Source organism: Electrophorus electricus, chromosome 11 (assembly GCF_041902795.1).
Source record: "Electrophorus electricus isolate QZ-2024a chromosome 11, ASM4190279v1, whole genome shotgun sequence".
NCBI classification, from domain to species: domain Eukaryota; kingdom Metazoa; phylum Chordata; class Actinopteri; order Gymnotiformes; family Gymnotidae; genus Electrophorus; species Electrophorus electricus.
The window spans coordinates 22,117,501-22,224,440 of NC_137507.1; the positions used below are offsets into that span (position 1 = coordinate 22,117,501).

A 106,940-nucleotide genomic window follows, 5' to 3' on the forward strand; every position below is an offset into this window, starting at 1 on the left:
CTTCAACTGGTATGAGGACAACAACTACAAAGCCTTCCTGGGCCTTGACAGCTCCAGGAGGCAGGGTAGCCATAGCAACAAAGACCCAATGGCCAGTGAGTGCTCCTCTCCAGAATGGATCCTGGGCCCAGGCCTGGAATTCTGCACATGCTTTGATTAGCACACAAGAGGGTCATTTACAGGACAGAAATAGTGTCAGTGTCCACTGTCATTACTGTCATGCTTACTTACATCTGTCTCTCTCTGTCTCTCCTCTCTCCATTTCCCCACTCCCCTGCTTGTCAGCTCCTTTCTGTAATACACTAATGCAGAATCTGGACTCCAACCCTGTTACTAAAATCATGTGGAATTCAGTCAAGCCCCTAATAATGGGAAAGATCCTGTATTCTCCAGATGCCCCTGTTGTGCACAAGATATTAAAGAGTGTAAGTCTCTCTCTCTTGCTCTCTCTCTCTCTCTCTCTCTCTCTCTCTCTCTCTCTCTCTCTCTCTCTCTCTGTCTCTCTCTCATCCCCCACGCCCATAGAAATATGCAAGCACACTGATGCTAAACTGAATACGCTTTTGTAAATACATATTAGTACCACCAGTTCCTGTCAGAATCTTAACTTCATTGCACAGCTATCCAGACCTCATACTGCATAGTTTTAACCCTAACCCAAGCACATATTTAGATATATACTATTACGTCCTGGGCGCATGTTAGCTTGTCTAGTTGGATGTACATATATGTGTGCCAGTCCTGAGATGCCCTCAGGTTCTCCGATTAGGTGTCTGAGTTCACGAGTAGAATAATTCACTAGAAGGGTTTTGGGCAGTCACCAGGACATACTCCTCATTTGAGTATCCAACAGAGCATGATTTGCCCTGTTCCCTACTAATCTACTGCAGTGCTGGCCAATCACAGGCACCTGCAAACTTGCACGTACACACAACCAGCTACTCTACATCATTTCAAGAGCAGGACATACAAATAGACTTGGCAGCTAGTGTCATGTGCCGTGGGAAGGCACATACTCACGTTTACTCCCTCAGGCTCCTCTGTGCTGTGTGGCAGCAGAGGTTCAGGCAGCGGGTGGGGATTGCCATTGACTACCACTGTGGAGATAAGCAGGAACATGAAATTAGCTTCGTGGTTATATGTTTACTGAACAAAACAAATTTGTCACATGCTCAGACATTTACAGAGGTCCAGAAAAGGAAACAGAATATCCCTATGTGCTTGTGTGTGTGTGCGCGTTTGTGTGTGTGTGTGTGTGTGTGTGTGTGTCCTACAGGCCAACAGCACATTTGAGGAGCTGGAGAGACTGAGGAACATGGCAAAAGCCTGGGAGGAAGTGGGACCTCAGCTCTGGCAGTTCTTCCAGGACAGTGTCCAGATGAACATGATTCGGGTATGGCTCACTTCACCCTCTAGAGGACATTAGAGGTAATGTAACACACTCGTCACTAATCTGATAATGACTAATGAGGTGGTCATACAGTAATATACTTTCAACAGAATTATCATACTCTCTCTTGCTTACTTTCTCATTCTCTATATATTTGTGCATGCTATCAACAGCTCATACAGTGGTCCCATTTTCAAACCTGTGGAGGGGTTAGCTTGCTTCAGTTTTTTGACAGGTTCATGACACAACATGACAAAGGTCAGAGCGTTAGTCTCATATTCTCATACAATATGGCTCCCTTTTCTCACTCCCTGCTTCTCATAGGACACCCTGAGAAACCCCGCAGTGATGCACTTCCTGGACAAGAGACTGGAGGACACGCAGTTCACCACAAAACACATCCTTAACTTCCTCCACAGTGGGTGCGAGGACCGCTATGAGGACATGCCTAACTTTGACTGGAGGAACATCTTCAACCTGACCGACCAGGGCCTCCGCATGTTTGTCAAGTACAGCGAGGTAAGCACCTGCTCAGAGCAGGTGCTTCGCAGTAAACTGTATCAGCAGGTGCGGCCCCTGTATCAACTATTTCAGTACGGATAAGTGAGCGTGTTCATGAGGTACATGACAGAGAAACAGACTCCATGGGGCATTCATTGTGCTCACTTAATAACCTGTTAGCTCTAGCTAGTATCACTCTACCCAGCTCAAGCTGGTTTAGGGTAGGGGTAGGGGTGGGAGTGTGTGGAGCATGCCCCACATGGTGGCGTGGGGAGTAAGGGGCTCTGATTTGCTGGAGCCTTCCAACCTTTGTATTCTCTCACTGCTGAGATCCAGATCTTATGAGAAGCTGGAATTTGAACATCCAGAGAGCATGGACCAAATAGAGTCAAAACGGCATATGTGTGTAAATGTAAATGTGCAGGCTATTGATTATGGTTGTCAAGGATCTCCAGGGCCATTGTACAGTAATGTGAATGGACACACACACACACACACACACACATGCACACAGTATACCAGTGCCAGCATTTATATGAATACCAAACAAACACCTGCTCAGCTCTGCTATGATGGTGTACACAAAGCCGACACCCACATTAACACACACTGGAGCTCAAGTATTTTCCCATGCTCAGGCTTATATATGTACACATTTGGTTATATGAATTTGACTACTTTCCTTGTAGTGACAAGATAAGTTATCTTCACACTGTGTCTCTGCAGTGTGTAAACCTGGACAAGTTTGTGGGTTACACAGACGAAGAGCAGATGAGTCACGAGGCTCTCTATCTCTTGGAGGAGAACAAGTTCTGGGCTGGCCTGGTCTTCCTAGACTTGTACCCCTGGACCAAAGAGCTATCCCACCATGTTAAGTACAAGATCCGCATGGACATCGACGCAGTAGAACGTACCAACAAAATCAAGGACAGGTACCGCATATCATTTTTGGTTTTGGCGTTCGACTTCCCCAGTTCACTCCACTTTTGGCATTTTAGCTCTTATCATGGTATCTTCCTTACACACTAGTTTTCAGACAGATCAATCCCAATGAAACTGTATCTTGACAGAATTATCAGAAAGTTACTCAAGTCTACGGTCTAAATATATAGAGCGTTTCTAAAAGAGTAGAGCACTTCCATGGTATCTGAAAGGCATATTATTTAATATTGTATTTAATATTTAATTCATTATTTACATAATGCCTAGTAACGTTTACATTGGTAATTAATTTTAACATTCAAATTTTAACAATTTCAATTTTAAATAACCCTTAACCCCAAAAGGTCACACACCCCCCACACACACACACTTTGCAGGGTTTATCTCATCATTCATACTTTCCTTTGTTGCTATTTCTCAGCTTGTCCAGTATAGCCAGACACTGTAAACAGACAGACACACACACAAACATTGCATCATTCACTTCATGGCCCTCTGGACATGATGAGAACCAGGGGGACCAGTAAATGGCTTTGCTGCATTGCAGTGCAGTGAGAAAAGAGCACCAATAAGGCAGGATGGCCTGGGGGGAGAAGGGTGTTACTCATGGTTTGCTTTTACAGAGAATTATGGACCGTTCCTGAGAAGTCCAGAGGAGCTATAGATTTTCTCATTAAGTAAATGCTTACAAATTCTATGTATTATATATTATGCACACTCATTAAATACACTTACTGTGTTACTGTGTAGCTGTGCTTGTTAGCTTTCACAGTTAATTCTGGGTTGTCATCTTTGAATTTTTGTCACCACTGTTTACAGAAGGTTATATGTCTTGTATTGTGCACAGTTATGGATATTTTGTGTGTATACCTACAGTGTACACACAAACACAAACACACACACCCCAAATAATTAACTGTAATATGTTTGGCAGCTAATAGCCATAGCTATACAATAACTACCTGGCCACCAAGTGAATATGCTATATAATAAACATAAAAATCTATTTGTTATATGTATGATGTATAACAAATAGCATTTGTAAGTCAAGCACAGATGGTCTTCGCTCAGTCTTCTTCTTCCTTCAAGTGAGATACTCTTGTTCAGAAGTTTCTACAGGCAGGTATGACCAGGTGCGCATTCCTTGTGTCTGAGTCGAGTTTCTGTTGCACAGTGTCACCAGTCAATCCACAGATTCCCCCTGGAGCTTTAGGCATGCCTGCAGGGCAAAGCTGCCTTCCAGGGAGCATGGGAGTACCTGGGCCTGGAGCAGAGCACAAAAACAGCCAAAGGAAAAATGACACTGCTCCCTGTCTAGTCTCTCTGCACTCAGACAACACAAGCCGACCCTCACTTTAAGTCATAGACGTTCCATTTCGAATCTTCCCGTTCACATAATATCTTTTAAATCTTTCACCATTGTTGGCTGTACGTATTGCCACATGCTGCTGGATATAGTAATGGAAAACCTTTTCAAAAAAACCCATAGTTACTGCCTGCTTGCTTCCTTAAATGAAACCTCTTTGTAAAGACAAATAAAACCCAAAACCTTTTAGATGGGTGCACTTTGTCTAAAATGTCAACCCCTTGCTTTGTCTGCATGTCAGATATTGGGACCCTGGCCCCAGGGCTGACCCGATGGAAGACCAGCGCTATATCTGGGGGGGATTCGCCTATCTGCAGGACATGATCGAACATGGCATCCTGAAACTTCAGACACATGAAGACCAGCCTCTGGGTGTCTATGTACAGCAGATGCCATACCCCTGTTATGTGGATGACATGTAACCTAGTTTCACATTTACTATCCTAGCATCCTAGCCCATGTTTATTAGCCAAGTTTAACCTAATGATGACAGATGACTCATGTTTTATTATCATGAACAATTAGAATTATTTTGTTTGTCTAAAATATTGTTTATATTAATACTGTTAGATGTATATTACTATCCTATTAATGGAACACTGAACTCCAAAATATTAACATAGCTAGTGGGAGTAGGTGACATATTTTATTTAGGACAATTTGTTTAGCATAATTTGTTAGCATGTTTTAAGTGCAATTTAATTTAACATTATTTATTTATCACTTTTTAATTTTAAAATGTATGTACATACACACACACACACACACACACACACACACACATATATATATATATATATATATATATATATATATATATAATGATTGATTTAAAATGTCTTTAACATGTTTTAGCATGATTTCAGCAATTTTTGGTGCCTTTTCATGAATTTAGCCCATGACCAGAAAATCAGGCACAGCACTTTCAGCCTGTTGGTTTTACCCCTTCCCTCCAGGTTCATGCTGACCCTGAACCGCTGTTTTCCCATCTTCATGGTGCTTGCCTGGATCTACTCAGTGTCCATGATGGTGAAGAGCATTGTGCTGGAGAAGGAGATGAGACTGAAGGAGACCCTGAAGGCCATGGGTGTCACCAATGGGGTCATCTGGAGCACGTGGTTCCTCGACACCTTCCTCATGATGACCACCAGCACAGCCCTGCTCACTGCCATCATAATGGTATGGAAAATACTTGTAGATACTTAGTGTTGTATTTTACAGGATGTTCCTACAAAGAAGGACTGGAGTTCAAGCTATGTGATCCATTAACACATTTGAGGGATCTGCTGATTTAGAAAATATAGGATGTTCTGTTATCAGACATGGGTATACATCTAAGTGGCTTGGTGGTTAGCATGTTTGCCTCTCAGAGTTAGGGTCTCTGGTTTCCTCCCATAGTCCAAAAACATAGAAGTTAAGTCCTGTAAAGTGTCCTTGAGTATAAGAAAGGCCCTATATAAATGTAAATGAAAACAATTAGAACAACCAGGGTGAGGTATTCCTTTAACGAATTAATAGCAGACAATGCAGGCCCTCTTTTTGGCCTCTTGCTTTCAGCCTACAGCTGTTTCAGGTTTCTGGATTTCTTCTGGTAGAGATCTACTGACCTCTGGTGGCTGAGTGCTGTCAATGCATAGAACATAGAGGAAGAATTCCATCAGCAACAGCAATTTTCTGTCCTTTTCCCAAGTATTTTTCTGTCCTATGGTAATGTTCTAACTAGCTGACCTGGGCTGAATTCCCTCTTGAATCATGGTCCTCTCATATATATATTTTAAATATATATAAAAATTCCTGTGTAGTAGTATCTTAGCTGTTCCCAGAGCTTCACTCTTCTGGACTGAGATCTTGGATGTTGTTCCTGGGCTTTCAGGCCATTCTCCCAGTTTGGGGGTTATAGCCCCTAGTGCTCCCATTACCACGGGAACCACAGTTGCCTTCACCCTCCACGTCTTTTCTAGCTCTCTCTTCAGCCTTTGGTATTTCTCAAGCTTCTCATGTTCCTTTTTCCTGATGCCCGATTGGTTATCCATTACCATATTGTTTGTCTATATTTGGAAGTCCCACAGGATCTTAGCAGGATCTTAAGTCATTTTCCAGCACCTTTGTGGGAATATCCCATTTAGACCTGGGACCTTCCAGCCCATACTCAGCACAGATGTTTCTGTACACTATGCCAGCCATTTGGTTATGGTGTTCCATGTATGCTCTGCCTGCTAGCATCTTGCATCCTGCTGTTATGTGCTGGATTTTCTCAGGGGTATCTTTGCACAGCCTGCATCTGGGATCCTGCCTGGTGTGGTAGATCCCAGCCTCTATTGATCTCATGTTCAGAATTTGTTCCTGTGCTGCCATGATTAGTGCCTCTGTGCTATGTTTCAATCCAGCCTTTTCCAGCCATTGGTAGGATTTCTCCATATCAGTCACATCCACTATCTGCCGGTGATACATACCATGCAGGGATTTTTCCTCCCATGATGTTCCCTGCTCCTCCTCATTTCCATCCTCCTCAGGTTTATGCTGTTTGAGGTATTTATGAAGAACTTTGTCACCTGAGGCCATCATCCTGGTATTCTCCTGGATCTTGGTTGTTTTATCCTGGAAATTGGCTCTGACGCTCACTAGTCATCGGCCTCCCGCTTAGTGTACAGTCTCGGAGTACTGGATTTGGGATGAAACCCTCCATGCATTGTGAGGAGTTTCCTTGTTGCCATGTTAGTGGCTTCCATCTCCTTAGGCCAGCTTAGTATGTCAGCGGGGTATCTGATGACATAAACAAGACATGTAACAAAGAAAACACAGGAGTAACACAAACAAAAGTCCACGTGCACCACCAGTTGCCGGTAGATGTCAGCAGGGAGGGGGCGTCACAATGACATATTTCTTCTCTTCTCTCTCTAGAATGGAAAGGTGCTCAACTACAGCAGTCCCATTATCCTTTTTCTTTTCCTGTTGACCTTCACCACGTCGACCATCATGCAGTGCTTCCTGATGAGCGTGTGCTTCAGCAAGGCCAACCTGGCTGCCGCATGCAGTGGTATCATTTACTTCACCCTCTACCTGCCGCACCTCTTCTGCTTTGCCTGGCAGGACCGCATCACCAAAAACATCAAGCTAGCAGTGGTGAGATCATGTTTATGCTTTGATCAACAGCTACCCTGAAAGGCCAACCACATCACCTGTGGAAGAATGATATAGATGTATTAAAACATTTCCTTTACATTCATTATTAGTGTTTAAGAGTGCTCTGGGCTTGACTCTAATAAAGCATTAAGATGAAAATATGTGAAGAATGTAAATATTTGTCAAATTGCTTTTGGCATGTATCTAATTGAGTGATTTCTCTTTGTAGAACATTTTATTTGTCATATATTCCACTTCCAAAGCTTGTTTAATGTCCTGTGGTGTTCTGGTTCTGTCTCAGAGTTTGCTTTCACCAGTGGCATTTGGCTTTGGAACAGAGTACATCTCCAGCTATGAAGAACAGGGTCTGGGGCTGCAGTGGGACAATATTAGCACCAGCCCTCTAGAGGGCGATGAGTACTCCTTCCTTAACTCCATCCACATGATGCTCTTCGATTCATTTCTTTATGCTTTTCTGGCCTGGTATTTTGATAATGTCTTCCCAGGTAACTGCTTAGGTTCCTACTACTACATGATCTGAAATCGATCTGCTACTCTATTTTGTTTTGCTGCTATGGTCTCATGAGAATGTGTAACTCACTTTAAAGATTTTTGACTAAATCATTGGATTGTTGATGTAGATCTCATTTTTCACCTTTTGCAGGACAGTATGGTATTGGCCAGCCATTCTATTTTCCTCTCCAGCCATCCTACTGGATGAGTGCCAGGTGCTCCCACTCACATACTGTTGATCTAGGTACTGCCACATTATTAATGTCCTAATCCAATCTTTAAGTATATTCCACCAATCAAAGTATCTGTTACCTTCCTGCTCTAGATGTGCATAAAACAGGTAATCTACAGCCCTTCATTACTCAGAAGTGTAATAAGGTGTAGTAAATGGCCATGAGTAGCAAGTTAAACTTTAGTAATTGAGAGTTAAGGGCCTTGCTCAGGGGTCCAACTTGGCAGCAGTGGGGCTTGAACTGGTAACGTTCCAATTATAAGTTGAGTATCTTATCCACTGAGCTACCATTACAAGACTGTTCCTACATTCCCCCTGCAGCTCCTGAGAAGCCTCAAGTGGAGATGCTAGAGAAGAAGGAGCTGGTAGATGGGGCTGATGCCAATGGCATGTGCCCTGCACTTGACCACAAGTACTGCAAGCACCAGGACAAGCGGGACAGGCTGGAGCGAGAGAAGGAGCAGCAACTAAAAAGTGAGGAACAGCAAAGTCCTCTTGAGGAAGAAAAACAGGCTAGGCTATTGGGTGAGTGGGCAACAGCTACAGAAAATGGCATTAACCTGCTGCTAAACTGACAAAAGTTCTTTAATAAAGCAGAGAGGTGGCTATCACAACTCTTGAAGACTAACAGAAGATAAACTGCTACTTATCCTATTTATTTTTGACAAAAAGATTCCACATTGTTATACCCTTACTATTATAACCTGCTTTATGTTCTAGTATAACATAAGTAGATTGTTCCCAGAAATCAGTCCAATAGTTTTTATATGTGATATCTAGGTGATTTTGTTGCATCTTGTAGATCTTCTACAAGTGTTGTGAAGGGTGACATGAAAACATGTCGTCTGTAGGGAATCCATTCTTTGAGCCTGAGCCTGAAGGGTTAGCGGTGGGCGTATCAGTGAACGACCTTGTGAAGGTGTATGCTGGGAGCTCGAAACCTGCTGTGGACTGCCTCAACATTACATTTTATGAAGGCCAGATCACATCCTTCTTGGGACAAAATGGTGCAGGGAAGACCACCACCCTGTAAGCATCTAATTTATCTGGTACCACCTTACCCCTTAAAACTAAGTTGCCCCTTGAAACTCAAGAAGCATTACTTGGAATCTAAAGAAAGATGTTCCTCACATTAGATCAATCCTCACCGGCTTGTTTCCACCAACCTCTGGTACTGCATACATCAATGGCAAAGACATTCGCATAGACACGGATACCATAAGACAGTCTCTGGGCATATGCCCCCAGTATAACATTCTCTTTAACCAGTAAGTTGCACCCTTGCATGGAATGTCTGTTATGTTATGGAATTAAATAAAGATGCTGCAGTTTGTGTTTCTCTTATTGAACACTGGATTGTATATTGTCTTTTCATACTCTTTCTGTACTCCACTTCCTTCTAAAACCACACAGTCTGACAGTGGAGGAACACATCCTCTTCTACTCACTGCTAAAGGGTCGTTCTTGCACAGAGGCTAAACAGGAAGTTGAGGACATGCTGGAAGACCTTGGCTTACCACACAAGAGAGATGACCAGGCACAAAATCTGTCCGGTGGGTCCAAATTCAAACATGGCAAGATGAGCAACTGGGGACAAGGGACATTAAGGATCTTTAGGTTCTAGAATCAGGCAATGATAGACAAGGAAATCAAAGAAACATCAATGAAAGCTACTTGACTGTAGTTCATTTGGATTAGACTGAAGGACTATGTTAGGGATAAAGCTATCAGTGCAACTCACTAGGTGCTCAGTTACATACTCAGTGTACTCATGAATAAAATGAATATAATGGTTCAAGATGTATATTAAAATGAAATGCACTTAAAATAAAAGGCTTTCCTGAAGGGAGCTTTTTGGTTCGATATGACTTGCTGTGATTTAAAAAAGTTATTTTTGTTTAGGTGGCATGCAAAGGAAGCTATCTGTTGCCATGGCATTTGTTGGAGGCTCAAGGGTGGTGATTCTGGATGAGCCCACCTCAGGAGTGGACCCCTATTCCAGACGCTCCATTTGGGACCTGCTCCTCAAGAACCGTGCAGGTACTGGACAACTCTTAACATTACAGAAGCCATTGACTTTCTCACAACACTCATTCATTTTAAAAATGACAGCAGTACCATTAATGCATCAGTTTGCCTCAACTTGAAATTTCAATGCATTTGGCCAAGGCTTTTAAACCCTCTCTCTCTATTCAAGGGCGTACTGTGATCCTGTCCACCCACCACATGGACGAAGCTGACCTTCTGAGTGACCGAGTAGCCATTATCTCTAAAGGCCAGATCCGTTGCTGTGGCTCACCTCTCTTCTTGAAGAACTGCTTCGGCATGGGCTTCTACCTCACCGTGGTGCGGCGCATGCGCAAGAAAGTGGTAGGGTAATGAGTGAAACTTGTGTCCTTAGTCCTTACTCTCTATGTTATTGGCTGTACAGCCCTAACACCTTATTGGTGGCCTGGCAGAATGAGTGCGACTGTGCCTCTGAGTGCTCCTGCACGTGCTCCACCTGTACTGGATACAAGGAAGAAATGCAGAAGCAGTACACAGAGAGGATCCTAGATGGTGAGTACCTATGAGATGGTGAGTCTCATGACCTTCCTTTCAAATCTATCTTAACCAGATTATAGTAATGTGGCTATCAATGAGTCAGTGCTAATGTTGACAGTTATTGTCATGAAACACTGCCTTCCATTCATTCTTAGTAATTTTAGCATTGCTACTAATATTAGCATTGCTAACAATATTAACATTTTTATAATTATTAGGAGCATTTTTTTTCTCCGATTTCTACTCAGGTAGTGTAGAGAGTATCACCAGTCTTGTACACCATCATGTCCCTGAAGCCAAGCTGATTGAAATGATTGGTCAGGAGTTGACCTACCTGTTACCCGATAAGGGCTTTAAACACCGCTCTTATGCCAGTCTGTTCCGAGAGCTGGAGGAGATGTTGGCAGACATTGGCCTCAGTAGCTTTGGCATTTCAGACAGCTCACTGGAGGAGGTAATGCTCCATTCTTTTTTGTTTTAAAATTGTACCTAATTGTACCTAATAATGTTTCAATATTGTACCTAATTTTTGTTTGAACAAACAAACTCACACTGATAGGCTGAATGCTTTTTTTGTTGCCCCATTTGGGAACACCAGATTCCATTCTACACTCACACACATCTGCACCATAGGAGATGGTAGCTGTCTATTGTCTTAACACATCTACATGCATCTATAACAAGAGATAGCTCTCCATTCTTCACTTTCACACATATGCACTGTTATGCTGAAAGAATTAGGTTTCCATGGTTTAATAATACCCAATATAAACTAATAGTGATGCTCTCCTCTCTCAGATCTTCCTGAAGGTTACTGCAGATGGAGAGGCTGCCAATGGTACCATCAACCCAGGTAAATATATTTGATATTGACTGCCACTTTGGATTTCCTGAAAAGAGTCTGTCCATCAAAGTGATCTAGATGGAGTAGAACATCAGTCTTTTAAATATGTCATCACTACAAGTAAGATACACCAGTGTTTGAGTGTCCTCTGTTGGAGATTAGCATGAATTATTTATTTTGTACAGTACAACACTATAATACCTTTTTTTTTGTATATGTTGCCTAATACCCTGACTGTTGTGTCTGACTGTGTATGTTTATGGTGTTTAGCTCTGTCTATGTGTTTTGTGTCACGGTGCGCCCGGGTGCCCAAGGGACATGTCCACTGCCGGCCCCCACACTTCCCAGTTTCTCGTTCCCAATCCCCTGATTATTGTTCCTCACTGCTGTATATAAGATGCCCCTAATGTTACCACTACTCTGCTGTGTCTCAGTGCTTCAAGTGTTACTGCTAGTGCTTTTGCTTTTTAGCCAGCTTGCCGCTGTGCTTTTTGTTTAGCTTTTTGAAGAATAAAGACACTCCTTATCTGCTCCTGTCACACTTTGGTGTTTGACTGTGTGTGCGCCAGGTATTTGATTGTGTGTATCCCTGCTGTTTGACCATTTGTGTATTGAACCTGATCATGTTCCTCAGAGCAGTGGATGCTAAAGCAGAGGGACCATGGCTATGGCTTCCTGCGTAACAGGGAACCCAATGAAAATGCTGAAGGTGAACACAGGCCCCTAAGAGCTCTACTTTGCTTAGCATTAGTGGCTAATGCAAACGCCAAAGCTAATGCAAAGTCTAATCTGCATTTCTGTGTTTCACCTTAGAACTGAGGCTAGGTCCTGCTGAACAGTTCATAGCACAGAGAGACACCCATAGCTTTGGGGCTTTGCTGGAATTTATGTACTGCTTTTTGATGTGAAATTCCTAAGAACCTTTCTCACCATCTACTGCAGAAGCAAATGGCTTGCAGGAGGATGGTTATGGGAAGCATGGAGAATCAGACTGTAGTGCAGGGAAGGCTTCCAGACTGGTGAAAGGTTCCAGCCTGGTGCTGAAGCAGCTCCATGCTTTACTGGTCAAGAGGTTTCACCATGCCACCCGCAGCCACAAGGACTTCTTTGCACAAGTATGACCTGAAAATGAATTACACAAAGCAGTGGAGATGGCATTTCCTCTCTGAATATTAAAAATATGTGTGTTGTTTTGTGGTAGTAGCAATAATGGTGATATGGTGGTCATAGTAACTTTCATCATGATCATATGGTGTGTCCCTGCAGATTGTTTTTCCGGCCATGTTTGTGTTAATAGCTCTGACCTTCACCCTGATTGTCCCTCCATTTGGAGAGTACCCAAGTTTAGCCCTAACTCCATGGATGTATGGACCACAATTCATCTTCCTTGGGTGCGCAGGGCTTTGCTCAAATTGACTGTAATTTCCTTTTATTGACAGAGGCTCTGTGGCTGTCCCCTAAAATCTCCTTATGCTTTCTAGCAATGAGCAGCCGTTCCATCCAAAGATTAAGCAATTCATTCACATGATGCTTAGAGATCCGGGCATAGGGACCCTTTGCATGGTGGATCAGCCTTCAGAGTAAGCAGCTTGATACTACAGATTTTAAAAGAAGTTGAAATGACAATGACAATTCCTTGTCCATCAAGGCATTCCTTGATGGCAGAATTGCGTTGCTGTGAGTGATAGAACAGCTTCCCCAAATGTGTGTTATGACTTTGCAGACATTTACCATGTGGCAGCAACACGACTGACTGGGAGGTTCCACCGGTGTCACCTGTGGTCAGCAATATATTACTGAGCCCTGAGTGGACAGAGCAAAACCCCTCCCCTTCCTGCAAGTGCAGCACTAATGAGAAGCTCAGCATGCTGCCAGTATGTCCAATAGGAGCTGGGGGGCTACCCCCACGTCAGGTCAGACCTTGCTTTTGCCTTTCCTCAAACAATCTTTTATCAAACACTCTACAATCTGATAATTATTATTTTTTGGCGGGTGTGGTGTTGTGTGGCATAGAGAAAAGAGGCCCTAGGACACACTTTGCTTGACCTAACAAACAGAAACATCTCAGACTACTTGGTAAAGACTTATCCCAGTCTCATTAAAACTAGGTGAGCTTTTATGGAAATCCTAGTTTGTCAGTTTTATTTCCTCACCACATTCCTCACCAATTCCTATGAATAACCAGTGGTGTCCTTATACACAGCTTGAAGAGCAAATACTGGGTGAATGAACAGAGGTATTGTCCCTAAATCTTTATTTTGTGCTTAGAATGGAAGATTTATTCTGCTTGGTGCATTTTATTATTGAGTAATGTTATGTGTTATTGCCATAGTGGATCTGTGCTGATGTGTGATGGTCTTTTGAGGTTTAAAGATGACTCACTCTCTTTTGCACAGGTATGGTGGACTCTCTGTGGGCGGGCAGTTACCAATACTTGATGTAGATCCCAAAGAAATACAGAATGCATTGTCTCAGCTTGGCCAGATGATGAATATCACCGGAGTGAGCTAAAGTCCCTATTCTTATTTGGTGGATTTCTATCTCTATTATAGTCTGCCATCTTTCTCAAATAAAGGTTTACAAAATGCACTGTACATGTTTAAAAGACATACAGGTTTTCGAAAATTATAGCAAATGCTGAATATCTCTGCAGGGTCTCCACTCAAAGATGGCTGTCAAAGAAATAGGAGCTTTTCTGCACTACATGGAAAGTGAATATAATGTCAAGGTAATTGTCTTTTTTTTTGTCCTCATCCTTCTAAAGTTAAAAGTTCAGACAAAAATTTGGTTGCTCTTCTCTCTGATGCTGCAGGTTTGGTACAACAACAAAGGCTGGCATGCTATGGTTGCTTTCATGAACATAGCAAACAATGCCATCCTTCGGGCAAACCTACCACGCTATGCCAATCGATCTGAGTATGGCATCACTGCTATTAATCACCCTCTGAACCTCACTAAGGAACAACTCTCTGAAGTCACTGTGTGAGTGTTTAGTTCTGATGAAGGACTGCCTATCAGTGTCTGAATATTGCAAGTTTTGTGATTGTTGAAATACTATGAACTGCTTCAGTGTTGGTTCTAATGATCCTATTCAGATCTATGCAGATCTAAGAAAATTGTAATCGAAGAGTACACTTCTGAACTATAGTGATGTTCAGAAGCACTAGCATGTAGTGTGTGATCTCCTTTGGGTGTTTCTTTTTAAAGTCCATGGTACCTCATATCCAGGTTGACTACATCTGTGGACGCGGTGGTGGCCATCTGCATCATCTTCGCCATGTCCTTCATCCCGGCTAGCTTTGTCCTCTACCTTATCCAGGAACGTGTCACAAAAGCCAAGCACCTGCAGCTTGTCAGTGGGGTTAGCCCTATAGTGTACTGGGTGGCTAACTTCTTTTGGGACATGGTTAGTGACCTAATGACCATATCCATTGGCACTGATTGAGGATGCTGATTGTTTTTAATGGTTCCTCCTTCTATTATTATCCATTAGATAAATTACTCCATGAGCACAGCCATGGTGGTGGGCATCTTCCTTGCCTTTGACAAAAAATGCTACACATCAGCAAGTAACCTCCCGGCCCTTGTAGCTCTGCTCTTGTTATATGGGTCAGTCAGCAAGGACCAACATTTTTGCACTGGCAAATAGCTGACATTAAATCTAATAAGAGAAATGTATTTTGGTGACTTGTTTGCGGTTGTATGCTGAACAGGTGGTCAGTCACTCCTATGATGTACCCCATGTCCTGCGTCTTCAATCTTCCCAGCACGGCGTATGTGTCTCTGTCCTGCATCAACTTATTCATTGGAATTAACAGCAGTGCTATCACCTTCATCCTGGAGCTCTTCGAGAACAACAGGGTAAATCAGTGCACTGTTCAGTGAATCATGATAATCTGCGTAGCACTTCATTTAAAAACCCTGATTAGGTACTTTTTAAAACATTTTACCATATCTATAGCATCTATATATAATATGGGGATACATTTATAAATGTCTATATAAACAACACCAGACATGACACTGTTACGTTGTTATAAATGTCTTATGAAGTTTTATTTATTCATGCTACATAGTTCAGATTCCAAAAAGCACATTAAATGATTGTTTTTCTGTGTGGCTCTGCCAATGCAGCCTCTGCTGATGTTTAACGAAAGCCTAAAGAAAGCACTGCTGGTATTCCCTCACTTCTGCCTGGGCAGAGGCCTCATTGACCTGGCTATGAGCCAAGCGGTAACTGATGTCTATGCCCGATTCGGTGAGGCTGTTTCCTCCATGGCTTTATTGTGGACATCAGAGCTGACTCACTAAGGTCTACATTTGAAGATGTGACGCTGTAAAGCTTAGTCATCACGATCTGAATAGAAAAATGTCAGCTCTCTCTAAAAAAAAAAACATCAGCAAATCAGAATATAACATCATTCAGTCCTACAAAAATGTATTTTGTTACCTCAAAGAATGCTTTATATTTTCCAGATTTCGTATTATGATTTTATAAATGGAAATAGCTTTTTTTTTTTTTTTTTTTTCTATTTTCAATTCATGGCAAATTTATGGCACTGTTTCTTTGAATTTTTTTCTGTAAAGGGGAGGATTTGGCTAGAGATCCATTTCAATGGGACTTTGTGGGGAAATACATGGTCTTTATGGCATCAGAAGGTCTATTGTACTTCACCTTTAATCTTCTGCTCCAGTATAGATTCTTTTTGGATAACTGGTGAGAAAAAAAATTTGATTTTGTAATCATAATATAATTTATTTATAATTTCTATTATAAATGATTAATCATTATATAGATTATTATATATATTTATATTTAGAATTTATCTATAATTTAGAACATAATTTATAATCCATTATGGAATTCTGTGTTTGATCTGCATAGGCTGTCTGGTTACAGCAGACCTCCTGTAGATGAGGATGATGATGTGGCTCAGGAGAGGAAGCGTGTCTACAGTGGAGGCAGCAAGAATGACATCCTACTGATTCGAGACCTGTCGAAGGTAATGCACCTTTCCAAATCCTTTAACCAACAAGTGCATCTCAGTGTCTCTGAGGCAGACTTTGGCTATCAATCCAAGAGTGGACCAAACATTTTAAGTGCTTTTTTAGACAACCATCTCTTATTCTTTGAGTTTGAGTCCTCACTATAGGAGAACTTATTTCAGCTGTAAACTTGAATTGTAAGGACAAAAACTGTTGCTGTATGTTGAAGAAGCGTCCTTGTCTGTTCTTAGACTTATGTGGGCAGGAAGAGGGCGGCAGTGGACAGGATCTGTCTCGGGGTTCCAGCTGGGGAGGTAACTGGGAAATGTTTTTTTGCTTCATTTTTAAAGGCTGAATCTTGTGTTTCCCTACCTTTTTAAAAAAACAACCCTAAATCCAGAGGTGATAATGGTACTTTAAAATTGCAATCAGGGATTTCTGAACTAAAATGGGATGTGCAGCACTGCAGGGTTGATGGAGAAAGGGGGGCGAGTGATGGGAAGGGAAACAGCTAATGAGAGTAAGTGTGGCTGGTGGAAGGGTGGGGCTAAGTGAAGGGGCGGGACTTCATTAAGGGGTAAGGGTTGAGGAGGAGTGTTATGAGAAAAAAAGAAACATATGAAAATTTGTGCAGAATACTGTATATATACATATATGTTATATATGCTATACCTATTGTAGAATGTATGCTATATCTGAGTGAACATCTGAACTTAGCATCTTTAACCATATAGATGTAAAGATTGATTCTAACATCACCATCACTGGATTGTAGTGTTTTGGATTCCTTGGTGTGAATGGGGCTGGAAAGACGACTACTTTTAAAATGCTGACTGGAGACACACACGTCACCTCTGGAGAGGCCACAGTGGCTGGACACAGGTGGTCTGCAAGCATTCACGATGATTAGTACTTTCTTAGCACCACTAGTCACACACTCTATAATGATATAATGGTCCTGAAAAAGATGCAAATACTGTCTGCATCTATCCTTTCTGATCACTTCATTCTTTGATGTGTCAGTAACTGTGATATGCTGGGATCTTATTTGGCAGCATTCTTACCAATATGCTGGATGTACATCAGAACATGGGCTACTGTCCTCAGTTTGATGCTATCGATGAGCTGCTGACTGGCCGCGAGAACCTCTACCTCTACGCGCGCCTCCGTGGGGTCCCTGAGTCTGAGATCAGCCGCGTGAGTCTGGCACCCCCTGCCTTAACTTGGAAGAACACTCAAAAGAGGCTCACGTTTATAATGTGGGATAGCTGCACAGTAATGAACTGTGTTATTATAGATATGCTCTCATGCTTGAATCAAGAGGGTCTTAAATTGACAAGAGGAACTGCAATGCCTCCCATGTACTGCAGGTGGTAGAGTGGGGCATCCAGAAGCTGGGACTGTCAGAATATGCTGATTGGTGCTCAGGAACCTACAGCGGGGGCAACAAGAGGAAGCTCTCCACTGCCATCGCCATGATAGGCGGCCCGCTGCTGCTTCTCTTGGTAGATTGTCCCAAATATGTGAATGTCCAGTACGGCCATGTTTCTAACATGCAGCCTTTGTGTAATCTCACGGTGTGCTATCGCAGGATGAACCGACCACAGGAATGGACCCCCGCTCCCGCCGCTTCCTCTGGAATGCCATTATGAGCATCATCCGGGACGGGAGGGCAGTGGTACTGACCTCTCACAGGCAGGTTTAGCCTGAGCGTTTCTTTAAAACAAAATACTATTATTGCACACACCCCCCACACACACACACACACCAGTATAAACGCAGTGACTAGCACATCAGTGATAATGTTATCGTGGAGATGATGATCTTGAAAAGAGTGCTGTGGTTTTGTGTGTATGTGTGTGTGTGTGTGTGTGTGTGTGTGTGTGTGTGTGTGTGTGTGTGTGTGTGTGCGCGCAGTATGGAGGAGTGTGAGGCGTTATGCACCCGTTTGGCCATCATGGTAAATGGCACTTTCAAATGTCTTGGCACCGTTCAGCACCTGAAATACAAGTAAGTGGGTTTTCTTAGGGGATGACTTTCTACATTTTTCTTACCTTTTTGTTGTTGCCTCTGATACCCTTTGTCTCTTTATTGTAAAGTCAATAACAACAATAAATGCAGTCGCTCACAATTTATGACACTCTGCCAAATACAGTTGTACATGCAACTTCTTTTTCACTCCAACAGTCACCAGCACTGCATGAATACCTGGCTATATAGACTCAACCCAATCTCTTACTAACTTATATGTTTCTATTAGTACATATTAATGTATTTATTAATACATTTTGTTGTGGTAACCAAAAACCAGACAATGGTAATATTATCATTTATGCATTTTCCTTTCTTCCGTGCCTGCTGTGGTCAGGTTCGGTGATGGTTATGTGGTGACGATGAAGATCCGGGCAGCTAAAGGGGGTGGCGCTCCGGACCTGGGCCCAGCCGAGGCCTTCATGGAGAGCAGCTTCCCAGGATGTGTCCAGCAGGAGAGACACCACAACACCCTGCAGTACCAGATTGCCACCTCTTCGCTCGCCCGAGTCTTCCAGCTGTTGGTAGCCAACAAGGAGAAGCTCAACATTGAGGACTGCTCTGTCTCCCAGACTACACTGGACCAGGTGAATGATATCTAGCTTAGATGTCGGAACATATCTTAGATGGATTGAACCAAGTGCTGGGGTCATCTTTCAAGGTGCACAGGAATAGCAGCTGATGGTGTCTGGTTCCTGCAGAGTTCTGGAAGTGTGACTCATCTGGAAATGTGGGCGGTTTGGGGATGCAGAGCGGGCTGGCTCTGCATGTGGGTCTCCTGAGGCATAACCCGTCATATTTCTCTCCGTTCTATAGGTGTTCGTCAACTTTGCCAAGCAGCAGTCAGGAGAGGATGATGATTTAATACTTCATCCCAAGGCAGGAGGAGCATGGCGAGAGATGAAGATCTTCCCCCTCCTGACATGAATATGACAACATTCATGGGTCAGAAGATTTTGGCCTCATCTCCTGAGTAATGGCTGAGTGAAAATATTACACTGAGCTGAACACATCATTAACAAAACTACTCCAAAAGCCTTTTCTATTGAGAATTTGGAGAGGAAATGCTATGCAGTTCAAACTCTTAACTATTTTTTCAAGATATTTTGACATTTCCAGATGTTTGTCCACAGGATCACCAGTGTGATGTGGCAAATGATTATGATAAAATGTTTGTCATAAAACAGTTCTACATAAAATCACTGTTATGCTGCTTTGTAAATGAACTACAGGTCAAGCGTCACTGATTTACTTCTTGTCCAGTTCCAGATAGATTTTATAGGTCTGTAATGTAATAATCCTGGCTAGGGCCGAATGCTTTGTTTGCAATTAAAAATCTCAGTAGGTTTCCCCATCCTTTAAAATTGTTTGCATGTTTACACATTATGTAAATTTGGACATATTTTTTGTGCTTTTTAATGAGTTGAAGGCTCTTTCGTAAATAAAGTATAGCTGCAGACACATATTTGGATGAAAGCAGTGCCTGGTATTTATTAATGTAGCTTTTTTTTTTTTTGCTTCTGCATACACACTTGCTGAACGTTTTCCAGAACCTACAAATTCAATAACATTTTGTCTGGCTCTTTAACAGTTCTTTACCACATCGACAAAATGATCTTAGTATTAACATTTGAACTGTTCAATCTATATTGACCAGAAACTGGTGACAATGTTTCTTGGATAGTCTGACTTTCTGGCTGGAGTAAAAAGCACGGGCTACAAATATAACCTCTACATATATTATTGTTACAAGTGACAGCTAATATATAATAAGATCCCAGGTGAATCTTCTTTGCAGTGTACTACAAAGGGCTTGCACAGCTGATGAAAGACCTCTGTCTGAAACGTGTGTGTGTGTGTGTGTGTGTGTGTGTGTGTGTGTGTGTGTGTAAGCAATATACTGTCACATGTATGTGACAATAATTTCCGTCTATTTAACAATTAAGATACTGTTCTGTCATAAACGTGTTCAGTCAGAACCTATTACAGTGTTTAACTACCTAGAAACAGAAAAGGAAATTTGATTTATGGAGAAAACTTACAGATGAAACTAATGAATGGTCATATGGTCAGACTATTTTGAAATGTCTGTTGTTTTTTCTTTGTGGCAGTATATGACCCTGAATAATTCCTTCAGACAATCTTCAGATACAAGCCTGCTCATGAAAGACTTCAGGAGGCAGTCTTTACAAACCTCCTCATCACTATGCTTCAACTTCAGTCTGGTCATGTTAGATTCAATAAGTACATGCCAAATATGATTTTTATGGGAAACACCTAAAAACAACAAAAAGGCATAGCTGAGATTCCTATCTCATCTAGTCCCACATACCAAAAATGCCTTTGACTCACTCCACCAAATTGCTTGCAGGTTTGCAAGAAATATTTAAACTTAAAATATGTCCACTCCATTACCAGTCCTTTGGCACTTTTTGTAAATAGTCATCCAGTTCCCAGTTTAAACTTGAATTCACAAGCTTCTGCAGGTAGCTAGTTCTGAAGCTAGTTTTTAGCTTAGTCTCCTCAGTACTACTCCCATCATCCCTAACTGTGAAAAAAAAAGGCTTTCTCAATTGTGTATCATCCCTGTACAGGTATTTTTTAACCAATAATTACATTTCACATCCTATATAGAGGTTACTCAGGGTGAAATCTATATGGAAGCACGGCCTTAGACGAACAAAACCTGGCCATATGCCACTGTCCTTCCTCACTGGGCTTGTAGAGTTACAAGCAATAGTTGCCCCAGAGCCTCTCAGGCTTACAGGAAGAGTGGAATTATGGCACTTCGAAGTTCAGGATAGTCCTTAAACTCCTTCACATAGGTTTTATGTTTTCCTCGGGCCCAGATGGTCATCTGAATGAAACCTATACATGTAAACACAGCAACTGTGAACAGACAGATAAACAGGAGAAGCTACTTTTAGACATGAGCTGAAAGCAACATGACTACAGCAAATGATGTCAGAATCAGATGTGTATCACGGAAGTACACACCTGGAGTACACTGGGTCATTACAGTGAAACTGATCCAGGAGCCAACCTGAAACCAAAAGAACTCATCACTTCTGCGCAGAGTCAAATTAAATAGAACACGTCACTTGTGTTGTAAGAGTGGTGTAGGTAGTCTTTTGAGTGTTTCTTTGAGTCAACCAAGCATTTTACTTACTGCATTCCCAAGCATATTCCTTACTGCCGGGTGTCAAACTGAAAACTGCAATGTCTGGCATTTTACCATCAACCCAGTTCTGTCTACTGAAGGGCTCAGCATGTAACTGGGAAGTATTGAATCTGGTGTGTTATCATGTACTTGTTTATTTTGTGACAGACCTCATAGGTGTAGTTCGGACAGGAGACGAAGAAGAAGAGCCAGGTGAAGGGGTTTTTCGTTGGGTAAGGGATCTCGGTTGGCCTTGAACCTGCCAGCACAAATGAGACATGAGAACTAGTGGAGGAATGGAAATGTCCATCGTGACAAGCCAGCTGGACACCATCCAGACATGTGAGGGATAACTGGCAGACGCCTCGGAGCCAGCGTTCCTGTAGAGACAGGAAGCACGTGCCATTTTGGTCTTTTTTGTTTTTTGCCACATAAGCACTGTTACTGTATGGCCAGAAAAAAAGCTGGTAATCAAGAATTTGGCAGAAAGATAATATATTTTCTCCAAGATGCTAATGTGGTGTCTGGGGTTAAACACTTCTGCTATAACTCACCATTGCAGCTGATTCGATTGAGAGCCAAATTAATGGAGAAGTTCCCACTCTCGCAGATCTGAGGAGTTTGAGGATGCAAATGTGAAACATGCTCAGTGAGCAACAAGAAACCATGGAATTTGCTTCAATAAGAATTTGGCATACGTACCAAAAATGCAGCCAGTGCTGAGTAGATCTGAAGATTTCCATAAGCTGGTGAAACAGTTAGAGTCAGCCTGATGCCCAATTAAATATCATTACATAAATAAACACATCAATACTTACTTGGCGTTGTATAGAGTGGATGGTTGATGTAGTATGCCTGCCATGCTGCGAAACCCCAGTAATACAGACAATGCTGAAATCACAATTATACAGGAGGAAAATTTGTGCAAATACCAAAGAATATGTTTATTCCTATGAACCTAGCAAGTGACTTCCAGTGACATCTGGACTAGGTACGATTTCACTGGGAATTGAGTGGTGTGAAGCTGTCAGGTTGGAATATGCCAATAAAATCTGTCTCTGTCTGTATGATTGTTTACTTGGTAGTAGAAAACCTAAAACATTCATTTTAATTTAGCTATTTGTGCAGGCAGGCTTCCTGGAAATTGAAGCTATTGGTGGCATTGTCATAGGATCAGGATATAATGCTTTTAGGGAAGTGAAAATATAGTCTGAAATAATCTGATGCATTTTTCATCTTAGAAGCAGAATGAAACAGGTGCAATTTACAGCCAACTATTTCCTTTGCATATCTTCTATGCCTTGGCATATTAGGAAACCCCAGTTCTTCAGACAGCTTTCATCATGCTTCCTGTAGCTGCAAAAACAACTAGAAAATGAATTCTCCACCATTTGATTCCATGGTTTTGGTTAGGAAAATAATTTAAATACCATATATTACAGTAAACTGTAGTATAAATGTCATAGCTAGAAGCAGGAATATGAGTCTCAATGGATTTAAGTTTTTTTAAACATAAAATTCAAATGCATTGAAATAACACTACACCCCCACAGCAAAGATCCAAGTGTTGAAATAACACCTACAGTCTTAAATGATGTCTTTCACGGTTCCTTTGCAATCAACTGCTCTATATAAACCCTGTTCTTCTAAACTGTTTTAATTAAGATATGGGAATCTTGTAGTGCAAGTGAAAGAAATATCCAGAATAAACTAAAGCTTTAAACTCCAAGCAATAAATACATGGTTTGCCTCCAGCTGTTTTAAATCATCTATTTTATATTCAAAGAAAATTGGGAATTTCTTAAAGATTTTCCATGTGGGATGCACTTATGACTAAACAGTTAAATGAAAACTGTAGTAAAATGTAAGAACTCATACACTGGGTTTAAAATGTTCTGAAAATGTTTTCAAAGCATTGCACTGAACAGCATTATCAAGAATCCAAAAAATATGCCATTAATTGAGCCTGATAAAAAAACAAGAAAAAACTAAAATTAAAGTGGCATTAACCCAGTGGCAAACTGTGTCTCTGAGTGTGTATCTTGGTTAGTGAATGTTTACTGATGAGTTGAAAGTAAAACAAAACAGCAACAGTCTGAATTGAACATATTTTTTTCTTTTTTCCAATTGGATTTGGTTACCAACAGGCCCACTGGGTTGTAAATATGCACAAATGGTTTGCCATCAAACTAATAAGTTAATTCCAGATTGAATCTGTTTGGCAAACAGAAAGGTGAACAACTGCAAGATTAATTTTCTACTCTATATTCCTCCACATAACAGACAATCCTTTAATTAAAAAATGAAATGATTCTTGGGGAAAAATACCAGCATGATGGTTTGTAGTGGTAACGTTCCATGTGAAAAGCGATGGACAAATATAGTCTCCATTAGCCGCTTGATATAATGTAGCATGTAACATATGCAGGCAAGCCTAGAAAAACACAAGGAAAGATTGTTATTATTACTGTTATCATTATGTATGTATTACTCATGTGTGCTTGACAGTATAGTTCAATGCTTCTTTTTATTAGTAATATTTTAGAATATGTACAAAAAATATTATAATTCTTTAAATAAGTAATTTCCTAATTACTAACATAATTATTTCGGACTCACCTAACCACAACATGTGGGCTTCTTGTGTAGTCAAATTCATGGTTGTAAATGTATGGAAGTCGATAGTAGAATAGCAGGCAGATGAAGAGTGGTCCAATGCTTTCTGCCAAAAACACCTACCATGAAAAAAAGCCACAGTAAAGTTTTTAAATACCATTTTGGAAGCATATATTTTATGTGATGTAGATGATATAAATTTCCAGTATTACCATAGTCCATCCTAATTGTGGACCAAGGTCCTGCAGAAACATGGTTGCAGTTGTCCCCACTGGTAGCTCTTCCAAGATATCATCATCACTGAGGGCCTTCCCCTCTGAAAGTCATGAAACATCTATGTGCTCTAGCCAAAATAGCACATCTCACTGAAAACACCTTTAACATTAAAACATTGTTTCATTTGATGAGCTCAGTCTGATGACAGAGCTGTGGTATAGTGTTTTGTTAAAGTCATGTGGTATTGACAACCTCTTTGAGTGAGGGGTCTTACAGCAGTCTCTCTCTCACATTAAAATGTGGTCTGACATCTTGGCAGAAAAATCAAACACCCCTTTTTCAGACAACAGCTGCTGTAACTCTAAGATTGCAGTGAGGCGACACCACATACCACATAGTTATTCACAATCATTAAACTGTTGATCCTGCAGCTACCTTTCATGGATTTGGAGAGCGTATATTGAACTTTCTCTCATTGTCACATTTTCATAACTTTTTTCTTCAAATGCTTCCTTTAGACAGTTAATCTGCAGTAAACGTAGTCTGCAGTAATTCATGTACAGTTCTTGCTAAGAATATCAATGCATATCTGCTAAATATATTTACCAGGGTGCAGCTTCAAAGCTTGTCTTGCTGGATACCACTTAGGATCTGCAAGTATTCAAGTATCCAATGCCAACTTATTTATTAATTTATTTACATAATGACTATTAGTTATTTATTTTTTTAACTTCTGCTTTTGCTTGATTATAAGGCAGAACACTCACATAACCTATGCAGCAGGCTCTTGATTTCTCCAATTTTGGCGTTGGGCTCGACCTGTTAGAAAGAGTGCAGGAACTGCTGTCATTTGCTCCCCCCGCCAAAAAGCCTGTGAAACACACAACCAGGAGATTCTTGAAGGTATGTCTTATTATTCTACAAAATGGCCTACTCAGTTCTGATGTTTAAAAAAACCTAACCACACTGGTGAAAATTAACTCCACTGAGTATCCAGAGTGTATACAGGTGCAGGGTTGGAATGCTGTTTGTGCAGGAGGGGACACACCTTGTCCAGATAGCAGAGCTGTGTCTTGCTCTTGGGGTCCAGTATCTCCACCTCAAAAAAAACATAATTCTTCACATTCTTTGGATCCCCAGCTATCAGACCATGGCTACACCTGGTTTTGATAAAATGTGCGACGGTAAAAAGATCCCTTAGCTCCAAACACTCCATATTCCTCTGTGGGATTCTTCAGCCCGTTGGTGTGGACGTGAGGGCAAGGCAGAGTGAAAGGAATGGATCTGAGCTTGACCTACTGTTGCATGCTATGAGGTTGGCATGCCAGTGATGACCTCACACGTGTATCAACTTCAGCAGTACATACTGAATAACCAGCTAAGATGGCCTTTCAATCTTGTTTAGGTTACTGCTTTTTTGGCACTCGATCAAGCTCACCCAGGGATTATATTTAGACATCCAGTTGGCAGTCTCTTGTAATTGCTGCTTGACCAACTTTTGCTTAATGACCAACATTTCTCTCACATAATCTTATGATCTTCAGATAAAAATAGAGATTATTTAGTGGTGAACCACCACATTCAGTATTGCCAGTATTCCAAATTGCATTGCCAGCATTCCAAGCAGCACAAAAAGAACATTAAATGCAAATCAGCATATATGAGGAAGAGAAGCACAGAAAATGCCGAGTGCTAAAGTAACTCTAGCAATATCTAAATACTGTAAGTGTTATTTCCAAACTACAGTTGTTAATTTAACACTGAACACTCTATTATAAGGGTAGCTACTGAATACATACTGAACAGAAGAGTTGTCCTAAAATTTTCTTTGCCCGAGGATGGCCAATCCATTATAGCTGCTTCTTGGTATTGGAGAGAGTTTAGATACCCAATACATCTCATATCACTTTTAGTTTGATTACAGTAACAAATGGTCTGCATTGCTAAACCTTCTGGGATATTTGAAACACTATTTCACTCATATTCTCTCTGCACATATAACAGATTCCCCCATGTCCACCACCAAAACAGGGAATTTCTTTGATTATGTGATGCTGTCAAAAGTATACAGCAGACATTTTCAGTGTGAACATTCAAACTGTGGCCTGTATTAAAATAGACGTGGATGTAAGGAGGATCTAAAAATCAAATATTTAGCAAAGTTCTTAAGTTGTATCCCAACAGGAACATTTAATTTGTATGTAATTTGTATGTAAAGCAATTTGGGGTAGGCTTACCTCAAAGTAGGCAACTCTGTTTATACTTTTTGGTCTTGTCCAAGTCCAATCATCCATATGAAAATTGTGCCCGACCACAAACTCACAGCCTCGGGGTACATCAGAGTGTTGATATGGCATATTCATTTTTACTGTAGTCCCTACAGATACTCTACAGAGAGCATTTCCTGTGTGGGGAGGTTACAGACCCATCCTGTTGTCTGTAAGGTAAAGAGTCAAAGCGGGCTGAGAATTTGCTTAGTGCTGATGTGAAAGGACAATCTCCACTAATCAATAGCATGGCTAATTAACAAAGCAACTGCAGCAGTATCAAAATTTGCACCTAATGTTAAATCATCACTTTCACTCAGGAACGTGTCAGGGATTTAAGGGTGCCATCTGTGACTTTAAGACAGTAGTTTGCTGACAAATCCCGAAACTGAAGGAACTGTGTTAGGTCCATAAAGAACCTTATAGGACAGTGATTTTACATTATTGTAGTTTATAAACACTTTAACTTGGTAAAAAAAAAAGTTTTAAAAAGATTTTCAAAGCACCACCATAGAACTACCTTCATGAATAACTTCACAGGAAGCAAAGCTGAAGAAGAAAAAAAACACCTCAGCAAGTTGGGCTTTAAAAAGGTATTTGGACGTAGAGTTCTGTGCAAAATGCTAACTGTATATACAGTACCTTTTATAACTTATGCTTAATACAGCCATATTTTTCATTAGTATTGGCAAAGACCTTTTGCCTATGAGCATAATGTTTACGGTGTGGTCCTTTTTGTGTTTAATGATCATTATAGCTATGCTAGTATAACATGTAATATGTAATTAGTAGCTAGTAACATGTTAGGAGTACATCTGCTGAGAACTCATTGATTAATCTCAGCAGATTCCTTTGTCAGAGCAGACCAGGGCCAAGCTATTGTCTAGGTGATATGCGTGCACTTTCTCTTTGGGGATCTTTGAGGGAGCTATTTGCATTTAGAATGGAGTGGGCACATAAATGCACAAACAGTTCAGAAGCTAAAATTCATGAGGTTTTCTCCTCTTGTCTTTGATGGTGTAATTGAGAGAGAGTTCTAAATGGTCCTTGGGCTGCAGAAATATCTTGCAGGGAAACGAGTCTGTTTTGTTTGAGTCAACTGTTATAATGAACTGAACCCTGCTGTTGCAGTAAGCATTTTTACATAGCATTATAGCAATGTAAGCCTTAGTTCATAGATTCAAGTACATGTATTGACTAAAACATTTTGTATTTGTTAATGACTATTATATTATCTTTTAGTAGTTGTAGGCCTAGTTATGCACAAATATAAATAGGAATAATAACTGCTGGGGCTTTTTTTGCAACTTTTTAGGGCTCAGTGTTCCTCCAGTGTAGTTAGTAAGGTGGTCAAACTGGTTGCTAGGCAACAGGAAGCGTGAGAAGGTAACGTTAGGGCCAGGGTTTGTTTAGCTATTGTATTATTTATTTTTTTTATTATATTCATATTATGGTGTCTGCTGCTGGCCCAGAGAAGAAGAGAGGCAGGAAGGACACAGCTAGGGTTCCCAGTATGCTGTGTATATCCCTGCAGTTGTTCTTCAGTTAAAATTAATGCTGGTCTTGCACTTCCCTGTGATACCAATGTTGTGTATTTGTTTTAGCTTGTCTGTCTCCCTTGGTTTAGTTCTAATATTTGAGTTATTTTAGTTATCCTCCTCTGCTTTTCTCTATGCCTTTTTGCAATGTCTGCTTTTTCTTTAAACCCTTGTTCACGAGAGATGTTGTTTAATGAGTCTTTCTTACCACCAACACTACAATATTAAGTTCATCTAACTTACCTTCATTCCTTATTATTTGTACAACATTTTTGTTAGCTTGGGTTGCCCTGGCACTGAGAATTCTGAATGGATAGCTGAAGAGGATGATGAGATTCTTTCTTTTTCAAATTCACATAAGAACCAACAACATGAATTTTAGTGGTTTAAATTGTTTGTCTGTACACTTTGGATGTAACCAAAACAGGTATGTATATAGACATGACTGAGAGACAACAATACTGAGTGACACAACCAAGTGGCAAGGAATATATACAGGAAAATATGCAATGCATATGAGCCAGAACATTCCCAAGTACAAATGGGAGGAGCCACAGAGAGTAATAGAAAACCTTCAGATGCAGACAAGTAATGGTAAAGTAATGGCAAACCAACCAAATAGTGTGATAGTAAATAAGATGCAGAAAAGACCAGCATTAATAGACGTAGTAATCCCAAGTGATAGAAACATACAAAGGATTGAATAACAGATGTTAAGATATGATAACATCTTATTGATCCCAAAGGAAATTGCAGAAACTCCAGGGAGTGAAAGGGGAAATAGAACATATGTGGAAGATTAACACCAAGGCTGTCCCAGTGGTGAAATATGGACTTGGAACTGTGACCTCTAGTCTGGAGGCATGGCTCCAACACATCCGAGGAATGACAACATCCACCTCAGTCCAGAAGAGCACAAACCTATGAAGAACAAAAGTACTCCACCGCACCCTCAAACTCTCAGGAGTGTGAAACAAAATTATATGTCTATGTACTGGAAGGGTGAGATAAGATTTTTGAGATAAGAAGTATATGAAGTTGGGAAAAAAATGTTTGAAAAAATTCTAGTTTACTTCTACTATCTCTAACCTTATCTCTAGTGTCAAGAGAACAGAAGCTTATTAGTCCAGTGATATGTGAAAAACATGAATTTGGCTTGGTTCTAACATGTTTCTAAAGTGAGTGTTTAACTGACCTCATGCTCCTGGTGTCCTTTACAAGCAGAGATTTTATGTAGATCTTTGTCAGACACTGAAGCTTTCTTGTTTAATGGAAACAGAGCAAGAGAGAGTGATATAGGGCAAATACAAATAGATTTTTTGTGCAGTGGTTTAATGCATGAGGTGAGATAGAAGCTCACTGTATTTCTGCAAACCATTCATTTATGGATCAATTATAGAATTCGCAGAGTGGAGCTTTATTAGTTTTTCGGTTATTGGTTCAGAATATGCCTTCAAGGTGAAAACCTATGTGGCATGAAAGTGTCTTTATTTTACTTGTGTGGTTCAGTGCGAGTTCTGATCCCTGTGAGAGAACCTGCACCCTGCAGCACATGCTGGGATGACCTTCTGACTGCCCATGCCCAGCCATTCTGGCAAAACCAGAGCAATGGAGCAATGAGGAGGAAAGAACGAGCTCCTTCCAAACCTGCCTGTGTCTTCGAATGCCTACAGATTACTGATGAGAAAGTTCATTTTAATGAGCCCCACTTACTCTCCCTCTGTGAACACCTGCCCTTGGTGTGGTATGGCATGACTTTCAGCCTAGCTCTCTGCTGTGGAGCTGTCAATCAAACAGGTGGTCATAGCAGTTGAAGTCCTAGCTCAGAGTGCCAGGTTGGCCAGTTGCATTCAACAAATTATAAAGAGATCCTCATTTGTTATTTTTTGAAAGACTTTATGAGCTTTTAGTGTTCACATCTGCAGGCTCGTCTTCCAGACAGAAATTAAGCCTATAACAACAACAAAAAGCCTAATTAAGCCCACAGTCCTTAATTAGAACCCTGTCAGAGCACACAGCTCAAAATGTTCTCAGAGGGAATTATTAAAGCTAAAGAACAGAGACAATTCCATATAAATCAAATATTTAGAAGATAAGATAATCACATTTAGATTGACATTCTTGTTAATTGCACCTCTGCATGTTTGTAAAAATTCTCAACATGCCCGCGTCCTGTCTGATTCAATGTGATTTATTCAATATGGCCATGATATATTTAACGCTAGTACCAAGGCCTTTGGATGTCCTCATCCTGTTTCACAGGCAATCCTACAGGTACAGTAGTAAATAGGTTAGTGTGCACAGGAAACGGTCAGATCAGGCTTTTCTTTCAGAGCAGCACATCTATCAGTGTGAAGAGCCTAGCTCACTGTTAAGTCACGGTTCACCTAGACGGGAAGCTCCTATTCTCATTCTGCCACCAGCAGAGTTCCTCTGCTTCCCTCTTCACTCATAGGAGCTGGTGTGAAATGACGTCGTCAGCCTCTGTTTATGGGTATAAATATGTTTGACTTACACCTTAAACTATGATTGAAGTGAAAAGTCACATGTAGGTTTGAACTCTGTCATTCTGCCCCTCCAAATTGTTGGAATTGCTGGAATATTAACGTTGACCTTCATTACACAAACCCAAATCTCACTGATATCGCTAAATTCAGAGGTAATCAGGGGGTAATCATTATAAAAGGGTGTGAAAATTGTTAGGGGTTTTATATGAAATTTTGGACACATGGTGTGGAATTAAAAATATACCCTCAATCACAAACATACCAAATAGAAAACTCCTCCTGGCATCCAGTGAATAGACAAAGATAGCACAAACCACCAAGAAGAATGAACATTTGCACTATTATTGTTGAAAATGAAAAGAGGGACATCTCATAAGTAACATAACAACTTGGTACAACATCTCCCAGTGTACAGCACACCAAAGAAAACAAACCCTTAGCAAGTCAAAACTCTAGAATACTCTGACACTTTTAAGATAGATATATACATTATAAATCTTAAATGACAATAAGCAATACATTATTTCTTTGTTGGACAAGCCAGTGCTGTCACAATGCTGAATTGTAACTAGATATATTACTATATTCAAATTATTTTTAGCAATACTCACCAAAGCACATTCTGCAGGCCAACAAATGCAGACTGATGGTTCATTTGCATGGATAATCTCACTATTTACATAATGTTGCTCCAGGAGTTGCTTGTTACTTTCCTCAGTTGATCAAGTATTATCTGGCACATATTTGTTATTTACACTGCACCTTCCCTTCATAAACATACACTTTGGGCCATAAGAGTCCCTACTGGCCTTGTAAGGATGTCATTTTAAATATGAGTTTGCTCCCAAATTATTAATAACTATCCTCAAATAAGGCTCAAATATAAGCATTTGCATTTCCAGGGGCACTGTTGTTAACTCTGTAAACAGTACTATCAAACTGAATTGTTCAATCACAGTTAATTAAATGTTTGGATGAAAATTTACAATATAAAATCCATTTTTGAACAGCAGCAGATGAGCCAGCAACAGATGAGACAGCAGTATTATCAGAGGACATGACACTGGCCAAACCTCCCAGAAAATGCCATTCAAGCACTAACACCATTTTCAGGTATGTTTCTCAAGAATCATCATTTGATTTAATAACGTGGAACAGTGTGACATTGAACAGCACCTGATGGCCATTGTTCCATCCATACAGTGCACGGTCCCTAGCATTGTAGTCCAGCATCGACATGTGAAAGTACTGGTTGTGGATGGGGATGTCTGTATACTCATAGGTGGAGGTCTTGGTGGAGTAAGAGTAGTAGACCTTGGCACCCGTCAGGTGGGAGTTGGTGATGTAGAGCGTACCACAGATCATGAATGACTCGCCGGCATTGCGCTTGGAGTATTCCGTGTTCCACGAGGCAAGCACCTGCAAGGTGTGTGGCTCCAGCTGGCTGATCACGATGTTCCCCGCGTTCTGATTGGTGGCGTAGACTGCCCAGAGGCCCAGCTCATCAGCCATCAGGTCGATGTCGGAGAAACCACCCCACGTGTATGGGTAGACATTGTGGAAGCCGGCGGACTCCAAAGCACGTTGGGTCACCACACGCCCACTCTCGAAGCTGTACCTCACAACAATGTTGCTCTGGTACTTGTTGTAGTACAGCGAGCCATTGTAGACCACGTGGTTTGTGCCTGCCCAGTGGAAGGGTAAGCTGTACGTGCGTGACTCCACACCAGCTATGAAGTCGCTCATTGATTTGTACTCACGGACTATCTTGTTGTTGGTGTAGCTGTCCATGTACCACACCTGCAACAAGTTGTTTGACCAGTTACTTCAATAAAGCAATGTTTAAAACTGTGTGACCACTAACTGCAGTACATATAATATAAAGCTCAGTTTACCTTATTATTTTTGGTTGAAGCCTGGGGATCAGTCATCCATGCTCCAAACCTGGTGCCTGAGGTCTTTATGGTGTTGGGCCCTGTGATTTTCATTAACTTGCCACAGGCTAATGTTATGGAAAATAATGTAAATGCAGATTTTTCTGAGAAAAGGCAAATAGTGACTCGATAGACAATGAGGTCCAAATATATTACAGTCTTACTGTATGTAGTAAATTTGCTGTTAGCATTGTAACAATGAATTAAAAAAAACATGTATATCTATAGCAAATTAAGTGCAACCAGCATAGATCACTACACAAACATCAAAGATTTGTGCAATCAAAATGTAATTGTCTACCATCATGATATATTGACATATTCTGATGGAGTTGCAGAATTACTTTGTTGTTTTAATGAATACTGGAACATAAACTTCTCTAGTGTTCAGTGCTCAGTTGTGACTCCATCATTATCAGGCATCTGTGAGCTGTCACTACAAACCCACATAAATCAAATGTTATAGTAAAATCATATTACATATCCAGACCTCTACACTATAAGAAGCCATTCCTTCTTTTTCTTGTTCATGTAGAGCTTTTTTGCTCATGTCCAACCAGAGGCAACAAAACTGCAGAAGCATCCCAATATGTGATAAACTCACACATACTTTCAGTGCAGAAGAACCATGAGTGTGAGCGAGAAGAGGAAACTCACTGAGCCTGCTCATGCAGTTTCTCAGTCTTCCCTCCAGACTAATGACCCTCTGCTGCAGCTCCTCATAGTCATACGCTCCCATCTCCTCCTGGATGCCCATCAGCACCATGGACAGCTGCCGGATCTCCTCCTGGAACTGGGAGATGAGTTTGGCGTCTGTCTTGTACTGTTCCAGCACAGGCATGAGGGGCTGCAGCTCATCGATCTTCCCCTTCAGCTCCTGTGGAAGTAGTGACATGTTAACAAGGAAACGGGGATGGTTCCGTTTAGAAAGTGCATGGAACTTATTATTTCGATTATGCAAAAGATAAGACCAAGTGAAGAGACTGTCTGTGCAGATGAGGTAGAAACCCCAGAATGGGTTTCAACCCAACATGTCTGCAGGTAGACAAATCAAAGTAATTGAGTTTACATTATTTCCTTAGTCTGCCGGTTTAGGCATCTATTTTCCATAAACTGTGATGGGAAACTCAGTAGTTGAGTTTTATGAAATGTCTTTAGTGTTTTTGCCCTAGATACACACTTACTTTCTGGGGTAATTTCACAGTTCATTGGATACATCATTTGACTAAACACAGCATTTTACATAGTGGCATGGCATAACAGGCTGATTTGCATTGCTTTGCTGCAAACTCAAGTCGGTAATTCCATATCTACGGATGAAGTATGTTAAAGAAAATGACACCTGACCCGGGAGAAGTGAATCTGGTAAGGGTCAATTTTCATTATAAAAATGGATTTGGGCTTTTTGTACATATGATAATGGATCGATAGACCTGCAACATTTAACTGCATTTAACTGCAGACTCTAGTAACAAATAGATGCTTTCAAGGTAAACGTAATCAGTGTAATCTTACAAAATTAAGTTTGCATGTCTTCTACAATGGCTGTATTACATAAAATGAATGAATGAAAAAATATTTGTCCCACAAAAGGTTTTTCAGTCATTTTTTCCACTTTGTATAATCCTCAAGATCTTCTATGGGCATTAGGAGTAGCATACCTGAAAGTTTTTTGTCAGTAGCACTCTCCGGTTGGACTCCATTTGCCTGAGCTTTGATCGGAGCCCTTTTATCTGGCTCTCCATTTTCATGATGTACTGGAAGTCCCTCTGAGTACGCAGATTTAGAACCTCTATTGATTGTGACATGTTCTGAATCTTAAGGGAGGTAAACAAGACAAATTAGATTCAATGTTTTCTGAAGTTCGACTAAATTTAGTCTGACATGGCAGGGAATGATGGGATAGGTCTGAATGACCATACTGCTGGTGAAATTAAAACCTATGTATTTCAGAAGAATTTCAGTGACTCCTGTGCTGTTAGTGACTATTGCAGTACTACTTTATATGTACTGTTTAAAAAAAGTCAGTGGACGTGATATTATTTGACACATTTCCACTAGAGAAATAAATAACTATACTTTGTTTACTAATCCAAATACATGAAACCTCCCATCAAAATTCAGTACCATCCACACCATAAATCAAGACCAGTAACTACCAATGTGTTTTCTAAATGGTTTATGCAGGAATTGAACATTTGAGCAGGTGAAACTTAAGATGTGCCCCCTCTGTCCTTTAGTTAGATTTGTACATTAAAATCAGAATTTTGCCATTCCACAGTCAGCTGCAACAAACCCGTGGACACATTTTGGCAACAAATAAAACAAACCAGCAACACCCTTTCTAAACAAATACATTAGTGCAAAAACATGAAACTTGTTTAAAAAACTTGTTAAACTGTTATAAAAAAAACCTAGGTTTAGTGTATGTGTGTATTTGTTTGTTTTGTGTGTGTGTGTACATTGTAAGGGGAGGTCAGTACAGAGGTTTTCACCTTTTCCCAGAGTTGACGGAGCTGCCTGCTCTTGGCATCTCTGGAGCATAGGTTCTGCTGAGGTGCCACCACTGTGCACACACAGCGACCATCTGCATCCTGGGCAGAACTGTACACCTGCCAGCCCTCTCTCAGCCTTATGCCCTACAGACACACATATGCCTCGCACACACACACACACACACACACACACACACACACACACACACACACACACACACACACACACATAAAAGCACAAATTAAGTTAATTATGACTCATATTTTCAGTAATCTTCAAAGGCTTCAGAACTCTACCATTGAATTATTTGGAGTGTGTCAAAGATACACTATGAGAAATGAAAACCAGGGAAGAAATCAAATTCATGAATGTTGTCTTATAGGAAAATTCTGTTCAAAGTAATTGCCATACTCCTGCTAAGGTATGCCAACAGGCTTTGTATTATTTAAAGCCACAGAGGTTATTTAACCATTAAACTTCAGAAGCACTTCAGTAACAATGACAGGAACCAATTTATTTCTTCTCATCCTCACAAAGCTTTTTCTCAAGCAAAGAGCCACCAGTAAATAGAATGCTCTCTAGTGAACTTTTCTCCACTATAAAAAAGTGTATAAGATTAATGACCTGCATTAAATTACCCTACACCCAGAGTGGGGTATGCCTCATGCAATTTGTTTCCTCTTCAGACTGTTTAAAAATGTTGAAGCATACTGCACTTTCTTTCAAATCCAATTATATACAACATGGAAACTGAAATGATGAACATAGTGAATAATTGAATTGTGTTCTTCTCTAATGTGTGTTTGCATGCCTGTATGCGTTGCATGTTTAATGCACACAGCTTCATCAATCTGATAAACATAGAAAATGTTAGTGTTATATTAAATACCAAAAGCTCAACACTGACTAGTACCATCTAGGAGTTACAATATTTACACTGTAAACAATGTTCTGTGGATGCAGGTGGTAAATTTAAAGAAACAGAAAAAATAAAATCAGAAAAGAGCATTTGTGTGACATATGTATGATTATGTATTTCAACCATTTTTCAAGGACCATAAGTAGGGTTCAAAGACTGAGTCACAGTCCCATCCATGATGTAGTGGTGTTGCACAAATCGCTTCAAGATCAAACCCCAGCATGTCATGTGTATGGGTGAGGCTTTTTCATCTTGTTGAGGTGAAGTTCTGCTGAGAGCTGCCTGGAGCCATGAAGGTGGTTGGGCTGAGAGGAGACGATGAGAGTAAAGGGGTGGGGGGAGGTCTATGCTTTTGGTACGAAGCCTTCTGCCAATAATCTGACATAAAACTGCAAGTATTGTATTCCTTTACTTGTTTGCAGAACAGGGGTTGGGCATGTTTGCAGGACAGGGACTGGGTGTGTATGCATGCCAGGGATTGGACGTGACTGTAGGGCAGGGGTTGGGTGTCACTGCAGGAAAAGGGTTAGGTGTGTTTTCAGGACAGGGGTTAGGCAGGGACACACTGGGATAGGGAGAGGACAACACCTTTCTTAACCTCCAAATTATTCACAGAGCCCATACAACTAGATTTCAAAGGATCTACTGAGCCCTGCTTCCAGATACAGTTCTGAAATAACATTATATATAACAATGATACTAAATATAGCATACCCACTTCCAGAGTAATGATCTTAACTTTATAATTACTGTAAATCACTTTCTCACTACACTTCACAAGGCCCTCCAAACCTCGCAATGGAACAATCGTGCATTGCTAATAGTGTGTGGGGGTATGGTTTAGTGAGGTGTGGTGGGCAAGCAGAAATCCAAATAGATTTAGCAAGACTTGGAACTAAACTGGTTTCTCCTTATTCCATGACATTATTTTAGCTTTTGTCCTATGAATTTGTTTTATTTTTAATTTTAGTTTGTAGGATTTCTGTGAACTTCCATTTATTAATACTGTCTAGCATGACAGACATTAGAAAGTGTTTATGTAGAGCAGAGTGTATGTAGTGCACTAGTTAATGTGAACCGTATATGTCATATGGGAGGGAAAATGTCAGTCCCTTGCAGATGGTTAGGAGAAGCAGATGCTTTGGGACAGAAAAATCCTCAACCTCAAAAAAACCTAGTGTCAATTTACTCCCTGCAAACTTATTCACAGAGCCCACATTAGTGCTTGAAAACAAAAGTACCTCCAGATGCCTGCTACTGTTTACAGCTGAATTATCAGTAAAACCTGCCTCTCCAATTTTCAAACACAGATGTGATGTCTGAGGTCATGGACATTTATCTCCCTTTTCCCCCCTCACCTTCATGATTCTCAATCATGAATATCCATTGCAGCTCTCTCGCTCTCTCTCTCTCTCTCTCTCTCTCTCTCTCTGTCTCTCTCTCTCTCTCTCTCACACACACACACACACACACACACACACACACACACACACACACACAAAACCCTTTGTTTTGTGCTTAGAGTGCCAAAGAAATCCAGATGCACTTGAAATATCATTCCTCATTCCACACAGATTTCCAACTTCCTGCATACTAATCATGACTGTTTATGAGAAGTCTTCTGCTAAGGTTATAGAGAAATAGAAATCATATGCTAGTGTTGTAGAGAACAAGCAGTAAAACCACCAGTCCCTGAAATAATCTATGAGTTCAGAAACCATGTAATGCCCAGTATGTCCAATATGTTATTTAGGAAACGAAGAAAGGGCGGAAGGTTCTGTGTTTCTTATTAATTTTCATCCTCTTTCGGTGAGCTCTAAAGGACTTTGAGGCGCTCCCTTTAACAGACAGAGGGAAGAAAAATGAGTCTCTGTTCCCTTTGACACAGTTCGTGAATGTTTTCTGACAGATGATTTTAGTTGTAAGCAGTTTTATTTGTAAGATATCCAAGTCGAATTTCTTCGACTGTTCTTTTACCAGCGTTATGAGCAATGTATTGTGACCTTCTTTTCTCGTTGGAACTGTATTATTTTCATCCTTAAAAACAGTAAACGTGCCTCCCACCACCACATACTGGCGAAGTGGTCAGTTGCAGATGTAATTAGTAAAAATCAGTGTTATACAGCTGTTCCATACGCACACTTTGCTTTGCTTCTCTGTGTAAAATGTACCAAAAAAATAAGAACACATTCATTTGCAGTGATAATGAGTCACGCAGGAGTAATTCGGAAATTTTAACCATATGAACCCTGAACTTACCTCACTCTGACTGTCACGTATTAAATACAATGCATGAACAATATACCACACAATAGCTACCACACATTTGTTACCGATACCAAAACATTCGGCGAAGTTAGATATGATATGCCATTAACTGGAAAAAAAACCCCGAACATGAGATATATAAAATCCAAAGAAACCTTAAGGTACACTGTGTATTGCACAGTTTTAGTGTTCCAAAGTTTAAATGCCTTACCTTACTATACTGTGCCTTTTCGTTATTTCTTTCCCTCCAATGTCATGAAGACTAACTTTAGGGTCTAAGAGTTTTAAAAAGTTGCTTACAATACAGTTTAGGGCTGCTTTAGGTCAGCATAAGTTTCACCTTTGTAATACAAATTTTTCCTTTGAAAATGACTGAAAATAAATGATTACTATTCATTTTAATTCCACTATTGCTCAGTAACAAATATGGCGTTTTACTGTGTTTTCGCTGAATCCACGTACAACACGTTACCATATTATTTTAGGGCGCTTCTAAAACCAATGGATGTAATACTCACCGCGGAAGGGTAATAGGTAAAAAGCAGAAGGAAAAGGAGAGGCTTCAGCACCGTGAACAGCGCCCGCATTCTGTCTCAAGTTCCCGTCTTCTGTCCTTGTTTACAAGCACGGTATTCAGGGTAGGGCATAAACTAAACTTGTAATCAGCATCTCACGATCCTGTTTTCACAGACACGTAAGACAGACGGTTCACGGTCATCGTCGTCCTTTTACCGCGCAGCTACCGTGGGCAGAAAAGTTTGCGCCATCAACCTACAGCCTACTAGCGAATCTGATCGGAGCGCTGCCGAGAGCTTTACCTACATGGAGGTTACATCATTTAGTGGATCTCAGTAGCGAGTCGGATATTTCAACAAACAGTAGACGGCAAAATATGAACACTGCATACAGTTTATAGCATAGCTACAACCTATACAATTTCTCCTCGAAACTGCTGGTCTTAGCATAGATGAATTGCAAACACATACGTGGAGAAAGAATAATTTATCTAACGTGACGACAGCACGCTATCCCGAAGCTTTCTGGCAATATATTGTGAAAAAGGATTCAGCCAAAAACTAAATTAAAAATATGGATGAAATAAAATAGATAATGACTCGTCATTTCTACTCCCAAATTCAGAGTTATGAGAGGAAATTTTAAGCGGTTAACTTGGATCCCAGTTCTCCAGTAGTCACTGATTCTTTCTGAAAATACACTAGTATACCTTCCAACAGTATTATGCAGTGACATTCCTTCACAGTACAGAATAAATCAAGACGTCACTCACTGCTACTGTTGTTGAAGACTATTAGTTAAGTAACATGCCAGTATACTTTTAGGTTTAAAACCTGCCAGTCTTCAGCATAGCTCACATTTGTAGGCCACAATCACTATACATTTTCTCGTGTGCATAAAGCTTTATTTAATGAACAAACTTGATTAAAGGCCTACGCTCTCAATTAGTTGCCTGGTAACCACTGTGGAGCGTGAACACTGCAGTTTCTTTAGAAGTTCTTGTCTGCATTCGCTCATGTAGAAAAAGCTTTTCTTTTGTTCCTCATTACCGTACTGTAGCTCCTGTCTAATGACTGTAATTTAGCAAAGCCTTTTAGGTAAAGAAAAAAAGTACGTTCGCCATTCGAGATTTGGAACTGTTATGCTCCCATTTAATTCCGGGGAGCTTTTGTTCGCTTTCTTTTTTGGACCAAAGCAGTATGTGCATTAAATTGACTAGTACCTCTAACCAGTCGCTTGGTGGTGGGAAATGCCTGTATTGTCACTTAGTCTTCGTTCAGCATTTGAAGTCATTTTGATGCTTCACACTTTTAGTAGGTAAAAATTTCTTTAAGCCTGAGTGGTTAGATTAACCTGTTGTGACTTTGTTTGTTGGAGACCAGGCTGACTTAAAGGTGAATTAAATTTATACCACAGGAGCCCCCTCACCTAGATCTTTAGTGATCAGATCACAAAGTGTGAGGGGAGACCTCGCCAAAGACCTTTCTATAGTCCAGAAGCTGAATTTATTAACTGTGAGTCCACATGTCCACTGTATGTTCTGGTTCTGCAGTGTGAAAACTAGCTGGCCATGTTCAGTGCCTTCTGATTGGCACATTAAAAATTCATCAACAATGGCATAACACCTGAGACTATCAAAGAACTCCAGCTGAACAATTTACAATAGCACACAGACACACTGCATACAGGCATATCTGAATGGATATTAATAATATAGTCTTCATTATTGAATGTGGCAGAGTTATTCAAAGGTGACAATATTGCAATTATAGAAAGCTACAATTATACAGATGCATTTAGCTGAAACCTTTGAAATATACAATATGCTTTCTATAGCCTGTGGGTACTTTGTGACACAGTAATAAAATGGATAGCTATGTTGGCTGGCCATGTGATGATAATTTATATGATCAACAACATACATGTATAAGTAAATCCTGCCCCTGTGCTGTGTCTTCTGATGTACATCATCTTCCATGATCTTAAGAGTCTTGTTCTATGCAGGTCTTCATTTTGGGGAAGAAATAGACTTTTATTTTAGCCATTAGGGCAGATGAAAGGGTCTGGTTTCAGTTTCCTGATGGGCTTTCACTGTCCAGAGTAAACCACCTTCCTTCTGACACCTGTTTGATTAAAAGGAGATTACAGCAGTGTGAATCCGCTGTGCCAGGAAGGTCCTTACTAATGGCCTCTAGCCATCTTTGATCTCAAGTCATGATATAGGGGCTCCTAAAACAAAGATATATGACTTAGATGAAACAAAAAGGCAGGGAGAAAGAGAGAGAGAAGGAGAGAGGAAGAGAGTGGGAGAGGGAAAGAGAGATGGAGAGAGAGAGAGATAGAGAGAGAGAGGGCTGAGGGAGAGAAAGAGGGAGAAAGATGGTGAGAGGGAAAGAGAAAAAGGAGAAGGAGAGGGGGGAGAGAGATGAAGAGAGGGAGAAAGAGAGTGGGAGAGAGAGAGATACAGAGAAAGACACTGACAGAGACAGCATCTCTGCATTAAGTCCAGTCACGTATGTGTCTGGCAACTGGCCATATCTGCTGCTGCCAGAACCTTGACTGAAATGTGTTCCAGCAGGGTGCTGGGCAAACACACCCACAGAGCACACACACACACACACACACACACACACACATACACACAACCTCAACAACATGGTATTTATGAACAGATGCTGTTCATGAGATGTATTTCTCATCAGTTATTAGTCAAACAGGGGTTTTCTCACTGAAACCAAATACATTCTTTTCAAATAAGACTTTAATATTATTATAATTTATTTGCTCTGGAAAGCATAAAATATATCACATGGGGGCAGCAGGGCCAGAGATTATATACTGTAACAATTCATATCACTGTAATTATACTTTGGATGGTTTGGGGTCACTGTTGTTTTCCTAATGAAGTATTATACACTGGATTTATCATAAAGTAATGAATAGATGAAATTTGGTTTGAATGACATTATGAGTTTACGTTTCACTAAAAATAAAATCACAAATTGGGCAGCGTTTTGTACTGAGATGAAGCAGACCAGAAAATGCATAAGCCATAGTAAATGGTACATAATTGAATGCTATTAATGACATAAATTATATTAAGTTAATGTAATGACAGTTAAGTAATGTGACAGTGTAAAGAATAAGCTTTCCTCTTCTGTACTAGATAATTACTTATCCTCTACCACACGTCTTCCGTGTGACCCACACTCTCTATTTCCTTCTCTGTCTCACACATTTTCCCTTTTGCCTCCTTGCTCTCCTGCTTTCGCACCCCCCCCCCCCCCCCCACTGCCTCTGGCATGTCCTCTCACTACATTCCCTACTAAAAGAAATGTTTGCCATGCTCGTTTCCCTCTTGATGTTACACAAGCATTTTTTTCATAATCTGTAGTATACTCTAGTACAAAACGAAAAAGCCAAACAAGAGACTTGTGTGTATCATTGGAGTGTCTGTTCTGTTTTAGTCTGCCTATGTTTAATGCACACTTGCTCCTCAGTATTTTAATGTGCAAGGGGTTGGTTTGTCTATGTAGAGATGGCAAAACAGTCTACATCGACTCTCTTCACAACGAAGGTTGGCAGACTCTTCATTGCTCTTAATATATGTACAGCTACTTAACATGCACAAATCCAAGGAGACATTCAGTTTTCTCAGGAGCAGAAAAAAAGACTTTGTCAACTGTTCTAATGCCTTTGAGAAGTTTGGGGTATAATGAATAATGCAATAAAGGCATTTAGAAACGGTCGTTCATCTGGGCTTGTCAGAGTATTTGATGTGATAGCACACACTGCTGATTTAAAGCTCTCATTGACAAGGTCTTCATCATCACACCTACGACAGTTCATTTTAAGCCTTTAGAGTGTTAGAGTGTTTGACTGAGTTGGGGTTTGTAATACAGTCTGCAGACACAGCATCAGATCAGAGAGGTGTATAAGATTTACTTCTATTACTTTTCTACTTTGGCATTCATGTAAGAGACATACACAAGGCATACACTCAGGGTGTTTGTCCAAGCTATGGAACATTGTAATACAAAACTGGTACAATGTTATGGGAAAAAAAGGGAACAAATAGGAGTTATTTTACATTCCCAGTATGTATATATCACTGATGTAAGCATTTGATTGGTTCTAGTGTATGTCAGCATCTTGTAATCTGTGCAAAATTAACTAAGATTTTGCGAGTTTAAACTAAGGCACATGGGCGTAATTATGCCAGGGGTGCTGGGGACATGTTGCCACAACTTTCTGAAAGTAGCCTCTGAAAATACTTTATATAACATGTTCTAATATTTTCTATAACATTTAATACAACTTGTTTTAGTCAATAAAATTAAACATATGCTCCTTTTGACAGAATCAGAAAATGTTTGTGCTTATATTTTGTCAGACAATGCTGACAAAATAAATGTGGCACAAGTGACATTTCATAAAATTAGACAAATAATATTTTAATAAAAATAAATAGAAAACAATTGTACTACAAATATATTTCAAACCATAGTGCTAATACTTCTTGCATTGTTCAATGTTGATCAGCTTGAAAAACTTATCTGTAAATGCTTTCTTGAACCTCTTTCTTTCAGTCCAGGCATTTCCCTTCAGTGAGCGCACCAGCCTGAGAACTTGATTTCTTAAAGGAAACAAATTTGAGGGCATCTGAATTGAATGCAACATCTGGTCTGCATTCTTGTCCCAAGCCTATTTCAGTGCCACTATACTCCCATGGCAAGGTCTATATTATTCAAAGTCTCTCTTGAAGGTTACTGATGGCTTTGGCCTTAGGGTTTCATTTGGTTCCAGGCTCTGCAACTTTCTGTCTTTCTCCAAAACACGTCACAAGGTAAGAAGGTAAATGGGAGGGGGAACTGCCTCATGCTGGATTTCTTTTCACATCAACCCTGAGTTCAACCCAACAGCCGTGAAAAATCTAAAGTGGGTAAATACTATGATCCTATCACACAGTATAGTGTAATATATACTATACAAAAATATTTTGTTTTTGGTAGAGTGAAATAAATGTTTGTGGAAGGTCTATGTTAGGAACAAAAAATCCCTACTGCTTAGAAAGTGATGTTCTTGATTCTGCTGTAGACCTATAGAGTGCATGCAGTGACATTAGACCCAGAGTAATTCCGAAAGACATTTTCATTAGATGAGGTAATTTCTGCTTCAAAGAATTGATAATGGCATTCTCTGGCGAGACAGGTAATTTTTTCATTGATTAATTTCCACAAATTAGTTTGATCAGACAGTCAAACTGCTCAGACAATGCCTCTAATCTGGAGACTAATCTCCCATCTGATGTCACATTGTGTGTTCTCTTAAAGGAATACTTCACCTAAGGGTATTGGTGGCAATAATTGCAGCCCATCAGTGTGTTATTCAGATGAGCTCACCATCTTCAACATAGAAGCTCTCTTTGAGAGAGAGTTTACTTGGTAAACTGACCAAGTAAAATCAAGGCCAATTGGAACTGTTTACATGTACATAAACAGTTGTAAACAAAAATAATGTTTATGTTGTTGACTAAAATAAATATCTACATGGTATCCCTGATTGCTGTGCATCAAAACACCAAACATTCTCTCAGAATAACAGCAGCTGTCAAGTCACCTGTTTGTTATACAAATTCATGTCTATACTTCCCCAATATTTCTGGATACATAAGTGCAGGACTGTCTGGTTGTATTCTTTCTTTATACTACTATAAGTACATACATGTCTTATTGTAGGGCTGTAATTTACTGGTAATTTTGACTTTCTCCACTTCGATGAGTCTACTCGTCCTCTTAAATGGAAGTGTGAACAGAGCCTCAGTTAACACAGACAAATCACTGAATGCTTGTAATCTTGCAGAGGTGAGAAGAGCTCACAACCAAGAAAAATTAACTTTAATCAACTTTAAAAAATGGACTAAAAAGAAACAAAACATTTACTAAATTGCTTTAGTTTCACTGATTCATCTTATTCCAAACCTTCATTAGTTTGAGTTCAACATTGTCACTCATCCAAAACCTTTAAACATCCAAATTTATGTTCACTGCATAGTTTTTTTTCCCCCTTTCTTTCTCACTGGTTGTTTGGTATTAAAATATATGAAATATACTGCAACTTTCTTTCTGCCTCCAAAACATGTCAAGTAGAGAAGGTAAATGAAAGGAGGACTGGAAACACCTTGTGCTTGTATATTGCCATGAATAAAAAATTTCAAAATATGAAATAATTTTCTTTTACAAAAATCAATCAAAAGTGATTTAACCATAAATATTTCATTCAAACAAACCATGATTTTCCCCCAATTTCTTTCCAGGTAATAAAGCATAATGACATAATGGCGTTCTCACCCATTTTGTCTTGGGTCGAAGATTCCACAAGAAAGTACACAAGGACTGCAATTGAATAGAAACTACCTACTTTGTACCAATCATTTATTCCACGTTTTACATAAATTATAGGCAAAATTACACAAATGTGTAAATTTCGAAAGTCTATTGTCAGGTACTTGGAGGGGACTGGGGGACATATACAGATGAACAGGAGATGTTGGAGACAAAAGAAAACAAATGGCTGTAGGCTTTCAAGTTAAAAACCACATGATCTGAACACATCGTACCACAGAAGCTTAAATATGAAGTGCAAGAATGTAATAAAGTTTTCGATGATGCAATACAAGTACAGCAAACAAAACAAATTCAAGGCTGACTGGATCATAGAAATATACTTCATACATAGAGTACTTCATACACACAATTAACATCTAATACAACGCAGTTTTCAATCCAGTTTTAATGCTGATGAATTGTTGAAAAGCATCTTGTTCCAATTTTAGTCACATGATATCTAAGAGGGGGTAGTTAGGGAAATTGAGCTGAACAATGGGTTTTTAGTATATATATTTTTTGTTCCACTTAACTCCCATCCCCAAATATATAAACTTAACTGTGCAACCAAGGTATATACAGGGTTGAACATAGTTCTTTCTTGCATCTGACACTTAATTCAAAATATTGAGGTATACCATCAAGGTGATCAGTTTATAGGCATTCCCATCAAATCACTTTTGCATTATATAATAATTAAGATTACCACAGCATCACTGCTACCACGTAATAAACACACACATTAGTGGGAAGAAGAAACAAAATCGGCATTACATCATTACAAAATGAGTTCTATGACTTCATTTGAGTTATTTTCTTCATAATCCTTTTAAATGATTAACTAGCTGAAAAGGGAAATTTATAAACGAACTGAAACTCATATTTTCTTAAAGTGGATCATATTTACAAAATTTCTGTATTATAATTACAAATAGGAATGCTTTTGAACGCTGATTTTATTTGAGTGATGTCAAGGACAATTGTTTCAAGATTAAACGTAAACATTAAAAACAAACAAAAATAGATATCTAGAGAAAAGGTTTGCATAGTTACCAAAATTTCATCAAATTAAAGAGTCAGATGCATTTCTGATACACATGCAAGATTTAGAAAGCTAATTTGGAAAGAACAGTATTGTACAAAATAATAATTACAGTTATGTCAAAATGCACTTTCCCTAGCACCTTAAGTTATTGGATATTTCAGAGGACAGCACAACATTGTTGTTATTTTATGAGAAATGCACCTGGAGGAACCACAATGGATAGTGAGATAGGGAGTGAGATGAAGATTGGGATTGTGTTTAGGGTAGGAAATTATCTGTTTGGCTCTAAAATTGGGGTTACGCATTAAATTAATGGTGGGATTGAGACTGGTAGGTTCTAGGCTTGATGGGGTAGGATGGAGGGATGGTGTTGTAAAGAAGAGGTCCTCCATTTTTGCGTTGAAAGTGCACCACAGTTCACCAGTCGGTTCATGTCTTTTCTCCAATAGCAGGTGTCAGTCATCTCATTAAGGTCCCACGAGGGCAAGAAATAAGTCCCTTGATGTTTACACAGTGCATGCGCTGGTATTAGCCAACAAAAATGTGTGTGGGTGTTTATGGTGCAAGGAGGCAATGGCAGATGTCCACACTCCTTGACCCATCCTGACCTGAGGCCCACAGAAGCCTTTTAGCCAAGGAAGCAGACAGGGCCTACCTCGAAACCAAACCTCTGGTTTGTATCCCCAAAGTCATTCAACATGACATCGATGATGGGTACCTGATCAATGCGTGGAGTGTTAATCTCCACCACGGTCTTGGAGTAGCCCTGCTTCATCTGTAAAGAAAGGGGAGATTCAGCCATACTGATACTGACAGCCATTCAGATCATTCCTAACTCTAATCCCTGCCATAGTACAGTCACCTTTAAATGTATTAGTACAATACCTTTAGTTATATAGCATATTTAAAAGACAGCTGGTGTCAACCAAAAGTTGACTATGTTGACAGACTACAGTTAACAAGCTAAAAGGAAACATGGATTTGAATAAATAAAATAGATTAACTAAAAAACAAGTACTATTAAGACGTACATATTAAGTAAAATAATTTAACTACGAAAGAAACATGCTTGGAGAATAAAATAATCAATTTAGAAACAATAAAAAACACAAAGCAGCTGACAGGGGCATAAAATGAACAGTGACAGAACAGCAGACTGAAAGCATGATCTTTAATAAGATCATGCCTGAGAAAATAAATAGGTTTTTAAATTTGACTTATTGTGGGGGATGATTTGATGTAAAACAGGCGACTGTTCCAAAGTGTTGGAGCAGCACGGAAAAAGCCTGGTTACCTTTAGACCTCAACATAGAAAGTGAAACATCTAAAACCATCTGATTAGTAAATGCTAGTAGATTAGTAGTAGGCTTGAGGGGTGGAAATGAAAGTACAGTAAGTAAATGACATAGCACGTTTATGCTAACTTTCCCATGCCCTTACCGAACATCCATCAGAGAGGGCCTTGATAAAGGGGTTGTTGTCATACGACATCTCTTCGTCATTAGAACCCAGAAAGCGAAGTGCCTTGTTGTAGCTGGCACTCTTGGCATCATACCATGCCACGGATTGGTGGCAGATGTAGGTGAAATTCTGCCTCGCAGAGGAGCTGAGCAGCTTGAGGAACGTCATTTGCACTGAGTTAATGGAACTCTCCTCCAAGTCCACGTAGGAAAGCTGTGGTATACAGGGACACCCAACAAAGGTTACAGACACAGACACAAACCTCAAATCTGCAGCAGAACAAAAGCAGTCAGCATTGCTGATGGCTTGTCCCCTCTGTGCCTTTCATATTTTTTTGACATATTGGAGAGAACACTCACTATTTTACCACGCTTGAATTCACTGAACCAAGATCCTGGACTCTCCTTTGGCCAGTTGGATATTCTAACCTGTTTGTAGAGGTATACACAATCAGTTATACACAGTAATTCATGAAACAAAGATGGCAATTTTGTTCATCTGGTCTGAAACCCAGACCTCTCTAAAGATTTTGACAGAACATTCACCCCTGCAGATTTCTTATCAGGGTATATGCAGGTTTCTCCCCCTGCAGTAAAGTTGCAGTAGACTTTGAAGGTATCTCCTGTGCAACCCATGTTAGGATCGATCCAGTACTCCCCTATAAAATGCACAAAATCACAAAGTGCACACTATGAACCCAGCTCTCCATGACTCTCCATTATTTCATCACTAATGAGACTCTGATCTTTTGAAGTGCTGTGCAGTTTCTCCCACCATCAGGGAAGTCTGGCTGACTGAGCTCCAGGTCCTTGCATGTCCGGGCAGGATTGTCTTGGGTGCCCAGTGGGAACTTCATGCGTTCAATGTCCAGCTTGAGATTGTTGAGGGAGCCAAAGATATCCTCCATGTCTTCCATGCCATCCATGGCATAGTCTGTCATGCCAGCTGGCTCATCAGCTTGTTCATCGGGTGACCTCCTCGACTTCTTTGACATCATAATGGGCAGGGGCTGGATGATGTCTCCAGGTGGACCCTGCATAAAACAGAATCAAGTATATACTCATGTCCCAATATATACTCATGCTTCATTTTCCTCATGATGGAATATTTGACTTACAGAAGGACCAGGGGGACCAATTATACCAGGTTCTCCCTTTTGACCAGATGGTCCCTTTAGAAAACAAGATATAAAGGATTAGTTTGGCAACTGTAAGGGAGCTGCATTTGCCATTTAGTCAACCAAATGGATAAGCGTAAATAAACATTTAATAGGGTTTAGGAAGTTTTCTACTTACAGTTGAACCTTTGGACCCTTTTTGTCCTTGTGTACCCTTATGGATAGAGAAAGCGGTCACAAAAGAGGTCAGATGGCACAGAATGAACAACCTATTGTTCACAGGAATCATGTGGTAAATCCTAGATTGGTGTTATCTTACAGGAATACCAGGAGGACCAGGAGGACCAACAGGACCAGAAGACCCAACAATACCCTGTATTCAGAAAAATCCAGTAAAAGTAATTAGTTTAAGCCTTTGACCATAAATACTGTAATACGTCTGATAATTAGCTCAAGAAAAAAATACAAATGCTGACATGCTAATTACCACAACAAACTTCAGAAAAGCTTACTGCCCTCCTCTACCTGTGATCCCCAATCACCCACTGTATAAGCACACAGCTACACATTAAGAAAACCAACTTTTCCCTCCTTTTTAAAAAAAAATGTGTTAAACATCTTTTTTTCCCCTTCAACATGAATGCTTTTCCTCCATGACTAAGATGAGAAAGGCAGATCAGTTCTGATACACCCAGTTTGGAGCATCTGCAATCAACTCAAATCACACTGCAAGGCTCTGAGTGTCATTCAAAAATTCCCAAAATGTCTTAATCAACTGAAACTTCTATCCATTTTATCTTTATTTCTCCTTGTCAGAATAAGTAATGAATAACTTCAAATTTAAATGCTGAACATTTAAACCTGACATTACTTAGTCAGTTCCTGTGGTGTTTTTTTTTTTTCCTTGAGAAAGGTATATAGGTTGGAGCATCCACTCACAGTATCACCCTTTCCTCCATGTGTTCCCTGAGGTCCAGGCAGGCCTCTGTCTCCTTTCTCTCCAGGCTCACCGGGTGGCCCGATCAGACCAATCAGACCTGGATGACCCTATGTAGGGGAAACAGCACCTTAATATGGAACAGCTAAATCATGGCCTGCTTATACCTGAATAATTCAACTACATTTGCAACTGATTGAAGAACAGCATGGGGAAAGGAACCTCTGAAGACACTCTTGTCTCCTGATAGATTATAAAGTCTTCATTCTAAAGTCCTATCCAAACAGGGAATTAAAGCGCTAAAGTGGCAACTACTATTACCCAAGCATTGCAATTCAGTGCACCCTTGCCGGGATTCAAGACAGCTTCTTCAGTCTTTTAAGCTGCTATCATCTCACAAACAAGGTTTTTTAACTTAATGGAACTCAACAAAGCTTATTAACTTACATTTTTTAGAACAGATATTACTGGCTATGCTTCCACAGTAAAACACCACAAGGTAGATTGGAAAGCAACTACTGGTGTAAGTGCAGAATACAACCTATTGATAAAATACATTTCTTAGTCCGTACAAGTCACACAGTACTGAAAATCGAGCTCTATCAAACAAAGAATGGTCACAACCATGGATACAAAGAGGTATGTTTATGGTTGTTCTCAGTATTAACCATACAGTGTGTGATCTGCTTTGAACAACTTCTTAGCCTTAGAGTTACAGTCTCCTTCCTCACCATAACACCAATACACTCCAGCACTGCACAACTTCTACACATAAAACATATTTATGAGCTTATATTGTGTTGGCTATCATTTGCAGGCTGAGTTTGTAGTGAGAGTTTAATCACCATTTGTCAGACTAAAAGCACACCTCTGTAAGGTGAGTTCTGAAGGCTTCTTTATGTCTTGTCACTGTGAAAAAAAGATGGCTGTGAATCTGAATGCTCCTTACTTTTAGACCAAGTGCAACACTACTGTTTGAGAATGGCTTTGATGTGCATAAAACCTATCTTAAGCTTTTATTTTCTTATTATTTTCCTTCTGTATATATACACATAGCAATTGGAATAAATTGTGGGGGGATTCAATTCTGCCTCTAAATTTTATTTGTTTATTTCCTTGAATAAAATAAATAAAAATCTTATGCTCAATAATATAAACATTGGAAAGGCATACTTTCTGCAAATGAAAGGTTATTAGAATATGCCTCTCAGCTGTAAAACATTTCCTGTGTTATTTAAAAGAGTGACACATTTTTGCTTGCTTCTAATCATTTGATTCATGTCTGATTCATTGCAATTGAAGCTACATGTTGGAAACTGCACCTTTTCACCCTTAGTTCCAGGGTCGCCTTTCAAACCTGGCAGACCGGGAGGGCCCTGAATATGAAGGAGAAAAGTTCACTGTCAATGAAGAATAGGTTTTGTAGATCAAGTAACTGACATTATATGGTCCCATTTTAAAAGCTGAATGCTGAGCAGAGACCACTCTCTTACCAGTGGTCCAGGGGGACCATCTTGACCAGCGGCACCAGGAAGTCCTTGCTCTCCCTGTATGGATGTAGTAGGTCTATTATATCTAGGTGAATCAATTTACAGCTAAACAGAGAGTGACTAAAAGCAAATGGTGGTGAATTCAGCATAATTGTTCATCAGCTTCCACCAAACTGTCTTAACACAGAATCTTCAAGCAAGGCAAACATTGTAAAATATCCATCTGCTCTTACCACAGGGCCAGGAATACCTCTTAGACCCTCAGCACCAGACTTTCCAGGGGGTCCTTGAGGGCCAACAGGCCCTGTTTTGCCCACTGGTCCTTCAGCACCTGCCTCACCCTGTGGGAAAATCAGGGTGAATAATCACAAATGTGCACAACACAGGACAAATTCCTCCTCCATCTTACAGTCACATTTCTTGTCAATTCATGGATTTTTAATTTTTTTTTGCAGAAGAAATCAGAACAATCTTAATACAACGAAAGTTTAACTACAGCAAAGTTTTGATTAAACATGTCATTCTTTTAATTGATTTTGTCGTTCTGTCTTTCAGAAAATTGAACCAAAGAAAAGAAAGAGAAAGGTAAAAAAGAAGAAAAGTGCTAATCTCTGTCCCTGCCACAATTCACAGAGAGGATTAAGCCATCCAATTAGTCCCTGATGTCTGGAGATCTTGAAGAGACATTATTGCTCATTTTTGTCAAGTCACGCCTGAAGTCAGAACAACTCTGCGAATGGCTTCACGAGATAAATGCCTGCATGCATGCCACATCTGTGAAAATGAAGACTTTCTGGTCAGCAGTGAAAGCTGTTACTGTTTCTGTTTGGCCTGTCCACAATCAGTGCACCTCTGCCAGATTACTGTCATGGATGTGGTGCACTTTAGCTTACCTTTGAACCTTTTTCTCCTTGCTTGCCCTCAGTTCCAGCTCGTCCAACAGGACCCTAAAGGAGGGTGAAGTGAAATGTCTTACCATAATGGAACAGCAGGAAACAACACTGTTAGGGCACCCAGCATAAGTATGGTAGCTGTTTGAAAATCTAAATTCAAAGAGCAGACAAAAATGTTACGTCAAGTTTAGCTGTTAATTGTAATCGACCCAGCTAAGGGCGGTGAGGTAAAACACACTGTTACACAGCATAAAAAGATTATCAGATGACTACATGATAGAGAACAATGGATAATACACCAGGCCTCATGTTAGTAGAAAACTCCTGATTCCATAAGTAGTCACATTTGTTAGTATTAATGTATTCAAAATATTTCAGAAAATGACATGAGCACAAGTGATTTGCCAAGCTGATTCTCTTCTTTAAGTTGTAGGAAATGCTGACTGAAAAAGAAGGCTCTATAATACCTTTATACTAACATTAGACCCAGAGGCCTGACAATCATGTCAATTTAAATATTAGGCTATTTTTAGATGAACATTTGGGCCAAATCTACTTAAAATCTTCAATACTATTTATTCTTATTCTTCATTTGAAACCATCATCTCAAGGTTATGGTATGTTGCATCAGAGAACAAATAAAGAAACAACAACAACCAACCAACCAACCGAAAAAACCCAACAAAATGACCAAAAAAGAAAAGCACCTTTGAAAGTTTCTTTTGTTGTAAGCTGTGTGAAACCTCCCTTTGATGGGATCAGATAAAAGGCCTTTTTTATGAGCTGTAAACCATTGCAGCACTGTGATGGGACAGTCATAAAATGTACTGTGACTCTGGGGCATAATCTATTCCAGGCAGGCACTGAAGATGGCAACCAGTGTGAGCTGGTGCTCAAAATGACAACTTCATTTCCTCCTGGGCGCTGACTCCCACGCGCTCTCTCATTGCTGTCACTCGAGTGAGTGGGGGTCAGTTTTCTATTAGGAAAACTCCAAATGTCATCCTTCCTCAGTTCTCCAGAGCAGGAAAAATGACTTTGTGGGACCCGTGCTCTTTAAATACTTCTCCTGGTTAGACAAGATTTGAAACCAAAGCTCATTTTTCAAACTCTTGGGCAATTTGAAACTCTGGGACAGAAAACGTTTCCATTATTTTCTGTTTCAAAGATTTACTGGCAATAGTATTTAAAACAGGGATTGAAAAAAATGATATCATAAAATACACTTTTAGTGTTTGTATATAACTAAGTGCTACAAAAACTCAATTGAAAATGTGTCTCATCAGACAGCCCTTTCCAGTGCCAACAGCAAAAATCAGCGCATTTCAAATGAAAATCATGCTAGTCTCTTTTGCTTTAGGGGACTTACTCTCTTCCCAGGAGGTCCTGGAGGGCCGGCTTCTCCAGACGGGCCTGGGGGACCCTGCAATGCAGGCAGAGTGATTATGAGTTACATTTGAGCATTCAAATAATGAACTCCTTTGCGCATCTCTAGTTCAACAGTCCTCAAACAAGAATTTTTTTTAGCCAATGTTGTATATATGTTTACTTTTTGTTTTCTACGTCACATGATAGCACTTTGGGAAGAGAAAGGTTTATGCATAGATCTCCACAGGTATGTTCCACTTTTCCGCCATGCAACAAAATGGTGTGCTCTGAGGAGAATGGCAAGCACTTCATTCTTTCACAAAACAATGCAGAAGCTCAGACATCTAGTGCACTGCACAGTGACTCAAAGACAAAAAGACTGCTTTTGTCATTCCACAACTGGCAGCTGTCGCCGGGTCACCTCAATCACTAATGTCAGATGGCACAGCTGGGACTTGAACCTGAACAGTGCTCACCAGGAATTAAACTAAAGGACTTACAGGCTGTCCAGCTTCTCCATCGTCCCCTTTGTCTCCAGGAAGGCCGTCAAGTCCCTGTGAGAAACAGAACATTTTATCACACCTTTTCCAATTCCAGGTTTATACCCCAGTGGCTCATATGTTCAGTCAAATCACTTCCTCCCTCAAAAATGTAACAGTTTTATAGTTTAGATGCTATGTCAAGTCAAGTGGAGTTCTTTATTGGCATATGCAATTTGATACAAGGCATTCAATTACAATGAAATGTCTGCGTTTCGCTAGCTCACTCTCAGACAGATAAGATGCTGACAGCATAGAAATATAGAAATTATAGAAATAAACTAGAATGAAAAAAGGAGGGGAGAAGGATATTGCACTGTAAGATATGGATCTATAAGAAAAGTGCATTTAAATATAAATAAGATGGAACATTAAATATATTAATTTAAGATGTTAGTATTATACAACTCCTGTTTAAAGTATGTAACTATGTGACATTTATAACAATGGATCTCAGCTTTAAGTGAATAATAAGAACTATTGTTTACATATGGAGCATATTGATCTATAATATAATGGATTACTATATTATGAGGAAAGGAGTCAATAATAGTGTGAGGTAGTGATAGAGACAGACAGCCATCAGTCAGTGCGTACTGTTGAGAAGTCTGTTGGCTTTGGGAAAAAATCTGTTCTTAAGGAAGGTGATATGAGGTGAGGTGCTTCAGTACCATTTACCAGATGGAACAGGGAAGAATGTATAGCTGATCATATATTCTTTTTGATGATCATACAATGAATGGACATTTATTTTAAACAAAAGCAAAGGATTTATTCTGCATTAGAGGAAACAACCCACTTACAGCCACACCAGGCTCACCAGGAGGACCTGGGTCTCCAGGGAAGCCAACAGGTCCCTAAGATTAAACAAAAAAAAAACAAAAAAAAGAAAATCACCACACAACACATATGTTGACTCAAAAGTGAAGAACTTACAGTTACATATGAACCAAATTCATGTAGCACAGAAAGGCATGAAGAGGAGGCGGTGGTTTGCACTGATGTCACAAACGGGGACTCACTGGGTTTCCTTTGGGGCCGTCATCTCCGGGAGGTCCTCGGGCACCCGCGGGTCCAGCAGCACCAGGCGGCCCTGCCTCTCCCTTTTCACCAAACTCACCTTTGGGGCCCTGCAAAAATGTCCAGCAGTCATAAGCATCCTGCTGCCCCTCATCAAAGGGAGCTTTGTTAATGTGCATTAGGGACCACATGCAGCTGGTTCTATCTGCATGTGGTCCTTGATATGCACTATGCTGTACTCAGTGGATGGAATTGCTTACAACCATCAAGCAGGGTCGGGAGTTATAAAACAGGCATGAAAGGCACAGACTCTAATGTTAACATTGCAGCAATATTCTGAATAGTTGATTACAATGTGCTAAGACAAGCAACGCATTTAAGAACTGTATGCTATGTTTTTAAAAATTTCTTTATCAAAGCTTTCTCTTATGCATAGGTTAAAACAAACCGCAATATAACTAAGAAAAAGTAACGCTTAAGGCAAAGCTCTTCAGAGCAATTGGTTTAGATGCTTTTCTTTCCAAGGTTGAAAACCAGATACACCCACACCATCAAAAACAAGTGAGATGTCAACATTAAATAAAGAGACATGAGCAACAGGTGGCATTTTTATATTCACTCAACAAAATTATATTATTAGAGCAGGGTTCTATCCCTGTGTATGCGAGCGTTTCGGTAAAATGTGCCCACATCCTTGCTAAAGGAAGATCAAACAGAGCTCATTTACCACCAAGGACCACAGTAGAAACCTTCTGTATTTAGAATCTTGTAAGGGTCATTAATACTTGCGTGGGAGGAGCTGAGAACAGCACAGATGATGTTCTCCAGTTTATAAAAGGCTACACTCAATTATACATGCAGGTCAAAGCTGTCTTCCAAACTGCCATCAGAGTGCACGCGAGCAGCCACGTGGACTTACCACTAGACCAGGCTCTCCAGGAGGCCCCGGGTTGCCCGCCTCGCCAGTCTCACCCTGTGAAGATTGCCATATTAGGTGTGCTGCCATGGCAACAAGATCTGCAAATTAGCAAGGCATCTGCGACGCTCATAGAAAAACCTGCAGATGAACTGCTGCAAGGTGTTAGCGTGAGTGAGAACTCCTCACCTTCTCTCCATTTCCACCCATTGCTCCAATACCACCAGGAGGTCCTGGAGCACCCTGTTAATCAAATAACATATATACAACTATATTAGACAGACAGTCACACAATTCATATACCTGCCTAACATGGTACACCACTTTCCACGTGTGGGAAAAATCCAAGCATAGAACATAACGACTCACATCAGCTCCGCTGGGCCCCTGAGGGCCTCGGGGGCCAGGCGGACCAGGCGGACCCTGTTATCAATGCAATGAGGGGAAAAAAAATCATTGGATGTAGTGAAAAATGGGAAAAAGAGCAACCATAAGAAAACTAAAGAACCAACCATAGCGCCAACGTCGCCGGTCTCACCCTTCTCCCCTGGTGGTCCTGGTAATCCCTGTGAGAGTAAGAAAGGACTTTACACTGAACAAAGGAAGGAACTTTATACAGACTTACTGAACTGCAGCTTATGGTAAACCATGCAGCTCAAGTAGAGATATGCTAAAGCTGCAAAGAGAGACTGGAGAGAGACTGAACATAAAGAGGTTAGACACCCTTTACAGGAGTTTAAATGGGAATTCTGTTACAGTGTACCATTCAAAATGAAAAAAATGAAATCCTTTTACAACAGCAGTTCCATTAGAAGCTTTAAATGAAAAAGGACACAGTAAGTTTGAACTAATTAACAGTTACCAGTTAATTATAACAACAAAATTGGTATTGCTAGATTGCTGACTGGTATGCATTTCCAAACTCTAAGCCACCAAGTCAAACCTATTAACCACATTTTTTTTTTTATAATTAGGTCTGAAAAGAACTTCAAGATAATTACTACTTGTGTGTGTGTACAGAGAGACAGAGAGAGAGAGAGAGAGAGAGAGAGAGTGCAGGAGGTGTCAAAGGTATGTATCACTCAGTTATTCCATTTTATAATATAATCTTTTATGACTAAAATGCCTTAAAAAGGTCCCATATCCTACATTTTTATATTATTCTATATTTCATCTTAAAGTACACATTTGTGCACATTTAGCTTTATGTTCCGAAATAGTTGTAATTCTTTTTTACATGACCAAATTCCAACCTCTCTATCCCTTAGAATTAAACAGGATGTTTATATTACTGTACTTTTAATATGGACATGAAATGAATGAGTTCTGTTCTGATTGGATGCCTTGTATTCAAAAGCACTCAGAGCTGAAACTGTTCCCCCATTCATGCTAAATATTTCCTGTAACAACTACTTATGACAAAATTCCAAGACAAAAATGTAAAATAATTTGTAACTAGACTGTGGGCAGTTACTCAGAAAAAAACAAAAAAAACAAAACTGAATTGAATTATTCAAAATCAAACAATTGAATTACTCAGAGTCAAACCAAGTTAAATTACTCACAATCAAACTCAGTTGATTTGAGAAGTGGGAGTTTCACGGGATGGTTATTTTAGAGATCTTGAAACATCTAGATGGACAAGAAACTGAAGTACTTTTCTGTTTCTTTCTGTTACTCTGGCAAAATTGTCTTAACATGGCAAAATAATTTAGCAGGAGTTTGTAGTCTTTTTTCATTGACCTAGTATAACAAGACATTTACAAGATAGTTTCTCAGTTACACCCAAAACTGTTGTAATGCAGAGTCAGGCAGTGGTGGACAGATACATGCAATAGAATATAATTTATTACAACAATGGGTAGAAATTAGGCAACATGACTAACCAAAACCCAATAACCTAAATAAATGTATAAGACAGGATACCAGGACAGTAAAACACAGAATACAAACAAGGAGCGTAACATAGGGCTAAACAAGACTAAATGTAAGACAGGACTAAACATCAGACAGAGCTAATCATAAACAAAGGCCAATAATGAAGACTCTAAAACAAGGGATATTTATACAAAGACTAGTGGATGCAAACTAGATAAAGCAATTAGAGACAAGAAAACAGAAACAAGGGACAAATGCCAGGATGGCAGGAATCATGACATCATGTTGGGACGTAAAAACCTAGTTGTTATTGATTCTGATCTCTTATTTGACACACACATATGTAATATTACTAAAACTTTTTCCATTCACACAATATTGCTAAACTGAGACATATACTTTCCTTAACAGATCCAGGGAAATGGGTCCATTGTATGGGTCCAGTCAAGTTTGGATTATTGAAATGGTTTTCTAATTGGATGCTCTAAAAAGTCATTAAATAAATTCCAACTTGTACAGAATGCAGCAGCCTGAATCCCCAGAAGAGCTAGAAAGTTTGACCATATCAGTCCTGTTCTTTCAGAACTGACTCCCAGTTAAATATCAACTTGACTTTAAAATACTCTTATTGATGTATAAAGCTTTAAATGGTTTGGCCCCACAGTCTCTTAGCGAACTCACAGAATACTATAACCCGCCTTGCCTACTGCGTTCTTAAAATGCTGGGATTCTCTTGTTCCTAGAAAAAATAAGAATACAACAGAGGGAAGAGCCTTCTCCTGTAAAGCCCCTTCCAGCTTAATTTGCAACTCAGAGACACGCCCAATTTTTAAAAGTTAAAAATCTTATTTATTTACTCAAGCGTTTCTTTAGCATTATATAAATATGTATATAAAAGGTGCGGAGCCTGGGGCCCTCAGTCATATAGTTTTCTGCTAATCTGAGATGTTGACACTGTTGTGCAGGCACTTCATGCATTGTGACGATGATGCGTGCAGAAAGCAATGTCTCTGTGGTTACCCTCTGGTCCTTCCTCTTTTTTATGCTGCTACAGAGAGATCTGCCAGAAGTGCATGCTAATCACTGGCACATTTGTATTGTTCATGGACTGTTCATCTTCTGCTCATCTTTACAGATGTAACAACATCTTTCTGTTTTATCTGCATGTCACTGGAGACATGATGTCAACACTGGATTAGACTTGTTCCTTGGTGACAAAGAAACTGAAAACACCAGAAAATGTCTCGATGCTGCCAGTAGCAGAAATTCATCCACCCACACCATCTGCTTCAATGGATCAGCTGCAGAAACAGCTCGCCCACCCTTGACCCACAGGAGAAGCTGACACATATACTGACCTAGCCACGTGGATTATAGATTTATAATGTAATAAAGCCTGGACTGGTTACAAGATGGGTCATCCAAGTAGGATGGATGGATTCCCTCTTGAGTCTTGATCCTACCAAAGTTTCTTCCTAATTTCTGCCCAACAATTTTTTTCTTACCAGTGTTACTATTGCCTTGCTCATTAAAGATCTGGACCCTAACATCCATAAAGCTGATTTATGACAACACCTGCTGTAAAAAGCTATATAAATACATTTGAAATTAGTGTAATCTCTAAAATTAGGATACATTTAAAATCAACAATTCTTATTGTAAAGTATTTGCACCCTTTGGCAGTTAAACAGAGATAAACCAAGCAGTTCCTTTCACGCTATTTGATATTGAAATGCTTTTTTCCCCACTTCTGTGTTGAGTCACTGCCCTCATTTTCAGCTTTCCACCAACAGCTTGAGGCTCCATGCTTAGTCCTGTGGCTAATTGGGACCCTTGCAACTTCTTGATTTTCAGCATTTGGCAGATTCTCTTATCTGAGTGACTTACATATTTATTAGTATGGCTGTACGTGTGCTCTCTAGGCAACACCCACGACCTTGACGTTATTAACACCATGAGCTACCTGTTCTACCAGGTGTTCTACCACACACTATACCTGATTTACCACCTAATTTAGAATGAAACAGCAACTATGCAGAAACATATCATCTATGCTCATGAGGATCGTCACTGAATCAATAAATCATACCGTCAGTTGAACTGTGGCGAAAAACATGCTGCCTTAAAGATCTTAAGCGCTGCTGGAGTAGCACTTCATCTGGGATTAAATTATGTGTGTTTCAAACCCGAATCCAATACCCAAGCAGTCCATTTAGTCATTATTGGACACTGGCCACAGATGCTCAAACTGCAATAATATCTTCTACAGAGGAAAGATCATGCCGCAGCCGAAAAAGAAACAACACAGCATAGCTGAAACAATGTAGCAGCTTTCATTCTCAGGCATTATCCGGGATGCTCCGATGGCCGCTGGGATATCACAGAGACAGTCTGTGATGATCCTTCATGTAATTTGCTCAGCAGAGAAAATGAAAGCCAGGTAAAGTACACAATGGTACAGAGGATTTCACCAGATTCTTATTTTTTCCCCCAGCATCACACCCTCCTCTTTGGATATTTAGTGAGGCATTTCATAAATCAAAGTGGCCCTTCACTTAGGCGGGAGGACATGTACCAAAAACAAGTAAATAAGTAAATAAAAAAATGATGAAACAATAACAAAACAACAACAACCACCAAAAAAGATAACACATACATGCATACATAATTGATATTTACACTTAAGCACTACTATTTTAAACTACTTACAACACCACTATTTAAGAATAATTGGCCAGAAAATCTCAGTAGGACTAATAGAGAGATCCCATTTCTTGGATGGTATGAATATTGTTGGGACTAATTTAGATATTAACCCATACATTTTGCACAGACGTTTATTTTGAGGAAAGATGTTAGCAAAGTCTATAATTGAGGAGATAGGTCCACCTGTTTGATCTTTTTACTTGATTTAGTTGATGAGCAATTTAAGTTGTAGATATTTGAGCTATTGGCTACTCCCAATGCCATGTTAGATAGGATAGATGTAAGAATTATATGAAATTGTTGCTGTCTGAAAAATGTGGTGGTATGGTATTATACTGTTTTCTATCTGCCCGTGGAAATGTGGAATTATTTCTTAGATGGAAAGTAAGAGTTATATCATATGGATATGAATTTACTGGGTAACAGTGTAGAGTTTGTGACTGTGTGTAATTCCCACCAAGATGTCAGAATAGCAGCCATCACTGGATTTGTAAAACAAAGGTGGTGTTTGAGTGTTGTGATAATGAATGCCAAGTCTTTTGATTTGGGTTTTGTTCCATTGCTTGCCTTGGGTTTGTGCCATTTCTCTCCAGTTTGTCTGTCTTATTATCCTTTATATATTTGATAATGTACTGTAGCTAGACAGCGAAAAGATGTTGTTGAAAATTATGAGGCCTCCATGAATTTTAGGATCTCACATGTTCTTGATCCAGAAATCATTATGCAGGATTAAAACAGCTTTACAGCTTTATCATGACATTCAGCCTTCAGAGGTATTTCTGGTGCTAGTTGATGGTATAATCATGTGCCACTGGCACATTAAACAGTGCATTATTTTATGTGGTAAATTGGATTATAAATGATCAAAAGAATTTACACACATACAAACACAGGGAGAAAAGGTTGAGAATATGATGTTTAAATAATTGTGTATTTCACATATATTAGTATTGTATAGTACTCATGGTGCCAGTTTGGTACCTGTAGCCCAATGGGTCCTGGAAGTCCAGGGAAACCTCGCGCTCCTTCGTCTCCCTTCTGGCCAAACATGCCCTGTTGTCCTCTGGGCCCTGGCTCTCCGTCACTGCCCTGGAAGACAGAGAGCGGTCAGCCACTGGTTGTGTTCACACAGGTCAGATTACGGTGAGGACGCCTGAGGCGTTGGAGAAGGCGGCGCTTTGTTGTGAGGCGTGAACCGACCACACAGCAAGCCAGAGCCTGCGTGTTCCCCGTGGACGGGCGTGTATATGTATGGGGTCAATGTCTTTGAGGGAAATCAAAAAGAGCTTTCAGCACTCAGAAAGAAGAAAAAGAAGAGGAATTGTTTCAGCAGGAATATTCTGCTGACTCTATGACTGAGGTAGCAGGACTGGGAGAGAGAATGAGAGAAAGTGAGAGAGAGAGAGAGAGAGAGAGAGAGAGAGAGAGAGAGAGAGAGAGAGAGAGAGAGAGAGAGAGAGAGAGAGATGATTTTGACTAATGATACAAAATGGAAATATTGGCTGTAGGACTTTTGGAGGCTGGTCTACTGTTCTGTTTGTCCAGCACTGGTCCGAAGGGGAAGTGTAGGTTATACCTTTAAGTCACTGGGAATGTTAAGGGCTAATCAAATTTGAATTGTGGCTGGTAAACACAACAGAGGACCCTCGGTGAAAACAGCACTGACAAACATCAAGAGAGCCTGAGTTGAACAGAGAGAAAGAATGACAGGCACAGAAATGGCCACATTCCTGACAGCTATTTTATGGGTGACTACAATATTTATGGGTAACCCTCTGACATCACAGGTTTTCATCCCATCTATCCTTCTCTGCTCAAGTGAAAAGCACTAGGCTGGCTTCTATAAGCACAGAGATCCAGTTCTCAGGTGCAAAATCCTAGTGGACCCCAGATGTGGACCCCAAATGTCTCACAATAAGCACTCAGTAAGGGTCGCTCATCAAAGATGCAGCTACTGTAGCATTGACCCCGACAGGAGACACACATCCAGACAGCATGCGGATGGGGTTGGTGGGCGTTTGGCTTAAGACAGGTTTTGTCTGAAGGCGTGATCGACGTGCACCACCAGTTGCCTTTTATATGTGGCACACCCGGTGGCTTTAAGGAGCCCATGACCAAATGGGATTGGGGATGGAGGTCATCGGGAAGGCTGTACACAACAAATACTGGGGGAGTTATGTCTGGAGGTAGAATCTGCTGAGAGGGATTAGATCAGCAGAGAGCACAGAAGAGAGGGAGATGGTGTGAGAAAGGAAAGAAGGACAAAATAAAACGTTTGGATCCTAAAATATGAGACTGACAGTGGTTGCAGTGCTAGTGATGATTTGGAAAGTTCAAGTTTGGTTTATTCGTCACATACATAGTCATACACAGCATAACTAGCAGTGAAATGGTTTAAGATAAGCATGTGTGTGTGTGTGTGTGTGTAAGAAGCATATACTCACAGCAGGACCTGGAGCACCTACTGGACCCTGGAGCCCACCTGGACCAGGGGGACCCTGAGGGTAGGACACAGCAGAGGGATGAATGTTGGACATGTTTCTCCGTTTCAACGCAATTTCCTAAATGCTTAAATGCTCAATGACTTGGCATGAATGCTGCAAAAGGGGCATGGCTGAAAGGGTGAGCTTCTTTAGGGGAAGAATGCCAATCAATCATCAGCATTCTAACCAAACTGTTCATGAAGGACCTCTTAAGGAGCTTGTGAGCACGGTGAGTATTAGACACTCACATGCTCCCCCTTGTCTCCCTTGCTCCCTTTTTGACCTGGTTCTCCAACTTCTCCCTTGAAAAGAGAAAGACACACAATGCAGACTTCAGAGCTTTGGTATGAAGCATATCTGATCCACTCCTTCTATTCACCCAACTTGTGCAGCTGCCTTATCTAGTGAGGAGTTCCTATGACTGTATGGTGAATACTAGCCTGGAGATTGTAATCTGATTGCTTAACACACCTTGGACACGTCGGTCCTTAACTGATTACTTGGCTCCTCTGAGGCTCTAGCATTTGTAAGAGAAATGTAACAATGGGCGTGACATGCATGTGAATAAGGCCTATGCTTATCTTAAACCTGTAAATAATATATGTGTTAATATTTCAGAACTTGTCCTCTGGATTCCATAGCATACTTGTTTAGTTCTATGTGTGCATGTGCTTGTGGAGCGAGCAGTTGTGTGAGTGAGTGTGGATGTGTGTGTGTGTGTGTGTGTGTGTGTGTGTGTGGAAAAGGGCATTGTGTGTGTGTGTGTGTGTGTGTGTGTGTATTTTAGATTCATCACTGCTGTGCGCTAATGACTCTTTGTGTCAGGCTGGGTTATGATGATGGATAAAGCTGAGACTGCCTCCATTAGCGCACAGTTGGGACGAGGAAGTGCTGATTGTGAGTTCTGAGGGGAAAAGAGACTTCTGCAGTGGATCAGAAACACTGCATTGGGGAGGACAAAGCAGACTGCACAGCGCATCGCAAGGCTGGGGCCCTTTACTTTGTCGCCATCCTCTCCAGGTGGGCCCTGAGGTCCAGCGGCTCCAGGCAATCCAACAGGGCCCTGGATTCCATCACGTCCAGCTGGTCCAGCAGGGCCCTTCTCACCCTGAAGGTACACAGCAGAGACAGCATTGTGTGGGGGAAGCACATCGCCCTGACGTCTGTAGCAAGATACACCGACTATTGTCTACCCAGTGGAAGTCATGATAGAATCACAAAAAAAATGTCTGGAACAGTAAAAAAAAAAAAACCTTTGAAAAGCAGCTATGCCTCGTATAGGCCATAGTGTTGTCTGGAGATTTTACAAAGTAACAGATGGTCACTGGCTGCTCTGTGCTCTCTCTCTCTCTCTATCTCACACACACACAATTCAGAGCATTTAATGAACAACTGGATTTGATTTCACGTGCTTCTTCAAAATGAAAGAATACTAACTACTACTATCACTATATCTTAGTTTAGTAGCTACTCTGCTCATACTGATGTCCTACAAGAACATGAACAATTAAACAACTCGATAATATCATACATATTACACATTACATATTCATGTTACATTAAACACAATGTGGGACTTACCAGTAGTTTCATATGTAACATTTGAAAACATTTTTAACTGCCATAAAAAACAAAGTAATTGTATTAACTTAACTTTACCTATATGGCTCCAAACACACTGAAAAAACCTTTGATAAAATCTTAATATATTCTCAGTTTCCACCCTCAAAAATTAAGTGCATTTGCGGAGTTGCATACTCAAAGAAACAGGACATTCAAACAGCACTTCACTAATATCTGACAGTACAGGACTATAGACCAATGAGAAATGAGCTCTTACTGGGCCACCCTTCTCCCCAGCAGGACCTGGAGGCCCTTGGGGGCCATTGCGTCCTGTCAGTCCGATGGGGCCACCGTGTCCCGCGGGCCCTCTCTCGCCAGGAGACCCCTAAAACCCAGACAACATCTGTCAGCAGGAACATGACACAAAGTACATGCTCTGCAAAGTACATGCCTCTGTAACAAAAAAGAGGTTTTTGTCTGTTCTGGGTTGTCACTTCATACCCAGTTCAGAAAGTGATTTATCATAACATCTTGCACTGACAGTTGGGACAAAACAATACTGTCTGGCATCTTTAATTTATTGGTAGGATCAGTGTTGTCTAAGAAGCAAATGTGGCATCTTTTTGTCAAAAATGTAACTCATATTGACAATCAAGCAAAAACAGAGCTATGAAGCAGCCAGTAAAATATACTGGTTTGGTTTTCAGTGAAAGACACATGAACTAGCCATGTGGGCCACATCTCTGATTCAAAACTGCCAAGAAGTGCATCCTTACTGGAAAACAACCCATTAACATAGCCCTTCAATAGATTCAGCGCTAATAGCTAACAAAGGAGGGCTCTCAGCAAGAATACTGTTCAGTGGTTACAATGTGTATCAAATCATATCTACACACACACACACACACACACACACACACACACACACACACACACACACACACACACACACACACACACACACACACAGACAGAGACAGTGGCTATTTGGACACTAGCAGTAATATCTAAACAGTCAGCGTCAGTGTGCAAGTGTGCCTACAGTGAGTAGGATGCTGCTCACCCCCCCAACACACTACTACACAGTCAAATGAATGGCACACTCGGATCTCCAGGATCAAAACCCCTTTCATTACCAATGAAATAAATGGAAGGGAGCCACTTCAAACATAGACACACGACACTTACTGACAGCTACTAGAGGTGGTCAGGCTCTAAAAGTAAAAGTCCTGGTGTGATTCTGCATAACCTACTTGATTTCACTAATTAATTCCACCTGCTTGCTTGAGGTAATTAAACAATCCAGCCCACTGGAACAAAATCCTGAGGTGGACTTTTATTTTCCAAAAACGAATTACCTACCACAGACAGCAACCAAATAAATGTTTGCAAAATATTTAAATCAAATATGAACATGAAGGCTTGAAATCAAAGTTAAATCAAATATGAACATGAAGGCTTTCATTCTTGCTAACTATTTATTAAATCAAATACAAAACAGATCTTAGATTTGCAATCTCCTTCAGATATCTTAGTAACTCACACACAGAACTTGATGTCACGAAACTTGATGTAATGAAATCATTTTGCCCTCACTTATGCTGGTGAACCTCTTACTCTTTTGACAAAAAAGACACACACACACACACACACACACACACACACACACACACACACACACACACACACACACACACACACACATACACACACATACACACACACGCGCACACTCCAAGCCCCTTTGAACAGGAGCTGGCAGGAGATACTTTAAGGGAAGTAACTTTGGTCTGATTGACGTGGCTTTGGCCACTACCTCATACGCTCTGCTCTGGGGAGATTTCAGTGATAGCATTGCTATGCCTGATTGCTTTATAGAGGAAGGCAATGAGCTTCTCTTTTTTTTTTTTTTTTTTTTAAATCACCCCATCCTATTAGCATCCTACTGAAAAACCAAAGCTCTGTTGGTTCAGAAACAGGCTGCCAATTACAGCTGGAGAGTCTTCAGCTCACCCTGAAATCTGCAAGACTTCAAGACAGCGATTAACACTGCAAAAGGACACTGCATATGTGCTGTGTAGCACCTGGGTTTAGATCACACTGTTAACAGCAAGAGGCACATGGCTACTGGTAGCAAAGCACTTAAAAGATATTACATGATATTTAGTAACTTTTTCAGTCATTGGAACATGACTGGAGTCACTGGAGCATTCAAGTCACCCAGTCACCCACTGGTTTACTGTTTTACATGCCTAAAAATGGTGAAATGTGAATAAATAGATAAACGGATAAATAGAATATATTTTAATTACACCATGAGAATCACACTACAGGCTTGGCAATTACAGTAACTAGGGCTTAGCTCAGCCCTCTAGTGGCTAATTCTGCACACAAAAAAACATTCTGAGCTCGTGGAAAAAAAGTCACATGTCACATGTGTGTGGCGCATGTGTCGGGGCTGACTCATCCACTGGGATCAGAGAGTCTGTCCCATGCCAAGAAGGCCTCCTTGCTCCAGCATTACTGGTCATTATGTCTGCAACCTGCTAACAGGTTTGACCACCTGTCCAGAGCCTGCCTGCTGTCCTTCTAGTGAGACACATCGGCAAGAATCAAACCTACGGTTTCCATGGCAATGGAGTTACTTACGATGGGGCCTTGTGGGCCCTGTGGCCCCTCACCGCCCTTCAGACCACCCAGACCCTGAAAAACAAAAACAGCACAGGTGAGTTACTGGGACAGAGGCTGCCACACGTTCTTATGAACGTGGTGTCATACCAGTTATAGTGACTGTCCAAATCACAAGAGGTGTGAACATATGCACGGATATGTGTTTAAGAGTGACTGTTCAGGACAATGGTGCTTGGCTCTGCTTCTGGAGATCACCCAGCCTGATCGAGTCCTAATATGACACACTGAGGATACGCTAGGCCTTCAGCAACATCTAAATATTAAAGCCCGTTGTGCTGCAGCTAAATTCTGCAGGTTGGACAGGCAGGCTGGCACAACTGTTTAAGGCCTTAAGCTTAAGAGTGGTTCTAAACTCCAGTCCTGGGAACATACTGCCCAGTGATGATCTAGAGAACTGTACAGTGTGTTGCCATCCTGGGCTAGACAATTCTCCAGTGTACTTGGTAATTCACCAATTCCCTGAAACAGGTGTATTAGGGCAAATGAACATCTGTTTCAGGGTAATAGGTATCTAGGACAGGCGATGTCAGGTGATTTCAGAAACCTTACAGAAATGAGAATGGAAGGAAGTTATGGCTGAAGAGAGTTAATTTTGTAAACACTCAAAACTAACGCTGACTGTTTCACACAGGCTGGGGAACACAAGATCAGGAGCAAAATCTTTTGTCACTGACTTTTTGGTGATTTAAAATGGTTTTGGCTTTAAACATAAAGCCAAATCAAACCTAAACTCAAACTTATATACACTCACCATGAACTTCACTGGAAACACCTGCTTACACCCACATTCACTGGCCTCTTTTTTTTTAGATACACCAATAGTATAGCACACTTTCTATACTTACAGACTGTACAGTTACAGACTGTAGCCCATCTGTTGCCATGCATGATTTGTTAGACCCCCTCTACCCCCCTTCATCACTGCCCAGTTTATGACCACAGGATGACTGGGCATTATTTGCTTGCTGGCCATGATTTGGTGACAGACCACTCTCAACACAACATGGACAATGACATGGTAGTGGGTGTTGTAGGGGGTATGAGTGTACCAGGCACAGCTGTGTTGAGGGAGTTTCTATAATTCAGTGTCACTTCTGAGCTGAATATTGAGGAAAGAGTGGTTCTATGATCAGAAACCCACCACTGATATGGGGCTTGTCTGGAAATTTAGAGTCTGTACATTTTGCTTATTTTTATAAGGAAAAATAAGCAAATTATCTATCTCTGTATATTCTGAAATATGCCACATGCTTACAATTTATTATTTCTTTAAATTATAGGAATATTAATCCTTTGCCCTAGTAGTGTTTACCGTGCTATAATAAAGAGTCGAGCTTATCCTGCAGATCATTTTCAAACTCACAAATGTCCAACGACATCGAAGCCTGTCCTCCCTTGTGTATCACAGACCAGGAGCATATGCTTTACAACCAGAGCATCCTAAATGTGGTTTGTCTATATGCAAAGCATATGTGCCTATGTATGTGTGTGCGTGCATACAGTTGTTTGGATGAAGCTCAAGGAATGCTCACTGCCATTATACTACCCAGTAACTGCATTTGTGTGTGTGTGTGTGTGTGTGTGTGTGTTTTGATCTGTGAGAGGTCATGTACACATCTCACAGCTCTGGATCCCTCCAGGACATGGTCTGGTGTATTTAATCCAGAGAACAACATGCATAAAAATAACAATCATCAAAGGAAGAGAACAAGAGCCAAGGCACATCTCTAGTTTGTTTGGGGAGCAGCATCCTGCTTCAGACCTGCTTGAGAGCTGCTTCAGCCTCGTTTCCAGATTCCTTCACAAACTTGCTTCCACTGGTGTGGATTAATACCTCTCAATCTTATAAAAGGCCTCATTTAACTAAATCTGGGAAACTGTAAAACTGGGCAGTATAAATAGCATTCTGCTCTAGATGATTCTATGCCTAGATACCATATCTCTTGACAATGTGGATGTCAATGAAAACACGTATAAGGGCCAAAAAAGCGAACACTACGGTGCTATCACGCTAAAATAGCCTAACTTCAAAAGTGCCTCACTAGGTAAAGTGTGTGCATTAATGAGTGGGCTCTCTGGGACACAGCGATGATTTAGTGATGGCTGTCATGGCTCTCTGCAGAGTCTTAGAGCCTGCGTGAGCATTTGGTAGAACAGCAGGTGTTTAGGCGGATAATGGCCATTTGGCCGATCTCATGACATGGGTCTGTTTGTTCTTACCGGTGTGCCAGGAAGGCCCCTCTGCCCTGCAAAACCTCTCAGCCCGGCAGGGCCCACCTTTCCAGACTGGCCCTGTGGACCTGGGTCACCCTGCAGGAAACGAGGGATGGCAACTCAGTTTTACTTAAAAACATGCCTGTTACTACTTGCTGTTTCTGTATGTGATCATTTCTACATACAAGACTCACACCTAAATCTCTCACTGTATATATATATATATATGTCAATAATCTTTTGTGTAGGCCATACCTTTCCACCCTCTTTGCCAGCAGCTCCAGGAAGACCTTGCTCTCCAGGGGGACCTGGTGATCCTGGATGACCTCTCTCACCAACAGGGCCGGTCTCTCCAGTAGATCCCTTTCAAATAAATCAGAGGAGGCCTCACAGGTTAAAAGCTTATGAGCAGATGTTCTTAAAACAGTCAGATGGATTTTTTTTTATATGGTTTGGTTTGTCCAGGACTTATTCTTTCAGTACCTGTGGGCCTACAACACCTCCAGGGCCTGGAGGGCCAGTCTTTCCTTGGAAACCCTTGCAACAAAAAGATTTATATATTAAATTAGTCTCTAAATGATCAGTTAGTGACATGTCACAAAAACAACCCCAGAAGGATTTGAAAATAAATAATCTAAACATTAGTAAAAAAAAAAAATCACAGAGACATACAAAGACAATATTTAATTCATGAAAACCTGAGACTAAAAAACGTTGGATTTCCATAAAAGCAGAACAGCGGGACTCTGTTGTGCCCATATCTTGTCAGAACGTCACTCATGCTCCTTATTCTCACTATAGCCCAGAGCATAATGAGATGTTCTTTTTACCAGCAGGCAAAAGCTATCGCCACATGTGCATTCTCTGCAGGAGGTGCAGTCTTTCTGAACATAGGCTGGGAACACTGGCCCACTTAAGCAGTACTTACAGTCTCCCCTCGTTGTCCTGGGTGACCAGGCAAACCATCCTTTCCAGGGGGGCCCTGCAGAGAGACGCCAGCAGTCAGTTGACAACTACCACAGTGCATTCCTCATCAGTTTGAAGTTGTGTTCATGCAGCTACTCATGATGTGAGACCACTTAGGTAGGTTTTTTAAAAATAGTAAAGTTTTAGGGTATGTTTAAAGGAGCATAGTCCTAAAAGAGCAGGTTCAACCAGGAAAACCTAAATGAAAACAAAAAGCAAAACAAGAAAATTACTTACAGGTGGGCCCTTAGGCCCTGGCATTCCAACAGGCCCCTGTGGCCCTTGAGGCCCCTATGCCAAAAAAAACCAAAACAAAACAAAAAAAAACATGTCAGGTATTTTTGTCTTGATCAAAATAAAAAAAATCAAAATTTATTTATATGGCATTTTTTACAATAGATGTCACAAGGCAGCTTTACAAATGTCCAAGTCCAAGAACCCAATGAGCAAGCCAAGGGTGACAGTGGCAAGGAAAATCTCCCTAGATCATGCGGAAGAAATCTTGACAGGAACCAAGACTTAAAGGGGGGGGGCATCCTCCTCTGGTCTTCATAAGCTTGGGGCCCCTGCATAAGCAGCCTTAAACAAACAAACAAACAAACAAACAAACAAAAAACACAGAAATTCTAGAACCACTCACTCTTTCTCCAGGACCACCTGGAGGTCCATCATTCCCTGAAGTGCCCTTTAAAATGGAGAAGGCAGTAGTTAGAAACTCTCTGGAGAGCAAGCATGTGAGAAAGGTGGAGAAATTAATTTGAAACGTTTATCAGTCCTGAACATTCAGAATGAGCAGCTGTTACAGAACCCTGACAGGACATTCAATGCCACACCTTTGGCCCTGGTTTTCCCGTTGGGCCCCTGGCTCCTCTACCTCCACGAGGACCCTGAGAACACAGATGTTCAGTATTAACTATCATCTGCACTGATAATTTGGTGTTTTATCCTTTTTAAATTGCTAATTTCTCAGTACCGTCGGGCCACGTTGCCCTCTTGGACCTGCTTTACCAGCAGTACCCTATGCAAACAAAGAGGAACATAATTAGGGAAATGCTGAAAACAACCTTGGGGACACTGATTTCTGTAAGAGGATTTGCATTGCTTTAAAATCTATAACTGGTATCTTCATTATTGCATGAGACAATATTGCATTCACTTTGCACCATTTCTCCCTGCCCTTCACTCAGCAGGGGTTCTTTGTGAACAGACATTGACAGATATTACCACAGAGATTCCTTGGTCATGCTCATGACATTCTAGACTCTTCTGTCTTATCATTTTTGGCCTTTTGTGCTTTTGTTTTCAAGTTAGCTTACCCGTGTTCCCTTCTCTCCGTTGGCTCCAGGAAAGCCAGGGAATCCAGTGGAGCCCTATAGAGAAGAAAGTTGGTCAGCTACACATGACCTGATGCAAAGAACGCAGGTAGTCGACAAAATGGTATGAATACAGGGAGGGGGGGGTGCCAGTGCCGTCAGTGCGGTATGGTGGAGACCGAATTTGAGCTCCTCAGGCGGAGAGCCAACAAAGGATGGGAGCTATGCGGATTAGCACAAGGACAGAACATGAAAAACTGAAGGTCAAACTAGCCTGGCAGCACAAGCCCGAGCAATCCGATCTCGCAGTGACCGCACACAAGCAATTTATGGCTTGGGTTTGGCTGGCCACCTAAGATAATGGGTTCAGACAAAGAGCTAGTAATTAAAATATGTTCATGCAAAAGGGAAAGCCTCCCATGGGGCTTAAGCAGACCAGTGAAATGCAGGGAGCTCTGAGTCTCACCTGGGTGCAGGAGAGGCTCATGGGAAAGGAAGTGGTTAAAAGGCAGGATAGTGGGAGGTTAACCAAGTTAATCCAGTGATGCAACCTCTGTCCCCTTCCTACTTCTAAACTATGAATGAGAATATGATCTTAATTTTCCTGCATGGTTTCCTCTAGCTTCAGTCTTAATGAAAAAAAACAACAACTGGAAAATTAATTGGTAGAGCATGTAATCGATAATGTAAGAGCAATATTATTGCATTATGTTCTATGAACTAAAAGATTTGCTCAGTAGAAAGCACACGGACACACCCAACACTTGAGTAGCCAATTTAGGGAAACAGCAAAAGGGAGAAACCAAGATTTCAAAGAGCTCCACAAAAAGAAAAAATGCGGTCACTGCCTTAGAAACAAACAAACTAAACAACAGGATGCTATGACTCACACTATTGCTACAGAACTAATTCTTTGAATTCAGTTGGGCCCAAACTTTGTGTTGGACACAAATTTATTGTTGGCATGGTTTCCACAAGCTAAGCCAGCAGAGCGGAGTGGTAGAGACAGCCTTTTTTCCTTGTGGTGTGCTTTGTTCACGAGCCTTCACTTATGACAAACTGAACATTGGAAAGATATAGAGCAGCTCGTCATGTGGTACAAGAGATAAGGTGGCCAGCGCAATGGAAAATGGCTTCTCCGATTTACAGTGTTAGCATAAAGGCAGAGCATGTCATAGAAGATTGAAAAAGAAACACTGAGTTTTATTTTTTTTAAGACTCAAGTGATTATGAATATGGTGGACTTGTTTATCTGTTTACCTGTTGTTTGTATATACTTGATGTCTGATCAGAACATGAGATCGTGCTGTTTATTGGGGGAAATTGTATCGTCCACTGAGGGTAGTGTCTTTGTGAAAGCAGAAAGTCTTCTCATCGAGTGACAAAGAATGGATGTTGCCTCAGTGATGTCATACCTTAGGACCCAGCCGTCCTGGATAGCCAGGTAATCCAGGAACACCAAGTTTCCCCTACAGGAAAAACAACAAGATACAGTGAACGCACAAAATTAACCCAGGATACATGTTTACTATACATACAATGGGTCTTAAAATCTGAAAGCTTCATGTGAACAGCTTATGCAGCCATCTTGTTTGACAAATTTCAGAGAATTTCAATAGAATTGATATTGTTTATCACATTAAACGTCTGGCTAATGAGTCATTGATTTTTCTCTATATTTGGTCACGTTCGATTAACTTGGTAAGTAACTGTACAGAATGCGTTGTCCAAAACCAGCATTTATTCCAAGATGTGTGTGAGGAGGGGGATGGCCTAACCTTCTCTCCAGCGAGGCCCACTGGGCCAGTCTCTCCAGAGGGACCCGACTTTCCTTTTGGCCCCTCAGGGCCGTCCTCTCCTCTGGGGCCGATCACACCAAGCTCCCCCTAAATTCCACCAAAAATATTATGAAACCTCCCAACAATATACTAGCAACATGACTTAACACATTCTCTTTCCCATATCTACTTGAGTCCAGCAGTCTGAAGACTGATTGCACTAAGCAGTCTTTGACTGGCTTTTGTGCTATATTTCAAAAAGCAAGTTAAAACCTGTTTACAGAGACATGTTAAAATGATTCCAGAGTGGACTCAAATGTATTTTCTGACATACAGCACAAACACATTTGAAGTGCTATATGATGAAAACCTTTCTAAAAGATGGTCTAGGCTAATTATATATATATATATATATATATATATATATATATATATATATATATATATATATATAATTAGTAAAAAAGCACTCACCTTGTCTCCCTTGAGGCCCATATCACCTTTGAAGCCTGGGAAACCATCCTCACCCTGGACATAACAAGATTTTGGTAATTTCTTAAGAAAAATAACTTTTTATAGTTCAATTAATCCCTTTCCGAATGATCAGCCTAGGAACAGAAGGACACAGAAGGACAAGTACTAACAAAGCAGGATAAAGAAGCAATTCTCTGTCAGAGGCTCTTCTGATTTAAACAAAAAATATCATCAGTCATTTAAAGTAGTGTCTGGAAAAATAGTCATATGGTTATCATAACATTTTGTTTCATTCCACCCATTAAGTTTGCCATTTATGAGTGAAACTGACCAGCAGTCATATCAGATGGTTCTTCAGGCAGCCAAAACACATACAGCATACTGGATAAATGCTGACATCTTGTGGTCAAAAAGTAGATTACTGGTACAATGTGAGGTCTATAATGTGTGCCTACAAAGTGATAAACTCACTATCCATAATTTAATTTACAATTATTTTCTACTTCTGATTTATACCTTACATTATCCATTTTCAAATACAATAGCTCTCGCAAGGTTTGAATTTGGAAACTCTCTAGTTGATGGAAACAGTGGCATCTGGTGGTCATTGTAGAAGATACAGTCTGAAACTGCTTAACTGACCTGCTAGTTTGAAATAGTACTAGTCTACTGCTCTGGTTAATCTTGGGTTGTGTGTTATTTGGAGAGCTATCTTACTTAACTCAACAGCTCTACAGACAGTGTGAGGAACTGAAAAGCTGGCTCTTTGGTAATGGTTTCATAAGATCAAAACCAAATCTGTTTCTTCTACTCTTTTGTTCATCAAAGTCTTAGGCTCAACCTTTAACTTATCTGTCTGAAATCAGTTTCCATGGTGCTGACTCAAAGCGAGGGGCATAGGGGTAGACATGGCAGTTAGATGCACACACACAAACACGGCAACTCATTCCACCAGAATGCCTCACGGCCCATTTCCTTCCAGCCAACCAGAACCATTCCAGGACTGATAGCCATCGGCAGGCATCCATGCTCTCACAGGCACACAGCTTCCATGACCTGCCCCTCCCAGCCCCACAACTTCCAGTCTCCATCCAATCAGAGGCAGGGAAGCCAAAACAGGACTTGCCTTCTCTCCCTTGTTTCCTTTCAGGCCGCGGACACCCTCGGCACCCTGAATGGTGCACAGAGAAATAGACAATGGGCAGAAGTTCCGGTGGGCAGAGTTACATTTCATGGTCAAGATTCAAAGACACAAAAGCTTACCTTCACTCCTCGTGGGCCAGGGTAACCAATAGAACCCTGAGGTCCTGGATGACCCTACAAAAAGATATATAAAACCATTATAAAGATATTAAAAAGCAGTGCACTATTGTTTAAATGTAAGTTATAATGACAAATATTAATACACCTTTAATGCATGCCATCAAAACCGACCAAAAGAACAAATAATAATAATTTCAAACATCTTTGGTTGTGTTTGACTTATTACAGATAATCCCATCACACTTGTTCTGGATCTTTCTTGAAAGCTCAAACAACCTCAAATGCCTGGGCCTTTCTGTCTCATAGATTTCACATCAGTTTCTGAAAGGAACAAAGAGGAAAAGCCACTCACTGCGGCTCCTTTCTCTCCAGGAGGGCCCTCTTTCCCAGGATGACCCTGTGGGGGATTGGAAAGCCAATTAAATGAAAACAGTCAACAACAACACATTCATCATCATCACCATGACTCCAAAAGGTCATGTGTCAGGTATTTTAAAAGGTTTGTGGTTTTTGCCCTGCAAAGGCAAATCCTGTGACATTGACTGACAAGTGTTGAGTGCTACACTGTTACTGATGGCTCAAGGTTCCTTCATTTGGCAATGACAGAGAGGACTCACTGGAGGACCATCAGCTCCTCCTAAACCAGCCAGCCCTTGTTTTCCAGACGGCCCCTATAGAGGAAGAGCACATGTCAGGGAGGGAACCGAGAAAGAGGGAAGGAGAAAATAGTTGCACAATTAGCATAGTGACAGACGTGGTCCCGCCTGCAATCTGACTCAACAGTGACATGTTTTTAGAAGGCTTGTCACTGTATTATCATTTCATTACGGTTTCCTGTGGCCATTGCAGTAGAGAACTAATGACATGGTGTGTCTGAAAGCACTCCACCAGATTTGGGGTCACATTTCAAATTAATGGACTTCCAGTTCTGGCTTCTTTCCAAAAGATCTGACAAACTGCTAGTGTGAGACTAGTCAATTTGAATTTCACTATATGTAACTATGGCCGGTGTGTGTGTGTGTGTGTGTGTGTGTGTGTGTGTGTGTGTGTGTGTGCGCGTGCACGCGTGTGTGGTTTTACTTTAGTCAGCAGCAATCTGCTCACAACCTACAGCTTGGAAACCAATGGGTCTGCTGAATCGTTTATGGAGGTTAGGGCAGAAAAATCCTTCTGTAATAACAAGGAGGGAGGCTGGCAGGCCTCTGGCTCTCTCGCTCATAATACACACACTTACTTTTTCTCCAGGAGGACCAATTGGGCCTTGAGGACCCAGCAAACCCTGCAAAACATTTAATAAGACCAATGAGAGGAGGGGATGAGATCCAACCAGATGGTTTATGCTAGAAAAACGTAATAAATAAGATGCAGGATATACATTTATATACATCATTGTAGGTGTTTGTGTAAAGAGATACACAATACACGACAGGCCTGAAGAGTCAGTTGGAGAAGGAAAGGTTTTGAACCCCCCGCCAGTAGCAGTGTAGCTGGACATCTTAATCACGATCAACAGGAAAATGACAGAAAACCGAAAGGGCCGGCGGGGCTAGACTGATGACTTAAACGGGAGCGCGGGGAAGCTCCCTGCACACCGTCTGGGAGACAGAGGAAGAAAAACAAACAAACACAAAGGCCTGGAGAAGAGGGAGGCAAGGCAGAGGTGAAAGGCTGAAGAAAGAGGGCGGAACCCATAGCTCTGTCAGACCATACCTGCGGGCCAGGGTTGCCCTGCTGGCCAGGAGGTCCTGGTTCACCTTGCGGCCCCTGGATTTAAAGAAGAAAGCAAGAGAGAAACTAGTTGGATCATGGCCATGGTCATAGGCTTTAGAGTGGCTGCATTTCAAACGGTAGGATGAGGGAGCTTCGAAAAGTGGACACCCGGTGCTTGTAATAAAGCAAACAAGCAGACAGTTCTGGATTACGAGTTCTGTTTTTCATTTGGGCTTCATATTGTACTGCTTAACGTAACCTAACCTAAGTCTAATCTTCTAATTTCTCTGGTAAGGGAAAATGACATGTCAGTTATAGATGTGTAACTTACAAGCTCAAAAATGAAAAACACACACTGGCTATAGCTGGGGAGAAGGAGCTGTAATTGAAGCGACACAAAGCCACCGATGCTCTATACTAGGCAGTTTCCTGCTTCCAAAATGCTATGCATTTTTCTTGTTGTTGTATTTCTAGGTCAGAGGTCAATGTCTCTAGGCTTGTCCTGAGTTATTTCCACTGTCAGACTGACTGCAACCATCCTATTGAATGACTTCATTTAGCCATGACCTTTAGCCTGGCCAGCTGTCAAATTTTAGCAAGGTCTGAAGTTCTTAGTGAAAACCAATCAGGACTCCTGCAGGGAGCTCTCCACTGGTTTTGAGGGTTACAGATATAAATGGCGGCTCTTTGTGTTTAAGAATCTAGTCTGAAAGAACAAAGTCTGGGAGGGGAGAGTCCTACCATGTTTCCTTTAGGACCAGCAGGGCCATCCAGTCCAGATAGCCCCTGTGCATGCGCAAGAGAAATAGATGTCAAGGTTTTTATATGGTCTCTGAGAAGAAACTACACAAATTCTGAGAGATCAGCATGACACGTACGCGCTGTCCAGGGGCTCCTGGGGATCCACGGGGCCCAAGCAGCCCTCTGGGACCCTGAGTAACAAAACAGACGCACATTAACAGACATTCAAACACATGATCACACGGACAAATGGACACAGACGGCTACACAGAAGGACGGACACGGAACCAAGGGAGAGAAAACAGGACCTATTTCAAAGTGACTGGACTGAACTGATAAAGCCACACACTTGGTCTCCTGGAACAGATGGGTGGATGGATAGGTAGATAGATGGATGGTTGGGTGGATGGATAGGTGGATGATTAATTGATCAAACTCACATGCTTCATTCCTCCATATGCTGGTGTTTGTGCAAGGTGGAGAGTGCCTGTTATTCAGTGAGATTTCCCTCAGGGCTTCCGTGCCTGCACATGCTCTTTCTCACAAAGGAGACTTTCCAACCCATTAAAATCAGACCACTTTGCACTTCATTGGATGAGATTCCATGTTCAGATGTTTTAGTCCTGGCACTTCTCTGAGGTATAACCATGCCCCGTGGCAAGATTCAAGATGCTAACAGGACAAATATGTAAACTAAAAATAATGGGCCAATTGTTGATTTCTTTCATGGCTGCTCGAGGTATGTTACAGGTATGTCACACCACCACGACTAACGCATCTCTCACTGCACTGCTGATCAGCTTATTACTCAAAGGGTGAAAGTGAAATGTGTAAAAACCTTATTGTGCAATGAAAGAGAGACACAAGTGTGTGTGTGTGTTTGTGAGAGAGAGAGAGAGAGAGAGAGAGAGAGAGAGAGAGAGAGAGAGAGAGAGAGAGAGAGAGAGAGAGAGCCATTAACACAGCTATTGGTTTGCTGAAGGCAATGAAGAGACATTCATCTTTAAATATGCACAGAGCTAATGGATGCCATGGACTGCAGGTCTCATTTAAGAGGCAGGCTGCTAACAGCCCCAGGGTGGCTGAATCTGCCTCTACTGCACCGCTGGAGCTGTTTACTGAGTGGAGAGAAAGATGCTTACACTATCTCCTGGAAGTCCCCTTAGTCCGATCTCGCCGTCCTCGCCCTGTAAGCAATGACATGCAGTGAGAGTGCTGCCCACTAAGACTCAAACACACACACACACACACACACACACACACACAAAAACCAAAAACACAGAAATGCATATACAGTTGTGCACATACATGCACAAAAACACACACCCATACACAAAGAACCACTCACTCTTGGTCCGTCCTCTCCCGGTGCCCCTGGTGGACCGATGGGCCCTTGTTCTCCCTGCCGAGCAACGACACAAAAAAAGGGGAGAAAATGACTGGTACGATGGAGGTGTGGAAGGCGTGGAAGTTATTATTATGGTCCCTGCCTACCCTGGCAAGGCTCGTATTGTTAAGGCCCTGCACTGCTATTTATAAGGCAGCTCTATAGCAGATGGGGACTCCTCTCTGTAATTACACTGGCGAGGGTTAGGAAACTGGAAATATGCTCTGGCCTCTGTGATCTTGGCCCTGCTCAGTCGAGGCAGGCTGTCCCACCGCCACCCCCCATGGTGCCCACATTGGGCGGGGGCATGGGCTATATTGGTCCCGGGGGGGCTTGGGCAACCGCTGATGTGCTACATGAAAGGCACTGCGGTCAAAAGTGGTCCTAGGCTGTGATGAAGACTTGGGGATGAACATTAAAAGTTGGGTGTTGGTCAAGAAGGAAGCTCAGTAACAGCACCACTGTCATATTAAAGGAAGCTTGTTTACACTCTCAAAATAATGGTGAAGGTTGGCTCCTAGTGCTCAGAGCACCCCATTTCACCACAGCACTCACAGGTATCATTTTGAAGCAAAGCACTCAGTTACACTTATGACATTTTCTGTTTATTGTACCACTTACCCTATGTCCCTTCTCACCAGGTAGACCAGGGAGCCCATCAAACCCTCGGTCACCCTGTCAGACCATGAAAACAACAATAATGTAAGGAACAGGAACCCATGTCAGTTCTGGCTACACGTGAAGGCCAATACATGAGTATGTGAGCCTACCTTGGCACCTGCCTCGCCAGGCATTCCTCTGGCACCGTCAGCTCCGGGACGGCCCTGCAGAAACATCCCCACCCTGGTGTCATGTGCTTCCAGGAGGCCTAATCTGCTTCACATATGTTTCTGAACAACTGCAAACGTCTGTGGGTACTCTGAGGTTCTTTAAGGTAGGCATTGGTAGCCTGGAGAGAATGTGTTGAGTCTAGGAGGCTTGGGTGGAGTCTCAAAGTTTGAAAGTTTTTAGAGCATTTATAACACAACTGTGCATAAACTTAATCAAGTGAAGGGTTTCCACAGCTATGTCTGATACTCGATATAATATCCTGGATATGTCCAACTGACAAAAAAAGGCTAGATGCAAGCAATGCCCGAGTAATATGATTTAAAATTCCTGAAAACGAAAGCGAAATGTTAGGATGTTTTAGTCTCAGTGTTTCTGGCAATGTAACTGTATCCAGGCAATGTAACTGTATTTTAAGAGCATGTTCTCAACAAGGTGCCCACTGGGCCAAGTGCTCTCTTCTGTATATCTATTTAAGTTCTCTCTTTGTCCCTGGATAAAGCATAGCTGGGATAAACCACTGTAACCCGCCACCAGTCACAGTGCCAAAGTGGACATGTAACAGAGCTCAGTTGAACTGGAGCGCACAGCATGACATGGGGTTACCACATGCTTACCCTCTTTCCAGATTTGCCAGGTGGCCCTGTGGGGCCCTGTAGGCCTCTTGGGCCCTTAAAAAACACAAACATCATGCATTAGTAAGGGCTACCTTTGTCACAAAGTTTTGCAGTATTGATAAGCCAAAAACATGTTGGAAAAGCTTGGAAGGACAACAGGTGGAAAGAATTACAAATCAGATATTAAATAATAGCCATGTGATTTTACTTGTACACAAAGACTTTTTCAAGTCATTCAATCAGGTTTTGGGTCACAAAGTACAGAATATCACCTTTTCTATCATCTGGGAATTTAATTTAATAAGGTCTGGGTATTTCATCAGGGGTGTTTATTTTATCATTTTGATAGAACATTTTTTAAGTGAACATAATACTGGGCGGAAGAATTTAAGCAAAAGCAATATAAAAGAGGCCTTGGTAATTTAATCCTGCAATATACTGACATCACCATGTTTTTGCTGTGAAGCATCTCAGGGTGTGAAGCAAGAGAGGAATGCAAAGAAACTGAACTGAGTAGGAACCACAAAATCAAACAATTTGTTCTTTGACTAAAAGCACACAAACAAACACACAAACAAAACAAATAAAAATCACTGATGTACCTAATGATTTTCAATGAGCTTGTTTGATGGGGAAAACAACTATGGCTGAAGTCAGAAACCATCACCACAGTTGTAAAGAAAAAAACTAAAACAAACAAATTTTACAGTGAAGCCCCACACAGACTATTGAGCAGACACTGATTCCAATAGATCTGAAAAGCAAAACTACAGCAAAAGAGCTTGAACTACAAGATGAAACTAGTGAGTATTGAAATTAGAAATGTCTGATGACATTACAGATAAAAAGTGAGGACGCAAAGCTCTGTAACAAAGTTATATGGCCAAATGGAAAAAGGGCTCTCAACACGATGGGGATCTTAAAATGAAGGAATGGCACACTATCTGTGAAACATGGTAGAAGTGGTGTCATCAAGGCTTATGTGTGTGTAAATTAGTCCCATTCATCTTTGTTGATTAACATAACTATAGGTGAAAGCAATTGTATGGCTGGTGCACAGATTGGTCAAAGTATCTATGGTAGGTGGGAAGATGATAGTTTTAACATAAAGTCATTTCTCAACACAAAAGTGCCATTATTCAAAAACAACAAAACACACATTCTCCAAAATACCCAAATAGTGATATCTCAGATATCTGCACCTTATATTTCACTGTTCAAATACTTATGGAAAGCTGCATATTCCATTAGTCAGACACCAACCAGAGTTTTAGATGGACAGGTTCAACTTACCGCAGGGCCAGAATCACCACTGTCACCTTTAAGACCAGGTGATCCAGGACTACCCTGTAACACACACACACACACACACACACACACACACACACACACACACACACACACACACACACACATTTAGACTAACATGGATTTTCAAAAGTAAACACTTTATTCCTGGGTTTCTGTTTGGGCCACACCCCTGTCTACCACACCCACCCACTGCCTGAGTACTCATGAAATCTGACCACATTTCTGTAGGCACTTTTGGGGCTGGTTTCCCAGACAAGGATTAGGCCTAGTCTTAGTCTAAACTAAGGCATATGTTTTCACAAAAATCACAACCATATGAACATACTTTTTCTGGTATAACATATAGTATAACATATAGAGTGTGTGTTAAAAGCTTAGGGGCTTGAGTTCAAACCAGTCCCAAAGGAAGAGAGAAAAATAAAAATGACATTGATAAATACAATGTGTATGTGAGTCTCTCTGTGTGTATAAGAGTTTACAGAATAATTAAGACAGTTTATGAGAATCTAGAAGTACACATGCCATCCTCTGGATTTCCCATCAATATTGGTTTGATATTTGAGCCGAGACACTTACCACTGGACCGGCCCTTCCTGTCAATCCCATAGGACCAGGCGGACCTCTCATAGCAAGCTGTGGGAATACAGCAGTCAATCATAAACCTGCACAGGAATATGCCTATATCTGAGCATGAGAAACATGATTCTGTCATATTTTCCTCTACCTTCAGTGCATTGCTCTACAAGCTTGCCGTATGTGACACAGAACATTTCAAGACCTATGTATTATATACTAATTTGAAAAACAGCCAGAGCTTAATGTATTGGGTTGACCCACACAATATTAATCCATGAAGCATAACCTATAGTCACAAGGAAGCACCAATCAGAGCTATGTTGCTTATCCTGGCCTGTGCACTGAGGGCAACTTACCCTGGCCTGGGCAAGGATAGCCTGGGCCTGGGCCTCTTGGGCTGTCACCACGGGGCCTTTGGATGCCTCACCGCCTGCTCGGAACTATCAGCACAAACACCCAAACAAAAAAAAAGTCTTATTTTCAAATTAAACACTCCATACATACATTTAGCTAAAGACGTAATGGGTCCCTTTACCACACGATGGTTATATGGCCATTCCAGAACAGTGATTACCCTCGTCTGGATTGGCATGGAAGAGGATATAAATTTAGAGTCCTGCTTTCTAGTGTGGACCAACCGCTAACACCCACTGGGGCATTTACAATGGCAATGATCTTTGAGGTACTGGTTGTAGCTGCTGATCTAGGACCAGATCTAGGGTTTGGATCCAGAGTGAGATCTTGAAAGTACACAGGGTTTTGTTAAACAGGCAAACAAAACAAGAAACATACAAAGAAACAAATAGTCTGTGTGTTTGAGTGTTGGTTCAGATGAAGAGGAGGCTCAGACGATGCAGGATGGAGGGAGATGGAGCAGCTCACCGGCAGCATGATGACAGTGCCAGACGGCCCTGGAGCTCCATCAGCACCAGGCAGACCCGGGCGGCCAGCAGGACCCTAAGTCAGAATCAGAGAGAGAGAGAGAGGGGGAGATAAAAAAAATAGAGGGAGAGTAAGAGATTGAGAAAAGAAAGAGAGATTGAGAAGATGAAAGGGAAGGGACAGAGACAGAGAAAGAAAAAAAGAAAAAAAAGAACAGAAGGAAAAGTGGGAGAGTGTAGAAAAGGGGAGAGAGAGGGAAAGAGGAAAGGAGAAAAGAACGATAAACAGATAGAGGGAAGGATGGAGGGGCAGAGAAAGAGGTGGAAAGAGAAAATGATAGAAAGAGTGGGGAGAAAAATATGTCACAATATGTCACAATGCCACCAAATCTTTAATAAATCAAATTCTCAAGGGCTGTATAAACTGTAGACTGGACTAACAAGAAGATATGAGTGAATATCCCAGTGAAAAAAGATGTGATTAAATATCCCAGTTAAACCCTCATTCCATAATGTGCATTTATCGTGAAGAGCAATATGTAAAAGCTAATTTCCTTGGACCTCATCTTTATTTTCTAATGTTACATTTACTTTTATTTTACTTGGTACATTGCTTAGGGGTATTATGATCTGTGTTATTCAAGACTCTAATTTACTATGTATTTTGTATATTTCATTTCACAATGAAGGTGCTTTTTCCTAAAATATGGTACATATACTGTAGAGTAATTTCTTTAGAAAGCATCGTGCTCCTTTCTCAGATGGCATGCACAAAAGTATTCCCATATGAGTGTGTATGTGTGTGTGTGTGTATGTGTGTGTGTGTGTGTGTGTGTGTGTGTGTGTGTGTGTGTGTGTGTATACACCCAGAATTAGTGAAGTTCCAGTGAGCTCCAAACACACTGCCACCTAGCGCATACAGTATGTGTTCCAAAAACTCAGTAGGGTGTGTGAGTGTGAGTGTGTGTGAGTGGGTGCGCTGCAGGGGGATTCTCAGGTCAGGGGAAAAATGTCCATCATTAGTTCATATGTAACTGTCACCAGTAGAGTCTGGTTTTCTCTCTCTCTCTTGTTCTCTATATTTTTTTCTCTTGGGATCAAAGCAGAAGTACACGATCATTTCCCTTCTCAGACAAAAAGGCTTTTGTGCCGAAAGACAAGGGACAGCAGCAGTAGGCGTGCCATCCTTTCCCAGAATGCACTGGAAGGGGTTAAAGCGTGTGGGAGATGGAAAGGAGGGGAAGGAGTTCCACCATAGGGAGGAAAAAGCTCCTGCCCAGCATCTAGTGAAGGAGGGGGACAATTTTTCTCTACAACACAATCAGGTTTGGGGACCACAACAAGACAAAAAAAACAAACAGCAGTTGGGTGAAAACTGACACCTGCTTTCAGGATTGGCTCCCTCAAAACTGTGTGTGTGTGTGTGTGTGTGTGTGTGTGTGTGTGTGTGTGTGTGTGTGTGTGTGTGTGTGTGTGTGTGTGTGTGTGTGTGTGTGTGTGTGTGTGTGTGTGTGTGTGTGTTTTTGAAGAATAATGTAGACAGCACACAGAGAATTACTTATCAGAGCAGCCTGCTATACTGGCTTAATTAGAGTTGTAGTTTATGAGCAGATCCGGTTTCTGCATGGCCGCCCACGTTTTTCGGGTCCTCTCATCTGCTCTGTCCCAGTCTTCCTGCCGGCTGTCAGGTAAGAACCTTATATTTCTAAACGGCTTATATTTCCCCTGCACTGGTACTTTATTATACTGCAAACTGGCTAAAAGAAGCACCGTTTAGAACTCAGTTTACATATAGTGCTCCGAACCTCAGGAGGACTGTAAAGCCCCAAAACAGGCTCCTGTTACATGTAATCATCCTCTTTCACCCCTTTTTGGACCACAGGTTTTTTACCACCATGTTTGCCTGTGGGGTGGCAAAGGGTAATGGTGTTAGGCCAGTGCATGAACCAGCACAGATGGTGGACGGTTTAGAGAACAGGAGCATCAACTCACTCTGTTGCCTGGATCTCCACGAAGGCCTGGAGCACCCTGGACACCGGGAGATCCTGGAAGACCCTGAGGAAGAGACGCCGGGACAGTTCATAAACAAAATCACATACAGACGGACATGCATGCACTTCATTAGCTTTGGCAAGGTCACTTTCCTTTAACACATTTTCTTTTTCCTGGTAGCGCTCATCCATGTGTGGATGAGTGTGGGAATGAGTTCATACTCACGGCAGGACCTGGAGGTCCTTGGGGCCCCTCTATAAGCATCCCCTGCAAAAGAGTAGAAGCAGACTGAGAGTGAGGAGGGGGAAGTGGATAGATTAGCATTTAGCTCTGGCTTTAAATCTGAGCGAGAGCAGCAGGTTGGAAAATAAGGGGGGATGAGGGGGGGTGGAAGGCGAGAAGAATGCAAAGATGAAGCATAATTCGCCTGTGCATTTTCAGAAGGTGACTAAAAGCTGAGCCTGGCCCAGACTTGTACGCATACGAAGACCCACGTGGGTTTTTGGAGGAGCTGGCCAGAAGGTCACTGTAGCGTTCTTTCATGAATCTATCCCAAAGATCCACTTCCCCCCAGCTAGCAGCTCCTGCAATGCCAGCCATGTTCAAATCAAGCGGTGGGTACAGTTCTGGCTCCGCAGGCGGGACGAGAACATCCGCAAGCGAGACAGCCCGGAATATGAATGAATCGATGTTAACACGCCATGTTCTAGTGCACCGGGAAGGAAAAATCACGGCAAGCACATTATCAGTTGTGCCTCTAAATGCCTAAACAAAAGAAGTGTTAACAACGGAAAGAAGATGCAGATTTTTCTTACTGGCTCTATAACAGCAGGCTCTCCTTTCTCCCCCTTCTCACCACCATATCCACCCGCCACCTACAGTGACACAGGGAATGAGAAAGGCAGGTCAACAGGACGGGCATGACTCACTAGCCAGACCAAACAACTAATAAATAGCACATTAAAACACATTATAGTGCAAGCAGCTTGTGTTAGTCTGTGGTGCTAAATGGTCCAGATGTTCATCTCTTTAAACAAGGAGACTGTGTGTGTGTTTTTTTTCCTTTAAAGGAGTCTTTCCTGTGTGATTTTTTTGCTTTATCTGCTAATCAGTGTGTAACGATGCATCAGTGTCTCATTATGTCCAATTCTCTATCTGGTGAAAGGCCTCAGCTAAAAGGTTTACCATCTGAGCACATTCTGCATGAGAAACCAGGAGGAAGACAAACACAGCATGTGGTTTACTCACTTGAGACAATTCATACAGTGATTATGCATGGGGAGAGGCCAAGATATCTCTCCAATGTATGTGTCTTTTTTTTTTTTGTGTGTGTGTGTGTGTCTGTGTGTGTGTGTGTGTGTGTGTATGTGTGTGTGTGTTGCAAACTCTCCAGGAATGAGGAGAAAAGCCACTAAGATTTGAGTAATTGTGTGTGTGAGGGATAGGAACTGCAATATAGAGACATTAGGCTGTAACAGATCCACACCAAAATAACATAGTCAAACTTATACACCCACACCCACACATGACACATGCACATACACAAACACACACAAACACAGTGGCACACATTCACTTGCTTCTAAAAATGATAAGCCTCCAAATTTAGTCAAGTAAGCTAAAAACAACGATAACAAACCCCCCCCCCAAAAAAAACAGACAACAAACAAAAAAACATCAAAAAACAAACAACTCAAAAACCTAATCAAAAATCACTAAACGATCAGTCACTAAACTATCAGTATGAGACACACATTGGTCAGATTGGTCAATAGTAGACTTAATGACACATTATGAATGTTTTATTAACACTTGATGACATGTTCACTCACATTGCTCTCAGTACTGTCTGTCTTGGCTGGTACAGCAGGGCCAATCTCATCTTCATAGGTGGAGGTGAACTTGGCCCCATTCGTGGTGTAGTCATAGAAACTATCGTCGTAGTGACTCGGGTCCAGCTCCTTGACCTCATACTCGCTCAGGTCATACTCCTTGAAGTCCACCACCTCTGGGCTGGGTGTGCCTTTGGCCTCTACTGTTTCCAGAGCATCATCCGTGGCAACTGTGGTGTCGGTGGGGTCTGCACCCACTTGCTCCATTCCAGTGATATAATCGTCCACAATTTCCTCGCCATAGACTAGATTCTACTCAAGAGGGGGAAGAATGGATACCCTCAGTGAAGCTCCAGCGTTGCATACAATATAATACTACAAACTTAAATGGTCAACTATGTACAGCTGAAATAGTTTAGTTCCACATGTTTTGGGAGTGCCCCACTCCACCTCTTCTTAGTTGTCCTGCCCACCTCTCTTCCCCATACAATGACTCTGCAACCATCATAAATATGACATCACCCTCATCTAGCCTCATCTGCCTCACCTAATCTGTCAAAAACCTTTTGAATCTCACGAGATTTAAATTCTTCATAAATTCATACTGATTGAAATGTCTGCATAAGTGCAAGTATATCACCTTTTAATTACAAATATAATCATTGACTGAACCACTCTTTGAAGCACATCAGGACCTGCTAAAAATGTCTGTTTTCTTTTAGCAGTAAAAGGGAACATATAGACCTAGCCAACTGCTCTCCATTAAAATGAAAGCAACTGGTATGGTGATAAGCTATGATTTAAACAATGGTTTCAACACTTATTTAAACATTACTCATATTCCTCACAGCAATAAGGAAATATAGCATTACATCTATAACTGCTACCATACATGCAATTTCATTTAACAGTCTGCTGTTTGTAATGTATATTATCACCTGTGTGCCTGTTTTAAAGATGCATCCTGCAATCACTCCACACTACTCCAGAAATGTCTGCACTTCTACATTTGCCAGCCCACTTCACAAGAGAGTTATGGAAAATACTTATAACGATTTCCAATTTCATTGGATAATATGTAGACTTGCTCCTCATAATGAAAGCAATACAGTCTGCTGCACTGACCCTGAAGATGTATCATCTGAAGCAGGCCTTTGGCCTCTGTCTCCTGCACACATACTGTTCCAGTTTAAAGCCAGAATGTTCTTCATTACGATGCCATTCAACTCACTGAGCTGATAGTTTAGCGCAAGCAAAGACAGGAACTGCCAAATAGGAACCCTGCCTCTCTTTTACCACTTTCAGATTGGGTTCATTGGCAGAGATTTTGTTTTATTTGATTGCATGTGCCTGAGTTCAATTAAAGCAAATCTGAAGCATAGCCACAGTCATCAAACACTGACAAACTTTAAAATAATATGTAGGGTAATGATCTACTCAAAGACAGCAATGATCTGCCCCAAAGTTAATCATCCTCTTTTTTCTCTTTTATAAAATATTCAAAGAGAAAATCCCTCTCAAAACATTTTTGTTCAAATGTTTACAGATTGATATAATATTCATTATTGGATTTTGACCTCATATGTCACATAAAGATATCTGATAAGCATTCTCCCATAAATGTGGTAAAGAAACCAAAAGTTGTTCAGGTCATGTGACCACTGACCTCAGATGCTACAGATGAGGAGGTGGGGCTTTCAGGCTGTGATCCATCCACGGTGCCGTAGTCCACCTCATGCTCAGTGTAGTACTCAGCATCAGCAGTGCTAGGCTGTGTGGAGATCACACAAGCCAAAATTAAAAACACACACACATGCCAAGGATTCCTCTGGAGATGTCATCTCTGTACCCGCTAGTGTCACAGTGTCATCTCTGGATGCCAACAGCACGCTTGACTATATTACTGGTCCAAAGTTTACAAAGGCTCATGGAAGTTGTGTGCACTTTACTCAGGATACACTGCCAGCAAAGAGTAAGCCTGTTGCATTCTTTCATTCTTTTGTATTATATTATTTAATATGACTCATGAAAGAGTTTTTTTTTTTTTACCTTGGTGTCCTCGCTGGCCTCTTTAGCAGGCGCCTCAGTGGTGGCGAGCTCTCCTTCTGTGTAGTCATAGAATTCCTCATAATCAGTGTACTCAGTGTTGTACTATGAGGGAAAGAGGAAGTTTGTACAGTATGTTAGTAGAGGACAATGATCTTCTAAAGCTATGTGTTAATACGAGAGTGGAGAAATAGTATAAGGAAAAAGATTTTCAAAGCTGGGTTTATACTCATAATTGAGTTTTGTGTGGAAGCAGCAATTAGTCTATGCTAATATATGTATCACATAATTTTACTTCATTATGAAAGTAATGAGGACAAATTAGGCTGTTGGGATTTGGTCAGCTAAATCTGGTTAATAAAACAGACCGATGCTTCTTTGTCCATAAAAAGGTATGTAAGCAAAATATTTTAAAAATAACCTATACAATTAACTGTTTCTGACTATGTTCTGTGTTGGAAGGTTAGGCTGCAAATTATCGTTAGGTTCTTGGCTTGAAATAAACTGGGGTAAATTAACATAATCTTGCTAATTATCACCACGCCTCATGCTAATTAGTGTCATCTCGGGGAAATCCTGTAAACAGGTGGAGCCATCAGGTAGAGGCAGAGTAGGACGAAGCGAGGCAGGATTGCTATGATACAGCTTTGCTCACTTCGCATGGATGAATGTTACTGGTCCCAGTATAGCATCTGAACAAAGATAAATAAATAATTAAATAAATAAATGAACAAAAGAAAGAAAGAGGCCAAGGCCTGATGGTCTGGCTGCCTTTCACTGGCTGTGGAGTGAAAGAGAGAGAGAGGGAGGGAGAGAGAGGGAGAGAGAGAGAGACAGACACAGAAACAGAGAAAGAGAAACAGGCTTCAGCCAGGAGTCAATTTATGTGCTCGGAGACTCCTGCCAAGTGTGGAGCCAAGTCTGGCTGTGGCCAGCAAGCAAGATAAACAGCACGAATGTGGTCCCGGGCCATCCAAAACGTGCCTGGCCTTCTCCACACGTGTCTCAAGTACTTGGTGCCGTGCATCGAAGCTCCGCATGGGGGATCTTTGGGAAGAGTCAGGGGACTGGATTCTGAACTCTCCTTATAATGGTAATAAATAGCTGAATCAATCCGTTTAGGAGTGCTGCTACAGTCAACAATGTGTTTGATGGCAGTGGATCATCAACAATGACAGTCAGGGCTATATTATGATGTAATTCCATTTTTGACATGCCTTACCTTGCTTTTTCTTTGGCATGGTGCAGTTTAGCTTTGAGAAGCCAGTTTTTCCCCAGCCTCTGTTATGGAAAATTTTCAATGCACTGGCTTATAGTTATATAGTGATTTATCAGTATGTTACAAAGATGTGGGGTTTTTTTTAATTCCTGGAGAAATAAATTAGCTTTTCCAGGTATCCCCATGATATCTGTGTAGCGAGAAGCTAAAGTTTCTCAGTAAGTGAGCTGGAGACTGCAGAAGTCATTAGTGAAATATATCACTGGGCCCCTCCAAAGTGGACTCTCTGAGTCTGTGGAAGGGGAAAATGTTTCCAGCGTGAGCTCATAAGTTGTTTTTTTTTGGTTTTTTTTTGTGTGTGTGTGTGTGAAATACCATCGGAAAATATCAGTGCACGCTTGAGATGTCAAAGACTCACAAACCAGAGCTTCAACACTGTATTTCAATTATGTGACTGGCAATAGAGCCTTTTGGGTCTAACTGATTAATCTCAACACTGATTTGACTTCAGACGAGGAATGACCAAAATATTAAAACAACCCTATAACACCAGCCCTTTTTGTCCTCTCTTTTCATAATGATAGATGTGAGGCTTTGGCGGCCCGTCTTCAATCTCCCAAATATCCCCATACACTCCCACCATTTCATGAGCTGCTGCACGCTCTAGACAGCCATACTAACCTCGTCCTCGGGCTCCTGCGCCTGTGGCTGTTCCTGGTGTGGTGTTTCGCAGTCAGGGCTGTAGTGTTCGCAGTACTCGTATGCGGCGCGGGGGTCCCCCACCAGCAGCAGCTGCTGGATATCTCCCTGGAAAAGAACAGCAACATCAATTGGCATCTACCTTCTATATAAAAGGTTTAATTCCCAAAGCAGCTCCCAACACCTTTGCTTGAAAACCAAGCGGCTCTGTCTATCCATTTCAACACTTAATTCCAAACATATTGTAAATGCCATTCCAACCCCCTGGACATGTGTTCTTTTAACAGACACGGTCACACTGTAATCGTGCACTGAGAAAGCATCAATTAGGAGAAAACAGTAAGTGTTTTTGTGACACGAATATAAAGATGGGCCTAAAGTTATCAGGTTGTGTTACAGACATATAAAGTCAAATTTTGTATTTATTTTCCTCACACATAGCTAAATGTCTAACATGAACTTAACCCTTGCGATGTATATTTGACACCATTGTAACATCACTACAGCACTCAAAAGCACAACCCTTTCGGCTGTGACTTTGGCTAACAGTACTCATAGTACATAATGTTAGATGAAACCCTCACGACAGTGGAAATTACAGATTTTTGAACATGATTTAAATACATTTCATTTTATCATCAGAAGAAGCAATTTAGAACATTTCAATATGGTGGTAGCCTGTGATCAAATTATACACAGATCACAGATTCCACACCGGTACGCTCTAGGGTATCTATAATGCTTACTGCTAACCTTGTCAATTTAAATAGTATTCAACAGATACGGGCGGTTGCGGGCTGGGCAGATCAATTTGCGTGATACCAATTTTGGCAGTAGCCGCGGAACACTGACGGCATCTCTAGCGTTTTGAACCAGGAAGAGGCTGTCATAAGCCGTTCGGGCCGTCTTTCCCCAGAGGACAGGAAAGAATGCAAATGTGCTTCTCAGCTGAGAAAACAAGACGGGGTCAGCAAGCGTTCGGTCCAGCGCCCGTGCGCACACACGTCGGAAGAGGCGGCAGACTATTCAAAAGCGCTATTGTGCGCCGCTCTTCTCTACCCACTAAGGTCAAAGACGAGTCATATTTCACAGAATAACCCCGCTATAGCGGCCGGGGAATGGTAAGAAAAATAAGCATCGCCCGTTCCTCACGCAGAATATCTGTGGTCTGTTTTTCATGAAGACTAGAGATGAAGACCTCCGCCCCGACTTTAACTCGGCTCTGTGCATTATAATACCAATGATTCTTTTCGTCCAGGAACTGCCTGTCTCCGCCAAGAATGTTAAATGTTGCCTCATAGATATCAGAATGCCTCAGGTGACTCGTGCTGATACGACAGTTAAGCTAGTACTATGATAAATCTTGTTAAATATCTAATTAAGTAAAATAACAACCCGATCAAATGTGCACATAGACGGATTCGTTCCCGTCGCGGTTGACTAGGTTTTCGGGCGAGCAGGGTGGCCTGTGAAAGATCATCCAAACAGACAAGATTACACTAAATTACAGGGGCTGCATCTGTAGGAGTTTAAACCTCAGGGATACATTTTATGGTATGAAAATTATGTTTTCTAGGAGAATAAAGCAGTGTATCCTTATAATGTCTGGAGGTCTGTGGTACACCACTGTACAACAAACATCAAATTCATGCATAAACTCACACACCTGTGTGTACATAACGGAGATTATACATACAGTAGATCATTAAAATATATTAATGTTCATTAAATATACCACAAACATTTAGACCACTCAGGTGCTTTGGATAAGTAAATATTCACGTATACACATGAGGAAACCCAAAACAAACTTTTTTTTTTTTTTTTTACCTCTAACCCACTTTCCCTCACTCTCCACCTCATTCATTTTCTCTGAATATATGTTTTTCTAGACGTCTGGCACATCTTGTGCGCTACTGAGATTGCCATGTTAGCACGGCTCACTGTACGGCTTTAGCAGAAACATTGAACAATAAATTTACAGAGAAAGTCCTACATTACGTTGTTACATTATCCTTGCAGCACAGTGCACAGAATTTATTCCAAATGCATATTTTTCACAGATGGTGATAATACTAGATTCAGTAACCTAAGAACCACAAAAAGAGAGAGACACAATCAGCTCATCAGAGGAAGTGATGGCTCAACGTCGAAGAGTTCTTTTACAATATTCATCTTGCTGAAAGCATTAAACAACACAGCTATAGTTACTTAGAAAAATGGAGACCAACATTAGTAATGTTCTCCAGGGAGTGATTGTACACAGACTGAGTAAACAGCTCGCTTTGTTCATTCATAAATTACCTTAAACCTACATCATTTCCTACATATGGGAAAACAGAGGCTGCACATTGTGGGGTTTCCGCCTGCTCTCAGAATCTCTGAAGCATAACACTGAACAGATCAGTTTTCACTTCTGCGTGCTTGTCTGTTAGTGACACAGATATGGCTAGCATCATATACAGCAAACTTAATCACCAGTGTACAAGCTTTCTAAAAGTAGCCTTAATAGTCTGGGAGTAAGCCTATTACAACTGACACATGTTATATTCGACTTATTGAATATCTATAGAGCTTTTGGATAGACCTCAATAACTGGCATAATTATCCATGTTTATTGTTGGTTAAGAATAAAAAATTTCATGAATGTCTTCATTAGCCTTTCTGATATGTTTAGGTGCTCAAAATGTGGCAGGGTATCACTGAGGCATATTAATCATAATAATCATATTTGTCAACATGCTGGTCTGTTGCCTTTCATGATGCTTATGAATGTAATAATATGGACAAGGACTACAGTATTGTACCTGTCATGATTGCTTTCTCTGAGGACAGCATGTCTCAAGATGTTTATGAACCACCATTAGCACTTTTAACACATTTAATGAAAAGCTCAGGAATGCTGGGTATTCCTGCTTTCACCATGACCTGCCTTTCACAATCTCTATACTTTGAGACTTGAAAGGTTTCCATGCTTCTTATAATTCCATCTGGAGATCTAAAGGTAAGATGATCAGTTAGAAATTATGACTGGTTGAAACATTTCGTTTTCCACTGACTTTTCTAGACAACTAAGCCTATGATTGTTTTATAACTGTAGCCAATGAGCTTTCAATAGCCAACACCACACAGATGACACTACACCACACACATCACAACACGACACTACAGATATCACAACACCACAGACATCACAGCACCACAACAATACAACACCACAGTCATCACAGCAACACAGACATCACAACACCTGCAATAACACATCCTCTGCATCAAAAATTGTGTTTTTTTACTGACTTGCTTTTTCCTTCTTTGTTTCTTGTAATGCATTTACATTATCAGCTAATGTTGTTACATATTAGCTGAGTTGTACTGTATGCCTGCCAAGGAGAGTCACACAGAATAGCCCCCTATGACCATCTCATTCTGGCTGGCAGCCATTTGACACTATATCCAGCTTAGCGGCTCCTGCGTCAGCACCAGAAGTATAAAAGAGAGAGCAAGAACGCAAATTCTCAGAGACAATGACAAGAAGTGATCTTCAAAGATGGTATAGTAAGGAAAGTCATGAAATCCGAGGGGGTTTAGTGATCCCCAGATGTTATTTCAACTCTAATCAAATGCAGCCTTTTTGGTGACAGCTGGGATAAACTTTCTTTCTAAGTAGTGAGAGGAGAGGCATACCATGTTCAGACTTTTTTTTCCCATCAAACTTCACAGAACAGCTGGGCCTCTAATAGGGCCTATCCCCCTGTACCCTTCTCTTGCTCCTCGGGTTTTCTCCAAGTAGCAGCCATCATTCCAAATGTGCAGCGAGGCCTGTTACTTTATCAGTCTACTGGGAGCAGTAAAACTGTAAAATACATTTTGCAGCAGGCAAAATGAACAAAGGGCTGAGGCCAAGTTGGAGTATTGGGAGAGAAGGGTCAATTGAAAAAGAGGGAAGTTGAGAGTATGAGAGAGAGAGATAGAGAGAAAGAGAGGGAGATAATATGAGAAAATATGAGAAATGTCAATATATATGATTATTTAATGAACAGTCCATTTTACAGGTTTAGCTTCCCAAGACGTTTGGCAACTGTTGGATTAAAGAGGATTTGAAGTGGAGTGAGGGAAGATGAAAAAATATCCCCAAACCTGGAATGTGATCAAATGGGCCACTATCAAATGAGTTTGATTCCATGAGAGATGGAATTAAGAAACATTCCATAAGAGTATATTGGAGATATATGACAACATAACTTTTCCACTATAAAAAACTTAAGGTATTTGGCCAAAAACATGTATGTTTTACAAATGCATGTAGAAATGATAAAACAAGATGTGGCATTCTGCTGTATCAATTTCTTTTTGTTGTGCACATCAAGAAGAAATCAATCTTTTGTACTCTTTCAACTGAAGTGGGGCAGGGGGAGAATTGAAACTGCATCTCCTGTAGCTTTCATACTGGCTGGTCCCAGTATCTCTTAAACAGTTGTGGAGCCTTGGTCAAGACAAAAGCACACACCGATCATTTTTTCCCTTCAGCCATTGCCACTTGGCTAGTTCTAACCTCACACCTGCATATGCAGTATGCACAGGCTGGGAACTCACAATATGCCACCATGGAGCACACAGAAAGAAACAGAAGGACCAGCTTCAGGTTCCTACAAATGAATGAACTCCCATGACACAAGACAATGGAAAGGAAATGATGCAAGACTTTGAAATACTGCAAGACTACAGAACAAGCCTTTGGGAAATCTTTTAATTTATATGATACTGGCCTTATTAGTTATGAGGTGGTGCACTGAGGCTTGAAAAGTCAAACAGATGATGTAGATCGATTAGGGCAAACTTGCTGTTTCCAGCAGAGAGGTTTTTCAAGCAATCCTTGGAAGCACAGGAGCCCAAGCGCTTTACTCTGCTTCCACCTCATTTGACATGTCACTGGAAATGTTCCAATAAGTCTTTTGTGAAAGCCAGAGCAGCTTCGGTGACGCCTAAGGATTTATGGCCATCGATGATCACTTCTTCCATATCTTGGCTCAAAGACCAAAACAAGAAGAACGGGTACAGACCCTGTGATCTCTGGTCCTGTTCATCTTGTACATTTAGCTCCAAGGCTCCATAAGCACTAGGTAGAAAACATGTCTTGTTGGGACACTGGTCTGGGAGACAGTATGACTTAGCCTGGAAGCTATTGGTCCCTAAAGCCCCTTCCAGATTTCACACAAGCAAGGTGAGATGTCAGTTCTGACTGCACATTTCCTCAACCAGGAGAACAAAATGGGTCCATCGCACTAAATAAACATTCTTTCAGGTGGGCTTATGCACATCACAAAGTACATTTCATAAAAATAACAAACATTAACACTAAACCTGCAATTTCAGCATTATCAAACACTATGAGGTAAGGTAGGACATTTTTAAGCATTTAATGTCACGCATGACAAATGACCATAATACATACTGTATATATTTTCAATATGTGCTAACTCCAATAAAATGAGAGAATACAGCTTCTGAAAGTAACAGGTTTGTTGTCTGGATTCCCACATCAACCAGAAGGTATGTGTGTAAATCCTCCTTTATGATCCTTGGTTTCAGTTCACAGCAGTTTAGACCTTCAGTTATACAGGTTACCTTCCATTCAGTCTGACATTTTCATATTGTTTAAACACTGCCTCAGCCATCTCTGATTTAATTTGCTAACTGATTTACTAGTTTGACATTTACAACAGTGTATGAATTATTCATTGCTCTAAAATGGGAGGTGATAACAAGAAGTTCTACTTGTCCATATTTGCCAACACCTTGTCCTGCTTGGCAACAGAGCTTGCCTTTGGCTGCAGCCTAATCAATTATTACTGATTTGGCAAACACATTTGCTATCATTACTACACTGCAAATTCCATTAGAGCACAAATACACTAACAACTATCAACAGATTCAGACCACATCTGAAAGGAATTTCAAGAGGGAAATTACTGAACATGTGAAAAGCAAAGCATACAGATGTGCAAGAAGGCATTTTCCAAAAACAAAAATTATAGCATCCTAAGAATTTAAACAATATCCATTATGCAATTGCAGTCATATTTAACACATCCATTAACACATTTCATCATGAGTGTGAACACTTGAGATATTCTAGTGATGTGTATTGTATGAATGGCATACTTAACAGCCTCTGAAATTGGGCTATTAAACAAGGAAAATTTACTCCACCGTTATACGATTTAACTCTGTCACTAAACCCAAACTAACATTGGTTCATGCAGACCACAGAGAGAGAGACTGTTTCATGCCCCAAGACAGCTTTGACCTGCACACAAACATTTAGCAGAATTTTCTTATAAAACATCAAAGAGGCACTTGCAAGACATTATCTTGCACAATGGCATGCAGTGTATAGGTCAGCTTTTAGTTTAGCATAGTGACATGATTTAATCATCACCTTCTTAAAGCATTGTTTCTTAGGCATATTACTGTTTTTGTATTTTCATTAAATACTTTTTTTTTGTCTTACTAAAGCCATTATTTGATCTGCCTATCACAGACTCAATTGTATTAGAAATGTTTAGAGCATTCATAACATTACAGCAATCATCTTTTTACAAGGTGTTTGAGACTGGCCAACAGCAGGTGGAAATTCTTTTTCGGTTTATGGTCAGACCTGAAGTTTGTAATTCAGATGGCCTAAAGTTTGATCTGTGCAACCCATGAGCTATCAAATTCCAAATGCTCCAGTACAACATCAATTATCACACACATATTTCTGTGCTGGCAGCATTGATTAGAATTATCCAATGATCAATTCTTCAGCAGTAAATCAAAATTAAACATTTAACTGAGCTGAGCCCATAACTGATTTAAGGGCCATTATCTGGTATATAATATACAACTGAAAATGAAAGACCTCAGACCATAAAATCACCGTGTGACACTAAAGCACACCAGTTACCTTCCAGCATGTAGACTTGTGACAATGCTGCTTTCCCTTCACAAGAGCAAAATATCCTTTGAAGAATTAAGCATTTAAACCAACCACAGACTAAGAATACCTGATCTGCATCTATATATGAAAGCATTAACATTTTACTTGTTTACACTGAATTAACACTGGCTGTGTGTGTGTGTGTGTGTGTGTGTGTGTGTGTGTGTGTGTGTGTGTGTGTGTGTGTGTGTGTGTGTGTGTGTGTGTGTGTGTGTTTTTTTTTAGTGGAATGCACTTGTGGCTGAGACTGGGAACAGTCTTTTTTTTCTGATGTTTTACAAAGAGTCTTCATAACACTGTCACACTGTCATATGGTCCAGCTCTGTGAAACCTGCTGAGTCACAACCCAGCATTATGCCCTCCAAACATGCATAAAGCACATCCACAGCATTCAGAGATCTAGAGTATTGCTCAGCTAAGCCCTACCTCAAAGACCTCCTCATCCAGGATCCTTGTGCCAAAGACTGTGATGCCGTCTGTATTGATAACTGCATTGTTGCTTCTGCTCAGCGGCTTAGAGACCTTTTTCTTACAGTCAATGATCATTGTGACAGTCTTCTTCTCTACACTGATTGCCACACGATGCCATCTGCAGGGTAAAAGAGCACAGAATAAGCCACGTGAAAGGAGAGGACAAAGTCAAATTGTTCAATATGACGAGACATTTTTTGTAGCATATGTCTCTTTATTTAGGTGTGAGTGTGGTGTAGAATGTTTCTGAACAAAATCACTTGAGAGGGAGATTCCTCTTCAAAATTTCTCAAGAGTGAGACTGTCTCAATTATTTCAAATAAGCTTTATGTTTAGGACTCACATTGCACCAATTACACCCATTTTATAAGGCAGTCAATTTAATTAATTTTTCTTTGCATTAAACTTGCTTTCTTAGACTGAAAGATGTTGGAGAAATACTTCAGAATAAGTGATTTACCAGCCTAAAATTGCATGATTAAATCAAGCTCTGTGTTGGAAGGAGCAGATGCCAACAGGCTGAGATCACACAAAACTGCTGACCATAGATCACACAAAAATGCTGAGTACTTACAGATATGTCAAAGTTCCCCACCAAATTTGACAGGTCCATTAACTAGGCTCTTCTTTTGTATCAACTTTTGACTTAAGTGTATGTAGATTTTACATTACCCTATTGTGCTAATGTCATACAGTTGCAACAGACAGCATCTTGTCCTGACTGAACTTTCCATTCAACTGTTAACGCTCTTCAAAGAATCAGTCAGAAATAAATGGGTTCCCACACTCACCCATCATTATAAATATACAGTATGAGATTACTGATTCTTATCTGTTAGATTTTCCAGCACTGGCTCATCAGCATTATGTCCATCTCAGTAGCAAAATCAAAAATGATGATACAGTGGAAATTGAAAATGTCACCTCTTAATGCAAAGCCCCCAGCTCACCCCCGACATGCTCTCCGTCCAACCACAGGATAAAACTATTCAACACTGGGGAACCATAGGTTGGAAATGACTATAAAAGCAGAAGCCAAGAACCACAAGACAAGCTCCAGCATAGACTCTCATAGTTTCCCCAAATCCATAGCAAAATGCAATATTGGAAGAATTGCAAAACACCAAGAGAAAGTGCAGAATTCTTGTCAAACACTGTGACTAAGAGAACCACAAGGAGGCCCCATGGCAGGCTTAGAGTTATAATGGCCAAAAAATATTAAATCCATCTTTTAAGCTCATCAGGTGTAAACTTAGTGTCTGAACTTACTTGCCATCCGCTAAATTGATGGTTCGGAACAAGGGGTAGTCCTCGGGTGCAGGCTTCCCATGCTGGTCCTCATAAAGAAAGACTGGGGTGCGACCAACCTCCACACCTAACTGCTGGATTCCCTGCTCATTGTAAACAGACAGCAGGAAGGCCTGGATTCCAACCTTGGGCTTGATAGTCATAAGGATGGAGAAATCCTCAGGAAATACTCCATCTGAAGATACAAGACACATAGTGTTGTGGGCTGGATGTAACTGTAGTAGGTGGTTGCCTTTCTGTTCATGGTTTTCCATACACATAAGAAGGAATAAAATGTGTGCATCTGTCCTTAGCTGATTATATAAAAAGTTCCAAACAAGAAGTACTTTGTGCACAGTATACACTATAATATGAAAAGAGTTATCCCTTAACACTTATGCCCTCCTCTGGGAATGAAATAGCTAAGAATAAGAGTTTAATTGTCTTTCTCTTGCCACATTAAGTTTACAATGGTGGAAGAGATCTAACCATGAACTGCTGACATAAGTGGCAAAACAGGGAAGGGCCTGCTGAGTATGAAACCATGAGAAAGGCTACATGGCAGTTGGCTCTCCTTCTACTTTGAACACACCCACTGTCTAAAAATATTAATTCGCTGAAATTTCTGGTTTTAAAACTATAGGAATCCTGTTTTTGGATTTTGGACAAAAATCAAAGATATCTAATTGTTAATTTAAACTCCTGCTATTTTGTGATTTGATTTTCTTTTGCAGTCTGGCCAATTTGGGAGGTACCCAAATCACGCAGACTGGGACTCCTTAGATAATGAGACTGCTTATAGTAAATGTGCATATCCTGCCATAATAATGAAAGTGAACGACGATCAACATAACCAAGGCAATGACAATAAATATAGGGGAGAGTTAAAGAGGAACAAAGAAAAATGCTCCTCATGTCAATAAGCTGAACAGGATGCTATTGGATGGCTAACAACAGTACACATGGTCTTCACAATCAGCTTACCTTAATTTGTATTAAAGTCTCCTTCATCATTGATTATTTTGTGGGCAGTAGTTTTTATAGTCAAAGCAAAAACATTATCAAAGAATTTTCCATCTCCCATGTTTGCCAAAACAATAAATCTTTCTTTCATGAGTAACAGGCAAGTGGAGCAGTACAATTAAAACCCATTTAAAGTGCAGCTGACTTAAACCATGTTTTCTAGAGAAAAATGAAACATTGCATGGTGAACCCAGACTGACGTATAACATGTAGTATTGGTTTATGGCTTTCTCCATGATAAAGAGCAGTTGTGGTGTAGTGACTGATGTAGAAGGGTGACCCAGATGAGAGCCAGGTGATTACCTGGGAAGAGCTGCTTAGTGGGTGTGCTAAGCTGGGCCTGCTTCCCCACTCTGTAGGCTACGTCTGGCTTGGATCCCCTGCGTATGGCGCAGAATCCCTGCGTTTGCTTCACTCCGCCCGGAGAGCTGTGAAAGTCTAAAATCTTGAGCACATCCACTGGTTCTGCTGTGAAGAGGAAGAGTTTGGATGTTATTGTCACGGTGGCTGCCAATTCGTAACTGTGTTCATCACATTCATTTCATGCAGGAGAATAAACAGTCTTTTCTTCTCAGCATAATTACCCAAAGGCATTTAACTGAAGGCTCTTTCTGCTCCTAAGTAATGTCATCTACTTAATCAGTTATAGTCACAACAGAAGTACTGGCAAGTAGAAGTATAATCAAACTAATGGAGCTTTCAGTGAAACTTTTTTTTGGCATGCAAGTACTCAACAAATCTGAGAAATCTAAACTTCTTAATAACCTGAAGCTAGCTCTAAATCTACAGACACTTAGACTTGAATGCTTGAAGTAGCTGCAACAGCAGTTGTACTGCACACTGTTAGTGAGCAATTACCACACATTACAAGTAAAGACATCTAAGAGTTTAATTCTGCTGACTGGACAGCTAGTGTAAACAAACAACTTATGCTTGTTGATACCAGATGCTGCCATTTTTCCCCCTAAGAGCTCTAACGATGATTAATGGTTTAACTATGCCTGATTTCCGGCCACTGTATACCTGCTGTAACTGCCATGTGCTTTTATCACATGCCAAATAGGGCAATTGGTGTTTTACAAGAAACCTGAGTTGAGCTTAAAGACATGATGAAGCCCCAAGCTGGGCTGAGCAGCCGGCCACCAGGTCCATTGGCGAAGGCCAACAGGCCAGGAGTGGCCTGTGCTGGGGCTGCTCATTGCCCCATTGCATCTATGGAGGCACAGCAGGCTGTGAGTTTTACAAGCAGTCTGTCAGGATCTGTAGAACTGTAGTTACTGCCCATGTTCAAGTCACGTCTGCCAGCTCTTTCATCCTGCTTGCCCCAGCACTATAGAGTGTTTCAGACAGCTTGCAACTCTTCAATCAAACTGCTACAACAGTAAATTGGAGGCATTCACAGGATGATTAATATAGGACTTTCCAGTAAAAGCTGGTTGCGAGTAGCCATGTAATGTCATACTGACGTACTGCCTTTCTTAAAAGTTTCAGGGCTCATCTTGGGTGCTTCTAGAAAGAAGAAAGCTAAGATCTCTGTCAAACCTGATGAATGGAGTGTTACATGAGGTCAGAAAGATAATCATGTACCAGAGTATCTCTGGCTCATGGTGAAATAAACTGGACTCACCACAGATATCAGTCAATATGTCAGGCTGCCTTACATAAGTATTAGTAAATGTCTCTGAGGCCCAATGACAAACAAATTCCTTAGAGAGCCTAATGGAGTAAGCCAGGGAGTTGAAGGAATACAGTGTAAGCAGTGGTAGCTCAGTGGTTAAAGTACTTGATTTATAATTGGAAGCTTGCTGGCTCAAGCCCTGCTGCTGTTGGGCTCCTGAGCAAGGCCCTTAACTTGTGCTCAGTCATAATTTTGAGTTGTTTTGGGTAAAAGGGACATGAGATATCGCACCTTGGGCATTTGGGTCTACTTTCCAACTATCTGAAAGGACGTTTCTACACACAATGAACTGCATCCCTGCTGACGAGACCTGTCTCTTATTTTCTTGAAAGTTCAGCATTGGCAGAACTGATTTATAGGAAACCTTAGTGGGTTTTTATTTTTTCAACTGTTTGACACCACAAAGGGTCTGTTTCCCCCCAATTCCATTCATCTGGAACTCAAACAGAGGCTTGGGAAAGTACTTCAGGGAAAAAATAAGACCTTGAAACTTCCACTAGATCAGCCACATAGCACAGACCATTACTAACAAAAAATGCTACTAATGGTTTAGTAGTAGTAAAATATGTTCAAAATCCATGGACCAAAAACAAAGTACTGTATATGTTGGATGTGATAGCAGGTAAAATGTACCTAGGAAACTGAAAAAAAAAAAAAAACATAAAAAACTTTTAGGCTGTTACCAGCTAGAATAGCTACCTACTCACAAACTAACTTTACCTTAAAATATAGGGTGGTATACTGTGGGTTTTCCCAGTCCTGGATTTACCATATGGCTGGGATAAGCAGGAAGTGCTGGTCTCACATTTCCTGTTCCACTTAAATGGCCAGGTGGGGGTGGGGTTTGGGAGGTGGGGAACACTGCTGGGTTAGTGAACATACTGAAACCATTAGAGCCCTTGCATGATACACTCCACGAAACATGTCCACACACCATTCAGCAGTCAAATATCAATATGGCACAAGATAAACTATGTTGGGGGTTTTTTCCATTACAGTCCAAGTGCATACAAATTTATACCACAATTTATAGAGCTGAAAAAAATTAAATTGTGAAGGTGTCAATGATGTAAATGACTGTAAAAAGTTATGAATTTTCATATGTTTTTTAAGACACTGAAAAATCCTGTAAGAGATAAGCTCAGATGCCGTAATATTGCTGTGTTCTTGATGACCATGTCTTTGTAACTGATGTGATGGGCTTTACCCATACTCATTACTCTCCTGAAAGTTTCCACTTACAGAAAACCCCCAAGTGCTTAAAAACAGATGATCCACTAATTATCATCTATTAAAAAAAAGAGTTTTAAAAGAACTGGACTAATAGTTGTCCACACCCTTGAAATGGGGAAATCAATAGTCTGTAACTCTTCTGAGTTTTGTAGAGAAGGCTGTGCTGCTGTTTTTTCTATTCTGCAGCATGAACTAAAGGTCTCTTTGTGTAATTTAGAATGCTTTTCACTGATGCTGCATACCTAAAAGCCTCATATATTCCAGATGTGAAGAATAGGCCAGCTCTGGAAGGCTGCGCTTACAGAAGCTCAACAAAAACTATAATATTCCAAATCTATTAAAGTATGGATTATCCTTCAAGCGCATTGAGGGTCTGAAATTGCACTGCTGCTGTTTGGCTTCCATTAGCCTATACTTTTAATTCTTTTTTTTATATCAAACATGGTAGAGAATTCTTCTTGGAGAGGGAATAGCACAAGCACTGAAAATTCTGGAAATTAAAAAAGTATATATTTTTGTACAATTTGTACACAAATTGTTTTCTCTTCAGAGTTGAAGGAATATTCCCATGCTTTATGTTGCCTTTGAGCTATCTGTACCCTTGGCAGTGTAGCCTTGCAGATGCACAAGTCCTCTTTCATATATTACAAAAGGCAACAACAATGCTTACTAATAGCTGAGGGAAAACTTCAGAAACATTCAGATTTCCCTTTAGCTGAAATTAAGCAAACCTTCTAGAATTCAGTGGACTGAAATAGTGTGCATCTAGGACTATAATGCATATAGAACAGGACATGTCTATACACACATGACAACATGTTTTTTGTTAATACTATGTTCAATGCATAAATCTTCACCCAATTTTGGGTTATATATCACAAGAACTGATGTCATGTAACCCCATTAATAGTTTTTTTCACAGCCATGTCTTACATTGACTGTGTCATCAACCCTGCATGAACTGTGGTGCATCATCAAAGCTAGCATCACCTGCTCTGGTGGTGGTTAATCCTATTGGGCAGGGCCAGTCTTTACGTGAATCTTGTGACTCATGTAAGCAACATCTAACATGAACTTTTGGCTACTAATCTCCATCTCAAGGCTATCACATTACAAAACAGACCCCACTCCACCCTAATAAATGTACAATCCTCTTTAGGGCAGCCTTGCATCTTATTGTGATTATTGCACCACCATTACAGATTATTGTGCCACCATTTTAACCTCAAGGTGGTCTACATCTGGAATATAGGATTTCAAAAAGGATGACATGATAATGTTACTTAAACAGGTTAATTAAAAGGTTAATTAAATTAGGTATACCCTGTTTTTTAAAACCCAGATAAAATCTAGTTTTAACCAAAGAAGGAAAAGGCCCTGTGGAATTTCCATTTATGAATTTAGAATAACTGTATTAATATATACATTTGGTCAAATTAATGAACTAAACTTTAAAATTACCAACATGGTAGCAAAAGAATAATGTCACTTCTTGAACAGGTAGAATAGAAAGATAGAAATATAATGGATAAATAGGGGATTATATATTCAGTGTTAAAATACACTGGTTAGGTTCTCCATCAACGCCCCTTATGGGCCTTCAGTGGGAACCAGGGTAGTGTGGAGAAATGGTGCTCTTCTCTGAGCTGAGGATCTTCTGAATGTGGCAGCGGGCACACGAGTGCCCCACACGCGCATAATAGGGACTGCAATGCGCACGAGAGAACTTCGCCAGCCCGGCAAACATCTCAGTTCAACAGCACAGTGAAACTGAATATGCTACGTTAACTGATATTAATACATTCGATTAGTCGACTGTTATTTGGTAATTATTGTATCACCTTGAATTAGGATAAGCGAACTTTTCTTCAGTCCTATAAATAACTAACAGTCATTTTTCTGGAGCAACAAAAGCAACAGTTGGATTATGTGCCTATAAATATTACAAGGCCCGCACAGTTGTAGCATCCAAATCCAAACTCAGCATTAAAGTTCCCTCTAACCTCACACCTTAAACGACACTTACACACACAAAGAATTTTTGTCTTGGTAAACCCGTATAAAGCGAACAAAAGAGTTCCTAGCCCAGCTTCATATCAGCGTCTCAGCCGCCGCGGTTAATAGTTGTGGCCGAGTAACGGAATTCAGGGCCACTGGGAAGGAGATTTAAAACCTGACATGTGCAGTCTAATGAAATTCTGCTGCCTTCGTTTACTCGTTTGCTACTAATGTAAAAAAAAAAATAAAAAAAAATACATGCACGTTCGAGGTTCCACGGATGCAGACTTGATTCCGGAGCAGAGAGGAGAACAGCAGGTCTGCTGTCATCACAGAATTGCGAGGATGCCCTGAAGCTACTGTGTGAGTGGAACACAAGACCTGGACACAATTTCCTTACCCGCTCTCACATTTGCCGCTTGTAGGACGAACGTTATAGTGATGAAAGTCGGTACATAGCAATTCCACAGCCACTTTTTCGTTTTCCACCTTGATGACCACCTTTGTATATCCATGTTCGGTGCCCACCGCTGTGAACAAATCGGGCAACTTGTTTCAAGACTCTTTCCTTTCCTCAATCCAAAATATTTATTTATTTTTGTATTGCCATAAGTGAGGAAAAAGTTAATTAGTTTCTTCTGGGAAAAAATCCGTGAACCTTTACTCCTCAATCCCTTCGCCCAGCCCTCAGACAGGAGGTGTGTGGGTTTTCATGAAAAACTGGAAACCGTGCGGTCCCCTAAGAGGCTAGCCGTCAAGAGGGCTGGACAGGAGTAAATCTGACCCACGAGTGAAAGGAACTGACACGGGAAAATCTTCTTTTTAGCAAATCAACAGTCTCCAAAAGATCTTTAAGATCCGCCCATCATCGCACCAAGAAGTTCAAAAGTTTGCAACCGTAGCTGAAGAGGTTTTCAGCCTTGCGACGGAAAGAAGAGCCGATTGCCTAGGAGCGACGGTCACCTGCAGGCGATACTGTATTTTTGTGGATTATGCTGTGACAGAACAATCATTGTTGCATA

The 106,940-nt window shown here is 40.8% G+C and overlaps 4 protein-coding genes across 27 annotated transcripts in view; 1 reads left to right on the forward strand and 3 right to left on the reverse strand.

The window, feature by feature from the left end:
- abca4b (ATP-binding cassette, sub-family A (ABC1), member 4b) overlaps window positions 1-19,935 on the forward strand; it is a 29,622-nt gene extending 9,687 nt beyond the window's left edge. For 3 of the 18 annotated variants that reach the window (XM_081722736.1, XM_081722743.1, XM_081722742.1), the window contains 43 exons: window positions 1-95; window positions 286-425; window positions 1,277-1,393; window positions 1,715-1,957; window positions 2,618-2,823; window positions 4,441-4,617; window positions 5,156-5,378; window positions 7,101-7,322; window positions 7,624-7,828; window positions 7,987-8,079; window positions 8,389-8,592; window positions 8,919-9,096; window positions 9,204-9,335; window positions 9,481-9,620; window positions 9,970-10,107; window positions 10,265-10,437; window positions 10,527-10,626; window positions 10,860-11,065; window positions 11,410-11,464; window positions 12,090-12,164; window positions 12,398-12,570; window positions 12,722-12,846; window positions 12,937-13,035; window positions 13,179-13,368; window positions 13,469-13,563; window positions 13,659-13,691; window positions 13,852-13,957; window positions 14,109-14,183; window positions 14,268-14,437; window positions 14,684-14,861; window positions 14,949-15,064; window positions 15,169-15,316; window positions 15,590-15,713; window positions 16,043-16,172; window positions 16,341-16,458; window positions 16,693-16,755; window positions 17,217-17,323; window positions 17,497-17,638; window positions 17,812-17,946; window positions 18,033-18,136; window positions 18,359-18,451; window positions 18,810-19,059; window positions 19,289-19,935. The exon at window positions 1-95 is cut by the window's left edge and continues 149 nt beyond it. In XM_081722736.1, the coding sequence (XP_081578862.1) occupies window positions 1-95; window positions 286-425; window positions 1,277-1,393; window positions 1,715-1,957; window positions 2,618-2,823; window positions 4,441-4,617; window positions 5,156-5,378; window positions 7,101-7,322; window positions 7,624-7,828; window positions 7,987-8,079; window positions 8,389-8,592; window positions 8,919-9,096; window positions 9,204-9,335; window positions 9,481-9,620; window positions 9,970-10,107; window positions 10,265-10,437; window positions 10,527-10,626; window positions 10,860-11,065; window positions 11,410-11,464; window positions 12,090-12,164; window positions 12,398-12,570; window positions 12,722-12,846; window positions 12,937-13,035; window positions 13,179-13,368; window positions 13,469-13,563; window positions 13,659-13,691; window positions 13,852-13,957; window positions 14,109-14,183; window positions 14,268-14,437; window positions 14,684-14,861; window positions 14,949-15,064; window positions 15,169-15,316; window positions 15,590-15,713; window positions 16,043-16,172; window positions 16,341-16,458; window positions 16,693-16,755; window positions 17,217-17,323; window positions 17,497-17,638; window positions 17,812-17,946; window positions 18,033-18,136; window positions 18,359-18,451; window positions 18,810-19,059; window positions 19,289-19,399 (6,007 nt within the window). In that variant the 3' untranslated portion in view covers window positions 19,400-19,935. Of the gene's footprint in view, window positions 96-285; window positions 426-1,276; window positions 1,394-1,714; window positions 1,958-2,617; window positions 2,824-4,440; window positions 4,618-5,155; window positions 5,379-7,100; window positions 7,323-7,623; window positions 8,080-8,388; window positions 8,593-8,918; window positions 9,097-9,203; window positions 9,336-9,480; window positions 9,621-9,969; window positions 10,108-10,264; window positions 10,438-10,526; window positions 10,627-10,859; window positions 11,066-11,409; window positions 11,465-12,089; window positions 12,165-12,397; window positions 12,571-12,721; window positions 12,847-12,936; window positions 13,036-13,178; window positions 13,369-13,468; window positions 13,564-13,658; window positions 13,692-13,851; window positions 13,958-14,108; window positions 14,184-14,267; window positions 14,438-14,683; window positions 14,862-14,948; window positions 15,065-15,168; window positions 15,317-15,589; window positions 15,714-16,042; window positions 16,173-16,340; window positions 16,459-16,692; window positions 16,756-17,216; window positions 17,324-17,496; window positions 17,639-17,811; window positions 17,947-18,032; window positions 18,137-18,358; window positions 18,452-18,809; window positions 19,060-19,288 lie in introns of those variants that run through there. The other 15 variants (XM_081722738.1, XM_081722737.1, XM_035528286.2 and 12 more) reach the window with 15 other exon arrangements.
- tecrl2b (trans-2,3-enoyl-CoA reductase-like 2b) lies at window positions 19,259-25,759 on the reverse strand. Of its 4 annotated transcripts, none has more exons than XM_027031042.3 (13): window positions 25,513-25,759; window positions 25,232-25,283; window positions 25,071-25,115; window positions 24,461-24,564; window positions 24,252-24,367; window positions 23,961-24,066; window positions 22,451-22,523; window positions 22,335-22,378; window positions 22,187-22,244; window positions 21,803-21,891; window positions 21,470-21,515; window positions 21,238-21,340; window positions 19,259-19,390 (listed from the first exon to the last, which is right to left on the reverse strand). In XM_027031042.3, the coding sequence occupies exons 1-13, from the start codon at window positions 25,678-25,680 to the stop codon at window positions 19,342-19,344; spliced, it is 1,053 nt and encodes a 350-aa protein (XP_026886843.3). In that variant the 5' UTR covers window positions 25,681-25,759; the 3' UTR covers window positions 19,259-19,341. The 4 variants fall into 4 exon arrangements, with proteins under 4 accessions (XP_026886843.3, XP_081578875.1, XP_026886835.2 ...); XM_081722749.1 differs by having other exon boundaries at window positions 21,238-21,361; window positions 25,513-25,757; XM_027031034.3 differs by lacking the exon at window positions 19,259-19,390 and having other exon boundaries at window positions 19,938-21,361; window positions 25,513-25,756.
- Window positions 25,760-31,097: 5,338 nt separating this feature from the next.
- olfm3b (olfactomedin 3b) lies at window positions 31,098-39,158 on the reverse strand. The gene is made up of 6 exons (XM_027031364.2): window positions 38,912-39,158; window positions 35,206-35,349; window positions 34,372-34,527; window positions 33,368-33,587; window positions 32,672-32,778; window positions 31,098-32,576 (listed from the first exon to the last, which is right to left on the reverse strand). Exons 1-6 carry the CDS (start codon window positions 38,978-38,980, stop codon window positions 31,899-31,901), a joined length of 1,374 nt encoding a protein of 457 aa, XP_026887165.2. The 5' UTR covers window positions 38,981-39,158; the 3' UTR covers window positions 31,098-31,898.
- Window positions 39,159-45,310: 6,152 nt separating this feature from the next.
- col11a1b (collagen, type XI, alpha 1b) lies at window positions 45,311-106,691 on the reverse strand. 4 transcript variants are annotated; one of them, XM_081723133.1, is made up of 67 exons: window positions 106,319-106,691; window positions 101,313-101,474; window positions 99,969-100,182; window positions 98,655-98,817; window positions 91,232-91,357; window positions 89,335-89,436; window positions 88,952-89,056; window positions 87,286-87,597; window positions 86,269-86,328; window positions 85,679-85,720; window positions 85,454-85,516; window positions 83,463-83,537; window positions 82,937-83,020; window positions 82,581-82,637; window positions 81,987-82,040; window positions 80,694-80,747; window positions 80,019-80,072; window positions 79,870-79,923; window positions 79,210-79,263; window positions 79,004-79,048; window positions 77,999-78,052; window positions 77,862-77,906; window positions 77,121-77,174; window positions 76,645-76,689; window positions 76,028-76,081; window positions 75,763-75,807; window positions 75,411-75,464; window positions 75,274-75,318; window positions 74,148-74,201; window positions 73,674-73,781; window positions 73,311-73,364; window positions 71,899-71,952; window positions 71,556-71,600; window positions 71,416-71,469; window positions 71,223-71,267; window positions 70,820-70,873; window positions 70,545-70,598; window positions 70,100-70,153; window positions 69,872-69,979; window positions 69,623-69,712; window positions 67,361-67,414; window positions 64,989-65,096; window positions 64,149-64,256; window positions 63,397-63,450; window positions 63,110-63,163; window positions 61,647-61,754; window positions 56,594-56,647; window positions 56,451-56,504; window positions 56,271-56,324; window positions 56,085-56,138; window positions 55,168-55,275; window positions 54,949-55,002; window positions 54,107-54,160; window positions 53,608-53,661; window positions 52,239-52,292; window positions 51,579-51,686; window positions 51,349-51,402; window positions 51,178-51,231; window positions 49,858-49,965; window positions 49,238-49,291; window positions 49,097-49,132; window positions 48,919-48,972; window positions 48,576-48,834; window positions 48,347-48,459; window positions 48,161-48,229; window positions 47,781-48,014; window positions 45,311-47,115 (listed from the first exon to the last, which is right to left on the reverse strand). In XM_081723133.1, the coding sequence occupies exons 1-67, from the start codon at window positions 106,431-106,433 to the stop codon at window positions 46,969-46,971; spliced, it is 5,481 nt and encodes a 1,826-aa protein (XP_081579259.1). In that variant the 5' UTR covers window positions 106,434-106,691; the 3' UTR covers window positions 45,311-46,968. The 4 variants fall into 4 exon arrangements, 3 of the variants coding, with proteins under 3 accessions (XP_081579259.1, XP_026887046.3, XP_035384204.1); XM_027031245.3 differs by having other exon boundaries at window positions 101,313-101,477; XM_035528311.2 differs by lacking the exons at window positions 45,311-47,115; window positions 47,781-48,014; window positions 48,161-48,229; ... (3 more) ...; window positions 49,097-49,132; window positions 49,238-49,291 and adding an exon at window positions 50,724-50,764 and having other exon boundaries at window positions 101,313-101,477.
- Between the last annotated feature and the right edge of the window lie 249 nt (window positions 106,692-106,940).

Coding starts and splice junctions, on each gene's coding strand:
- tecrl2b (XM_081722749.1), bottom strand. CDS start 25,680: ATGGAGTGTTTGGAGCTAAGGGATCTTTTTACCGTCGCACATTTTATC. Junction 24,067..24,251: donor AGCCCACATGTTGTGGTTAG/GTGAGTCCGAAA, acceptor GTGTTTTTCTAG/GCTTGCCTGCATATGTTACA. Junction 21,516..21,802: donor GTCCGAACTACACCTATGAG/GTCTGTCACAAA, acceptor TTTTGGTTTCAG/GTTGGCTCCTGGATCAGTTT.
- olfm3b (XM_027031364.2), bottom strand. CDS start 38,980: ATGCGGGCGCTGTTCACGGTGCTGAAGCCTCTCCTTTTCCTTCTGCTT. Junction 35,350..38,911: donor TTACCTATTACCCTTCCGCG/GTGAGTATTACA, acceptor GTGTGTCTGTAG/GGCATAAGGCTGAGAGAGGG. Junction 32,577..32,671: donor CTTCAACCAAAAATAATAAG/GTAAACTGAGCT, acceptor AACTTGTTGCAG/GTGTGGTACATGGACAGCTA.
- col11a1b (XM_027031245.3), bottom strand. CDS start 106,433: ATGGATATACAAAGGTGGTCATCAAGGTGGAAAACGAAAAAGTGGCTG. Junction 75,808..76,027: donor GAGGAGCTGATGGTCCTCCA/GTGAGTCCTCTC, acceptor AATCCCCCACAG/GGTCATCCTGGGAAAGAGGG. Junction 54,161..54,948: donor CTGGTGAGCCTGGTGTGGCT/GTAAGTGGGTTG, acceptor TGTTTCTCACAG/GGACTTGACGGCCTTCCTGG.